Raw genomic sequence first — 113265 nt, forward strand, 5'->3', positions numbered from 1 at the left:
ATGGAGAGTAGATTCTCCACAATCACATATGTGTCATCGTCGGCTTTTAAAAACCAATCTGCATTGTCCAGGTGCTCTTTGGAGATGTACTCAAAGGCACGGATGGTTTTCCAGTACAGGTGCTCTCGTCCCTCACTGACATTGAGTTTCACAGTTGGGAAGTCCGTATGAACGGAACTCATGTACAACACTACGTGGCAGCGCTTCGCCCAAGTTTCCTTGATGTGCTTGGTCCGGGACGCCATATTCTTCGGCCCTGTCATGATCCAACACAAGATACGGGTCGTTTGCGATGAATTTGTTGGAGAGGTCAAGTTCACACCTGGAGGCAAAACAAACAATGTATCATGAATGTATTGGATAGAAAAACCACATGATTATTTCATGTTAATTCGTTGTTATATTTTATATTCATGAAGACTGAGCATCATGCTCGCAAACATTTCCAACTCTGTGTCTCCATCACATTTTTAATTCACGGTAAATGCGCTTCTTATAAAGCGCAATTCTACCCAAGGCACCGAAAGCGCTTTGACGCCAACTCCTCTCCAGGAGTTGGGACTTCAGTATCTTGCTCAAGGACACTTGGACATAAGGTCTGAGGATTAAGCCCGCAACCTTCCCGAGGGGAGACGACCACCATGTCGCCCCATGGCTCTTGATGTCATTTATACAGGATACAGTATTAGGTGTGATATTTCATTTAGTTATTATTTTTAGGGGTAGGGGGGGAACCAGAAAAAACTTTGGTTCAACTGTTTCTGTTCAGTGCAGAAGTGACTCAGTTTGGCACACGCAACTCCGCCTTTTCTTTTTAAAGAAATTATTTATCATTCACAAACTGACGCAGGCTGGCCCGGTGGACCATCGGTTAGTGCGTCGACCTCACAGTGCAGAGATCGTGGGTTCGATCCCGGCTCCGGTCTTTCTGTGTGGAGTCTGCATGTTCTCCCCGTGCCTGTGTGGGTTTTCCCTCGGGTACTCCGGTTTCCTCCCCCATTCCAAAAATCAAGATCATCTTTATTGTCAAATATGCTTTATGTATAACATGTAGCACAGATGAAATTTCTTCTTCTCAATCCTCAGTGCAAACATGCTGTGCGTTAAACACACGCAGCTAAGATAGCAACTACACTGTATAAAAATACATCATATATAATATGGATATAATATGTCAAAATCATATATGAAAGGTTACAACATGATAAGGCATAATGTGCTAAATTATTTGAAGCAACCAATCAATCGAGGGGCCATTTGGCCTCTCCTGGAGAAAACTCCGCTGCCCACCACTGCTCACATGATGTTCCAATTGAAGTTGTTGTGAGACCATTGATTTCTTTTTCCTCATTATTTCCACACTAGCTGGATTAGGGCAGAAGAAGCAATGAAGAGAACTGACCAGCTGCCAGTGTGGAGCTTTGATTCCTCACCTTGAGTGAGAATTCTCAGCAGGGTAAGAATATATTTTCCCCTACTTGGGGAACATGATGTGCGAATTGTGATCTGATTCACACAAACAACAACAAAAAAAAATCAATGCTGAGTTCAGCCTATTCGATATTGTGTGCATGTTATTTGACAACTAACAAAATATTGTGTGACCGCTACAGCAGTGCAGTTGTGCTCTAGATGTTTTTTGTTTTTTTAAAATATCAATACAATCCTATTAGGGTGGCCCGGTGGACCAGTGGTTAGCACGTCGACCTCACAGTACAGAGGTACCGCGTGCAATTCCAGCTCCGGCCTCCCTGTGTGGCATTTGCATGGTCCCCGCGCCTGCGTGGGTTTTCTCCGGGTACTCTGATTTCCTCCCACATTCCAACAAACATGGATGACAGGCTGATTGAACACTCTGAAGGCAAAGTAATGTCCACTCCCTGACACCAAGAATGACAACGATGAAGCACAAGCCAAAGTGTCTCACTAAAATGTCTTGCGAAATGCAAAAATGCCACGGTCCGGTGCAACATCGTTGACAGTTGGTCATATTGTTCGTCTTCTTTTTAATTATGAAATACATATTTCAAGATTATTTATTTGGACAGTTTTAGATTTTATTTAAAATCAAGATTTCCTTTTGAGAACAGATCTGTACTACAATGACAGAAAACGAGAGCACTTTATTTTGAGAATTATTTGGATGTGCACCAGTCTTTATGTCACTACAATTGGAGTTTCAAAGATGAATTAGTCTGACACTGATGGCACAGCAGGCTAAAAAAACATTTCTCAGGGGACACATCAGTGAAAAAGTTTGAGAACCACTGGCGTAGATAAAAGCCGACTCATTGTAAGTGTGTTCCATTTACCATTGTGATCAAATTGGATTTTTCGTGAATTGGGCTCACGTGTTTTGGGGCAAAAGTACAAATTGCTGACCCCTTCGAGTTGATTCGGGATTCCCCGCTGAAACGGTCAACTGACGGCTCTAATCTGTACACTGGCCTAGAGCCATTAACACGGGCCAGAAGCCAAGCAAAGTACTGTTGTTGTTAAGATGGTCATTAAAGAAGTCAATTTTCAAACAAACACACTCAAAACCACTAAATATGCATAAAAACCCACTCCGAGCAGTGGCAAGTCATTTTGACAGAGTAGCGTCCGCACCTGCAACCCAATTTAAAAAAAACAAACATTTAAACATTTATAAAATGTCTGGCTACCTTTGTGTTCGATTTGGTCTCCTTGCCAGGCATCTTGTTCATGACTCTTGGGAAAGTCTGAGTTGAAAATATATCGCAGGGACATAAATCCGATCATCAGTCCAGTGATGAAGACTGAACGGGACCTAAATCTCATTCTGTGGTAACTGTCAAATACATACAGTTCATAGATATACGTAGACACAAATTTCTTTGTTCCGCAAGTAAGAGTCCACAAATCTTGCACCTTCCTTTTTGCCATGGAAGAGAGAAGTCCCCGTCGCTGATAAACTTTGCACCGACAGCAAGCCCCCACTTTGCTCCTCCTCCTCCTCCACCTCTTGCTCTTCTGCGTCCGCCTTCACTTCGCTCTCAGCCAGTGTTTGAACACAAATATTCATCCATTCATTTGCTCATGCGCTTATCTCCAAGAGGGGTCGCAGGCATGCTGGAGCCCTGCTGTCTTCGGGCAGTCGGCGGGGGACACCCTTCACTGGTTGCCAGCAAATCGCAGTGCACACAGAGACGAACAACCATCCACGCTCATAATCACACCTCAAGACAATTGAGAATGTTCCAACCTGACATGCATGTTTTTGGAATGTGGGAGGAAACCGGAGTACCCGGAGAAAACCCATGCCAGGCACGAGGCGAATGTGCAAACTCCACACAAGAAGGCCTCAGCCGGAATTAAACTGTGCAACTCCGCACTGTGAGGCCGACGCGCTCACCACTGGACCACGGGGTCGCCCTCTTTTAATATGTAAACAATATATTTTTCATATTTAAAATAGCAATTTTTTTTCATATATTTGGCTGAAAAACATTTGTGGTTTGGGGAAACTGTGAGCGTCCACAAAAGAGAAATAACTAAACATTCATCATCTGTTCTGTTCACTTTTTTGTTGTTCATCATCATCATCAAAACTGTGATAGATCGTCATAGGAGTTCCTTTAAGTCGGGGGTGCCCAATCTTTTTTCAATATGTCGACCGCACGTGCGCACATACAGGCACGCATGCACTCACACATGTTATGTCTCGGATAAACCGAGTTTAGGGGATCCAAAAAGCGTAGACAAAAACAAGGTCTCCGTAGGAAAAAAGACAGTTTAATGTCTCAATCGCACCGAAATAAGGCGAGAAAATAAAGCGCTGGTCCACAATAAGGACAAGGAGGCAAATCCAAACGAGTAACAAAAAGCGCTTGCACAAAAGAGCAAGGAAGAAAAAATAAAGACCGCAAAATACGAACGAAAAACAATGTATCACCAATACACGCACAAAAGCCAAATCACCAAAACAAAACAGTACTTACTCAAAAATGGGTACCGAGAACTATAACGCGAAATCACGACGAGGTCAAAAGCCAATAAGTCAAAGAACAGCGAAAACAGTAATGCCATAGACAATACTCACACAACAGGTGAATGGCGGAGGAGTCCTTAAATGCTGAGTCTAATGATTACAGATTGGCAGCAGGTGTGCCAGAAAGTCCGCTCATGCCACCTGCTGGCCAGACCGCAAAACCGAAACGTGACAGTACCCCCCCCTCAACGGACGCCTCCTGGCGGACCACCCGGCTTTGACGGGTGCGCTGCGTGGAAAGACCGGAGCAGGGACGGGTCTAAGATCCAGGAGCGGGGGATCCACTGCCGATCCTCCGGGCCGTAGCCCTCCCAGTCGACCAAATACTGGAATCCCTTACTCCTGCGCCGAGAGTCCAAAATTTCACGCACGGTGTACACCGGGTCACCGTCGACGACTCGTGGAGGAGGAGGAGACGTGGGCGGAGGAGCCAGGGGACTGGTGGCCACTGGCTTCAACAGGGAAACATGGAAGGCGGGGTGGACCTTCATGGTGGGCGGCAGTCTGAGCTTGACGGAGACGGGGCTGAGGACCGATTCCACCACGAACGGTCCAGTGAAGCGAGGCCCCAACTTGCGAGATGTACCAGCCAGTCGCAGATCCTTGGTCGCCAGCCACACCTTCTGCCCCACCTGATAGCTGGGTGCTGGGCGTCGGCGGCGGTCAGCGATCTGCCGGTTCCGCAGAGCAGTGCGTGACAGTGCTGCTCTGGTCTCCCTCCATACGCGATGGGCCCGTCGCAGATGGAGCTGTATGGATGGGAGTTCCACCTGGCCCTCCTGGGAAGGAAACAGAGGAGGTTGGTAACCATAAGCCGCCATGAAAGGAGACCGACCGGTAGCTGATGAGACGAGGGTGTTGTGGGCGTACTCCACCCAAGGCAGGTGAGCCGACCACGAGGAGGGGCGAAGGAGGCAAACGCAGCGCAGAGCTGCCTCTAAGTCCTGGTTCATACGTTCCGTCTGGCCGTTGGACTGCGGGTGGTAACCAGAGGACAGACTAGCCGTGGCCCCCATGGCCTGACAGAAACGTTTCCATACTCTTAAAACGAATTGAGGACCCCGGGCCGACACAATGTCTACCGGAATCCCATGAAGGCGGAAGACGTGTTTGACGAGAAGGTCGGCGGTCTCCTGGGCAGAGGGCAGTTTGGACAAGGCAACAAAATGAACAGATTTGGAGAAGCGGTCAACTACGGTGAGTATGACCGATTTGCCCCGGGAAGGAGGTAGGCCGGTAACAAAATCCAAGGAAATGTGGGACCATGGTCGAGACGGAGCTGGCAAAGGCTGCAGCAACTCAGCCGGTCGTTGGTGGGACGCCTTACTGCATGCGCAGGTGGAACAGGCCTTGATGTAGTCCTGTGTATCCTTACGAAGCTCCGGCCACCAAAACCGCTGCGAGACGAGCTCCAAGGTACGGGACACCCCTGGATGGCATGCCACCTTAGACGTGTGCCCCCACTGTAACACCTCCGCGCGCAGGGGTGGGGGCACAAAAAGTCTCCCGGCCGGACAACCAGCCGGGGCTTGAATTCCGTTCTGGGCCTCCTGGACCCTCCGTTCGACGGCCCACCTCAGTGCCCCCACAATACAATGGTCAGGAAGAATGCTTTGGGGTTCGTTGCTCCTCTCCGCGGGGTCATGGATACGGGAGAGTGCATCAGGTCGAATGTTCTTGGAGCCAGGGCAGTAGGTGAGTGTGAAATTGAAACGAGTGAGGAGAAGCGCCCACCTTGCTTGGCGTGAGTTTAGTCTCTTGGCAGAGCGGATGTATGCGAGGTTCTTGTGATTGGTGTACACCGTGAACGGCTCTTCAGTCCCTTTGAGCCAATGTCGCCATTGTTGTAGTGCCAAAACTACTGCTAGCAGTTCGCGGTTGAGGGAGGGGTACTGTCATGATTCGGTTTAGAGACCAACAGGTGGCACTGTAGGGCTCCCCCGGCAGCTGCACACCTGTTGGCCATTTGGTAATTAGTCGTATAAAAGGACTCCTGCCGGAACACTCGGTGTCGGGTCATTGTTGCTTTTGCTACTGTCATGTGTGTTGCTGTTTGCTCTTAGTTTCTGTCATGTTTAGTTCATTGTTATGTTTTAGCTTTAGTCATGGTTTTTTGTTTGATACTTTGGACTTTGTGTGTTTGGGATTTAGTTTTCTTTGTTTTAATACAATTCTTCAAATACACCCTGCTCCTCCCTCCTGCCTGCTTTTTGGGGTCCACCACCTCGCAAACGTGACAACACATATGCATCCACGCACGCCATAATGGCCCAGACCATGAACAAAACAAACAAATAAAGTCGATACAAGAGTTTCTGAAAAGGAAATCACTGCCGTCCTTGGGGACGAATCGACGTTGAGGCATGGGACGCACTTTTGCAGCGTGCCAAGTGTAAGACCATCACTACCCAAGTTCACGTGTTATGTTTTAAACTACTCCAGATTCACATTCTTTGCCAGTGGCATCGGTGAATTGGAGATGAAACAAACTTTGAATGAGAAGAATTTTATCAAGGATATGTCGTAACAGCTCTGACTGCAAGCTGCAATTGCAGACTGTTGACCGCTAATAACTTCTGATGATGCCGGTCATGCGCCACACTAAATTAAAATTGACTTGCTATTTTAATTTAAAAAAGTTTTTTGTGAAAGTGAAACTGAAAGAATGCTGAGGGTGCAGTGTACATTAACACAAAAATATATTTTAATAACACGCACACAGACAGGCAATTTTTTTCCCCCCATTTTGACCCACACCCATCGCGATCGATTTGGGGCCAGTCCACAGGCTACCAGTTGATTGCGATTGACAGGCTGGGCACCATTGCTTTAAACTACTGAGAGTTATTCAAAAACATGAAAAAGGGAAGTGAATAAAATGTATCTACCTCCTGGAGCGCGTTGAGCGGACGCCTCTCATCATCATCATCCATCTGACTGAGGCAGAGAAGAGGGTTGAGGAGCCACATCTGTGACTGTCATGCTGGTCATCTATAAAGACAGTCAACAATGATAGAGATTCAGAATGTTTTTGATCAATAGGCCATCAGATCAGATGTGCAATTTGCAAGGGGGGCAGAAAATTCAGTCACCCTTTAACACGTTACAAATCATTTTTTCTGATTCTGAGAGAAAATAAATCATTGATCAAGTTGCACTTAACTTTCCACAGTATTTTAGAAATTGAATTACCACTTGCTACGGGTTTAGGTTTCAGAAAATAATGATTTGAAATGTGTACCAACCTATTCCAAACACCTGCCAGAGCTGATAAATTTGCGTCCATTCGTTTTCTAATCAGTTTATCCTCACATGGGTTGGGGGCATGCCGGAGCCTATCCCAGCTGTCTCTGGACAGTAGGCAGGGTACACCCCGAACTGGTTGCCAGCCAATCGCAGGGCACAAATAGACGACACCCATTCGCGCTCACACTCACACCTCGGGACAATTTAGAGCAGGGGTGTCCAAAGTCGGTCCTCAAGGGCCGCTGTCCTGCCTGTTTTCCAGCTCTCCCAGAAGCAATACACCTGATTTAAATAATCAAATTGCTCGAATGCTGCCTCAGAGCTGGCTGATGAGCTGATCATCTGAATCAGGTGTGTTGCAGGTGGGAGAGATGGAAAACAGGCAGGACAGTGGCCCTCCAGGCCCAGAGCTGGACATGCCTGATTTCAAGTCGTCCATTACCCTGCCACGCATGTGTTGAGGAATGTGGGTGGAAACGGGAAAATTTGATTCATATTATTTCCAGTCAGATTCTACTGTTCTGATTCGAACTGATTTCATCAAAGCCACTTCCATTCTTATTACACAGAACCATTCTGTATAATCTGCAATGTATAACATACTTGTGTTCTCCATGGGCAGTCTTTGCCACCATAATCATACGTAATTTCTTCTCCCTCTTGGATGTCATTCAAAGCAAACAAACATAAGTGTGGCTTTCCATCCACATCAACCCTTTTCATCCGGCAGTTTGGCCTCCTGTCTTCATCATTCACGAGACGCCCAAATGACTCATCTTCTCGTGAAGCATCAATGCTTAACAAATAGGTGAAAAAGAACAATATGAGATCATGATCACAATATTCTGATATGGTCTATATCAGACATGTCCAGCTGCGGGCCTGGAGGGCCACTGTCCTGCCTGTTTTCCATCTCTCCCGGCTGCAACACACCTGATTCAGATGATCAGCTCATCAGCCAGCTCTGAAGCAGCATTAGAACGATCCTGATGATTTGAATCAGGTGTGTTGCTCCTGGGAGAGCTGGAAAACAGGCAGGACAGCGGCCCTCGAGAGCCGACTTTGGACACCCTTGGTCTATACAGTAAAATTCCCTCTACAACGAAACCTACATGTGCGAAAATACCCCCTCGTGTGGAAAAAAAAAATCTTGATGCATGAAAGCCATTCCCTCTTTTCTGCTTCCCCCTACAACAAAAAGTCCCCCTGTTGCGTAATACGAAATCCTTTTCTCCACCATTGCCTCGCAATGACGTTCACTAAAACGAAAACAAGCCTTCCGCAAAAGTCTAATCCAACCTCAGCCTGCCACAGCCACCGCTACCGCTTCGCTCGGAAACGGCAATAGCAACCACCACACTGGCTTACACGTGCGCAGTAGTACAGTATTTGTTATTGTTCGTTTCAGACGCAGCACGACCGTTGCATTGCTAAAATGGCTACAAAACGGACCGTTGCAGACCAAGGAGTTAAGAAAAGAAAAGCTTTAACGCTTGAAGACAGGACAAAAGTCATAAAAATTAAAGATGGAGGAAACAAAGTAAAAGACATTATGCAAGAAATTAATGTAAGTGAAAGTGAATGCTGATCATAAATTTTGCAATTTCTTTCCTTCTTTTTCTTTTTTACGCCGGCCATAAGTGTCAAATAAGTGTATGCTCATACTTATGCACTATTGGAATAAAAATAAAGAGTAAACATGTACGTTTTGTGTGTGTGTGTGTGTGTGTGTGTGTGTGTGTGTGTGTGTGTGTGTGTGTTTACGTCTGAGATCAAATTTGCTATCGTGAAAATTCCCCTGTTGTGGAAAAATGTCTGGCCGCAAACATGATTTCGTTGTAGAGGAGTTTCACTGTAGTGGTGCAGAACAGGTGGATAATAAGTCTTACCACCATTTTTTCCCTCTCCACTTGAATGCAAACATAAACGCAGCACATGATGGGTGGTAAACTCTTCTTCTGCGCTGGTATTCTGCATCATCTATCAGATCTCCCCGATACTCAGCAACAAATTGTCCGCTGCCGATTGTACTTTTTGCAAATATTCCACGTCCTGTAGCAGACAGCAACAATAGTTTTTAGAAAAAAAACAGGCTTGGCAATCTATTCTTCCATTATTGAGCGGTCCATGTTAATTTAGAAAACATCCTGTAGAATAGAATTGTTTTTATTTGTTCGGTTTCACATGGTGTTCTTCTACTCAAGTAAGACAAGACGTGGAATTAATTATTTATATAATGGCTTGTTTACAAACTGAGTCGGAACCTGCAAAACTAAGCTCAGGGTTTAAAATTAATGCTCATCTGATAATAACTGTACAGTGTATGTTTTATCCACAGTATATGCCATATCATGCAATAATTACTTAGCATATAACATCAGACAACACCTTACCTTTGACTCCATTGATGTACCTCACACACAATTTGCCTGTTTTGTCGGTCTCGAATGAAATGTGACAAATGGCGTCCTGAAGGGGGCTGACTGTTTGTGGCGTTTCGAACTTGAGAGAGAGAAAAAGAGTTTGCATTGTATTCAGTCAGAATTGATTGAAATATTGAACATATCAACACAACATTAAATACATTTAAAAAACTAAACAAAGGAAAAAAATTCAATAGATGTGTTGGTTCAGTACAGTTTACATGCGCAAAGGAAATAGTTAGAAGTACAAAAATTTGTCTTGTTGTACCCCTTGATCTTTATAAATTTAGGGAGTTAGTTTCAACTTGTTTGATTTGAAATTGTTGAACTGTACATATCAATTTCATACAATACATAGTTATCTATATAGTGATTTCACAAATGCTGTGGCTGTCATCTAAATAGCTTTTCAACCATTTATTGTTTGTTTGTTTGTTTGTTTGTTTATTGAACATAAAACATATATACAGTAATAATTTGACAGAAAATAAGGTAGATAAAAAAAGTAAAAAGAAAGAAATCAATCTTCATTCAACACAGTTATTATGTTCAAGGGAGTAGGAAGAAGTAAAAAACTTATCTAGTCCTACCCCGTTATGTGATTGTATCTAATAAATCATTTTTATATCAATCAGAAAAGAAAAAAGTAAGAAGAAAGAAGTCTCCATTAAGGCTCATACTTTACCCTTAACCGTGATATTTTTACAACTTTTGGTTTGTATCGGGATTATATACTTCCACACCCTGACACTCTTGTGTCAATTTTCTCTTGTATTCATAATGGATATTTATATACCTTTCTCTATTTATCAACTTAGTTCTGATTTATCATTATATTTAATGTTTTGAATTTATCATTTTAACTCTGATTGATGTAGGTTGTTTGTACTATTTTTTTGAATTTGTTTTTGAACTCAGCAAGCGATTTACTCATTTTCAGGTCCGTTTCGAGATTATTCCACAGATTAACACCTTTGATAGATACACTTCTTTGCTTGATGTTTGTTCTTGTTTTGAGTTTTTTGAATAAGTTGGTACCTCTTAAATCATAGCTGCTTTCTCGAATTTCGAAAAACTTCTGAATGTTTTGGCAGAGCAGGTTATTGTGTGCTTTGTACATTAATTGGGCGATTTTAAAGTCAACCAGGTCATAAAATTTCATCGTATTTAATTTGATAAATAGTGGATTTGTGGGTTCCGTATATTTTGATCTATTAATAATTCGAATTGCTTTTTTTTGTAGGTTGAGAATAGGGAGTGTGTTTGTTTTGCAGGCATTTCCCCATATTTCCACACAGTAGGTCATATATGGTCATAATAATGAAGTGTATAAATTGTACAAAGATCTCTTATTTAGCACTTCCTTGGTTTTGTAGAGGATCCCTACGGTTTTGGCTATTTTTCTTTTTACGTTATCGATATGTGGCTTCCAACCTAGTTTTGAGTCTATTACTAATCCGAGAAACTTGGTTTCATACGCTCTTTCTATCTCAATTGAGTTTACCATAATTTTAGCTTGGTGTTTGATTAGTCTTGTGCCAAAAACAATTAACTTCGATTTTTTCAGGTTAAGTGACAATTTATTTCTGTCGAACCAGTTTTTTAATTTGTTTAATTCGTTTTCTACGGTTGTCAGGAGCTGTTTCAGATTTATTCCAGAACAGTAGAAAGTTGTATCATCAGCAAATAGGACACATTTAAATTGTTTTGAGACCTTGCAGATATCATTTATATATAAGATGAATAGTTTTGGACCAAGCACTGACCCCTGAGGAACTCCGTGAGTGATTTTCAGTTGATTCGTTTTTTTATTGTTGAGTTGCACGTACTGATATCTGTTTTCTAAATAACTTTTTATCCATTTATAAGCTACACCTCTAATGCCATATCTTTCTAGTTTTTTCAATAATATACTGTGATCTATTGTGTCAAAAGCTTTTTTTAGATCTAGGAAAACCCCAACAGTAAATTCTTTGTTGTCTATATTAGTGGCTATTGCTTCCACAAACTCCATAACTGCCATTGAGGTGGTCCGTTTTTCCCTGAAGCCATATTGATTCTCACTTAACAGCGCATGCTTTTGTATAAAGCTATCAAGTCTGCGAGAAAATAGTTTTTCTAATATTTTTGAAAATTGTGGTAGTAGTGATATTGCTCTATAATTTGTAAACCGATGTCTTTCTCCACTTTTATAGATTGGAATAACTTTAGCAATTTTCATTTTTGATGGAAAGATACCAGCTTTGAATGACAGGTTGCATATGTGCGTGAAAGGTCGCACTACATATTCTATAATCTGCTTTATTATTGTCATGTCAATATTAAAGCAATCAGTTGACTTTTTATTTTTAAAGGTTTTTATAATATTTGATACTTCTTCTTGTTTTACAGCAGTAAGGAACATCGTGGAGGAGTTTTTTTCTACATATCTATCTATTTCAAACAGGTTTGTTGGATCAGGAATTTGTTTTGCTAGGTTACTGCCGATGTTGACAAAATACTCATTAAATTCAGTTGCTATTTCTGCAGTTTTTTCCAAAATAGTATTTTTGCCTTTGATAAAATACTCTGGATAATCCATTTTTTTAGGACTATTTCTGATTACTTGGTTAAGTATCTTCCATATTTCTTGTGTGTTACTTTTATTCTGCTCTAATAGTGCATGATAATGATCTCTTTTACTGGTTCTTATAATATTTACTAGTTTATTTTTATAGGTCTTATATATTTTTTCTGCTTCTTCAGTTCTCAATTTTAAAAACAATTTATATAAATTGTTTTTCTTTTTACATGCGTTTTCTATGCCTTTCGTTATCCATGGCTTACTTGGGTCTTTATACTTTTTGGAGACTTTAGTTAATGGAAAATGTTTATCATATAAGGAGATTATGGTAGACTGAAATACTTCAAACGCTGTATTTGGGTCTTCGTTTGAGTAGACCTCGGTCCAGTTTTGTTTTTCTAGGTCTTGCTTAAAGGCGTCGGTGGAGCGTTGGGTTCTTTATGGTTATTCATGTGACAAACATCTGATACCAGGGGTGCCCAACCTTTTTTGACCAAAGATCGACTTTTGAAGCGACCAAACTCCCGCTATCGACCCGATCGCAAGCATACGCACATGCACACGCGTGTATATGCACGCACACATGCCACAATGAAAAACATAAATCTTTTTCCCTCCATTCCCCCCTCCACCCACTCGCGATCGACTTGGGACCAGTCTGTGGGCTACTGTTCGATTGATTCTTCCACAATTTCCATTATCGCCATAGATGTTGCCCTTTTCTCTCTAAAACTGCATTGATATTTGCTTAAAAGATTATGTTTTGCAATACATTTGTAAAGTTTGTGTACAAATAGTTGTTCTAGGATTATTATCGGAAAAATATTGGTCTGTAATTTGTAAATAAGTGTTTCTCTCCACTCTTGTAAATCGGAATAACTTTAGCTGTTTTCAGTTTTGATGGGAAAACACTAGTTTTGAAAGACGGCTTAAATAAATATATGAGAGGTTGCACAACATTTTTGAAGACTTTTTATTAATGCCATATCAATATTAAAACAGTATATTTTTTAGCGTTGAGGCAATATCCAACGATCCATCCATTTTCTAAACCGCTTGTCCACACAAGGGTTGCAGGCATGCGGGAGCCTACCTTTAACAATATTAAATATTTCCAAATTATTTGCAGAACTAAGGAACACAGTGCAGGAATTGTTCTTGATATATTTATTTATTTCATATTCATTGAATCTGGAATTTCACAGTTAGAAATATTACTGTTTCACAAAGAGTGTGTGTGCCCTCCATATATTGCTCATCTATCTCACTTTACCAAACCGATACATGAGCTGAAATACTTTAAGTTTTCGTAAACTCCATCATGATTACGAATGGGTAGAAAGAGCAGAGAAACTTGGCAGTGGCGTTTGGGTGTTGAGCATTTAGCTTTAGCCTAGCCGTAGCCGATCTCGGCAGCCCACGTTTTGTTTAGCTTGTCTCCATCACCTACGCTACTTGCCATACTCGAGTAAAATCCACGCAGGTTTCGCCAGTCGCGCTCACGCGTAATGGATTTTGAAACTGCGGTTAAAAAAAAAAAAAGTGAAAAGGGAATAGTCACGGCTCGTTCGTCATCACACTCAGTTGTCCAGGCGCTCCGGCGGCAGCCTGTAGCCGTTAGCCCCGAGACTCGGCCACGACCGTCGGGTCGGGTGACCGCCGAGGCAGCCGAGCCTCCGGCTCTCATTCAAGTCTGAGATGTGCGCGCCCGAAAAAAAAAATACCCCGAGCTTCAATGCTTATAATAGATTTGTCTTTTAAAATGGAGCAGACTTCGCCGAGTTGTACACGTACAAACTATAATTACTGTATTTTCAGTCGCCAATTTGGATAATAAAGCACTGGGGGGAAGCCCTGGCCTACAATAGGATAGGAGGTGTTAATACAGACTCGCCCGCGATTATTGTTAGTTCAGAGAAAATAGTGACAATATTCTTATTTTATGATGTACATTTTTAACATGACACAAATAAATAACTTGTTAATTCATTGAAAATAGCTTACCTTGCGTTTTACTTTTGTTTCTTGTGCTGCCATCTTCTAGCTTTGCAGGCTGCTTCTGATGATCACGAACTGAATGATCACCTGTCCCACTTGTTGGAAAAATCCTTCCATTAGGGCGGTGTTTTTCAACCTTTTTTGAGCCAGGGCACGTTTTTTTACATTGGAAAAATTTTGCGGCACACCACTAACTAAAAATGTTATAAAATGACACTCTGAACACTGTATTTAATTAAAATATAATTTCTTCGTTTATTTATACTCAATCAGTGTGAAACCTGGGGCTGTTCAGATGAACACAAAACCGATATCCTGGCAGGAATAGAAGAAAGACACAAACGAAGCTCTTCTTCAACAGCTCTCAGTCTCTCTCTTTTTTTTAGTTTTTATCGAAGTTAGGCTTGAAAAGCTCAGCTCACACAGATATGTTGTGGAAAATGGGAGTCATGTCAGAACAGCTTTGTTGGCCAGAAAGGTGAACTCCTTGGCAGCACTCAACCAAAATCTGTCCAAAGGAAGATCATCAAATCTTAGTTTTAAACGCCGATCCTGTTTCAGTTCAGTTCGTTCCTCCTGCTCTTGTGAAGTCATGTCCTTTCCCACAACCGATGCTGAGCTGTTTGGGTCCCTAACCCAGTCAAAGAATTTAGTGGAGGCTGAAGAGAAATAAAATGACAACTTCTCCTCAAGACTTTTCAAATGTTTACATATGACCTCACACAGTGCAGCAGTGGGACTTTGCCGTTTCTCTGTGAGTGGGAACATCTCCAGGTTGGCACGTTGCACATGTTGTTGCCAGAGGTGGACCTTTAAACGGAATCCATTTCCTTTATCTGTGCTTGGAAGCAGGTTTTCATTTCGGCCCTGCATCCTTGTGTTAAGTTCATTCAGATGATGAAATATATCAGCCAGCTTTGCGCACCACTCATCACTTGAAAACAGATTTGAGTAATCAGACCTCTCATTTGTCAGCAACATTTCAAGTTCCTCTCGCAGCTCATACACACGGGCCAGCACCTTACCGCGCCACAACCATCGGATCTCCGTATGGAGCAATAAGGCCTTTTGCTCCGCTCCCATTTCCTCACACAGAGATGCGAATGTACGGCTTTTCAGAGGTCGTGTCTTTACAAAGTTCACTATGCGCACCACATCGTCCAACACAGGAACCGGTTCTGCTGGTAAAGTCTTAGCAAGGAGGGCCTCACGGTGTAAAAAACAGTGCGTAACAAACAGGTCTGGGTTTCTTTCCTTCACTCTGCTCACAAAGCCTTTGGTGCGCCCGACCGTGGCTGCAGCTCCATCAGTGCAAACACTTGTGCAGTTTTGCCACGTAAGTCCTCCCTGGTCCAGATATTGCGATGTGACCCGAAAAATTTCTTCTCCAGTTGTTTTTTCTGGCAGCGCCTTGCAAAATGGCAAGTTTTCTCTAATGGCATCTCCATCCACAAAACGGACATTAGCCAAGAGATGAGAAGTCCACTAATATCCGTAGACTCGTCAACTTGCAATGCAAATTTCCGACTGATGCGTATCTTCTCCAAAACATGGCTTTGGATGTCTGCAGACATGTCATCAATACGTCTGGCAATTGTGTGATCAGAGAGCGGGACTTTATCTGTCTTTTTAACTGCGTCGGGGCCGAGCATCTCGTTGACAATGGCTATACAGGCAGGAAGTATTAATGTCTCTGCCACAGTGTGCGTCTTTTTTTGATTTCGCAACGAGTTTGGCTACTAAGTAACTAGCTTTTAGCCCGTTCTCATTTACCTTTGTGTTTTTTCTCATAAAGGTTGCCTGTTTCTCTGTATTTACACGCAGGTGATCAAAATAGTCCCTCGGCTTGTTTTGAAGCGACGGGTGTTTCGTTTGGAGATGGCGTTTAAGCTTGCTCGGCACCATGGCGCTGTTGGATAGCTTCTCGCCACACACCAGGCATAATGGAGTAGGTGTCGTCTCATCCCCGGTGAAAGTAAATCCATACGAAAGACAGCTTTCAATATATTGCCTTGAGCTCACCGTCTTTGCTTTCTTTTTCCCACCACTCACACGAGGGCCTTCATCCGGGTCAGAATCTTGTACAGAGCCCAATTCGGAGTTTGCAGTTGTCCTTTTGAAAAACGTATCCATGACCGTCACCACGACCTCTCACGTGCATCATTAAATCTCTCGGAGGAACGAGGCAATCAGCTCCGTGTTGCCACACGGACGAATATTAAATTACCCGCCCAGTCTTTACAGCACGGACACCGGACAATGACATGATATTTGCAGAAAATGATTACCGTAAATTCCGGATGACAAGCCGCTACTTTTTTTCCACACTTTCAACACTGCGACGTGTAATATGAAGTGGCGTATTTATTTATTTATTTTTCCATCGCGGGAAAAACATGGACCAATAAAATGAATGAGTAGTTCACTGAGGTCCAATGAGATTGTATGACTCATCACAACTTCCGCTCTTTTCGCCGTAGCGGGGAAAAATGTGTTACCCGGCAACAGTCGACCAATAAAATGAATGAGTAGTACACAGGGGTCCAATGAAATTGTATGATGACCAGGAATCACAATTTCCTTATTTCAGTCTTTCTTCTAACCCTGATCAACATGGAGAATACCAGACGAAAAGCATATGACGCAGCTTTTAACGCTCAAAGAGCAGGCGGCCGCGGTGTTTCCACTGTACAAATCAGACTGAAGGCTAAAGCTATCGCTACCGAGATGAACATTGAAGGTTTTAAAGGTGGGCCGTCGTGGTGTTATTGATTCATGAAAGGGAAAAGCCTGTCGATTAGGGCACGCACGACGTTGTGTCAGCAGCTCCCTCCCAATTACGAGGACAAACTTGCTTCGTTCCGCACATTCACACAAACAAAGATAGCGGAGAATTCCATCAGCCCAGATGAAATAATAAATATGGACGAAGTCCCTCTGACATTTGATTTGCCTCTCACTCGGACTGTCAAAAAAGGTACCTCCTCCATCATACTGAAAACAAGCGGCCATGAGAGAACACATTTTACCTGCGTTTTGAGCTGTGCAGCATCGGGCCTAAAGCTGCCGCCGATTATCATTTTTAAGCGGCTGACTATAGAAATAATTTCATATATATTTTCCCATTTATATGATTTGCATTATTCTATTTGAAGCCGAGTGGGCTGCAGTGTTTCTCCCCGTAATTACGCAAATGCACATCAAGTTCGCTCTTTGTCTGGCCTCTTATTATGTGTTTCAGCGTAATTTCGTTGTGCAAGTGCATTTATCATGATCATAAAAATATTGAGATTATTTTAACCTTGTGAAATCTTGCGGGGTTTTTTTTCCTGCGGTGGTTCAGCAGGGGACCGTGTCCGCGGCCTCACCCGGAGGCGCTCCAGGCGGCAGGGACGCAGAAGCAAACCCCCGCCTACTCATTGGCCAGCGGTTTATAATATGGTGCGGCGCATATAATTAAAACATCGAAAATTTATTTCAAAAAATTAAAATATATAAAAAAATTAATAAAAAAATATAAAGTTGATTTTTCTTCATGAATCTGAGCATGCGGCTCTTAATCAGGTGCGGTCTGTAGCCCGGAATTTACGGTCATCAATGTTTTATAAAATTTAATTTTTTAAAAAAGGCGACATTGGATAATTTCTCACGGTACACCTGACGATCTCTCACGGCACACTAGTGTGCCGCGGCACAGTGGTTGAAGATCACTGTCTTAGGGGAGCAAATGGGTGGGGCATGTGCAAAGTATGTGTGTGGAGCAGTGAGTGCAATAGCACCAAAAAACCATGTGGAGAGCTGCTGAGCACCATTCACACACAAACAATCAGCAAAATTGGTGACTTATGGGCCTTTGCTAAAAACTACACAGGCACATTGAGAGCAGCGTCTCGGATGCTTTTTATATGTTTTTTTTCATGGGGACCTGCTTTTTTGTCCCCATACCGCAACTGGTCCCCAGGACGTGACTGTGTTGACTCAACTCAACTGTATTTATAGAGCACTTTCAAACAGCCATCGCTGACTGGCACACCATTCTCCACTTACTCCAGGGATCTAGGGTGTACCCGGCAGCAAATGTCCCCGAGGGGCAAGCAGGCTCCCCACTGCCTGCTCTTCTCGTCGAGAAGATTTTGTCGATTGCATCGAGAGACCAGCCGACCAATTCCATGGTTTGTTTTTAGGATGAAAGTACGGCAGGAGGCTAGGAAAGCCAGACAAAGACAGCACATAGACTGAGTGGCGAGCAAGGGGAGGGTGAGGGGAGGACAGGAGCAGAGCAAAAAAGCATCCGCCTTCGTCGAGAGCCAATCAGAACCCCCACCCCCCCACAAAAAAAAAACGATGTGGACACATTGAACAGACACAAATGTCAGATCCTTTTTAAAGTGGTGGGAAAAACCTCCAGGTGAACGAGAGAGAGAGAGAGAGAGAGAGAGAGAGAGAGAGAGAGAGAGAGAGAAAAGCACATTTTCCCCACCACTTTAAAAACGATCTGACATTTGTGTCTGTTCAATGTGTCCACATAGTTACATCCATCAACGTCACAAACCACCTGAAACTTGACAAACTTCTTTTCACCTGCATTCATAGTTGTTGGGAGCAAAGTGGCCTTCTTTCCCCGAGTGTTCATTGAATTTTGGACGAGGAGGATGTCGGTTATCCAAATACAGGCTGGAGTCGATGAACAGTACCTTCGAAGGGTTTATTTGCAGAATATTCCGGGCACCCGCGGTTTACAGACAATGGCTGCGGTGGTCACGAGTGCAAAGAAGGAAGGGATTCGCAACATACAGTATTTATATCATCAAAAGGGCGGTACCGAAATTCAAGGTGTGACATCAGAACTTTAGTTTCCCCGAAACCGTTTTTTAGCTTGTATCAACTGCTGCATCCCGATGTCTGTGCGTCTCTTCAAGTGTTCCAATTTTAAGTGATGAATACTTCAAGGACGCCGAGTTATGCTGCGGGCATGGGAAAGTTATACAGCATGACTAAATGTGGGCAGAATACACACTTCATTTTCCAGTACAGGTGCTCTCGTACCTCACTGACATTCAGTTTCACAGTTGGGAAGTCCGTATGAACGGAACTCATGTACAACACTATGTGGCAGCGCTTCGCCCAAGTTTTCTTTATGTGCTTGGTCCGGGACGCCATATTTGTCGGCCCTGTCATGATCCAACACAAGATACGGGTCGTTTGCGATGAATTTGTTGGAGAGGTCAAGTTCACACCTGGAGGCAAAACAAACAATGTATCATGAATGTATAGGATAGAACAGGGGTGTCAAACTCATTTTGTCGGGGGCCACATTGTAGTTACGGTTTCCCATTGCAGGGCCATTATGACTGTGAATTTTGTGAAACCATATAAATGTTTAACCCCCTCCACATGTCACAAAAACAGCGAACAACAAACAGATGGAGAACTAGTTTTGACATCAGAAGTCAAGAATATTAGATTGTTCAACCATTGTAATTTTTACATTACTTGTGACAATTTGAAATTTTGGTTCAGTATTTAGCAAGCATCTTGGGAGCTGGCAAGCTTGAATTGCCTTCACGGGCCACAAAAAATGATTTGGCGGGCCAGATCTGGGCCCCTGGCCTTGACTTTGACACCTGTGGTACAGAAGAACCACATGATTATTTTATGTTAATTCGTTGTTATATTTTATATTCATGAAGACTGAACGTCATGCTCGCAAACATTTCCCACTCTGTGTGTCAATCACATTTATAATTAACGGTAAATGCCCTTTTTCTTATAAAGCGCGATTCTACCCAAGGCACTCGAAGCGCTTTGACGCCGACTCCTCGGATGACGCGGCATCAGAAGCAATTGAGGGGAGGGGCTTCAGTATCTTGCTCAAGGGCACTTGGTCACAATGCTGAGGATCAAACCCGCAAGCTTCCCGAGGGGAGACGACCACTCTCCCGTCTGAGCCATGTCTCCCCATGGCTTTTGATGTCATATATTCAGTACACAGTATTAGGTGTGGTATTTCTTTTATTTATTATTTTTGGGGGGAAAACCATAAAAAAAAACTTTGGGTCAACTGTTTCTTTTCAGTGCAGAAGTGACTCGGTTCGGCACATGCAATTATTTATCGTTCACAAACTGAAGCAGGGCAGCCCGGTGGACCATTGGTGAGCAGAGATCGTGGGTTCGATCCTGACTCCGGCCTTCCACATTCAAAAAACATGCATGGCAGGCTGATTGAACACTCTGAATTGTTCCCAGGTGTGAGTGTGAGCGCAGATGGTCATTCGTCTCTGTGTGCCCTGCAACCGGTTCAGTCAGGGTATCCCCCGCCGACTGCCCAAAGACAGCTGGGATAGGCTCCAGCACCCTCCGCGACCCGAGTGAGGATAAAGCCATTCGGAAGATGAATGAATGAATGAACGGTTCGATCCTCAGATTGAATTTGAACGTAATTAACCTGTTAATTCTTTTTCAATCAACTTTATTTAAATATAAAGAAGAAAACAGGTAAATATTAAAATATAGAAATCGTATACAAAATCACAAAATGCACCAGGGATGTTAGTTCCAACAAGTATAAACATAAAATGAAATACAGAAGATGTAGTGTTAACACTCAATTTTAAAGTTTGTAAATTATATGTTTTCGTCGCCTTTTGTTTCGCACAGACAATGTCGATGTTTATAAAACAATAGGAGTTGGTTTCTCATGCATACATTTGGATAAATTCATGTAGAATTTTGCAACAAAAAAAAGCGACGTTTTTGAAAGTAAAGTTCCGGAATTAAACGGACATCGTCCAGGAACCTTGAGTATGTTTCCATGTATATTCCAGTGCTTGCCGCAGTAGCAAGCCTGTCTGATTCTATAGTAAGGTTTAAGCTATCCACCCGCGTGGCGTACCTTGTAATTTAAAAGTTAGTTGATAATATTTCCGCGCCGTAAATTAGTTTGGTGGGTGTTCGTCAACGCCATTACATATATCAGCTACGATGTCTGATATCTTCCATCTTCCAAGACCTCGAATTAATTCATCGATGCTGTCGCGATATCTGAACAAACCCGTCTGTTTCGTCGGGCGTGTTGAGAAGGTAACTGTCGTGCCTAACTACGGTGATTCACAACATCCCATACGTGATATTCCTGACGTAAAGGTTCACGTTTTGTGCCTCGTTTGTTTTGCTAAGGTACACTCAACTGGAACAGCTTTCACTGTCACTGATGGAGCGGGACAATGGGTTCATGTTGAATTAAATTTCGCTGTGAGTTTATTTTTGTTCTCGTCCAATGTCCAAATTGCAGCACATCATCATTTTACGTATGTTTGTTGAAATGTCAAAGATGAATTGATTTACAGCGGTTACGACAGTGGACAGCTTATCATGTTAGCAGGTTACAGGGTGCATGAAAGGGTTAAACCAATCCAGTACCTGGCTGATGTGCAAACCTTTTGTATCCACCGTACATCATCACAGTTGGGTTTCCTGTAAAGTTATTGGTCCCTTTCCGCGAGCGAAAAATGAATGGCCACATTAAAATAACTTGACAATGGAATGTGATAAAGTGTATATACAGCCAAATACAGAACAGTATTGACATTTTTAAAAATCTATTGTCAAAACTTCAACACTTAACGGTGGTTCTATGTGTGTTGTTCAGATTTGCAACTTATTAAGTTAAGGTGTTTTCTTTTTTTAAATCTTTGACAACAGACTTTTTTGTTTGTTTTTTTATTCAACCAGGCAACACACGCCTGTCATTGGAAGTTAAATGAAAATGTCAACAGTCCACCATGAAAGCAGACTGAAAATCTTGAATCAAAATTAAAACATATTTTTCAAAACTGCTGAAGGTCTAAGAGGTCTGTACCTCGGCTGAACAAAGGTTGGAAAACACTGATCAAATCATTACTCTTTAAAATTATTACTCTCCAAAATACTCAACACTTAAGCAGAAAAATCCACCTGTGTTTAGCCGTCTCGGAGGGGGGGGGGGCTGTTTTCCGACTTGGGTCATGAGACATGAATGGTCATTACCTGAGTCCTGTGGAACTATGATGTCATTTTCAGTCGACAGCAAGTGGCAAAATGAACGCCCCCTGCGATGGGTTAAAAAAAAAGTGGATTGAATGCTGCTTAATTCCTATTCCACAAACACGATATTAATCAGACTACCATGTTAAAACTAATATCGGCAACATATAATTGTGAGGACAATTTTGGACCTTAATTCGCCTTTAATGGGCATCAGTATTGTTTTGGAACACTGAATGTGTACATTACAATATCCATCCATCCATCCATTTTCCGAACCGCTTGATCCTCACTAGGGTCGCGGTGGGTGCTGGATCCTATCCCAGCCGTCTTCGGGCAGTAGGCGGGGACACCCTGAATCAGTTGCCAGCCAATCGCAGGGCACACAGAGACGAACAACCATTCACGCCCACACTCACACCTAGGGACAATTTAGAGCGTCCAATCAGCCTGCCATGCATGTTTTTGGAATGTGGGAGGAAACCGGAGCACCCGGAGAAAACCCACGCAGGCCCGGGGAGAACATGCAAACTCCACACAGGGAGGCCGGAGCTGGAATTGAACCCGGTACCTCTGCACTGTGAAGCCGACTTGCTAACCACTGGACTACCGGGCCGCCCCGCATTACAATATCTTCATTTGTAATATGACAGAAGTCACATAGCCACTAACATGGCCGTCATTGCCCAGGTTTCAAGTTTAGTGCCAAGCAGATTAGTGCATGTGTGGATGAACACGCAAAGGACTCTGCGAGAATAAATTCTTTTTTTCTAATTTAACTAGATTATTATCACATGAAACATGTACTTTGGCCCCGAACTGCGACCCGTTGAAACCCTTTCATGCACCCTGTAACCTGATAACGTGATAAGCTGTCCACTGTCGTAACCACTGTCCCTGAAAGGGTTTACATTTGTGTTCATAAGTTGTTAAAAGCTTTTTTTTTTTGTTTGTTTGTCTTACGCAATTTGTATGTTACCATTGACTTTACATTGAGCCCTTTTTTTTCACCTTCATCTTTCAGCTTGATGAGGAGCTTTCTGGAGTTGTAGAAGTCATTGGAATGGTGTCGAACAAAAGAACTATCATGGCCACGACATTCCAATGGCTCACAGAAGACAATAACTTTAGTAGGTTATTTTGTACGAACATGTCAGATGAGCTTTGATTTGATCGTACTTGTAATGATATTCTGCACATGTTCCCCACAGACCTGGAACTCTACAATGAAGCTGTGAAGTTCATCCATGAGTTCCCTGAGCACTATCCTTTTGACATGGCTGCAGGAGGATCAGATTTCATATAAAAAAAAAAACTTTTGCTAGTTTTGTTCTGAAAGTAAAAAAATAATCATTCATTTTGTTTCTCACTGAAACTATTTCACAATAAACCATCTGATATGCAATTTTACAAGTGCAAGTTTGTCCTTCATATGTAAACGAAATCACCAAACCTGCATTTACTGTGCCAACTTTCCAATTGAAGCTTCAGGGTAGAGTTAGCGCTGTTAAAAAAAAAAACACTTTTTGTGAACAGCAGAACTTACGATGTCAGCCTATCATTAATCCCATTACTTGATTGACATACAGGGCAACCAGTCAGATGACAACTGAATCACCGCTCACGCGCAAACAACGGCACTAAGATAGGCAGCGAATTACCTCTGATTTTAAGGCAGGGGTGCCCAATACGTCAATCGCGATCGTCCGGGAGCCAGCGGACTCGTCCCAAATCGACCGCGAGGGTTGGGAGAAGGAAATGGTGTGTCTGTTTGTGTGTCTGTGTGTTTTGATTTCGCTCCGTGCGGTACGTTCCGGCTGTCGCTCATCTCGGCGTGCGTGCATCGGCGCACGTGTGCGTGCGTGCCTGTGTGTATATACTTGCACGTGCGCGATCGGGTCGATGGCGGGAGGTTCGTCGCTTCGAAAGTCGATCTTTGGTCAAATATGTAGCAAGCTGACCCAAGTCGTAACCGCTGCAGCTAGCATGCAGACAGTGCCTGTTTCGAGTGGCAACAACGGAATACAAGTCAGATTTGGAAAGGATTCTTCAAGAGAAGGAATGTCAGAAGTCCCTGCATGAAGGTGCGAAACAACATGCATAGTGTGGTGTATTAACCACGACTGTATCGTTATTTGTCTGTTGTTTGGATGCACAGACTTTCCGTCCCTTACATAGCCATCGACTGCGCATGCGTGAGAATGTTTCCGGAATGTTTTAGACATCTTCCCCATGTTACTGATGTTGAAACTCACGGTCAATAATATACAAGAAAAAAACGCGTGTCTGCCTCGTCGTTGAAGACACCACATCTGGAGACGAGTAAAAGTCGATCTTAAGGTAATAGGCAGTACTTTAACCATGGAGAACCCAAGACCCTTTTTTTTCTGTGAAAAATGATGAATTATACATTAAATGACTGCTATATGTTCACTGAACACCAAAATATATGTTTTTTTCCAATATTTAATGCTGTAATCCTAATTCAGGATTGGGGCCAAATCCGAACCTTTGGGATTTAAGGGCAGCATTTGAGTAGCAGAATTTATAGGGGCCAAATTTGACCCCGTGGGTTCTCCAGGGTTAAAGTGTAGTGAGGTAAGATGGCATACTTTTCTCAAAGACCGGATGAGTTCAAACCCGAGAATGAATCGTGGTCTGCCTCTGTGGAGCGCATGGAGCTGTTTTTTGAGGCGCAGGATGTCCACGACGACAAGAAAGTTGCCGTTTTGCTGATCAGCGTATGGACTTCTCCGTAATTTAGTGCAACCTGCCACTCGTCCAGAGACAAGGCTTTTGAGGAAATGGTGTCGAGAAGTTGGTCATATTCAAAAGGCATGTCGGGCTCAGGCACCTGCATCTGACAATAACAACAAGAAAAGGGGAAAGATAAGCAATGAGAGAAAATTTCGGAAAATGACTAGCTATGTGCAAACTGATGAAAAGAAAGATGACGATGATGTTCCCATGTTCCACGTCCACGTGTCGAGTGCTAATGGGGGCCGGAGACCGTACAAGGCCGTTTTTGATGTAAATGGGAGAAAGGTTCCAATGGGAATTGACATGGGGGCAGGAGGCAGCATTATCTCTGAAAATGTGGATGAAGGGTCATTCTCTCTTGTGTTCCACTAGAGGGAAGTAGTGTAGGACTAAAGTGCTACTTGGGCGAGCCAATTCCTGTAAAGCAGTTCATGGCTCAAGTGAGGTATGAAAATCCGACTGCTGACTTCCCACTGATTGTAGTGGGAGTTGAGGGCCCGTCACTCTGCGGACGAGAGTGGCTTGATAAAATCAAATTAAACTGGGGATTGATCAAAACGGTCACGGAAAACAAAATGCAAGCATCTCCAAGGGCCGAGTGAATCCAAGAAGTACTCGCAAAACATGACGATGTTTTCAAAGATGAGTTCGGGACATTAAACACACACAATACTTCCGACTGGCTGAGCGATATGGCAAATTGCGAACACCCACGAAACAACATGAATTTTTGACCAAAGCTGATTGTAAAATGAGAAGTTGTCGTCGCAGATGCATAACTCCCCTTCCCGCAAACACACCGATGCCTTATGATCGGTCCGCACTGAAATCGGCGAGCTCGTGACAAGGTGGATTCTGGAGTTTGTGTGAATTCACAAATACCGCGAGAATCAACTTGCAGGCATGGTTTGCCAAATCAGAGGCTGTGAATCAGGAGTCAACCTCGGCTTGACCAAATGTTCCCTCTAAATTGTGCGCGTGAGCAATTTCGTGTTGCCGGCGCACACAACGCGCAGGCAAATCTGAAACCATGGTCCTCAGTCGGAAAAGGGTGGAGTGCCCACTCCGGATCGGGGAGGAGATCTTGCCCCAAGTGGAGGAGTTTAAGTATCTTGGGGTCTCGTTCACGAGTGAGGGCAGGAGGGAGCGAGAGATCGACAGGCGGATCGGTGCAGCGTCTGCCGTTATGCGGACCTTGTATCGGTCTGTTGTGGTAAAGAAGGAGCTGAGCCAAAGGGCGAAGCTCTCAATTTAACGTCAATCTACGTTCCAACCCTCATCTATGATCACGAACTATGGGTCGAAAGAACGATATCCCGGATACAAGCGGTCGAAATGAGTTTTCTCCGCAGGGTGTCTGGGCTCTCCCTTAGAGATAAGGTGAGAAGCTCGGTCATCCAAGAGGGGCTCGGAGTAGAGCCGCTTCTCCTCCACATCGAGAGGAGCCAGATGAGGTGGTTCAGGCATCTGATTAGGATGCCACCTGGTCCCACTGGTAGGAGACCTCGGGATCGACCCAGGACACGCTGGAGAGACTATGTCACCCAGCTGGCCTGGAAATGCCGCAGGATCCGCCAGGAAGAGCTAGAAGAAGTGGCTGGGGAGGGGGAAGTCTGGGTTTCCCTTCCCCGGATAAGCGGCGGTAAATGGATGGATTTACACCCCAGTTGAAGCTACAATCAGGACACAACATCATTCCCACTTGACCTGACAGTTTCAGTCGTGTTGCCACAGTGCACACTCAGTCGTTCTGCTTGAATTGTAATCATATGCTGTATTGACACACATGCACTCACACCCACCACTGACAAGACGGATGCTGCAGGCGACACTGAGACCGCTTTGTTCAGGAAGACCAAATATGGCCAAAGTTTACGAGCCCCTTAAATGAGCCTCTTTTGCACTTTTCAGATGTAAGAGGATTAGAAATGTTTGTGTTTCACAAAATGACATGTTTTTCATTTTTAATGAGCGGGCAGTGTGGGACCGTATTGATACAGGTTGTATTGAGACTTGACTATTTTCTTGAAATGACCTTTTCATTCATTCTTTCATCTTCCGAACCGCTTTATCCTCACGAGGGTCGCGGGGGGTGCTGGAGCCTATCCCGGCCGTCTTCGGGCAGTAGGCGGGGGACACCCCGAATTGGTTGCCAGCCAATCGCAGGGAACACACCGACGAACAACCATGCACGCCCACACTCACACCTCGGGACAATTTTGGGTGTTCAATCAGCCTGCCATGCATGTTGTTGAAATGTGGGAGGAAACCGAAGGACCCGGAGAAAACCCACGCAGGCCCGGGGAAAACATGCAAACTCCACACAGGGAGGCCGGAGCAGGAATTGAACCCGGTACATCCGCACTGTGAAGTCGACGTGCTAACCACTGGACTACCGGGCCGCCTTGAAATGACCTGTGTGCTCAAATAAAAGTAAGAATGAGGGCTGTTATTTATGTAACAAATCTCGATTCAGTGGTTAGAATTTTTTTTCAGTACAGGTGGTTTGTATTTTTTTGTTTTGTTTTATTTTGTAACCTATATACTTCACCTTCTCAGGTTTTGGTCAGGTGTGACACTGGTTTGGCTGTCGCATGCATGTCTGATTTTGCTCACCGTGGTCCAAGCAATGTTCAGATAGTTTGTGTGAATGCTATGACAAATGGGAAATGAGAGGGAATATTGTTCACGACCCTGCTGCATGCCCACACGATTGACTTCAACTTAAATACTGTGTAATAATAATAATAATAATAATAATAATACCTTTTATTTGAAAGCGCTTTTCATCACACTCAAAGACACTTTACAAGAGCTTAAAACACAGGATAAAAATGTGCACTTAAAACAAGCATACATAATTTACAAAAGCACATTTGGATGAACAAAAACTAAAATGGGTAAAAGAGATTAAAAGGTGTAAAAAGCATTGCGGAACAGATGAGTTTTAAGGGATGATTTGAAGGATTGGAGGTCAGTACAGTTGCGGATGTGTTGTGGTAGAGCGTTCCAGAGGCTGGGGGCGGCGACAGAGAAGGCTCGGTTTCAAGTATGCCCATTCTAAATGAAATTGTAAAATGCCAGCTGGAAGGTGTTTTCGTCGACATTTCTGTATTTAAAACATTTTTGTGACTGTTTTCATTTTGATCACTTTTACATGAGCTCATATTTGAGCTTTTGATCGCGAGCCCCAAGGCTCGAGAATATATATGACCAGCGTTCTCCACAGCACCCATCTCAACAAGCTGACATTCTACTTCTCAGAAAACACGACTGGAAGAGCGCCTTCGCCCAAAAAATTGGCCAAAGATTTCAAGTAAAGTGTAGACTTTGTAAATCCGTTCCAGGTGAGAGGTTAACATTTTGAGGTTCTTTACAGTGCAGAGGTTTGAGCCTCTGCACTGTTCAAGCCTCTGTCGGGGTTCAATCCGAGCTCCGGCCTTCCTATGTTCTCCCCGTGCCTGCGTGGGTTTTCTCCGGGTACTCCGGTTTCCACCCACATTGCAAAAACATGCACGGCAGGCTGATTGAACACCCGAAATTGTCCCGAGGTGTGAGTGTAAACGTGGCTGGCAAAACAGACAGTTCCGGGTTGAGTGAACGCTGGCGCGTTTTGGCTGCCGCTGCTCTCCCGCAAACTTTTGTGTTTTACGGTGTTTTTACAGTGTTTTTACGCTCGATATTTTTACTGTTTCGCACGGAATCACTATCATCATCTCATAGTCATTCCACTCCAGCCCCCATCCACGCCTGCTTCGCACTCTCAACCATCTTCGACTGTTTTCGTCCCGGCGTCTCAGCGTCCTACCTGCTCGGCTCTCGGACCAGGCCCCGTGCCATCTCTGCTCTGTTGTGCCCCGTGATGGGGGTCGGCAGGGCCTGCGTCTGGGTTCGACTGTTGTGGATCAACCTGTCGCTCCTCCATCGACCTGTCGAGGGTCTGCTCCAGTACTCGGTGGCTGAGCTCCTTAGGCTCCGCTTCCAATGGCTGGGCCCTCCTCCTGCTCTACACCTGCTCCCGGAAATCGTTCGCTTTCCTTCCCGGAAATACATTCACCGTGGGTCTCGTCGGGGCTTCTGCCTCAACCGATCAGTGGCGGTTCTGGGGGGGGGGCCAACAGGGGCCAGTGCCCCTGTAGCACCGATTCTGGCCCCCCTGTGGCCCCCCCTCCGAGCGCAGATTACGCAGTCGTGCCGAGTCGCCGATGCGAAAGGTGGAACCAAAGTGCGTGATTTAACAGTCTAGACGGACCCTTTAGTGCGCTGCGCCATTTAAAAATGAGCTGTAAAATGAGAAGCAGTCCGCAGAGAAGGAAATTACCACGACACGAGTGCTATTTGCGTGTGTGTGTGTGCGCGCGCGCGTGTGTGTGAGTGTGAGTGTGTGCGCGCGTGTGTGTGTGTGTGTGTGTGTAACTTTTTTAGTCTCCCTTTTTATTTTAATTTTATTTAACAGGATCAATATATAAGACATTGCCTTTTAAAATTTGGATAATTATATGCATGAAAAACATCTAGCTTCAGTGTATTTGCAATTTGAATATTCTCAACTTGAATATTCTCAACAGACGTATTGTTACGCTTGCAGACATTTTAGCCCTCCTAATACTGTTCTTTTCTCATCACTGTAATGTTATGACTACAATTTCAAAGTCTGAAGAAATAAAAAGTCAAATAAGATTTCGAATCTGTCTTTTTAGCCCTGGGTTGAATGTGCCCCCCCATCAAAACCCCTGGCCCTAGCCCGGCCCCCTCAGTGAAATTGATCCAGAACCGCCCCTGCAACCGATCCAACAGCATCTCTGCTTAAATGAAACCTGGCAAACTCCCGGGGACTTCTCACAGCTGAACGATTCCACTCCCCCGGGATTTGTTTACATTTCCAAGCCCCGCGATTGTGGTCGCGGAGGAGGTCTCGCGATACTATACCGCGAGAAGTGGAAAGTACTTCCGGTTTCTCTCCCTCCACTTTCCTGCTTTGAATGCCTTGCCTGTCAAATATCCGGATCCATTCCCACGATTATTGCCACAGTGTACCGCTCCCCCAAACCCCACCGTGACTTCTTAAATGAACTGTCTGCTGTCCTCACCCTTCTCTCCTCTCTGTCACCAAATATAATCATCCTGGGAGATTTTAATATACATATGGACAACACTGCTCTTCCTCTCACCATTGACTTCACTTCTTAACTTAGCAGTTTTGGTTTTGATCAATTTGTAGATTTTCCCACACACATCAAAGGTCACACCCTGGATCTGATCTGCTGCTCTGGTCTTTCCCCCTCCAACTGTACTGCTGACGAACTTCCAATAACGGACCACTTCCTTATCTCATTCAACATTACGCTCCAGCTCTCAACTGCCAAATCTCCCCGGACCATCGTTTACCGTAATATTAAAGACATTAACATTGACTCTCTAACTGCACGGCTGCCCACCCTGACTCCGGACATTGATTCCACTCCTGATGATTTGGTTTTCCGATATAACTCTGGTCTCATCAGCATCCTCAATACGCTCGCCCCTGACAAGTCCCGCTCTGTCCTTTTGACTCGGTCTGCCCCTTGGTTCACCCCTCATCTCCGTTCCTTGAAATCCCAAACCCGGCAGCTTGAGAGACTTGATAGGAAAACCGGTCTCACTGCTCACAAGGACATCTATGCAGCTCAACTATCCCTCTACAAGGATTCCATCTCTCAAGCAAAATCACATTACTACTCTGGACTCATCTGCTCCAATGCTGGAAATACAAAGACTCTCTTTTCCCTTTGGAACAGAATCACTCAACCCCCTGACTCCCTACCACCTCACTTTTATTCTCGTGACACCTGCAACGCACTTCTCCTCTTTTTCACCGAAAAAATCAACAAAATCCACCAGCATCTGGGCTCCTCTGTACCTTTCCCCTCCTCTGACCTTCTCACCCCTTGCAAACTGTTCTCTTCTTTTGAACTCCCCCATCTCTCTTTAATTTCAGACCTCATCATTAAATCCAAGACTTCCTTCTGTCAGCTCGATCCCCTCCCCACAGTTCTGGTCAAATCCTGCCTACCCTCTCTGCTTGCCTTCATCTCAGCCATTATCCATTCCTCTCTGTCGACTGGAATTGTTCCTATGCTCTTCAAAACTGCAGCTGTCACCCCAATCCTGAAAAAAAACGGTTCAGATCCCAATGATTTCAATAACCTACGCCCCATTTCCCATCTTCCCTTCATTTCTAAAATTCTTGAGAAAACTGTCGCCTCTCAGCTCCACTCCCACCTCACCGACAATAGTCTTTATGAACAATTCCAGTCCGGCTTCCGTCCCCGTCACAGTTCTGAAACAGCCCTCATAAAACTCACAAACGATCTTCTCATGGCAGCAGACTCCGGCCTAATCTCCATCCTCATCCTCCTTGACCTGAGTGCAGCCTTCGACACAATCTCTCACCCCATCCTCCTCAACAGACTTTCTACCATAGGCATCACCAACACCCCTCTACGTTGGTCCCACTCATATCTCACTGGCCGCTCTCAGTTCATTCAACTTAATTCTTTTATCTCACAATCCCTCCCCGTCTCTTCTGGTGTTCCCCAGGGTTCTGTCCTAGGTCCGCTCCTTTTCATTATCTACCTCCTTCCGCTCGGAAACATTTTCCGCAAATTTGGCTTACACTTTCACTGCTTTGCGGATGACACCCAGCTCTACCTCTCCAGCAAACCCGACGCTTCTCTCCCACCCTCATCCCTCTCTCACTGTCTCTCAGAAATCAAATCTTGGTTCACCCATAATTTCCTCAAGCTAAACAGCAATAAAACAGAACTCCTACACGTCGGTACCAAATCTACTCTAAACAAAGCCGACAGTTTTTCCCTCAAAATTGATAATGCCACTATATCTCCTTCCCCCCAGGTGAAGAGTCTGGGTGTCATCCTTGACAGTTCACTATCCTTTCACTCCCACATCAATAAGATTACCCGGTCCGCTCATTTCCACCTTCGCAATATAAACCGCCTCCGTCCCTCACTCACTCCTCACACCACTGCTATCCTTGTTCACAGTCTCGTCACTTCCCGTATCGACTACTGTAACTCACTCCTCTTCGGTGTCCATCAAAAATTCCTCCATAAACTTCAACTTGTTCAGAATTCAGCAGCCCGGATCATCACGAGAACCCCCTCCTTCCATCATATCACCCCCATCCTCCGACAGCTCCACTGGCTTCCTGTCAAATTTAGAATCAACTTCAAATTACTTCTCTATACGTTCAAAGCCATCCATCACCTTGCGCCCCCCTATCTGTCAGATCTTCTTCAAATCTCCATTCCCTCTCGCTCACTCAGGTCCTCATCCTCCCTCCACCTTTTTCTACCCTCTGCCCGTCTAAGTACAATGGGGTGCAGAGCCTTCAGTCGCTCTGCCCCCAAACTCTGGAACTCACTTCCTCCCAACATTCGTAATATTGACTCTCTTTCCATATTCAAAACCCAGCTCAAAACCCACCTATTCAGACTTGCCTATCCACCTTAAATCTTTCTTTCTTTGTTTATTATTTTATCTGTGTTTTATTATTGCTCTTGGTTGTACAGTGTCCTTGAGTGTTATGAAAGGCGCTTGCAAATGTGATGTATTATTTATTATTAGTGTGAGTGTCAGCGCGGATGGTTGTTCGGCTGTGTGTGCCCTGCAATTGGCAGGCAACCGGTCCCAATCCCAGCTGTCTTCGGGCAGTAGGCAGGGGACACCCTGAACCGGTTGCCAGCGAATCGCAAGGCACACCCAGACGAACAACCACCATATAGCCTCTTTAACATGATATAACTAACAACTAGCTCATGAGGAACTAATTTGCGTTCCTCTATTTCCTTTCTTAGCTCCCACAGGGCCGGGCTTACTTTTCTGCATGTAAGCTTGAGTGACTCAATTACAAGTTGTCAGAACCATTCGCCTTCCATGCCCTCCTGCGTCTGGTGGGCTGCTTGATCCTTCGGGAAAGCTCATGGAAACTGGGAGTCAATTCTCTCAAAAATTGCCCAACCTTGTCTGCTCTTCCATTCAGCTCCCTGAAATTGGCTTTGCGTTCCGAGTTGCACTGCAGGTCAATGAGCTCCATTGAAAGCAGCGAGGGGGGGGGGGGCATCTTGCACATCAAAACACAAGGGGTCCGCAAAAATTGGAAATGTGGCTCTGTGCATCTTGAAGTCTGCAAATCTGTGATCAAATTCCTCATGTAGCTTCAAAATGACATCAGCAGACTTCTCGCCGCTGAATGGCGTGCTTGCATCCACGAGTGCCTTGCATGCTGGGAAATGGCAGAGGTTTGTCTGAGGTAGCTGAACTTTTTGTGGAGAATTCTCTCACATTATCATAGGGAGCACTGACAAGTTGCCCCTGACCTTGTAACCAGTTGTGCAGTCCACTCAGGTCATGCGTGACACCAAAAATAAAAGTCCATGTGCCAGATTGGATCACTTAACACAGGAACATCCACCCCATTCTTCTCCACGGAGGCTTTCACTTCTGCTCTCAACTCAAAAAAAATCTCCTCAACATTGCTGAGCCAACTTACCTCAGGAGAGTACAGCACGGCCCCATATTTTGAATCCATCTCTTCTAAAAAAAAAAGCACACAACCTTTTGTGTTTTAAGCCCATGGATCTGATGTGGTTGATGCATTCAGGCATTTGCTACAAAGGGCCTGTTGATGGATCAAGCAGTGCAATTTTTCCTCCCTCTCATTGATGGCGCTCCATCAGTTGTGATACCAACAAACCTCTTCCGTGAAAAATTCTCAATCGCATTGCACAGCTGATGAAATACAGTATCTCCTGAGCGATATATTTTGCGAGCTGCATAGTGTCAGTGATGTCTGCGGCCTCACCAAGTGTCACGTTGGGCCCGAAGTGACAGAATAATCCCTTCGTGCGCAACTACTAGAGATAAGTGGATCCCCGAAATAGCAGACACAGAAAAGTATTTTGTCACAAAAAATGAGATTTAATATAACACAAAATCACCGTCTAAACGGACAACAGAAAACGCTGGTCAAAAAGAGGACCAGGAAATAATAACGAGGAAACAGAAAACGCTTGCGAAACAAAAACGGCAAGGAGAAAGTTCTTAGGCAAAATATTAAATCAAACACGAGAGGAATATCAAAGCACGCAATAATAGTCAATAGTCATCAAATCTGTGTTTTAACCGAGAAGGAATAGGGGATAGCAAATGGCACGCCGTGGAATACTCCGGCAGTGAGTTGACTGTCGGAGTGCCTAGATATAGCAGGTGCTATCGTCAACAAATGGGTGGCAGGTGTGCAGGCGGCAAGCAAGAACGCCTGCCCCCTGCTGTCAAATACGGAACGTGACAGTACCCCCCCCTCAACGGACGCCTCCCGGCGGCCTACCCGGTTTGGACGGGTGAGATGCGTGGAAGTCACGAAGAAGGGACGGATCAAGGATCCAGGAGCGGGGGACCCATTGCCGATCCTCCGGCCCGTAGCCCTCCCAGTCGACCAGATACTGGAAACCTTTTCCCCTGCGCCGAGAGTCCAGGATGGCCCGTACCGTGTACCATCGACGACCCGCAGAGGAGGGGGCGGAGTGGGAGAAGGAGCCAAGGGACTGGTCGCCACCGGTTTGAGCAGGGAGACGTGGAACACGGGGTGAACCTTCAAGGTGGCCGGCAGCCGGAGCTTGAACGCGACGGGGCTGACGACGGACTCTACCACGAACGGCCCGGTGAATCGGGGCCCCAATTTCGCGGACGTGCCGGCCAGGCGCAGGTCCCTCGTCGCCAGCCACACCTCCTGCCCCACTTCGTAGGTTGGTGCCGGGCGCCGACGACGGTCCGCGATCTGCCGGTTCCGGGTCGCCGTGCGGGACAGTGCGGCTCTGGCCTCCCTCCACACGTGATGGGCCCGCTTGAGGTGGCACTGCACAGAAGGGACCTCTATTTGTCCCTCCTGGGATGGGAACAGATACCCGTAGGCCGTCATGAAGGGGGACCTTCCAGTGGCTGAAGAGACGAGGGTGTTGTGCGCATACTCCACCCAAGGTAAGTGGTCGGCCCAGGAAGAGGGACGGTGGAGACACACACAGCGGAGGGCTGCCCCCAGATCCTGGTTGGCGCGCTCCACTTGTCCATTGGACTGTGGGTGATATCCCGAGGTCAGACTGGCCGTGGCCCCGAGGGACCGGCAGAACCGCTTCCACACTCGGGACACGAACTGGGGCCCCCGGTCCGACACTATGTCCAAAGGGATGCCATGGAGACGGAAAACGTGCTTGATGAGGAGGTCGGCGGTCTCCAACGCCGACGGCAACTTGGACAGGGGAATAAAGTGGGCAGCTTTTGAGAATCGGTCCACGATAGTGAGAACGACGGAATGCCCACGGGATGGAGGAAGGCCCGTGACAAAGTCCAGGGCGATGTGGGACCAAGGTCGAGGAGGAATGGGTAATGGCTGGAGCAACCCCGCCGGAGGCCGATGCGAGGCCTTGACGCAGGCGCAGGAGGAGCAGGCATTGATGTATTCCACCACATCCTTCCGAAGCTCCGGCCACCAGAATCGCTGGGCGATGAGATGCACAGTCCGGTTCACCCCAGGATGGCAAGCCACCTTGGACCTGTGCCCCCACTGCAATACCTCTGAACGCAGCGGTGGGGGCACAAACAGCTTCCCCGCGGGACAGTCAGCCGGGACCTGGACCCCATGTTGAGCTTCCTGTATTTTCCGCTCAATCTCCCACCTCAACGCCCCCAGGATGCAATGAGCCGGGAGAATGGCCTCCGGCGTTCGGTCCCTTTCCGCGGAGTCGTGGAGACGGGAGAGGGCGTCAGGTTTGGTGTTCTTGGATCCCGGACAGTATGTGAGGGTGAAATTAAACCGGGTTAATAGTAGGGCCCATCGGGCCTGACGGGAGTTCAGTCTCTTGGCGGAGCGGATATATTCCAAATTCTTGTGGTCCGTGTATACAGTGAATGGCTCCTTAGCCCCCTCGAGCCAGTGTCGCCATTCTTGTAAGGCTGCAACCACAGCCAGCAGTTCTCGATTGCCCACGTCGTAGTTTGACTCGGCGACACTGAGACGACGAGAGAAAAAGGCGCAGGGGTGCAACTTCTGGTCGACCGGGGAACGCTGGGACAAGACCGCCCCCACTCCCGAATCCGATGCGTCCACTTCTACAATGAAAGGGTGGTCAGGGTTAGGATGTTGCAGCACGGGGGGATTAGTGAATGCTGTTTTCAAATTTGCGAAAGCCGAGTCCGCATCCGAGTCCCATTGGAACGGGACTTTAATGGACGTTAGTCGGGTTAACGGGAGTGCCTTTTGGCTGTAATTGCGAATGAACCGTCGATAAAAATTAGCAAACCCCAAAAAACGCTGTAGCTCCTTGCGGCTAGCCGGTGTCGGCCAGTCCACCACCGCCTTCGTTTTTTTGATGGGGTCGGCTCTCAGCTTGCCCCGCTCAATAATAAACCCCAGAAAAGAGATGGCTGGTACATGAAACTCACATTTCTCTGCCTTGACAAAGAGCCTATTTTCCAATAACCGCTATAGAACAAGTCTGACGTGTTGTTTATGCTCCTGCAACGACCGGGAGAAAATTAAGATATCATCAAGATAGACGAAACAGAAAATATTCAGCACGTCCCTTAACACGTCGTTGATCAGGCTTTGGAAAACCGCGGGAGCATTAGTCAGCCCGAAAGGCATGACTAAATATTCGAAATGACCCAGTGGGGTCTTAAAAGCTGTCTTCCACTCATCTCCTTCCCGGATGCGGACCAAATGGTAAGCACTACGTAAATCTAATTTTGTAAAAATGGTGGCCGATTGCAAAGGAGCGAAGGAGGAGTCTAACAAAGGCAGCGGATACTTATTTTTGATGGTGATGTCATTGAGCCCACGATAGTCCACACACGGTCGTAACGACTTGTCCTTCTTTTCTACAAAGAAGAATCCCGCACTTAACGGTGATCGCGATGGTCTGATTAGACCTGCAGTGAGCGAGCTGTTTATATACTCAGTTAATGCCTCTTGTTCCGGTTGAGACACCTGATATAGCCGTGAACTCGGCAGCGGAGCGCCCACTTGCAGGTCTATGGCGCAGTCGTATGGACGGTGCGGGGGCAAAGAGCGAGCGCGATCCTTACTGAATACATGTCGTAAATCATAATAGCAGTTTGGCACTCCGTCAAGGCAGATGATTTCAGGGGAGTCGTCACCGGCACGTTCGCATCCCCCTACGGCTGATCGTAAACAACGCTCATAACAGTACGGGCTCCAAATCTCTATTGCCGGGCGCTCCCAGGAAATAACGGGGTTGTGAGTCTTGAGCCAGGGCAAGCCGAGAATAACCGCAACGGCTCGAGACCGCATTAAATAAAACCGTCTGCGTTCGACATGGTTTCCGGATACTTGGCGCTTTAGTGGTTCGGTTCTTTGTGTTACAACCGCCAGGAGGCGCCCATCGAGATCATGAACGCGCTTCTTCTCGGCCAACTCTTAGATAAAACAGCCTAACTCTGAGGCGAGGTCGGTGTCGATAAAACAATCATCAGCCCCTGAGTCTATCAGAGCCCTGATCCGCCGCGCCCGGGACGCCCCATAGATCTCCCCTTCGAGTTCCAGTCTCTTGGGGTGCCCCGGCCGGGAGTCGGCTCGCCGAGGCTCGGGAGGCTCTGCGCGGGGTCGTGACTCACAGTACTCGGTGAAGGTAGATGGCTGAGGTTCCGGAGGACCGGGAGCGGCGTGAGGTCCTTGTGGGCCGCTGTCAGACCAAGCCCGATCGTTGAACCGGCGCCGTCTCTCCTCCGATCTGGAACTTCCGCCACCCAGCTGCATCGGCTCCTCCCTGGTGACAGCATTCCAGGATCGGGGTGGTCTCCGGACCCAGCTGCCCGAGGCGTCTCGCGGGATCCCCCACGGTACGTCGCATGCCGGAACGGGAACCAACCACCTCCACGCTCCAGGCTTCTCTCTCTCATGCGGTTGTCCAACAGTAGGGAGAGATCTATTAACTCCTCTAAGTCGGAACTGTTGTCGCGGGTCGCTAGTTCATCCTTGAGCTGGGTGTTCAATCCGCGACGAAACAATCCACACAGCGCCCTGTCCTCGTAGCCACTTTGGGCGGCCAAAATCCGGAACTCAATCGAGTAGTCCGCTACGGATCGCCTCCCCTGGTGGAGTTCGAGTAGCCGACCCTCAGCCTCTCTGCCCCGGATGGGATGGTGGAACACCCGGCGAAACGCTGCCACGAAGCCGGGGAAAGAAGATCGGAGGTTCGGCTTTGCGTCGCTCATCGCCATAGCCCATGACGCCGCCTGACCTGTCAATAAGCTCATTACATATGCAACCTTCGCGTCATCAGTAGCATAGACGGAAGGTTGCTGGTCGAAGATGAGCGAGCACTGGTGGAGAAAGTGCCCACACCGACCGTGCTCACCCCCGTAACGTGGGGGGTGTGGAAGCGACGGTACCCTACTTATTGTGGGGAAGGAGACGGGTGCCTCAGTGGTGGTATGATGAACCACCGGGGGAGGTGCTCTCCGTTCCTGTAATCGTACAATACGGGGTTCGAAATGATCGAACCTATGAGCCAGCGTGGAAACCGCGCCGCGGAGTTCCGTAATGGCTTGGCCCTGCTGACTCATCTGTTGCTCTTGACGGGACAGAGCAGACAAAATCTTTTCCATGTCTGCGGGATCCATGGTGGCCGGAGTATTCTGTCACGTTGGGCCCGAAGCGACAGAATAATCGCTTCGTGCGCAACTACTAGAGATAAGTGGATCCCCGAAATAGCAGACACAGAAAAGTATTTTGTCACAAAAAATGAGATTTAATATAACACAAAATCACCGTCTAAACGGACAACAGAAAACGCTGGTCAAAAAGAGGACCAGGAAATAATAACGAGGAAACAGAAAACGCTTGCGAAACAAAAACGGCAAGGAGAAAGTTCTTAGGCAAAATATTAAGTCAAACACGAGAGGAATATCAAAGCACGCAATAATAGTCAATAGTCATCAAATCTGTGTTTTAACCGAGAAGGAATAGGCGATAGCAAATGGCACGCCGTGGAATACTCCGGCAGTGAGTTGACTGTCGGAGTGCCTAGATATAGCAGGTGCTATCGTCAACAAATGGGTGGCAGGTGTGCAGGCGGCAAGCAAGAACGCCTGCCCCCTGCTGTCAAATACGGAACGTGACACCAAGAACGACTGAATTTCCACATTTTGCTTTCTCACATTGTCTGCACTCCACTGGATGTGTCTCGAGTTGATCTTAAATGTCACTTGACATGTCACAAATGCACTCTGCCACAGTGTTGGCACAAAGGCTGATGTTGTTTCACTGACATTTCTTTTCTGGACGGACAATACTTGCGGCCTGCAACGGGCACTTTTTGACAAATTCACCTTCTGTGAATGGCTTTCCTGCTTTCGCAATCACCTCACTCACCGCAAAGCTCGCTTTGACTGCTGCGTTATTCTCTTTGGTTCCTTTCTTTAAAAAAGTTTTGTTGCTTCAGTAGCCATGTTTTAAGACTGGCAACTGGATTGGCTCTCTCATCTCCCTGGTATTTTGCATGTCTAGTTGTGTCACCACGTTTCAAATGGTCATTCTTATGCACCGCAACTTTCTCTGTGCAAATAAGTGTCGTCAGGGTGCCCTTGTGCTCCACAAAGAAAGATTGAATTTCCCACTTTTCCTGAAATTGTCTGTGCTCATCACCGACCTTTCTCTTCACTGCAAAAAGACATGTTTGGGCTGTGTCATGTAACAGTATATCTTTCCACTCGGTGTCACGGTCATGTTGAAGTTTTAGTTTTCAAGTTTAGTTGACTACAAAGAACATAATTTCCGCTGGTACCAGATCGGCTCAGCTTTCTTAATTAATTGAAGCAGAATCTAAACAATTTTTGAATTGTATTCTGGTTTCCGAAAACGAGAACGCAGCTCAAACTCTTGCTCTTTATTTGGAATTTTCGTTTAAAATCCCCTGGTTCTTCTTTTTGTTTGTCTCTCTTTTTACTGTGTACCGGTATGTATTAATAACTTGTTCGTTTAGTTCTCTGTGATTTGTGATTTGACTTGTTCAATAATGATTGTTGTTTCATTAAAAAAAAAGCGATCGGCTCAGGATCCTGCGCCTGCATATGACGTCAAGCACAGAATAGTTAGTGATTGGTTGAAGGTCGTTTAATATAAAATTAAATTCATGGAAAATGGAATTAATTTTAAAAATTAATTTGTAATGTTGGGCGGCCCGGTAGTCCAGTGGTTAGCACGTCGGCTTCACAGTGCAGACACACAGTGTTTATATCAGAAAAACACTCCCTTCTTCATTTACATGTCACACCTCTCAGCCCAGCCCACCGATACGTCCGTCAGAGGCCAAAACATCTCTTGGTACAAACAATGGATACCTTGTTACTTCAATGGGTAGATTTCGCATGAACTGAGACACTGTAACAAACTCAAGGACGTCTTTTCGTGCTGCCCACCCAAAGTTGAACCTTCCAACCTTTGGGCAAAAAAAGTGTGGGTGTTTGTGTGCGTGGCTCTTTGCGGTAACTCAGTAAAAAAAATATTGGTCTTAGTCTCTGACTGCTTGGCCACCCTTGATAAAAACAGTTTAAAGATGGATTTTTCAAATAACAGTTTCACCAGTCGATGTCGCTCTTGACCGATGAACCTCTCGAAAAATGTCGCCATCGTTGCTTGTGTAATTTGAGGGTTTCGTTGTTTCTGATTGGATGGCTCTACTTTACGAACGGCAAAAGGAGAGATTGAATCCTTTGAATGCAGTTTTATTGAAAGGGAAAAAAAGACGTCGAGAACACGACCTTTTCTTCCGGCGACTAAAACATTTCCTGTTTCCTTCAGCCAATCAGATGCTCGCAACATAAACATTTTTTAAGAAATTATTAAAGAGAATATAATTCAGGTAGCAGAGGTACCGGGTTCGAGTCCAGCTCCGGCCTCCCTGTGTGGAGTTTGCATGTTCTCCCCGGGCCTGCGTGGGTTTTCTCCGGGTGCTCCGGTTTCCTCCCACATTCCAAAAAAAAAAAACATGCATGGCAGGCTGATTGAACGCTCTAAATTGTCCCTGGGTGTGAATGTGAGCGTGGATGGTTGTTCGTCTCTGTGTGCCCTGCGATTGGCTGGCAACCGATTCAGGGTGTCCCCCGCCTACTGCCCGAAGACAGCTGGGATAGGCTCCAGCACCCCCCCGCGAGCCTAGTGAGGATCAAGCGGTTCGGAAAATGGATGGATGGATGGAATTTGTAATGTTTAATTTTTAAATTAATTTTTAAACCATCAAATTTGCGTCATGTGGCCTGCGAGTGTAAGTCCCCTGTATTAAATGAAGAACCATTTCTCATCTTTTTGGAAAGGCGGGTTGGAAATATCACTTGTTATTTCAGTATGATTGAATGACTACATGTCACGTAGCAAGGTGGTGGTGGACCCCAAAAAGCAGGCAGGAGGGAGGAGCAGGCTGTATTTGAAGAATTGTATTTAAAACAAAGAAAACTAAATCCAAAACAAACAAAGTCCAAAGTATCAAACACAACCCATGACTAAAGCTAAAACATAACCATGAACTAAACATGACAGAAACTAAGAGCAAACAGCAACACACATGACAGTAGCAATAAGCAAACAATGACCCGACACCGAGAGTTCGGGCAGGAGTCCTTTTATACAACTAATTACCAAATGACCAACAGGTGTGCAGCTGCCGGGGGAGCCCTACAGTGCCACCTGTTGGTCCCTAAACCGAATCATGACACTACATTGATATAACAACTTTAGCCCCTCTGACAGTTTAAGGGTATACAGTATTCGTTTCAATGGCAGCAATGTTAAATGGTGGATGCAGAAAGGGAGCCAGTCCACTTCTCGGAGCGAAGTTGTAGTCTTGGAAGTAGGAAAAATGGACAAACATAAGTATGGAACAGCTTTGACAAGATCTGTAATAACTGAAGCAGAGCATTGCATAAACAGTACGGGTGTTTTAATTTGTTGAAATTTATTTCATAGATAAATTGAAAACGTAAGTGTTTTGAAGTTTTTATACTTTTAGATGGTTTTCGAATTTGTGTAAATTTCTGATTATGTTTGATAAGAAACGTTAAAGTGAGAAGACCATGAAAGGGTTAATCAAGTTTTAAGTTGACTTTTCACTCTACGGTTGCTGCTGTGCCCCCCCCCCCCCCCCCCAATTAGGAAAAGAATTTGAAATCAAAGCCGGAGGAGCGCGGTCAAGTGTTCGCGTGATAGATTTTGGCGCGCGCATTGTACTTCCCCTTCTGCACACGGACAACCGACACCAGTTGGCTTTTTGGTATGGAGAGACGACCAACAAGATTCGCCCTTGACCGGGAGCACCACCAACAATGTGCTGAACCTTCTGACAATGCTCAGGTAAGTCATCGTTTGTCGTCGGAACAATCTGCGAACTGAGCACCGACGGACTTGTAACTCGAGGCAGGCTAGGTGTCCGTTAGCGATGGGCCGGAAACCGATTTTAATTTAAATCTGCTTTATGTCGACACATGAAATCGGATGACCTGGACCGTGTGGATGTGGTTAATGAAGGCAGTGATGGAAGTTTTTCATCAACAAAGGTTTTTTTTCTACACGAAGAAACGATGGCGAACAAAAAAGAGAACGCAGCCATTTAGCAACATTGCGCGTTTGGCCTGCGCTCAGGCGGTTACGGCAAGGCCGCATCGCATCGTATTTATGTGGTTTATATTTCGGCAAAAATAAGACAGAAATTGTAAGTTTACCGACCGCATTAAAATGAGTAGACAAATGAACCAGTGCTATTGCTCAATCTATTATACTAAACTAGGCTGGTTTAGTCTAGCCAGAAACCATTTTTCTCCAGAAAAATGTTTTATTTTCTTTTATTAGATAACGAATGAATGAATGAATCAATATTTTAGTCTCGTTTCAGTCAGGACAATCATTTTACCTTTAACATTTTTTGTCCGTTAATAATATTGAACATTTCCATATTCATAGGCATATTTCATGAAAGAAAAGTGAATTTAAAGTTGTTTTGAATTGTGCGTATCATATCATTTTAGTTAGAGAGGCAACGTGGGACAGAGTCGCAAACACTGGACTCTGTTATCACTGGTATGTATATTAATATGTTTTTAAAGTCATCCCCTTCCATTTATTCCTTTCTCTCTCTGTCTTTCTGTCTGCTACAGTGTGCATGTCTTTACGTATCAGCATATTTTCTTTTACTTTCATTTCAGTGTAAAAATATGTTTTCTATATCTGGCCTATATATGATAGATAGCGTTAATGCTTGGAATTGATTTGGAAACCTTGAATCAAATGAATCATACTCAAATGTCAGACCTAATGTTGACCAAATGACCCACTTCTAAGTTGCAACAATTATCAGTTACACACCAATTGGTCCCAGTTTTGCCGTCCAGCCTCTGGCACCTTTAACCAGAACCCTTTTTTCGATGGTAACGGCACACAAAAGCGCACACATACGCGGTGTATGTCAAGTTATTTGGGGGGATGTTGCAGCAGCTTGACAAGACGGCTGCCTGTCACCATCCTCACATGTGTTCCGCTCTGATACACATCTGTCTTGTGGATGAAAAGTACCGAACAATAATCAAAGACAGATGTCTTCATCAGAAAGGGAGTTAGTGATATAATGCGATTGATACCGTTTTAATACCGTTAAACCACAACTGATTACAGCTGCTTCTTCGGGGGCAGGGTTCGATTCCGGGTCCAGTCTTCCAATCTGGCGTTTGCCTATTTTTACTCACCCCATTCTTGCGTGGGTTTTCTCCGGGTATTCTGGTTTCCTCCCACATTCCGAAAACATGCATGGCAGGCTAATTCAACACTCTAAATTGTCCCGAAATGGGTGTGAGTGTGAGCGCAAACGGTTGTTCGTCTATATGAGTGCCCTGCAGTTGGCTGGCAACCGGTTGGGGGTGTCCCCCGCCTACTGCCCAAAGACGGCTTGGATTGGGACCGGTTGCCTGCCAATCGCAGGGCACACACAGCCGAACAACCATCCGCGCTTACACTCACACACTCGGGCAGCTAATGTTCACCACACCTTGTCCCCCCCCCGAAACAGTCAAAGTGGAGAAGGAGCCGTTCGAAAAGGTGTACCAGGTGGGCTCCGTGCTGGGGAGCGGAGGATTCGGCACCGTGTACGCCGGCAGCAGGCTCTCTGATGGGGCACCGGTGAGTCGCGGGGGCAGTGGAGGAATTGGGAATTTCCCTTTTGTGCGACTTATTTCAAAATGTTTTCTTTGTGGGTTTTTGGGTGGCTGTAAAACACGTCGCGAAGGAAAGGGTGACCAAGTGGGGCTCAATTGTAAGTGTTGGTTTTGATGCAATGGAGGGTTGGGCTGCGTGTCATCCCCGCACTCATCATGGATTCCTTCTCTTTCGGGTCTCAGAATGGAAGTGTGGTCCCGCTCGAGATCCTCCTGCTGAAGAAGGTCAGCTCGTCCTTTGGCGGAGTTATCAAATTGCTGGACTATTACGAGCGCGCCGACGGCTGGCTCCTGGTTATGGAGAGACCGGAGCTCGTCAAGGACCTGTTCGATTTCATAACCGAGAAGGGCGCCCTGGACGAGGACGCGGCGCGGGGCTTCTTCCGCCAAGTCCTGGAGGCGGTGCGGCACTGCTGCAGTTGCGGGGTGCTACACCGGGACACAAGGACGAGAACCTGCTCGTGGATCTCCGCACCGGGGAGCTCAAGCTTATCGACTTCGGTTCTGGGGCGATTCTCAAGGACACTGTATACACCGACTTCGACGGTAAGATGCTGCGTTGTTTTGGTGATTTCTGGCCCGGGCTTGCTTAGCGTTCATTGCCCTTGTTGCACTCGTCGGTGCTATTTTCAGTCGCGGAGGCGTTCACCAGCCAGTGACGCAGTGGTGTTTTTTTTCTTTTGGGGTGTTGGAGGGTTCCTCTTTTCATTAAATGCTGTAAATTTAATATACCGTATTTTCCGCACTACATGGCGCACCAAAAAGTCTTCATTTTTCTTCAAAGCTCGCCGAGCGCCTTAAAATCCGGTGCGTCTTTTGTATGGTCATTACGGTAATACGTCGACTCCAAGATGGCTCCTTCCTGGAGACAATGTTATAACTTGCTGTTGGTTCAGTGAACTGTGTCGCTGCTTTATTAAATAAGTTTGTGTTGCAGCTCCGAAAAAAGGAGAGCTGTGGTGTTAGTTTTTGAAAACAGTCTCAACAAATACAGGTACGTCTTCGTCTGTCTCCGTGCCTTCTTCCGTGAGACTCAAGAGATGTTCAAGACCGCCTCTGAAAAAACGTAAACCAACGATTACTTCAATGAAACTACAAAAATGGAAAATAATACATCAAAACTGAAAAGCAAGCGAGGATATTACAAAATAAATTCTATTGCCCCCCCTACATAATTTATATTGTGATTTCATCATCTGTGAATACACAACAAAGGAATAAATAACTACGACTGACATCTTGTTGTGTTATTTTGACTTCAAGATGGCGCCGCGAGAGTGGATGCCTTTCCAGCAGCTCCTATTTTGTTCTTCTACTTCTTCCTCATAACCTTGCTGCTGTGAAGTGGGAATTTCTCCATTGTGAGACTATTAAAGGTTTTCTTATCTTATCTGATCGTAATGTTGGAGCGACGATAAAGGAAATGCCAATGCGTTATTCGGAGGCGGTCATGAACGCCTCTCGAGTTGACCGGAAGAAAAGAAGGGAAGGAGACGGACATAGACAAAAATGAGAGCTGTGGTTGTGGTTTTATTTTTTTAAACGCAGACTTTATTAATGGTTTTCACAGTCTGAGCAAGTACAGGTACTGTACGTCTTTGTCCGTCGACGTGCTTTCTTCCCTTCCACTCGAGAGGCGTTCAGGGCCGCCTTCGAAAAACGTAAATTAATTCTTACTTCAATGAAACCACGAAGAAAATCAAGCGAGGAAATCACAAAATAAATTCTGCAGGGGGATATAGAATTTATTTTGTGATTTCCTCACTTGATTTTCTGTTTTGATGCATTATTTTCAATTTTCATAGTTTCATATAATTACAGCAAGAGTTAATTGACATTTTTCAGACGCGGTCTTGAACGCCTCTCGAGTTGAATGGAAGGAGCGTAGCACCGTCTAGTGGAGGCATTGTAGATTGCGCCTTTTAACACGAAGCGTCTAATGTATGAAAAAAGAATTACAAAATAGCCATTCATTGAAGGTGCGCCTCATAGTCCAGTGCGTCTTTTCGTGCCGAAATTACAGTTTGTATTTGGTCTTGATTGACGCGTGAATCACATGAGAATCGAACGGCATTCTTTTTTTTTTTTTTTTGCTGGGGGGGACACTTTCCTCGTCATTGTTTCCATTTCAAATTGAGTCGTTGGCGCTTGTGACCAATCCATGCCGCGTGATTCACGTGGATCCATACTGCACCGGAATCGAACAGTGTGAGTCACAGTCGGGTAGTCCAGTGCCACGTAACGCGTTTGTTGTGAAACCCGAGCCGTGGCGTCACATGATGGGATCACGTTTCCTGCTTTGTTGTCGTGATGGCGATATGAAGCCCCGTGAATGTATTGAGTCTTTTGGGCCAATTGCTTCGCCAAACGGCTGATCAGTCGAGGCCTCATTTAATAGCTCATTTAGTAGTGCTGACATCTGCTGGTCATTTGATGTAACGCAGATGTGATGTGGTTAACAGGCAACAAACCAGTAAATCTGTGCACAAAATAATGGAAGTTTGTCCATTAAATATTGTCCGTATATTTGTCAGTTGTATGTTCAGTTACTTGACGTGCTTGTGTAACTGGGACACACATTGGATAGAGGGAATGGTGTATTTTATTGATTTTTGTTCAGGAATAAAATCATTTTGACTGTGTTGGGGCTCAGTCGATTCCTTTTTTTGGATATGATTTCCCCTGCCTTTGAGAAAACCCTCTCGCAGTGTTGGGAGATATCTGTTCGAAATGCTCCCAAACTAGTGAAGTCCTTCGCTTTTTGGGTGGCTCCGCCTCCATTCTCAAGCAGTCGAAGTAGCGCAGCAATGATCCAAGACTCACGTCAGACGGTCACTCTTCCTGGGTTTTCCGCGCCTATTTATGGAGCGCGAATCACGATGTGAGTCAGTCACGTGATCGCTGAAAACGGGGCCTCGTTTGCCTTCGGTCACGTGATATGAGGAAAAAACGAGACGGGCCTCGATACGGGCTCCATTTAACCACGCCCCCTTTGTGCGGATCATGACTCGCGACTCCAGTTCCATTTGTAACATCACTACTCTGTTGTGGTGGGGGAGGAGGAGGGGGGTGGGGTCGCCAGTTTGTTGTGGTTGTACAGGGAGCTTATTTATTTGTTGTGCATGACCCACAAACACCAAACATGTTTTGTTTTGTTTTGTTTTTTGTGTGTGTACCCTCCATACTCACTGCTCCCCCACCCTTTTGGTGTTTTTAGGCACTCGTGTGTACAGTCCGCCAGAGTGCATCCGCTTCCACAGATATCACGGACGCTCGGCCACGGTGTGGTCGCTCGGCGTGCTGCTTTACGACATGGTGTGCGGAGATATCCCCTTCAAGTGGGACGAGCAGATCCTTCGGGGAGAGTGTACTTCAGGAGGAGGCTGTCGGCTGGTGAGTGGGTGACGGGCTGAAAGGGCGCACGCAAAGATTGACTTTGTCGCCGCCGAGCTGCACTAATGGGATCTGGAATGAACCGGTGTGAAAGGACTGAAACGAAGTGAAACTGTGGCCCATCCCTTTGCAGTTGTCACCCTAATGCCATCTCTTGATTCAACAGAGTGCCAGCAGCTGATTAAATGGTGCCTGGCCTTGCAGCCCTCCGACCGGCCCACACTGGAGCAGATCTGCGACCACCCCTGGATGAGGGTGTAGGCCGAGGTGCCTGAGTCCAATCCCGAGGAGCCGGCCGCCGGTGACATCCGCCTCTGCGGACCATCGCCACGGATTCGTCGTCGAGCACAACCTCCAGCAAGGAGAGCCTCTGAGGAGCGGTCTGAAAGACTCGCTGGGGGCAATGAGGAGGGGGCAAGGCCAGGCCGCAAGGAGTTAATGGACTCTCGTATGGTCGCCTGTGGCCGAGCTTGGCTGATCAATGGCCAACAACTGCTCCTTTTTTTTTCATTCAGTTAGCATAATACAAGCTGTTTCCGAAAGGGGAACATGTTGCTGTTTGGGTGCAACTGTTTGTTGTTGCTTCTCTTAAAGACCAAGTGTGAAGTAAATTTGGCCAACCATGTTCTGGAGTAATATCAATGGCTGTAAAATTATAAGCATATTTCTGTTTTTTTTTTTTAACGCAACCCTTCCAGATTCTTTGTTTAACCCTTAGCAACGCCCTTGACAACGAAAATGCTTTTCTTGGGCAATCTTCGGAAATGTATTGTGATATATTGTTCGCAATCGACAGAAAAGTTGTACCAGTGGCCGAAGGATAGCAGGGCACTTAAATGGACATCTTTTATTCGCACGAAGCGAATGAATTTCACGCCATCATCGACGAGTGTTCTCTGCCATCGCCACTTCAAAGATGACTGCTTTCTCAACCGGTCTGCTTATGATTGTCACGTTACGCACAAAGCGGGAAAGGAACCGCTTCGTATGTAACAGAAAAACGAGAATAAGTGGATCCCCGAAATAGCAGACACTGACAAGGACTTTGTCACAAAATAATATTTATTATAAACAAAAACTGTCTCGCTGAAAACAGAAAACGCTGGTAAATAACGAGAACCAGGAAATGATATAAACGCGACAACGAAAAGCGCTTGCAAAAAACGGCAAGGAAAATGATGAGGCAAATACTGGAATACGCAGGCACTTTGAATATTAACAAGGAGACGTCAAAAAATGTAACAATCAGCAATAGTATACGAGTAGCGCTTTCAAATACATGGGCAACAGCAGTGGCACGGCATGGAATACTCCGGAAAGGAGTCGACCGCCGGAGCGCCGAGATATAGCAGGTGTAATCACAGACAAATAGGCAGCAGGTGTGCAGACAGCAGAAATGAACGCCTGCCACCTGCTGCCAAATAGGGAACATGACAATGATCAAGGATTTGCAAAAACGTAAGCGTGATTTTTGGACAGAATAATGATGATTTTGTCAAAGCATAGCTGCCAACAGACCAGACCGGACAAGTCAACCGTTATTGCCGAGCACCAGACTAGATTCCTCAGGAAATAAACAAATTACATTCCCTTCAGTTGTCCTCATTTGTTTATTTTATTTTTATGACAGTATTTTGTTATGATAGACACCAAGTCCACATTAACCACTCTAAAACCAGTCCACATCACAGTTCTGGAACATTTCTCTGTGAAAGACGAAGCCCTTTGAATACAGCTGACTCTGGTGGTGGAAAATGTGCCCTGATACAAGACGTATCCGCCAACACGGTTGTCCTGACCAAGAAATTTCCAGCACCAGCGCATCCTGTGGCCCATCAAATGCCTTGCCTTTGTACGCACAGCATTGAGTCCAGGATGGTCGGTGATGCAGTCAAGCACCTGATTGAAGTGTTCCTCTCCTTGTCGACGTACAGTCACTCCTTCTTGAATTTCATGGCAGCAAACACATTCAACTGCTGTAGGCATTTGCTGGCATTTACCACAAGTACACCTGAAATTAATAAAAGTATAATACTGAGCGATGACACCATGAGCGTAAATTTTATTGAACAAGCGTATTGCTCACAGTTGTCACTGGGTGGTACCACCGCACTACGGTTCACTTACATTACGGAATGTCCTGCCATACTTATTTGTCCATATTTATTTGTCATGTCCTTGTTTATGATGATACTCATGCAGCGGGTTATACCGGAGACAAATTCCTTGTGTCTTCGACATACTTGGCCAACAAAGAGGATTCTGATTCTATAGCCATCAATCAATAATTCTGTTGTTTATGAAAACATTTGATTCAAAATATACAATATATGGATGGAATACAGTACAAAAGTAAAAAACAGTCATGACAAAAATCTCTCAAGTACAAGTCAAAAAATGATTTGCTAAAAAGAAGACTCAAGTACCGAGTAGGCTAACTGCTTGAACATGAAGTCTGATTATTTTTTGAAACAATGTCATCAGATATAAAAACATAAAATTATGTGCACATGCCTGCATCTTCAAGTCATAAAAATAATACCAGCCTATATTTTACCAATCTTGTAATCTCGATGGGTCTTGTCTCCATTCCATGTCAGGTCGTCTGGGCACATTGTTTGCATCCTGATTAGCGTCTGGCTCGTACATGTAAGGTCCAACATGTAAAATTCCAACCTCCTCTTCTTCCTCCAACTCTTCAAAAACGTGGATATCCTCACTTGCGCTCGATCGATCGCTTGCATCGCTGTTTGAATCACTGTTTGAAATGATTTGCATTTCGGCCGTATGGAGACCTGCCATCGCCGTTCTCCATGTGACGTATCACTTCCGGGTTCCGCCCCTTTCAGGCCGGAACTTCGGAAAATCGAATATTTTGTGAAATATACAACAGATTAATTATATTTTCATGCTTTATTTGGTGGACAATGTTTAAGTACTTTCATTGTGACCCTATTTGGCATTTCATGAAATTACTTCACACTTGGCCTTTAAAGCACTAATTACATAACGACCAAAAGGTGTGCAGCTAAAGGGATAGCCCTACAGTGCCAGCTGTTGGTCCCAAACCGAATCATAACATTGAGAGAGACAAAGAGACTTGTGTTCCTAGCACTTTACGCCGCTCTGACAGTGTAGCCGCCGTTAGCCTCCAGCTAGCTGCTGGCCAGCTATCCCCGCGCAGCCGATGTCGTAGCAAACGCAACAATGTGATGAGACACTGATCAGACAGTCCACATTTGACTAGACACTGATCAGAGTCTTCAGCGTGACTAGGCAATGATCAGAGAGGCAACCACTTGATGAGACACTGATCAGAGACGAAACCGGGAAGGTGCTGGGCGGGGCTGCGAAGATGCAGAGCCAATCATAAATAAATCCACTCGTGCTGTCATTGGTCGATGTCATGCCAGGAACGAATCGTGCATATAGCCAAGTACAAAACGTCGGAGTCATTCTGCATTTTTTTCTGAATACAGTACTTTGGAAAAAAAACACGATAAATGAAGCGCAATATAGCGAAGGATTGCTGTATACACACACCTTTTGTCAAAGCTTCTGAGAAGGGACCGGATCCAGGGCTCTGCATACTGCAGCTCAACCATCTGCTGCAGGAGCAGCAGCCACCTCTTCAAGACCAGGAGCTTTGGGAGGAGGATGCCCATGTCGGCGTTGTCCTCCCCCCGCAGGCTGTTCAGGATGTCCGCCACAGGATTCATGACAACCCTGTACTCTGTCAGGACCTGAGAATTTCAAAAGCAAACTAGACGCGCGAGCGACTAATCCTCACAGCGGCCAAAATTGGCTGTTTTGACGGGAACTTGTTCGCTTTGTGACCTTTGCCCATCGTCCATTCATTCAATCGATACTATTTTTTTTCATAACGTGATGTGTTGATTCACAAACGCCGCTCCTGCCTCGCCCATGGGCTGGTGAATAATGATGTTGTTGATTGCCCCCACGTGCTCAGGCACAGACATCACCTCCAGCAGCGCATTCACACTGTTGAAGTAGGAGCTCCAACTACAGAGATAACGCACATAAAAAAAAAATAAAAAAAATACAGAAATTCAAATTCAAAACCTTAAGAGAATTAATATAATTCATAGCTTGGGTAATACCTGTACTAACGACAGCAGGAGTCAGCAGCTTCCGCTTGATGGCCACCTTGATCTGATTGGCAGCAATCGGGCTCCGGTTCTGGAGGGTCCAGAGGTACTGGGCCTTGGCGAGTGCCTTGCGCCAGGGAGTGTCCCCGCTGCTCCAGCCCATGACTTCGCTGAGGTCGGCCGTCGCCATGAGATTCATGGTCTGCACGCTAGACTAAAATAAACATTATAACATCAATTTGTTAGTTCGGACAATGTTTGCCATCTTCATTTGAGTGTTCTTGATGAAGTAGCAACTCGCTTTAAAATGTAAATCCTCAAATTCTACTATTTCTTACCAGCAGCGGTGGCAAGGTGGCAGAGTGATACGGAGATTGGCGTCAATGTCCTCGGCGCCAAGCTGCCCTTGGACATCGCAAAGCTCCTGAGCCACCACCCCCTCCTGCTCGCCCAATGCGTCGAAAGCCGCGACATGATTTGCGCCATTGTCTGTGGTGGTAGCGACCACTTTACTGGCAATGCCAAACTCCTGGTGGATAGCGTGGATGACTTCTCCCATGGGGCTTTTTTGCCTGGCTGACCCGGGAAAAACACGAGGGGCTAAGTGATATCATTCAAATCAATATAACAATATTTGTTTTAATTTCTCTCCCTTCAGCTCCCTGCATGCCAGGGTTGCCGCACACCGACCAGCTGTCAGCAGTGGTTCCCACCCACGCCTGCTTCTGCAGCAGGTTGTCGAGTTGCAGCTTGGCCTGTTCCATCAGCTCACCAAGTTGCCTCCCGAGGGTCCTCCTGGACATGAGGTGGAACTGAGGACAGAGGTCGACAAACATCTCCCTTGTGTCACAAAGTCTGAGGGGGGAAAGTGTCTCCACAAACCACCTGGGAATTGGAATTTGAAAACAATTTCATAAATCTGCTATTAAACAAAGACGAATTAAATTAGCAGCATTAGAAATACGTTTTTGTTCATTTTAAATGGAAACATATGAAACTGAAACCTGAGAGAAAATGAAAGGGACACCATTATTGTTCGATTTCATTTTTCCTCACCTTGTGACAATCTTCTCGGCCATGTCCTGGCTGAAGTTGTGCATGACAGATTCCTCCACTGAACGCTGGCGCCTCTTGGAGGGCTCCTCCACGGAGTGGCCACGGCCACGCTTGCTGTTTCCAGCCAGCGCAGCTGCGAGCTCGAGCTTCTGTCCAGGGTGTGCCTAATAGACCAAAAAAATAAATGGTAAAAATAATGTTTCTTCAATGCTCAGATGCTCAGTATTGACAAGCATTGTGGCATCTGGTTTGACTTCACCCTTTGCACATGGAGGCTGGCCGAACCACAGTACACCTTTCGGACAAACTGTGTCGCAACACCGAATCGCTATTTATTTTTAGACTCTTTTTTGGCCAGCAAACATTTCACCATACCTTCCAAAAAGCGTGGCCAGTGGAAGAGTCCCATTCGATGGCTCTGAATCTGATGTCATCAACAGCAGCCTCTCTTCTGGTGTAGTTCCCCAACAGTTTAAACATGCTGCGGTCCAACCCTTGATCAAGAAACCTGGTCTTGATCCAGATGTGCTGTCAAGTTTCAGGCCCATTTCCAAACTGCCTTTCATTTCCAAAATTCTGGAAAAAGTGGTGCACATGCAGTTGAAATTTTTCTTGGATGAACATAACATCTTGGAGGTCTTCCAGTCAGGTTTCAAGACGATGCATAGCACGGAGTCAGCCCTGTTACGCGTTTCTAATGACATCCTCCTGGCAAATGACTCTGGAGACCACGCGTGTCTGGTTTTATTGGACTTAACTGCAGCATTTGATACAGTGGATCACAGTATTCTGCTGACTCGTTTGCAGCACTTGGTGGGCATTGGCGGCAGTGCTCTTGAGTGGTTTAGGTCCTATTTAGCTGACAGAACCTTCTGTGTCAGCCTTGGCTGCTCTGAGTCACGCACTGCTCCCCTGTCATGTGGTGTTCCACAGGGCTCAATTCTGGGGCCTCTGCTGTTCTCGCTGTATCTGCTCCCATTGGGTTCCATCTTAAGGAAACATGGTATTCCCTTCCACTGCTATGCAGATGACTGCCAGATCTATGTCCCACTGAGCAAGAAAGACGCCTTCTCATTAAGGCCACTCCTATCCTGTCTGGAAGAAATCAAAACCTGGATGGCACAAAATTTCTTGAGATTCAATGAAAAGAAGACAGAGGTGATATTGTTTGGTCCCAGTGGCCCTTGTACATTCCATCCTGTAGACTTGGGCCCCCTGTCTCCTTATCGTAAGTCAACAGTCTCAAACTTGGGCCTTAAATTTCCCCAGTGTGGGACTAATAAAGGATATCTTATCTTAAACTGGACAGTGATTTCAAACTCGATCGGCAAATTGGTGCCGTTGTTAAATCCATCTTCTTTCACCTTAGACAGCTGGCCAAAATAAAACCTCTCCTCTCACATGAACACTTTGAGACAGTAATTCATGCCTTTGTCACATCCCGGCTCGATTACTGCAATGCCCTTTACTTTGGAGTCAGCCAGTCCTCCATTAAGCGCCTTCAGCTGGTCCAGAATGCCGCTGCTCGCCTCTTAACTGGTACTCGTAAGAGGGAGCACATAACTCCTACTCTGGCATCCCTTCACTGGCTCCCCATTCATTTTAGAGTTATTTTCAAGATCCTCTTATTTGTTTTCAAATCTCTGAATAATCTCGCGCCACCATACCTCTCTGAGCTCATCCGCCCCTACACACCTGCCCGGCGCCTCAGGTCTGTGGACCAGACTTTATTAGAAGTACCAAGAACTAAACTGAGGCTCAGAGGGGATCGAGCCTTTTCTGTTGCTGGTCCCTCTCTCTGGAATGACCTCCCACTGAACATTCGGCAAGCCTCCTCGCTGCCCATCTTCAAAACCCTCCTCAAAACTCACTTGTATTCTTTGGCATTCGACTCAGCATGACTTAGATTTGTTCTTGGTTTTACTGTTTGGTGCTTTCTACCGCCTTTATTACCGATTTGTCTTACTGTTTATTGTGCATGTTAAATTGCTCCATGTACAGCACTTTGTATGCAGCGATGGCTGTTTGAAAGTGCTCTATAAATACTGTTGACTTGACTTGACTTGACTTACTGACGCCTAATATAGTCATCTGCACTGTCCTCATCCTTGACGTACTTTACTTTACACAGTTTGAAAAGGTGTACAATATTCAAGTCGCTTTTGTTTTTATTTATACAGTATTGCCCATTTTGAATATATTTTCACTTGCAGTTGCGACCTGGCAGTGTATGGCAGAGTAAAACGACACAAGATGAAGCCAAAGAGAAGTATAGGTACATATAGTTACATCAGACATTTCATTACAAAATGCATAATGTCCATTTTATTCACGATCACAGATGCAGTTTTCTATCGAACTTGGTTTCAACCCAATTTATTTTAATCAGTGCTTTTCTCATTTGAAAAACATTGCACAAAGCAGATGTATTGCCGCAATGAATTAGCACAAGTGCTAATTCTCAACACTTGTTCTAAGGAGGCCGTGAAAGTGAATCATGAATCAGTTTACCTGGGGAAAGCATCTTAAATTGGGAAAACACACATCTACATTGATTTATTGCACTTTTATGGCGAAATTCTCGATCGAGTCGAGTCGAATCGGCTTCTCAGCACAGATGTGGCATTTTCTATCTCAGCTCATTAGTTTAAACACAGCTATTGTTGTATATACAGTTTTATTTTAATCTGTCTGCTTGAGCAGTCTGATGTGCGCATCATAGTGCTGAAAGCAAAAGCTACTTTGCAGCACTCCCTGCTGTGGGGCCCCTTGATATGGAGCTGCACCATTTGCCCTCTGCACCGAGTCTCGCTTTTCTCTCTCACTTACTCATGCACACTCACCAGAAACAGATCCTCACTGAGACTCAGAAACACATCATTACTGTATTTACAGTCATACATTTCAAACTACTGTATTACTTGAACTATGATGATTAAAGGCAGCCATGACAAAAAAAGCCAGTCCAGTCAAACCTCGGTTTTCGTCCATAATCCGTTCCAGAAGGCTGTTCGAAAACCGAAATTGTTCGGAAACCGAAACCACGCTCTTTTTAAAATAAAAATATTTATTGAACACGTCTGCTTTTTTTTTTTCTTCCAAGAATCTTTATTGAACAAGTCAGGATACAATTCTCAGTAAACAGAAAACAAAACAAACACGTTATTAATACATACGCATATTACAAACATTTAAACAAAAAAGAAGCCAGGGGATTTTTAAAAAAAAACATTCAAATAAGGAGCATATAGCCAGAGTCTTTGAACAAGTCTGCTCACAATGGAAAGCAACACAAGGAAGCGTCACTTGCTCGTCTACCCGAGGAAGCGTCACTTCCTTGTTTAAGGAAGCCGAGAGGAGTCAAATGGTGAATTCAAGTGCGCTTAGTTTGTTCGAGAACCGAAATTTGTTCGTCATCCGAGGCATAAAAACCTTGAAATTTTTGGTCGAAAACCGAATTGGTCGAGAACCGAGGCGTTCGAAAACCGAGGTCTGACCGTATATTGTAGATACATGAAAAACTGCGATAAAGCAACATGAAAGCGTTTATATGAAAATCTCATCACAATCTATTGATCCACAACATGAGCCTTTTTCAACACGATGTAATCCAATAATACTAAAGGAAAAAAAAAACTACTGTACAACTTCTTTGATTAAAAATGTATAAATACTAACAAACACTAACTGAAGTAAGACAAAATCTCAAAACCAAAACTCAGAACAAAAACAAAACTTTTATGAACAAGATGACAACTCAACAATATATTCACACAAAAGTTACAAACATTTCACTCCGACAAAGAAAAACTGAATTTGAGCAATCTCGCAAGTGGTGCATAGAATTCAGTCATCTTTGGAGCATGAACTGATGAAGCCTGCTCAGATGAGAGGCCAAAGTTTCATTGATCACTGCTCATCTCAATAACACACTTGTGACTCTTAGCCTGATACTTCCATGAGAAGCTCAGGCTACAAATTGAGCAGGAAAACGTTTTTTCACCAATGTGTCTTGTTTTGTGACGCTTTAAAGATATCTTGTGAGAGAACCTTTGGCCACAAACTACACAGACAAAAGGTTTCTCACCCGTGTGTGTTCTTTTGTGAACATTAAAGATTCCTTTCAGAGAGTCTTTGTCACAAACTGCAGGAAAAAAGTTTCTCACCAGTGTGGGTTCTTATGTGTTTTTTTAAGTATGCCTTTTTAGAGAATCTTTGACCAAAAGGTGTGCAGGAAAAGGCGTCTCATCAGGGTGTGTTCGTGTGTGTTGAGTCAAATGTCACAAACTAAGTATCTTTTGTCACAAACTGGGCAGGCAAAGGCTTCTCACCAGTGTGGGTTCTGATGTGTGCTGTCAAATGTCCCTTTAAGGAGAATTTTTAACCACAGACTGAGCAAGAAAAATGTTTCTCACCAGTGTGTGTACGTTGATATATGTATATGACGTTTTACGTGTTGCTTCTGGGAGAATCTTTGGCCACAAACTGCGCAGGTAAAGGGTTTCTCACCAGTGTGGGTTCTCTTGTGTAATTTTAAGCTTCCCTTCTGAGAGAATCTTTGGTCATAAACTGAGCAGGCAAAGGGTTTTTCACCAGTGTGTATTCTTGTGTGTATTTTTTAAATGTCCTTTCTAAAAGAATCATTGGTTACATACATTGTAGGAAAAACGTTTCTCCCCAGTGTGGGTTATTGTGTGTATTTTTAAGTGTCATTTATCGAAGAATATTTGGTGACAAACTGAGCAGCCAAAAGGTTTCTCACCAGCGTGCATTTTCATGTGCATTTTTTAAGGTTCGCTTCTCAGAGAATCTTTGGCCACAAACCAAGCAGGCAAACGGTTTCTCACTATTCTGATGTGTCTTTTTATATATCCCTTCTCTGAGAAACGTTGGCCTCAAATTGAACAGGCAAAAGGTTTCTCACCGGTGTGGGTTCTTGTGTGACGACTTAAGCTTTCCTTCATATGTCTCTTCAAACTGCCTGCATTAGAATAAGTTTTCCCGCACTGAGAACATTTCCAGCGTTTGTCGGTTTCACATGTCATATCACCTTCAGACGGTTTATCATAAGTCTCAGTAGAGTGTGGAGCCATGTCATCACCACCCCGATGGTGGAGCTACGAGGCCATCTGGGATTTTGTGTGTCTGTGTGTTTCTATTTCGTTCATGTTTGGTGATGTTCCGGCTGTCGCTCATCTCGGCGTGCGTGCATATGTGTACGTGTGCGTGGTTGGGCAACCTTGTGCGTTTGTATATGCTTGCACGTGCGCGATCAGGTCGATCGCGGGAGGTTAATCTCTTCAAAAGTCGGCTTGGAGGTCTCGCCCCTCTGCCCGCTTCACTTTGGCCCTCATCTTCACTTTTGAAAGGGACACCAGTCAATGACAACTTGCAGATATACTCTTCCTCCTCCTCCTCCTCTTTGATGTAAGGACGACTTCCTTCATTTCCCTTGGTGTGTAGGTGCTCTTCCTCCTCCTCTTTGATATGAGTGTGCCCTTCGTCCTCCTTTTTGATGACATGGGGGTCTGGTTCCTCTTTTTCTTGAATGCAGGGGTGCTCTACTGAACATCCTCCACTTCCTCCTTCATGTGGGGGGACTCTGGATCCTGCTGCCCAGGACCGACATCTTCACTGGCGTCTTCAAGACACACAAAGATAAACACAAAACGCTTGATCATGACAGAAAAAAATAGATCAAATCATGCCCCCCCCCCCACCCCCACCCCACGAGTCGGTGCTATCAGTGCTGTCAGTGCTTGATTTTCCCTGGTGGACAGTCCAAACAGGTAAATATAGCCTGTTTTTTTTCTTTTTTCATCTACGCATGTCATCTTTATTAAAATAAAGGTTTCCTTTGTGACAAAGTAATGTTGATGATTTTTAGCATAGCAGCTACAGCAGGGAAAATTTGCCGCTTTTTTTTTTTTTTTTTTAGAAAGGGAGGAAAGTCGAGAATCCAAGTAAACAAAGCAGAGAAATTACGCACGAGACAAAGTCATCGTGTTCATGATTGAAAAATCTTTTTTGTCTCTTCCCATATCGTCTCAAAACCACACGAGCCAGTTGGAAACAAATAATAGAATCTTAAAAAGAACACTAAAATGGATAGAGAGCCAGTGAATGGATGCCAGTGTAGGAGTTATGTGCTCCCTCTCCCTCTTAGGAGTACCAGTCAGGAGGCAAGCAGCAGCATTCTGGACCAACTGGAGATGCTTAATGGAGGATTGGCTGACCGCAAAGTAAAGTTCATGAAAGTCATCCAGCCGGGATGTGATGAAGGCATGAATGACTGTTTCAAACTGCTTTTGAGAAAGGAAAGGCTTTCATTGTCACACATTTTTTGCTCTTATAAGGATACATTCAATCGTATTACGTTCCATCAAACTGTCAAAAATAGTTGCCAAACCACCATAATGTAATCCGACATTACATTTTTGCTAAAACTCCTGAACAATCTTTACAGTTGCCAAACAAACATGGAAAAAGAAAAAAAATAATCCCTCTCGAAAACGTGGGAATAAAAGCGGTGTTTTGCCGAGATTCCAGTCAATCCGGTTTTGCTGGTTGTCCAGCAAAAGTCTTCAAATTTTCAAAAATAGGATTAGGTAATTCTGCAGATCGTACTTCTACTTTCTTGTTAAATCAAAGAAAGTCACAAGGAACTTGAATGAAAAATTATTTTCATATTTGCCGGATTGGAAGAGCTAGCAGCACAGTGTCTAACCAGCGCCATCTTGGTTACATTTTAGGCATGAAGTGACATCATTAAAACATCCTTAAAACGTAATCTGCGCAAATGTGTAATTTCTGAATTGTGTATAAAAGTGGTAGCTACCAAAAAGTAGCTCTCACATTCAAAAAAGGTTGGTGACCCCTGCAATCAAGCGAAAGAACGAGAAGTGGCCAAACCCGCTCTGGTCGAGCCAACTCGGGACCTCTCGAAAACAGAGTCGTTGTCCTCATTTGTTCCAAAGAAATCATCCTCGAAATCTGCTTTTGTCCTGCACACATTTTCACACGATCCATTACAACAGACACACTCTTACCATGTTAACTGCTGGGTGACGAAACACGTCTCTTTGTTAGCGGCTAGCAAGCTAGGCTAAGTAGGCTGAACTTGCCGCAATTCTATTTCCGTGTTCTATTGCATCTCTCCAGCAAGGAGCTATTTTGGGGTCGACATATTACCGTAATGTATGTGTAAGATGTATCATCTTTTCTCCTCACATGTTCAAGCCATCGTTGATCCTCCTACACATTCCCTATTTTTTAAGATAAGATATCCTTTATTTGTCCCACACTGGGGAAATTTACAGTCTACAGCAGCAAGATTGTGGGGAGAAAGAAGAAAGAAGAAAAACAAAGTGTTTGCATTCACAAAATAAATGTTACAGTTTCAATGTATACCGTTCAATTAAGTGCAATATAAATATAGATATAGATAAGGTTTTGTTGTCTCACATTTTCTCCATCTTTCAAGCCACTGTGCATTTTCTCCAACTTTTGTCCTCACTTTCTCTCCATCGTCATGCTAATGTTTTCCCTCACACATTCTCTGACTTTCATCCTCTTGTTCATCCTTTCCCTATTTTGTCCTCTCACACCTCTACATAATTTTATCCTCCCACATTTCTATTCCGTAAATTCTTCTCACCCTTTCTCTGCATCCTTAGTCCTCTCGCATGTTCTCTCACTCTTTCACCCCCTCGCTCCTTCTCATCCTCTTTTGCCCTCAATGGTTCTCTCCATCTTTGCCTTGGTTTGCAGAGCTTCCCACGGTGTCTCTCCTCCAGAAGATGCCCTCCTCTCCCGTCACCTGCCACGCGACGGGTTTCTACCCCAGTGCGTCGGCCCTTTTTTGGAGGAAGGACAGCGAGGTGATCCACGAGGACGTGGAGATGGGGGAGACCCTCCCCAACCATGACGGAACCTTCCAGACCACAGCCCACCTGAAAGTGGAAGTGACGGCCGGCGTGGAGGGCAAGTATGAATGTGTGTTCCAGCTTGCCGGCGTCGAGGAAGACATCGTCACCAAGCTGGACAGAAGAATCATCCTGAGCAACGCGCGTATCCAAGGTGATGACACGCATTGACTTGATTTGTGACAAGCCATTGACGTGTTTCTCTTCATCACACGCTCTTTGTTGCCATGTGAAGAAGAAGAAGTCAGGAAGATGATGGCCATTGCTTTCACGTTGGTGATCCTCGCTCTGGTGGTGGTGGTGGTGGTTGCCGGGTTCCATCACCAGATAAGGTGAGCGACACAAATGCTTCGTCGGTCAGGAGGAGCCAAAGGGAAGATTTGCCTCGCGCCTTTTTGACAAAAAGTGAATGTAACATTGTTTGTCTTTCCTTTCAGCCATACACCCTCGATCGTATTAGTAAAGCATTTTCTGTTTCCTTTGAGCCACATTCAACAAGGCAGTTCTACGAAGGTCTGAATTAGAGCTCTGTTCCCAAAGTGTGAATGGGGATAATCCAAAACGACAACAAATTGTTGCCATGTATCATTTAAAGGAGAAAAACAGCACTCAACAGTACTGTAATTTGAAAAACACACAGTAATGATTTTAATTCAACAGGTTTTATTTTCCTCACTGCATCACTGGTCTTGGCCACCGGAGGGCAGTATAATACAGTCATTGAGACATCCGAATTGCTTTCTCTCTCGCTCGCGCTCGTATTTTTTAGTCTGCGCTCACAGGTAAAGCAAAAAACAAAAAAAATAAGAAAAAAGTCGGTTCAACAATGACTTATATCTTGAAAAATTCTCAAGTCAGGTCACCCGTATGAGGTGGTACCTTACTGTGTAATACAGTGACTACCTGGAATTAATTGAAAAAGGCAAAAGAGCGTGAGGATTTCTTTTACATCTTTGCAAGATCCATTCAGCTGAGAGTACTTTGCTTGAGCAAATGTACTTCCTTCATGCGTGTGACTGCCCCCCCCCCCAACAATCTCACATTGTGTTTTGCTCCCTCAGCCATTGCCTGATTCAGAGGTTGTTTCCAAGTTTTGACTGAGCCCGTTTCGGAGCGTCATAGGATGAGTTGGCTCACATGGACGCCACGAGATCTTGGGTTTCTGGAGAGGGTTTCGGTGACATGGTTTTGTGCATTTGCTGTGCTCTGCTTTCTCCAGGTGTCAGAACGTAGGAGAACTTGGATTTTAAAACAAATGTTATTTATTCTTCACATGGGTGATTGACAATCATATTTTTTCAACGCTCAAAATTTGTTTCTATTTTTGGTGTACTGTGCAAGGTTAGATTTGAGGAGTGCTTTGGATTGCTTTCTTCTGTCAGTGTCGGTCTTAGTGTCATGTTGGATTGTACAAAACCCACCAGGGTTGCTGCATGAAAATGTCTTATTTTTTCTCATCAAGCTGTTGAATCATTGAATGTATTTGAATGAAATATTAAATGAAAATGTGTTGGACTGTGAAATGCAGTTGAACTGTTCTTAGAAGATGCAATTTGTTTTTGAAAGCAGGCTGTATGCAAAGCGACAGGTTTCTGTTTGATTTCATACACACACACACACACACACACACGCACACGCACGCACGCACACACGCACGCACACACACAAATGTTATATGTATCCTCCAACATTGACTCACTCGTATCTCAAGGCATCACTGCAGTGATTTGGAAAGGCACAATTCAGCCTAATCACGTCATAACGCTTCACTCGGTGCTCCACTTTCCCACATTCAATATGTCGGCGACGTGTAGCAACCGGAATGACGTCAAGGAAATCGAATGCCAATGGGACTGCACAGCAGGGTCACGTGATTTCAGAGAAACGCAAAGGAGCGCTTCCTTGTTGCAATTACATTACCCCTCACTACCAGGAGAGTGTCGCTGTTTCAGCACGAATCCCACAAACACTGTTTTCCATCTCATTTGAAATCCTCGAACACACACAACACAGTTGCGGTCATTTCAGCAACGTACGCAAAACGACGTAAGCGATTTAATTTCAAATCGGGCTGAAAATGTATTCTGGCAATGGAAAAAAAAGGGCCGGGTGACGTCACAGGCAGCCCGAATTCTAATTGGTTCAGGAGGTGAACTGGTCCAAGCGCGTCCCCCCCTCGTCTGTTATCTCGCTTGCGCCCGTGTGACAGACAGCCGCAACTTCTAACTACTTGTCCTTCTGCGACACAACTTTGGATGCCGAGAATGTATCTACTCGTCCTCTTTGTTGCGGCTCTGCAAACACCCAACGTGACGCCTGGTAAGTGCACTTTGTTGACAACTTATTTATTGCACGAAAGATTGTGAACCGACGCGTTAACGTTTATTCTCTTCGCGTGTCCGCTGCCTCAACATTGACCAGCACAAATATGTTATCGATTAAATATGGAAAGGCGAACCCACGGTCATGAAATGTTATACTGCGTCAGTCGTTGAGCAGAAAAAGATTAGCTTCAACGTTGCACGTTAATCTGCCCGTCGTTTTTTTTCTTGTTCTATTCAACAAGGTGGGGCGGGGGTTAAACTTCCTCATTCGGTGTCTACATTTCAACAATTTATGTCGTTATTTATTTAGTATTGATTGTGTTCCGGTTGCAATGGTTTGAAGCAGCAGTTCTCAAACGTTTTGTCAAGTACAAACTTTGGAGAAAAAAAAGTCAGAAGCTCACACCGCACCGCCACAATGCCTGACATGAAAATGGAGTCATGTGGTCGGCCTAAATGTTCACGAAACCCGGGGCAGCGGTTTTATTTCGAAAAACGACACTCCTATTATTGTCAGCCATTGAAAGGGTATGCGCCGCTTGATTCACAGGGCGCTTAAACGTAGGGACATAAATAAATGGACGTACTCAATTAACGCTTTCATACAAATGTGTTGGACATGAAAGTTAAACTCAATAGTTGAAAACGTACCGTGCGTTTGACTCGAAGGGAAGTTTTACATCTGTAATTACATGTATCTATTAAATAGATACATGACCCTTCGAGTCAAACGCTGCCAGGATATCAGATATGTGGTCATCCAAATCTTTTATCACACCGAGTGAGAATAAATATGAAAGACTATCAAATATTGGATTGATGTAGATTTGATTCCAAATCAAGGTGATAATTATAACGTTATTCTTCAATGTAAAAAAAACCGCTTATCATAACAACACAACACTAATTGTTAAAATAAGCGGGGTTTTTTTTCACATTTTCAGCTAGTGGTGTGCCGCGGGATTTTTTCAGCGAAAGAAATGTGCCTTGGCTGGAAAAAGACACTGCTGTAGATCATGGCATGTCAACGAAGAGGACCGGTCATGACCGCGGAAGAGAAAGTGAAACGCACCCGATAAAGCCAAGCGGGTTACATCATACGAAACATTCAGGAGACGCTTGGAGTCGCAAAGACTCAAATCGACAAGAAATTGGCAGCAATTTCCCTGCTCAGAGTGAATTGCGAGCGGCTCGACGGAGAGTCGAGTCAATGAACGTTTCCTCAAATGCTTTACCTGTTTTGGTGCGAAAACCCTTCCGCTAACTGCACCGCTAATTAGGGAGAATGCGAGCTCCATGGCGCCAACTATGGGCATGGAGGACTTCGAAGCGTCCCGTGGCTGGCTTTAAAAGTTGGTTGCACGACATCAGCTGAGCAACGCTGTCGTGGGTGGCGATCGAGGGGAGGTCAAGTTTGAGACCGCGAGTGAGTGGAAAGAAAAGCCACCGGGTCTCTTACTCGATTCATTTTGCGGCAAATAGTCCGAACTTTGTTCTATTTGGTTCACATATCTGTACTGTTTGCTGCAGTTTTCGTGTTAGAAACAGTTTTTGGGCAACATGTGGTTGCAATTTGTTGCTTGTGTTGGTAACATACTTGCATGTTCATAAAGGACATGTACCATAGTCGTATCCCACATATGGAAATTCCGTTATAAGGAAAGATTGGACAAATATGAAATATGATTCGTTGCTTGAAAATATTTAGTGTATCGCTCGACTTCGACTGGTCGGACCAGAACCCGTCTGCAGCAATGCACTGGCTGAAATCGGTGATCAACAACACTGTTCTCATGAAAAAAAAAAGTAGATTCCGACTTGAAGTGCTCTATAAATACTGTTGACTTGAATGCCTTTGTTCTGTTCATGTTTGATATGGACCGTCAACAAATGCCTTTTTTTGAATGTACCGTATCTTGTGCTGACCCGGCCCGCATGTCAAATTTGAAAAGTCAATGTGGCCAAAAAGTTTGCCCACCCCTGATCTATTTCATTTCGAACGTCGTGTTTCTTTTGCGAGTGGTCATCACGTCACACTTTGAGAATCACCGTCGAAAAGTACGTCAACTCTTTTCTTCTCGATCCGATATGATTGCCTTTATTAAAAATGATCATCATCGGAAAAACACGTGTATAGCCTACGTTGAATTTCATGCGTGGATAGTTGATAACTTTCTAGTTTTTTTTTTTGTTGTTGTTGGGGTTTATCATGCATGACCTTTATCCAATGATTTGAATTATTTTTCAAATGAATGACAATCGTAAAATGGAAGGTCACTCGATTTCTTTTGAAAGTGTGTTTCAACCAACGGTGAGGAGCATTCAACATCTTTGAAGAAATCAAAGAGAGAAAACGATGAGTGTGGGGTTGTCAAATCACAGAGAAGCTTTGTGAGTCAGAATGTGCTCCGATCAAACGTGGCGTCAATCATGTCCAGAGTGTCGAGGCCCCGAGAGCGGATGGAGTCACGTCAACCACGCATTGCGCGAGGCTGCCGAATGGAAAGCAAAAGAATAAAATGTTCTTGTCTTTTCTTTCAGCGCTACATACGCTGCGTTATTTCACCACAGCGTCCTCTCAAATCGCAAATCTGCCAGAGTACTGGGAGGTCGCGTATGTGGACGGCGTTCAGATTTTACAGTTTGACAGCAACAGCCGGAAAACGAAAGCCAAGCTGGACTGGGTGAACAAAATCGCAGCAGAGGATCCAGACTTCTGGGAGCAAGAGCTGCACGGCAGTCTTGTCCAAGAGCAGCGGTTCAAAGTCAACATTGAAATCGCTAAAGAGCGCTTCAACCAAACTGGAGGTTGGTTTTCCGCTCGTACAACGTAGCGGATGTGCCCCGACTCATAAACACGCACGTCACTGCTGGCTTCTCTCTGTTCATCGTGTGCGTGACACTTTCAGGCGTTCACATGATGCAGTGGATGAACGGCTGTGAATGGGATGACGAGACTGGTGAGGTGGATGGTTGGGATCAGCACAGGTATGACGGAGAAGACTTCATCTCATTTGAGTGGAAAAGGATGAGATGGATCGCAGCCAATCCACAAGCGTTCATCACAAAGAACAAGTGGGAACGATCGGACGGCCTCAAAGAATACGGGAAGAGATACGTCACTGAGATTTGTCCTGCTGACTTGAAGACGTACGTGAGCAATGGGCGGGACTTCCTGATGAGAACAGGTGCGGTGGCCGCTCACACTCTCTCGTCCTCTCAGCCGTTCTCTTCATCTGTCCATCGTCCTCGCACGCTCTCGCTTTCTTTCACCCTCTCGACATGCTCGCCGCCGGTTGTCTTCTCGCACCTTCTCGGCGCGCTTCCAAGTTGTCCTCGCTTGCCGTTTCCTTCGCCGTCTCACGCGTTCCCTCCATCTTCCACTCACAGGTACCATCTTTTGCTCTCACACCTTTGAGCCCTCGTTGACCCTCTCACACGTTGCCCCTTTTGCCTCCTCACCCTTTCTCCGTCCTTCAAGCCGTCGCGCATTTTGCTCGACTTTTATCCGCTCCCGCTTTTCCTCCGTCTTGATCCTGACGCGTTCCGGCCGTCTTTTGCCCTCACACATTCCCTGAGCGTCATCCTCTTGCGCATGCTCTCCCTACTCTCCTCCCACATTTCTCTTTGCAAAGTTCTTCTCGCACTTTCTCCTCATCTTTGCTCCTCCCACGTATTCTCTCGTCGTCTTTGGCCCCCCTAAGTCGTTCTCTCCCTCCTCGCCGCAGAGCTTCCCAAGGTGTTTCTCCTCCAGAAGACGCCTTCCTCTCCGGTCACCTGCTTCGCGACGGGTTTCTACCCCCGCACGTCGGATCTTTTCTGGAGGAAGGACGGCGAGCAGCTGCACGAGGACGTGGAGATGGGCCAGACGCTCCCCAACCACGACGGAACCTTCCAGACCGCGGTCCACCTGAAAGTGGAGGCGGCGCCCGACGCGGAGGCCAAGTACGAATGTGTGTTCCGGCTGGCCGGCGTCGAGGAAGCCATCGTCGTTAAGTTGGACGGCAAAAGCATCCTGAGCAACGCGCGCGACGCAGGTGAGCCACTTGAATCGTTGCGTCGCCTCGGATTGACTCTCGCCGAACGGTGTCGTGACGAGCCCTTCGCGTGCTTCTCTTCATGGCCCACATCTTTGTTGCCACGTGAAAAGAAGAAGAACGAGTCCAGATGGGGGTGGCCATCGCTGTCACGTTGGGGGTCCTGGCTCTGCTGGCGGCGGGGGTGGCGGCGGTCCTTGCCAAGCGTCGCCGGAACAGACAAGGTGAGGGACGCCAAGATCTGGTCCGTCGGGAAGATCCAAAGAGAACTGTGGCAAAAAGTCCGTCATCCTAACTTTCTTTCTCTTTCCTTCCAGCCAAATACTCTGCAGCGTGTAAGTAAAACATTTTCTGTTTCCTTTGAGCCACAATAAACGGGGCAGTTCCACGAAGGTCCGATTTAGGCCTTTGCCGCCCAAGCGTGAATCGGGAGTCGCTTGAAACGGCAGGAATGTTGATGTGAGAAGCGCCGTGAGAAGCTCTCGCTGTGCACCAAAAAAACCAAACAAAAAAAAAACATCGGTGCCTTTCATACGAGTTGAATTTGTTGAGTGGCCGCGCTCGTAACCGAAACCACTCGCGTCACAAATCCTCTTTGTCCAATGAAATAAACGGAAATGACAATCAGCCTTTCCAGCCGTCCCCAAAAAGACAACAACAATGGTTGTCAGGTGTCATTTCAAATAGCCCTCCCTAAAATCGTATTTTAAAAAAAATCATACATACATGCACACAGTCATGAGATCATGAAATCGATTTTTGAAGGTCGAGCATGTTTATTTTTGTTTGGTCTCACTGCCGATTGACGGCCACTGAGCTTCGGCCATCTTGGACAGTTTAAGTCAGACGCAAATCAAGGCGTCTCAAATCCTTTGCGGTTATCGGTACGTCACTGATATTAGTTGTTTCGACACAGAGGATAAAGAATACGCAAAATGACACCGTGTACTGTACGGTGCAGACGCGGCAACAGTTGTAGAATAAAAAGACGCAAGTCGAAGATCGGACAGCGCCGCAAAAGTCATTCGGCAGTGAACGTCTCAGCGGAGCAAATCCTTTGGCGCGAGCGTGACTCGTTTCGCTTCACATCTCACTCTGCGGTTGCACTTCCTCAGCCGTTTCCACCGATTCCGAGCCCCTTGCCGAGTGAGACGCGGCGGCCGTCGCACGGTGAGTTAGCTCCCGCGCCATCTTTGGAATGTGGAAATGCTCTCGGCCATCTTGATGTGGATTCTCGTTCACGCTTTGCTTCGGCTCTTCTCCCTCCAGACGCCAAGAACACAAGTGGGCCTGCTGAGCACGTTCTCATCTGCTGAGCACGTATCCCCTCTGAAAACGCCGACATTTTTTTTTTTCTTCTTCTTCAAGCGGACCATGAGTGCAATTTCGCTTCTGTTAAGTAGCAGTGTCAAAGTGTCATGCTCTGTCTGGTTTTGATTGTGTTTGAGCGAAGGGCGTCGCCCTCCGGCAGGCGCGCCCGCTCCGCCGTTTCCCCCTCGAGCCTCGCCAAGCTTTGTCGCGCGGCCAAGTCTCTGTCGGATGATTGACTTTGCTCGCTGTCGTATGCTCGACCTTTCGCTCTGGTTTTGCCGTTGAACTTTGGAAGTATTTTCATGATTGCTTTTTTTATTGATCCTGATCTTTGGTTTGGCTTAATTGGGCTTCTTCTCGCTGTTCCCTTGTACTTTGCCTTTTGTTTGATGAAGTGTTTTTTGCTTGTTTGTTTGCTTTTCCTGGCTCCTTGTGGCAAGCGATTTCAGCCTGGACTTTTTTGCAATAAATATTTTTGTTTTCGCACTTTGTCTGAGCCTGCGTTTCTGGAATCCAAAACATGATTCGGTTCAGTTCTGAAGAACCTGACAGAAAGCCTTGGTCAACCTGTTCTTCGTGACACGTTTGTGACTTGCGCAAATGGTAATCAACTTTCTTCCACTCCGTCCGTCGAAATGTTTCTCTTTCGATTTGTGACTTATTCCTCCACGCTTGCACGTGGTCACAGCAGGCCGAGAATGCCATGAGTCTCATCTGAATTTTGGCCTGTTTTATGACAGCTTCTCCCTCCTGCCCCCTCCCTCTCTCGCCTGGAAGTCAATTTTAAGGCCCAGACCAACAAAGGATGCACCTGCTGTGTCGTGCGGGCCAACACGGAGTGGTCACTCGCAACTTGCAGGCCACACGCAGACAAACGGCGGAGCGGTCGCCAGTCAATCGCAGTACGCGTACGAACGATCGCCTGCTTGATAGCCGATCACAAAGTCGTTCTGAAAAGGTTCCATTGAGCATTGCTCTTTTTTTTGTTCTTTACTTCTATGCGTGACGACTTCCAGTCTCGGACTTTAGTCGGTCCTTCTGCTTAGGCAGGGCTGCCCAACCTTTTTGGGCCCCAAGATCTACTTTTCCATCAAGTGACTTCCCACGGTCGACCCGTGACCGCGCAGGCACTTGCGCACGCCTGCCAGGATGAGCAACGGCCATAACGCCCCAAAGATGAACGACACGGAGAAATAACGTCGACACAAGAGTTTGGGGGGGTTGTGAAAAGCAAATCGCTTCCTACCATCGCGGGTGACCTGATGCGGAGGCACAAGACGCACTTTGGCAGCGTGTTCACGATCGTAGCTCACGTGTCGCGTTTTCAGATGCACTCCAGATTGACATTCTTTCTTTCATCGGTAAATTGTGCATGAAACAGACTTGGAACGAGAATAATAACGACAAAAGATCGCAAGCTGCAAGTGCAGACTGCAGACCGCAAACAACTTCCGGTGTTTCAAGGTGAACTGCTTTTTATTTGATTTTCACTTTTAAATACTTTTTGTGAAAGTGAGCCTGAGTGGGCACAGTGTGCACTTGTGATGTGTCCGTCGCGACTTTGAAGTGAACGACGAGAGCCGGCTCTGTCATTTTCTCTCTCTCTCTCTTTCCAGGTGTCTGAAGCGAAGTTTGGCAGTGGCTCAGCTGCCGCGCTCAGAGAGAGAGACGGGAAGAGAAAGGGGAGGCGATCAGCCCGTCCAAGTTGAAGTATTTAGTTTTGTTGAATGCAAATTTAAAATAAAGCAAGGAGTAGCTTATGTGTGTTTTGTTCGCTGTTGCTGTTGCAGTTACTATTCACTATTTTTGTGATGATGCAGCATGTTTGATTGTTGTCGGTTGAAGTTTAATATTGTTGCTTGTTTATTGTTTGGAGCTTTTTTAATGTTCAATAAAAAAAGTGAAAAACAATTTCTTTGCTTGATAATTGTTGCTATTTAGTTCACCAAGTCATTTTCCAAAATGTATGCTAAATTTGTCATAAATATTGAAAAGAAAAACTAAAGTTAAAAGTGCCGTTTGAGAGCCATCAAGAGTCGACTGATCCAAATAAACCGGATCACCGAAAAGAGCCGAAAATCCCATCACGAGTGTGCACGAACACAAAAATATAGAATCCCGTGTGCCGATTTTCAAAGATGAAGCGATTTGGACAAGAGGAGTTCCTCCCCTAATCGGGAGCTACGCGGAAGTGAAGCTGTTGTGCCTCGTATGTGTCCAAAAGAAGATAACACAAGAAACCCGTTGAACCACTTGAACAAGTAGCACCCAAGTCATCAAGTGGAAAGCATGAAAAATGCGAACAGAGTTGGCACACCTTGCTGACGGAAACGTTCGCGGCTTCGTCGCTAAAAACGACCCGGCAGTCAGTGGCAATGAAGCGAACGCCCTTTTCATGGTCATAATTTCCAAAATATTATGTTGACATGATGAGGTGTATTTTTCATTCCCGATTGGTCCATTTTTTAGAAACGTTATTTTATGCGACTCTGCGTTTGTTGTACAGTAGAATGACACCGTTTGAAATCAATGAAAAAAATCGATGGTCATACTTGTGCTCTTTCATCATCTTTGTAGTCAATAGCGGTGCCTGAAAAGTGGCAATTTAAAAGCCATGAAAAAAACGGTTGTCGCTCCGCGAACAACGCGTACTTGTCCCAACTGGTCCGTGACACAAACAATGGTTCGGGGACCACCGCTTTCAAAATCATCTCCGAATCAGAACAGAAAATGTTGACTTGGCGAGATTTGAGATCTTTTCTTCTCCGCTTTCATCGTGGAGGCGTCCATGCGCCACAAGTGAAATGAAACCGAAAGCAGCTCAGAGTTGCTTGGAGTGGTTCGACACCCGGACCCATACCTGTCAACTCATACGGTTTAGCCATAGTTCATACGGATTTTGTGGTGAATCTTACGTATATGGCCGTATCGCACAAATCATACGGATTCTGAAAATTTCCGTTTTTTGTCCCCCCCCCCCTAACGGGTAGTTCCGTTTGCTTTTGCCCAGAATGGTGCTCGTCGACTCGAATGCTTTCATTTTCGGAATACAACTCTGAACACAGTAATGCCACGAAGTAGAATGATGATTAGACATTAACCAGACATTGTATTATGGAGATCTACAATAAATATCATTGAACATTTCGTGGGTTTTTTTCTGTGCCGTTATTTTGACATATAAAATGCTTTGGTATGTTATATGGATTTTTTGCTCTTTATAATATTTTTTTGGTAGTTTATACAGGTTGGCGCTTCCGAAAAGTTGACAGGTATGCGGACCGCACGTGCCCGAAAATGGCGAGAAAGAGTTCGGCACTTCGCCAAGCTTTTGCTGCGTCTTGGGCGCTTGTCGCGGGCGCCGACTCCGACGCCGGGGGCGGGGAGCTTCTTTTGGCTGCCGATGTGGCTGTTCGGGCTGCTCCGGTGTTGTGTGGAGTTGGTCAACCTCGGCGAGCTCCCCGCGGCGCCGGCTCGTTTCCTCGCCTTGCACAACGCGCTCCCCGCCGCCCCGGAGAGCCTCGCCGCCGCCTTGGGGCTCGGCGACCCCCCGTGCGCCGGAGCCTCGCTTGCCGCTGCCTCGCTGTGGGAAGTCGGCGTGCCAGACTCTCCGAGTGGCCGGAGACAGAAGCGACAAAAGCCGCGAGTTTTGTTCATGAGGGTGCTGCGCATGTACAGGCCGGACTTGGCTCTGCTGCTCGGAGGGTTTTGCTTTCTCACCATGGCTGCCGTCTGTAAATTGCACAATTTCGCGATGAGGATGAGGATAAAAGAAGAGGTCGAAATTAATGCGGGGAGGGGCGGGGGGAAAGTGTATCAAGGGGAATACAGTGGTCCTCTTGATTTACAACGTTATATGGGGACGTCTACTCCAATTCAACAGAATTAAAGGAAATGTCGAGATTGAGGGGATTTATTCTTGTGTGCGTGTCCCAGGTGGGATCCTGATCCGGTATTACACGGGCAAGGTAATTGACAACCTGCGTGAGGATTTCGTGCCAGATGACAGCACTGCTTCTCATGGGCGTGTTCTCAGTGGGAAGGTGAGAAGAAGTATCCTGACGCCCAAAACGTCAGAGCCCTGCATAATCCAGGCGCCGATGAAACATAATGACCACGTGTACGCCTAAATGCCTTTCGGAATCAAAAAGCTGCCCATTTTCAAGAAAAAAAAGTCATTCCTATTTTCTTTCGTGAGAAGTTGGTGGTTTATTGTGGGGTTTTTCCTATGCCCATTGTGTAGGTAAACCACTTTGCAAATAAAAAATAAAACGTTCATCACAAACCATTTGCGGACCCTTCTGACAACCCAAGTTCAAGAACATCTGGCCAAGTGACCGCCCATCTTGTTTTTGTTTGCGCAGCGCGGTGGGCGCCGGCAGCAGAGGGGGTCTCCTAATGTGGGCCATAAGAGTGAAGGCAAAGCTCTTTCATGCTCAGAGCAACCAGGAGACGGCGGTTTTCGACACCGCAAAGATAGGTAATGCAGAGAGCGTGGTTCAAAAATAGTGCACAGCAAACAAGCGGTCATGTCTGACTCCCACCGGTGTGATGTATAGTGTCCCCCCCGTCGCAGGTGAACTCACCTCGCTTTCCAAAGACATCCCCCCGATCGCTGAAACGGTTTGTCTGAACATCAACATTCTGCTGAGGACGCTCATCCAGACGGCGTACACACATGGTGAACCTCTCATGGACGCTAACATGTTTAGTGCTCTTGGAGGTCCCCGTCACGGGCCTCATCCAGACCATCTCCAACAAACAGCACCAGGTAAAGCTGACGGACCAATCATGTCCATTGATTGTCGCGACTGTAGGTCCGCTCACTGTTCAGTCCAGTCAAACGGATGGATTTCGGTCATTCTCATGAGTTGGCTGGTCGCGTCATCTTCAAATAAAGCCACCCCAAATTGATGACTCGTCCAACCCTATGAATGATGCAACCTTGCGTTTGCAGCGGTTGACGCAGACCACGCACGACTCCATGACCGCGGCAAACGAGACGGCTAACGAGATCATCTTGGCCGTTCGGACGGTGCGGAGCTTCAACGCTGAGAAACACGAGACCCATCACTATGACGACCGGCTGATGGACACGCACAGGGTCAAGACCCGGCGGGACACTGTCAGGATCATGTCCCTTCTGAGTAAGATGCTGGTCAAACTATTTTGGCAACATTGGATTTGGGGCCCTCAATTTCTGCCAATAATAAGAATAATAACAAGAAGAAGAAGAAAAAGAATAGTTTTGTGTGTGTGTTTTAGAGGTGAGATCGGGCCTAAAAAATCCAGTCCGACCCGGCCCGAGCCCGACCAATTCACTTGATTTGCAGGCCCGAGCCCGAAGCAAACCGGAAATGTCATGTTTTATTTGTAAGGACTCGGGAGGAGGAGGGCTGAAAAATGATAGCAAATTAAAGTCTGTCTTTTGTAACGAAATCTAACTTAAACAAGACTGTATAAATATTTACATCTTTTATATTTCTGTTTCTGCAGAGGGGACACGAACCGACAATTTTCCATCATTGACGGATTTGACAGAGTTGACGGAAAAATTTAAGGCCGTCCTTCATTTTGTCACGTTGCGAGGTGGTGGTGGACCCCAAAAAGCAGGCAGGAGGGAGGAGCAGGGTGTATTTGAAGAATTGTATTAAAACAAAGAAAACTAAATCCCAAACACACAAAGTCCAAAGTATCCAACAAAAAACCATGACTAAAGCTAAAACACAACAATGAACTAAACATGACAGAAACTAAGAGCAAACAGCAACACACGTGACAGGAGCAAAAGCAACAATGACCCGACACCGAGTGTTCGGGCTGGGAGTCCTTTTAAAGCCCTAATTAGTTATGACCAACAGGTGTGCAGCTGCCGGGGGAGCCCTACAGTGCCACCTGTTGGTCCCTAAACCGAATCATGACACATTTTGACGGGTTGAAAATTGGGCCATTAACAACAGCAGCGGTACGTCCTTAAGAATCTAGCGCGTAACTTTAAGAGAGGGAAGCAGAGAGACAAAGAAGAACAATGACGGGTGGATAATAGACGGAGATAGAAAGGAGTTCTTTGAATTGTCATTGTAAGAGTTTAGCACGGTACGTGTTGTGATGAAGCGACGTCTGTTTTTTTGCGAATCACGGTCTCTCTTGGCCAAAACTATTCACGGCCTCGAAACGCCTCAGCGCACTGTGATGTTTGGGTCGCAACATCACAGCGAGTTGTGACAAGATACTGATTTCATCACGGTGTTTCTTGCACATCATGGCCCACGCCACTAGCTCTGACACTGACAGGGCATTGCGCACTCATGCAGACATCTACGGACAAGTTTCAACACTTTTCCTTATGAAAATGTCATGGCCTGCAATTTTTTGTTCAATTTATCCCATGATATTTTTAACAGAAAAATCCGCAAGATTTCTGAAGAGGCCAGAATAGGCCAGACAAAGAGACATCTTGATGCGCATTTGCTTAATTACGCGGAGAAATACTACAGCCCACGAGGCTTTAAATAGAATAATGCAAATCCAATAAATGGGCAGAGATAAATGAAATTGTTATTTCTCTAGTTGTGTTAAAACGAAATTTAACATCCAAGTTTCAATTTCCGTTATCTGTAATTTGGTCTGAAAATGGAAAATCTAATGAAATGATCGAAGAACACAGAAATCCAATAAATCTGCAAAATAAACTGGATAAATAAATAACGAAGAACATTCTTTATTTTAATGATTTGCATCGGAACACACACAAAAAACAACCTGCTTTAAGAAGCATTGAAACAAAATAAATAGGAACATTTTCAGGAACACGCTTTTGGAATAAAAATATCACACTCTCGGCCCCTGGCGTAAGAACAGGCCTCCTGTCTTCAGTTTATCCTTCACTTCTTGCTCCTCCATATTGGGGATACCAGGTCAAAAAAGATGCGGACTTGCGGAGGGGAAGATTATTAAGAGGGCGGCGTTCCCGTGCGCTGGTTGTGCGGCTCATGTTTAGTCGTTAAATAGCAATTACAAAAAAGTATTCCTTCGTGTCGTATCCATACATCGTTTTAGTATACATTTTTATAAACATTTATTTATTTAAAAAAAAGTCAGCGAGAGAGAAGCCCGACCCGACCCGAAGCAATGATTGACATTTTAGGCCCGACCCGACCTCGGGCAATTTTTATCTCAGATGTAAACACGCGCGTACACACACAACGTATATGTGTACTCTTTATTTTTATTCCAATACTGTACGTAGTGCATAAATGTGAGCATACAGTAATCGCTCGTTTATCGCGTTTAATGGGGACCGAAACCACCCTCGATAAACGAAAATCCACGAAGTAGCGACCCGCCCCCCATAGGTATGTTGTACATGTGGATGAGTATAAAAAATATTTATAAGGCCACATTTAATGGTATACATGCGTGTAGAAGTACATTTTGTCGTAATTAACATTACTTAATGCTGTATACGAATAGATTTAAACATGTATGTATGTGTGTATGTAGTTAGGTTAGGTTAGTGTATGAATAATAAAATACAGTAAACATATACATGTAGTACTGTATATGTTGCTCTTCTATGTGTTTTTTTGCTGATTTTGGCTGCTTCTCAGGAGGATGCTCGCTAAACTAAAAGCTATGATGGACAGTCCCTCCCACCCCTTCCAGCCCACCCTGACAGCACTGGGTAGCTCCTTCTGTTACACCCGCGCTGCAAGAAGGAGAGATACCGCCTCTCATTCCTATCGACTGCTGTCAGGCTGCTGAATAAACATACGTGAAAACCTGTAGCCATTGTTAATAGCACAGCCACCTTATGCTGTTTTCTATGCTTTGCTAATTTATTATATTTATTTTGCAACTATATTGCTAATGCTATATTTTATATTGCACTTATATTGAACTGTGTACAGTTCATTCTGAAATATTTATTTTGTGCAATGACACACTGTTTTTTTTTCTCTCCTCCCCAATTTTGCTGCTGTAGACTGCAAATTTCCCCGGTGTGGGACAAATAAAGGTTATCTTATCTTATTTTCTCACGGACCGTTTGCGGACTTTTTGCGGACTTATAATTTATGATTTTTTTTTTGAATATGTTTGAAAAAATCCGTGATGCACCGAGGCCGCGACAAATGAACCGCGAAATAGCAAGGGGTCACTGTACACTTATTTGATATTGTTTAACATTAACAGACAATTGTTTTATATTAATGTGCTTTGACACAGATTGTGGTGGTCAGCCAAGAGCCGGTCGTATTCCGCGGTTCGGTCGGACACAATATCGCCTACGGCTTGGAGGACCGCTCCCTGGACGCCATCCAGGAAGCGGCGCGGCAGGCCAACGCTCACGACTTCATCTCACGGCTGGAGAAGGGCTACGACACGGGTGAGCGCAAGCGGACTTCCGCCTTGTGTGCCGTTGCCAATTTGAAGACTTGAGACTTGCTCGGCCAAAACTCAGCTCGGCTCGACGTGAACTCCGTTGTTGCCAGTCCGTGTGGGAACAGGGAGTGCTTGATTTGGCATGTTCATTAAAACCGGGTAGGCCAGAACTTGAGACTTACTCTTGACCTGCGAAGTCACCAGCTCCCTGGATGAGCCCAGAGAACGCAAGGTGCCAGTCCGATGGGGCTCGAATCGCGAGAGTTCTTGATCTGGGAACCTCGAAGCCCTCAGCGCCAGCTCAAACTCATCTTACGACGCTTAACGCAACCTCAACGTAAAAATGTGACTCGAGACGTTCGCTGTTTCTCCCACCCGGGGGCAGGTCCTGCAGGGTCTGTGGAGGCGTTCTGAGCGAAGCGTGCTGCTGATCACTCACAGACTGAAGACGCCCGAGACGATCGACCAGATTGCGGTAATCGGCAGCGGTGGCGTTGGGGAGCGAGGAACCCACCGCCAGCTGATGGATCAGAAGGGAATCTACTGTAAAATGCCAGGGGGGCGGGACGCGAGCGTGGACGCCGGTCTCGGTTGGCCGCCGCACGATCAGAAGCGCTGACCTGCCCATTCGATCCATGAAACGGCATTCGCCGATTCCCAACGCTCGAGTCTCTTCATTTCGTCGTCTCTCTCGTCTTTCAGGATGAGATGATTTGGGCCCATCACATTCTAGCCTCCACCTGCTGCCACGTCAATCCAATCTTCCTTCCCAAGCAACCGGATGTCATGTCCAAATTCCTCCTCGGAGGGCCAGCGTGCCGGCCCTCGATTCTTCTGTGCTCTCTTCGGTCACTGCAAAACCCGCTCTCGCCACTTGGACTTGCAAAATACCTCTGTAGCCAAACTTGTCATCGCTACGCCGAGTTGAATGTATAGTATTTCATTGCCATTTGATGATTTGTGTCATTAGACAAATACTGAGTCTGAACCGCTCCCATTGATTTAGAACTCGTGTGGCGTTTTTACAATACAATACAATACATGCTGATTTATATAGCGCTTTCACAACAGCGGCAGCTGTAACAAAGCACTTAACAAAACAGTTAACGTAAAGTAAAATAATAAACACGACACATAACATAAAACACGGACAGTCGTGCAGTCCTAACCACCTTTCCGTCACACGCTTTGTTGTTTGAAGCAGTTTGAGATGAAAGAGGAGAGAATCAAAGTGTCCTTTAACCAGTGCTCACTTCTTGCTTGGCTCTCGACGAAGGCGGACGCTTTTGCGTTCTGCTCCTGTCCCCCCACCCCCACCCTTCCCTGCTCGCCACTCAGTCCATGTGCTGTCTTTGTCTGACTTTTGCTAGCCTCCTGTCGTATTTTCATCCTAAAAACAAACATGGAATTGGTTGGCTGGTCTCTCGATGCCATCGACAACATTTTCTCGATGAGAAGAGCAGGCAGTGGGGAGCCTACTTGCCCCTCGGGGACTTTTGCTGCTGGGTACACCCTAGATCCTTGGAGGAAGCGGAGAATGGTGTGCCTGTCAACACTGTCCGTTGAGGATGTGGATGACATCTTCATTATCGGCCTTCCGATAACAGGTATGCTGCTGTTTGGTGTTAGCAGTTTCCTGATCTATCGCAAAATTCAACCGACGGGAGCAGCTTTATTGGAAGTGAAGGAGGATGGCATAGTGCGGATGTCCAACACTCAGACTCAGACTGTGCTCAACCACAAACTGTTGCGGTTTTGGAGCGTCTCTGCAAGATGGCCAAGAACTTGGAGAAACTGGAATCCGTGCTCAAATATTGACTGAAATCACGGATTTGGCTGATCGACGCCACTAAAGAGACAGAAGCCACGGACTCAAGGCTGTCTTAAATTCTTGGGCAGCCTGCTACCAAAACAACATCTGCTATCTCGACCTTCCCCTGATGAAAGTATGCACGGAAGCGAGTCCTCCACCATCACCCCCTCCTTCATACGTTCCCTTGTTTCACCGTCTTCATTGTCTTGTGACCTGTTGTAACTGTCATATGCAGATGGAGTTTTTTGCCTAACTCAAATTAGTACTCCCTCCAGTGACATTTTGGGTCCGAGATTTATCCACCCATCCGTTATTTGAACCGCTTCATCCTCACGACGACATGATAAAATACTAAGAATTCACACACACGATTTAACGGTCATTTTGTGGAGATGATCAACTCAAAATATGAAGACCGTGAAAAGCAGACAAGTACAATTATCTTGAGTGACTTCAGCAAGTTATTGGCTCATGAGTCGTCATGAAAAAGATCCTCGAACAAGATAAGAAAAACGAGAATATTTTATCTACTGTCAATAATTGCAACATGATCCGGCGTAATAATCTGAACCATTTCATTTTTCATCGAGGGTACATTTGTCCACCCCCTGTCTGGATTGTAAAAGAGTTTTTGCACAGAAGAAAAATGCCCATCGATGGATGTTTTTGCTTTCGCGCACGTTTGCAATAAACGACGTTTGCACGACGACAACAGCAGCTTGATGAATGAGTTCAACTCATCATCCACAGTTGCAAACGCGACACAACGCAAGCGTCCCGTCGTCGACGCATTTCACGTTTGCTTGCCTCGCATCGGTTTAGCTTCCTTTGTTTTTGTTCTTGGTTTTTGGTTCTGCTTGAGGAGCAACCATGCAGCTTTGAGGCCATCCATCCATCCATTTTCGGATCCGCTTCTCCTCACAAGGCGTGCTGGAGCCCATCCCGGCTTTCTTCGGGGTTTGAGGTCATGAGTTTCAAAATCGGGCCTCGCCCACTCAGGTGTGAGTGGCATCCTTGAACAATTGTCATTGAGCAATATTCCACAGCACCAGACACTGAATTGCACACCTAAAGTTGGACTACGATTCCTGCTACAGGTCTCCAAAAAAAAAAAAAATTAAAATGGTGCAAGGATGATCTGCACCAACTGCACAACCGTCACACGATTGTATCGTACCACTGATCACCTGATCTCTGCTCATTGTCACACAATGGCACTCGCACAAGTCTTTCGATACTTGCATATTATGTCCTTGTTCATCGCAGTCGCTTGTTATGGCAATACTTGTGTAGCCGAGACTACCGGAGACAAATTCCCTGTGTGTTCTCCATACTTGGCCAGATTATTCCGATACACGAACACACACACACGCACGCACACACACACACACACACGCACGCACACTCACACACACGCGCGCGCGCACGCACGCACACACACAGGCGCAGGCGAGGAAGCCGGGAAAAGCATGGATCGAGATCGCCATCAAGTGATGCTTGATCCAAACATTTCTGTTCTCGGGACACATTTGAGTTGGACATCGCAGATGAAGTTGAAACAAGACAAGGAAAGAGAAGCCAAGGGACTACAAAGGATCACACGTGAGGTTTCTTTAACGGTAAAATCTTCATTCATTCTGATATAAACTGCGTTTTTCATGATAACAAACAAAACTACGGAATAAATAAATGTTCAATCATTTAAAGTACATGTATATTTGGTTATCCAATTTGTATGATACCAGTGTTTTTCAACCCGTGTGCTTGAGACATTGTCAGGTGTGCCGCGGGAAAAATATCCAATTTGTTTGCCTGTGCGGTCTTTCACCCAGAAAGTAATCATGTAGTACTCTCTCATACCGCCAGGGAGCAGCAACAGCGAGCCAATTGCCTTGTGCTTCGACGAGAGACAAGCAAATTTGTGACGCATGAATGCAGGACGACGGCGAAACAATAAATATGAACGATGATAAAATACTGTTTTCTTTGTGTTCATTTGATTCCAATCCAAGCTGTTATAACGTCATTCTTCGATGTTAAAACAAGGTCATAGTAACAATATAACACGTTAATTGTTAAAATAAGCGTTTGCATGAGCACAGCAATCCAATAACTGGGAATCATCAATAATGTGATTTGACACATTTAAGACGATCATCAGAACAAAAAATGTTTTCCGTGGTTCATTCAATTGTTTCGATTTCTTTCCACGGACATGACGTAAAACTTTCGGTCTCAGGACGAGGCCTTCCTCCAGTCCGACCAGAAACCTGCTGTACCTCTGGAAAAGCCAGTGGCAATTGCGTTGGACAAGCTCGCCCCCCCCCCCCCATAAAAACACTCCCCAAAACGCCACGGTGCACATTCATTACGCTATGAAAATTAAATGGAATGTTACGAGACAAAGTGTTTGAACATTGCAGTATTGTCTTTGATGTTAAAGTTACCTAAATTATTCATTCATTCATTTTCCAAACCGCTTTTATCCTCACTAGGGTTGCGGGGGGTGCTGGAGCCTATCCCAGCCGTCTTTGGGCAGTAGGCGGGGGACACCCTGAACCAGTTGCCAGCCAATTGCAGGGCACACAGAAACGAACAACCATTCGCGCTCACACCCACACCTAGGGACAATTTAGCGTGTTCAATCAGCCTGCCATGCATGTTTTTGGAACGTGGGAGGAAACCGGAGGACCCGGAGAAAACCCACGCAAGCACGGGGAGAACATGCAAACTCCACACAGGGAGGCCGGAGCTGGACTCGAACCTCTGCTACCTAAATTATATTCTCTTTAATAATTTCTTAAAAAATGTTTATGTTGCGAGCATCTGATTGGCTGAAGGAAACAGGAAATGTTTTAGTCGCCGGAAGAAAAGGTCGTGTTCTCGACGTCTTTTTTTCCCTTTCAATAAAACTGCATTCAAAGGATTCAATCTCTCCTTTTGCCGTTCGTAAAGTAGAGCCATCCAATCAGAAACAACGAAACCCTCAAATTACACAAGCAACGATGGCGACATTTTTCGAGAGGTTCATCGGTCAAGAGCGACATCGACTGGTGAAACTGTTATTTGAAAAATCCATCTTTAAACTGTGTTGATCAAGGGTGGCCACTGGCCAAGCAGTCAGAGACTAAGAGCCAATATTTTTTTACTGAGTTACCGCAAAGAGCCACGCACACAAACACCCACACTTTTTTTGCCCAAAGGTTGGAAGGTTCAACTTTGGGTGGGCAGCACGAAAAGACGTCCTTGAGTTTGTTACAGTGTCTCAGTTCATGCGAAATCTACCCATTGAAGTAACAAGGTATCCATTGTTTGTACCGAGAGATGTTTTGGCCTCTGACGGACGTATCGGTGGGCTGGGCTGAGAGGTGTGACATGTAAATGAAGAAGGGAGTGTTTTTCTGATAGATCACTTGTAAATTGCATACACGATCAATAAAAAGCCGGCAGAGGCTGCAGAGGTCAGGTGTCAGTTTAGAAGCGCACACGGAGTGGCCTTGTAGAAAACTGCGCCTCCTGCTGGCAGAAAAGGCAATCTCTTCTTGAGTCTGTTTGTTCAACTGTCCGAGCAAACATCTCTGACAGTCATGCATGGCAAGTTGATGAGAACGGGATGGAAAGTTTGTGGAACCTTCTCAAAAAATATCTCCAGATGGGGATCGTTACCTTTCCCGGCATAATGTTTGAACAGAGACGAACAATGACCTTTAGTGGTGGATCGCCTGTTGCGGGTAAACATTCTGAACAGCCGGAAATCAGACTTCAGAACCACACCTTAGGACAATGGCCCCCGTTAAAGTAAGGCGGAATCTGGTGTGTATTTTGCATGGCTGTCATCTTGCTTCTTATCATGTCCAAATATTTGTTTTGGTGAGAAAGTCATATCTCTTTCTTAGTCAAGTAAGGCCTGTTCGGACCGAGAAGGAGAAAAATTCATGCTGCCTCCATCGATGGAGAGAAAACAGGAAGAATGTCATTCAGGTAGGTCTCAACATCGGGTCAGGCAAAATGATCTGACACATTTGTCGGTTAAATAAAAGGCAAATAAAGTAAAGAAACAAAAACGTGTTTTTATTTTCAAAAAGTACATAAAATGCCTTTTTGCTTTGTTTCTTTATGATGCCATTGTTGTTCGTTTCTTTTTCAGTTGCTGCCATGAATTGGACTGGTGAGCATCGCGCTTTCATTGTGGAAACGTTTATCAAAACGAACGAATCTGGAACTGCAACACAACGAGTGTGTTCCGTTTGCACTTCAATCTTGGCAGACATGATCCCGTACCAGCTCGAAACACAATCTTGTTATGAGTTACCAACTTCAGAACGACTGGATCTGCATTGAAACAAAAATTCAGTTCATGCATCTTGACAAGTGACATCTTCGGCATCTTATCGAATGAACGAGGATAGCATTTTCCGTATCCTAGCAACAGACCGCAGTTCCTCTTGAGACAACAGCCACCATTGAGCTGCGCATGTTCAGTCCCAGTCCTACCACAGTGGTTGCGAAATGCTCTTGTCGACCTGGGCCCAAATTGAGCATTCATTGCCGTTTTGGATGTCTCCCACTTCCAACACGCCTGATTCAAATGATCAGGTTTCCGATAAGCTTGCTGATGATCTGATCATTTGAATCAGGAGAAGGGAGATATCGAAAACAGGCCGGATAGGAGCGCTCGAGGACCCGACTTACCTGAAGGGAATGACAAAATGGATTAGGTATCTTAAATTAAAAAAAAGGTCCCATACTTCACAGTTGTTTTGTCGTTCCATTAAAATATTTATGTTCACTGGAAAGAAATCTGTATTTATATCCATGTGGCCGCAGATGGTATGCCAGGTATTCCAGGGCATAGAGTTGAACAGCGTAAATGTAGTGAAAGGACACAGCAAAGTCTGAACAGCATCCTGGACCCTGGAGAAAGAGAACAAGAAAGGCATGACTGTTATTTCTCACGATCAGAAAGAAATGCTCAATGAGGGCTGTCAAACTCAGTCGCACAGAAGCCCAAAAATGAAAGCCAACTTCAGTTTTTGGGGCAAACAGGCGAAACATTTTTGAACTCAAACAAAATATTCTCCAGTCTCCAGGCATGAAAACTCAAACCAAGAAGAACCAAATTTGGACATTTGTGCGATGGTTGCGTTGAGTGTAAATGGATGAATCAGGCCGAGGGTGAAACGCTCAGCTGTTACGTTCTTAGCAACAGTGCTAACCCAATGTCAATGTCGCACTCGGAGCCTTCAAAATTTGTGCCGGCAATATTCTACAATGGCCGAGGATGGGGTTGGTTTTTGCAAACCTGCCAATGAAACATCTTTTGGTGCCAGAACTCACCCGATTTCACCACACAAAAAACATGCACACACGCGCGCACACACACACACACACACACTTGAGAACAGGGATGCCGTGATAGGCGCAGATGCACTCACAGTCACCCACATTAAGCCTTACATGACGGGAATGCCATCTATCGAGTTCACAGAGTCACACACGGCATTGTTTTCATGCGTGGAGTTTGCATGGTTTTCAAAGTGCTTCTGTGGATTTTGTTTGTGGACGACTTCTTTCTACATTCTGGTCACATTTATTTTTGATCAATGGCACAATGTGAGTGGAAAAAGTTGTTTTTCAATGTGTGCCCTGCGATTGTCTGGCGACAAGCTAACTATGCACCCTGCATCTTGCTCAAAGTCAGATCACTCTAATTCTGTCACGTTGCGAGGTGGTGGTGGACCCCAAAAAGCAGGCAGGAGGGAGGAGCTTGAAGAAGTGTATTGATAAAACACAGAAAACTCAATCCAAAAGTAGCAAACAAAAACCATGACTTAAGCAAAAAACTATCAGTAATAGAAACATGACCAAAAACATGACAAACATACACGAAGGCAACAAAGAAACAAACAATGACCCGACACTGAGTGGTCGTGCCAGGAGTCCTTTTCAAGCAATAATTAGATAACAACCAACAGGTGTACAGCTGCAGGGAGAGCCCTACAGTGCCACCTGTTGGTCACAAACAGAATCATGACAAATACCGACTATGAGAGACCTTTAATGAGGACACCTGCTCACTAAACACATCATCTGCCTCCTTTAAACACTTTAGCCACCATACGATATCATGCTTAGGACAAACAGCCCCACGGTTGCACAACTGGCATCACAATGAATGTCTCGTGTCCTTACTTGAATTGGAGGGTAGTATTCATAATCCAGATACCATGGGTTCTTTTGGAACCGTCTGGCCAAATGAAGCTCCGGAGGGAAAGGATGAAATGTTTGTCTCGCTTTCACATCTCTGGTGTCGACCGGCTCCACCTCCATTGTCTCCATACACTTCCCCAGAGCCATGTCCTCGATGGAAGAGAAGTGGGTGCACGCTCCTGTGGCCAAACCTTTCATAAATCTCCGGAGTGCTTCCTTACTGAGGACATAGCCTGCTCCGCCGCTCATATAGCCTTGACGGACAAAAGGTTTAAACCTTCTTCCCAGGTACAAAGGCTTCTCAGGATCAAGGTTTGACAACATGGAGAGTAGATTCTCCACAATCACATATGTGTCATCGTCGGCTTTTAAAAACCAATCTGCATTGTCCAGGTGCTCTTTGGAGATGTACTCAAAGGCACGGATGGTTTTCCAGTACAGGTGCTCTCGTCCCTCACTGACATTGAGTTTCACAGTTGGGAAGTCCGTATGAACGGAACTCATGTACAACACTACGTGGCAGCGCTTCGCCCAAGTTTCCTTGATGTGCTTGGTCCGGGACGCCATATTCTTCGGCCCTGTCATGATCCAACACAAGATACGGGTCGTTTGCGATGAATTTGTTGGAGAGGTCAAGTTCACACCTGGAGGCAAAACAAACAATGTATCATGAATGTATTGGATAGAAAAACCACATGATTATTTCATGTTAATTCGTTGTTATATTTTATATTCATGAAGACTGAGCATCATGCTCGCAAACATTTCCAACTCTGTGTCTCCATCACATTTTTAATTCACGGTAAATGCGCTTCTTATAAAGCGCAATTCTACCCAAGGCACCGAAAGCGCTTTGACGCCAACTCCTCTCCAGGAGTTGGGACTTCAGTATCTTGCTCAAGGACACTTGGACATAAGGTCTGAGGATTAAGCCCGCAACCTTCCCGAGGGGAGACGACCACCATGTCGCCCCATGGCTCTTGATGTCATTTATACAGGATACAGTATTAGGTGTGATATTTCATTTAGTTATTATTTTTAGGGGTAGGGGGGGAACCAGAAAAAACTTTGGTTCAACTGTTTCTGTTCAGTGCAGAAGTGACTCAGTTTGGCACACGCAACTCCGCCTTTTCTTTTTAAAGAAATTATTTATCATTCACAAACTGACGCAGGCTGGCCCGGTGGACCATCGGTTAGTGCGTCGACCTCACAGTGCAGAGATCGTGGGTTCGATCCCGGCTCCGGTCTTTCTGTGTGGAGTCTGCATGTTCTCCCCGTGCCTGTGTGGGTTTTCCCTCGGGTACTCCGGTTTCCTCCCCCATTCCAAAAATCAAGATCATCTTTATTGTCAAATATGCTTTATGTATAACATGTAGCACAGATGAAATTTCTTCTTCTCAATCCTCAGTGCAAACATGCTGTGCGTTAAACACACGCAGCTAAGATAGCAACTACACTGTATAAAAATACATCATATATAATATGGATATAATATGTCAAAATCATATATGAAAGGTTACAACATGATAAGGCATAATGTGCTAAATTATTTGAAGCAACCAATCAATCGAGGGGCCATTTGGCCTCTCCTGGAGAAAACTCCGCTGCCCACCACTGCTCACATGATGTTCCAATTGAAGTTGTTGTGAGACCATTGATTTCTTTTTCCTCATTATTTCCACACTAGCTGGATTAGGGCAGAAGAAGCAATGAAGAGAACTGACCAGCTGCCAGTGTGGAGCTTTGATTCCTCACCTTGAGTGAGAATTCTCAGCAGGGTAAGAATATATTTTCCCCTACTTGGGGAACATGATGTGCGAATTGTGATCTGATTCACACAAACAACAACAAAAAAAAATCAATGCTGAGTTCAGCCTATTCGATATTGTGTGCATGTTATTTGACAACTAACAAAATATTGTGTGACCGCTACAGCAGTGCAGTTGTGCTCTAGATGTTTTTTGTTTTTTTAAAATATCAATACAATCCTATTAGGGTGGCCCGGTGGACCAGTGGTTAGCACGTCGACCTCACAGTACAGAGGTACCGCGTGCAATTCCAGCTCCGGCCTCCCTGTGTGGCATTTGCATGGTCCCCGCGCCTGCGTGGGTTTTCTCCGGGTACTCTGATTTCCTCCCACATTCCAACAAACATGGATGACAGGCTGATTGAACACTCTGAAGGCAAAGTAATGTCCACTCCCTGACACCAAGAATGACAACGATGAAGCACAAGCCAAAGTGTCTCACTAAAATGTCTTGCGAAATGCAAAAATGCCACGGTCCGGTGCAACATCGTTGACAGTTGGTCATATTGTTCGTCTTCTTTTTAATTATGAAATACATATTTCAAGATTATTTATTTGGACAGTTTTAGATTTTATTTAAAATCAAGATTTCCTTTTGAGAACAGATCTGTACTACAATGACAGAAAACGAGAGCACTTTATTTTGAGAATTATTTGGATGTGCACCAGTCTTTATGTCACTACAATTGGAGTTTCAAAGATGAATTAGTCTGACACTGATGGCACAGCAGGCTAAAAAAACATTTCTCAGGGGACACATCAGTGAAAAAGTTTGAGAACCACTGGCGTAGATAAAAGCCGACTCATTGTAAGTGTGTTCCATTTACCATTGTGATCAAATTGGATTTTTCGTGAATTGGGCTCACGTGTTTTGGGGCAAAAGTACAAATTGCTGACCCCTTCGAGTTGATTCGGGATTCCCCGCTGAAACGGTCAACTGACGGCTCTAATCTGTACACTGGCCTAGAGCCATTAACACGGGCCAGAAGCCAAGCAAAGTACTGTTGTTGTTAAGATGGTCATTAAAGAAGTCAATTTTCAAACAAACACACTCAAAACCACTAAATATGCATAAAAACCCACTCCGAGCAGTGGCAAGTCATTTTGACAGAGTAGCGTCCGCACCTGCAACCCAATTTAAAAAAAACAAACATTTAAACATTTATAAAATGTCTGGCTACCTTTGTGTTCGATTTGGTCTCCTTGCCAGGCATCTTGTTCATGACTCTTGGGAAAGTCTGAGTTGAAAATATATCGCAGGGACATAAATCCGATCATCAGTCCAGTGATGAAGACTGAACGGGACCTAAATCTCATTCTGTGGTAACTGTCAAATACATACAGTTCATAGATATACGTAGACACAAATTTCTTTGTTCCGCAAGTAAGAGTCCACAAATCTTGCACCTTCCTTTTTGCCATGGAAGAGAGAAGTCCCCGTCGCTGATAAACTTTGCACCGACAGCAAGCCCCCACTTTGCTCCTCCTCCTCCTCCACCTCTTGCTCTTCTGCGTCCGCCTTCACTTCGCTCTCAGCCAGTGTTTGAACACAAATATTCATCCATTCATTTGCTCATGCGCTTATCTCCAAGAGGGGTCGCAGGCATGCTGGAGCCCTGCTGTCTTCGGGCAGTCGGCGGGGGACACCCTTCACTGGTTGCCAGCAAATCGCAGTGCACACAGAGACGAACAACCATCCACGCTCATAATCACACCTCAAGACAATTGAGAATGTTCCAACCTGACATGCATGTTTTTGGAATGTGGGAGGAAACCGGAGTACCCGGAGAAAACCCATGCCAGGCACGAGGCGAATGTGCAAACTCCACACAAGAAGGCCTCAGCCGGAATTAAACTGTGCAACTCCGCACTGTGAGGCCGACGCGCTCACCACTGGACCACGGGGTCGCCCTCTTTTAATATGTAAACAATATATTTTTCATATTTAAAATAGCAATTTTTTTTCATATATTTGGCTGAAAAACATTTGTGGTTTGGGGAAACTGTGAGCGTCCACAAAAGAGAAATAACTAAACATTCATCATCTGTTCTGTTCACTTTTTTGTTGTTCATCATCATCATCAAAACTGTGATAGATCGTCATAGGAGTTCCTTTAAGTCGGGGGTGCCCAATCTTTTTTCAATATGTCGACCGCACGTGCGCACATACAGGCACGCATGCACTCACACATGTTATGTCTCGGATAAACCGAGTTTAGGGGATCCAAAAAGCGTAGACAAAAACAAGGTCTCCGTAGGAAAAAAGACAGTTTAATGTCTCAATCGCACCGAAATAAGGCGAGAAAATAAAGCGCTGGTCCACAATAAGGACAAGGAGGCAAATCCAAACGAGTAACAAAAAGCGCTTGCACAAAAGAGCAAGGAAGAAAAAATAAAGACCGCAAAATACGAACGAAAAACAATGTATCACCAATACACGCACAAAAGCCAAATCACCAAAACAAAACAGTACTTACTCAAAAATGGGTACCGAGAACTATAACGCGAAATCACGACGAGGTCAAAAGCCAATAAGTCAAAGAACAGCGAAAACAGTAATGCCATAGACAATACTCACACAACAGGTGAATGGCGGAGGAGTCCTTAAATGCTGAGTCTAATGATTACAGATTGGCAGCAGGTGTGCCAGAAAGTCCGCTCATGCCACCTGCTGGCCAGACCGCAAAACCGAAACGTGACAGTACCCCCCCCTCAACGGACGCCTCCTGGCGGACCACCCGGCTTTGACGGGTGCGCTGCGTGGAAAGACCGGAGCAGGGACGGGTCTAAGATCCAGGAGCGGGGGATCCACTGCCGATCCTCCGGGCCGTAGCCCTCCCAGTCGACCAAATACTGGAATCCCTTACTCCTGCGCCGAGAGTCCAAAATTTCACGCACGGTGTACACCGGGTCACCGTCGACGACTCGTGGAGGAGGAGGAGACGTGGGCGGAGGAGCCAGGGGACTGGTGGCCACTGGCTTCAACAGGGAAACATGGAAGGCGGGGTGGACCTTCATGGTGGGCGGCAGTCTGAGCTTGACGGAGACGGGGCTGAGGACCGATTCCACCACGAACGGTCCAGTGAAGCGAGGCCCCAACTTGCGAGATGTACCAGCCAGTCGCAGATCCTTGGTCGCCAGCCACACCTTCTGCCCCACCTGATAGCTGGGTGCTGGGCGTCGGCGGCGGTCAGCGATCTGCCGGTTCCGCAGAGCAGTGCGTGACAGTGCTGCTCTGGTCTCCCTCCATACGCGATGGGCCCGTCGCAGATGGAGCTGTATGGATGGGAGTTCCACCTGGCCCTCCTGGGAAGGAAACAGAGGAGGTTGGTAACCATAAGCCGCCATGAAAGGAGACCGACCGGTAGCTGATGAGACGAGGGTGTTGTGGGCGTACTCCACCCAAGGCAGGTGAGCCGACCACGAGGAGGGGCGAAGGAGGCAAACGCAGCGCAGAGCTGCCTCTAAGTCCTGGTTCATACGTTCCGTCTGGCCGTTGGACTGCGGGTGGTAACCAGAGGACAGACTAGCCGTGGCCCCCATGGCCTGACAGAAACGTTTCCATACTCTTAAAACGAATTGAGGACCCCGGGCCGACACAATGTCTACCGGAATCCCATGAAGGCGGAAGACGTGTTTGACGAGAAGGTCGGCGGTCTCCTGGGCAGAGGGCAGTTTGGACAAGGCAACAAAATGAACAGATTTGGAGAAGCGGTCAACTACGGTGAGTATGACCGATTTGCCCCGGGAAGGAGGTAGGCCGGTAACAAAATCCAAGGAAATGTGGGACCATGGTCGAGACGGAGCTGGCAAAGGCTGCAGCAACTCAGCCGGTCGTTGGTGGGACGCCTTACTGCATGCGCAGGTGGAACAGGCCTTGATGTAGTCCTGTGTATCCTTACGAAGCTCCGGCCACCAAAACCGCTGCGAGACGAGCTCCAAGGTACGGGACACCCCTGGATGGCATGCCACCTTAGACGTGTGCCCCCACTGTAACACCTCCGCGCGCAGGGGTGGGGGCACAAAAAGTCTCCCGGCCGGACAACCAGCCGGGGCTTGAATTCCGTTCTGGGCCTCCTGGACCCTCCGTTCGACGGCCCACCTCAGTGCCCCCACAATACAATGGTCAGGAAGAATGCTTTGGGGTTCGTTGCTCCTCTCCGCGGGGTCATGGATACGGGAGAGTGCATCAGGTCGAATGTTCTTGGAGCCAGGGCAGTAGGTGAGTGTGAAATTGAAACGAGTGAGGAGAAGCGCCCACCTTGCTTGGCGTGAGTTTAGTCTCTTGGCAGAGCGGATGTATGCGAGGTTCTTGTGATTGGTGTACACCGTGAACGGCTCTTCAGTCCCTTTGAGCCAATGTCGCCATTGTTGTAGTGCCAAAACTACTGCTAGCAGTTCGCGGTTGAGGGAGGGGTACTGTCATGATTCGGTTTAGAGACCAACAGGTGGCACTGTAGGGCTCCCCCGGCAGCTGCACACCTGTTGGCCATTTGGTAATTAGTCGTATAAAAGGACTCCTGCCGGAACACTCGGTGTCGGGTCATTGTTGCTTTTGCTACTGTCATGTGTGTTGCTGTTTGCTCTTAGTTTCTGTCATGTTTAGTTCATTGTTATGTTTTAGCTTTAGTCATGGTTTTTTGTTTGATACTTTGGACTTTGTGTGTTTGGGATTTAGTTTTCTTTGTTTTAATACAATTCTTCAAATACACCCTGCTCCTCCCTCCTGCCTGCTTTTTGGGGTCCACCACCTCGCAAACGTGACAACACATATGCATCCACGCACGCCATAATGGCCCAGACCATGAACAAAACAAACAAATAAAGTCGATACAAGAGTTTCTGAAAAGGAAATCACTGCCGTCCTTGGGGACGAATCGACGTTGAGGCATGGGACGCACTTTTGCAGCGTGCCAAGTGTAAGACCATCACTACCCAAGTTCACGTGTTATGTTTTAAACTACTCCAGATTCACATTCTTTGCCAGTGGCATCGGTGAATTGGAGATGAAACAAACTTTGAATGAGAAGAATTTTATCAAGGATATGTCGTAACAGCTCTGACTGCAAGCTGCAATTGCAGACTGTTGACCGCTAATAACTTCTGATGATGCCGGTCATGCGCCACACTAAATTAAAATTGACTTGCTATTTTAATTTAAAAAAGTTTTTTGTGAAAGTGAAACTGAAAGAATGCTGAGGGTGCAGTGTACATTAACACAAAAATATATTTTAATAACACGCACACAGACAGGCAATTTTTTTCCCCCCATTTTGACCCACACCCATCGCGATCGATTTGGGGCCAGTCCACAGGCTACCAGTTGATTGCGATTGACAGGCTGGGCACCGTTGCTTTAAACTACTGAGAGTTATTCAAAAACATGAAAAAGGGAAGTGAATAAAATGTATCTACCTCCTGGAGCGCGTTGAGCGGACGCCTCTCATCATCATCATCCATCTGACTGAGGCAGAGAAGAGGGTTGAGGAGCCACATCTGTGACTGTCATGCTGGTCATCTATAAAGACAGTCAACAATGATAGAGATTCAGAATGTTTTTGATCAATAGGCCATCAGATCAGATGTGCAATTTGCAAGGGGGGCAGAAAATTCAGTCACCCTTTAACACGTTACAAATCATTTTTTCTGATTCTGAGAGAAAATAAATCATTGATCAAGTTGCACTTAACTTTCCACAGTATTTTAGAAATTGAATTACCACTTGCTACGGGTTTAGGTTTCAGAAAATAATGATTTGAAATGTGTACCAACCTATTCCAAACACCTGCCAGAGCTGATAAATTTGCGTCCATTCGTTTTCTAATCAGTTTATCCTCACATGGGTTGGGGGCATGCCGGAGCCTATCCCAGCTGTCTCTGGACAGTAGGCAGGGTACACCCCGAACTGGTTGCCAGCCAATCGCAGGGCACAAATAGACGACACCCATTCGCGCTCACACTCACACCTCGGGACAATTTAGAGCAGGGGTGTCCAAAGTCGGTCCTCAAGGGCCGCTGTCCTGCCTGTTTTCCAGCTCTCCCAGAAGCAATACACCTGATTTAAATAATCAAATTGCTCGAATGCTGCCTCAGAGCTGGCTGATGAGCTGATCATCTGAATCAGGTGTGTTGCAGGTGGGAGAGATGGAAAACAGGCAGGACAGTGGCCCTCCAGGCCCAGAGCTGGACATGCCTGATTTCAAGTCGTCCATTACCCTGCCACGCATGTGTTGAGGAATGTGGGTGGAAACGGGAAAATTTGATTCATATTATTTCCAGTCAGATTCTACTGTTCTGATTCGAACTGATTTCATCAAAGCCACTTCCATTCTTATTACACAGAACCATTCTGTATAATCTGCAATGTATAACATACTTGTGTTCTCCATGGGCAGTCTTTGCCACCATAATCATACGTAATTTCTTCTCCCTCTTGGATGTCATTCAAAGCAAACAAACATAAGTGTGGCTTTCCATCCACATCAACCCTTTTCATCCGGCAGTTTGGCCTCCTGTCTTCATCATTCACGAGACGCCCAAATGACTCATCTTCTCGTGAAGCATCAATGCTTAACAAATAGGTGAAAAAGAACAATATGAGATCATGATCACAATATTCTGATATGGTCTATATCAGACATGTCCAGCTGCGGGCCTGGAGGGCCACTGTCCTGCCTGTTTTCCATCTCTCCCGGCTGCAACACACCTGATTCAGATGATCAGCTCATCAGCCAGCTCTGAAGCAGCATTAGAACGATCCTGATGATTTGAATCAGGTGTGTTGCTCCTGGGAGAGCTGGAAAACAGGCAGGACAGCGGCCCTCGAGAGCCGACTTTGGACACCCTTGGTCTATACAGTAAAATTCCCTCTACAACGAAACCTACATGTGCGAAAATACCCCCTCGTGTGGAAAAAAAAAATCTTGATGCATGAAAGCCATTCCCTCTTTTCTGCTTCCCCCTACAACAAAAAGTCCCCCTGTTGCGTAATACGAAATCCTTTTCTCCACCATTGCCTCGCAATGACGTTCACTAAAACGAAAACAAGCCTTCCGCAAAAGTCTAATCCAACCTCAGCCTGCCACAGCCACCGCTACCGCTTCGCTCGGAAACGGCAATAGCAACCACCACACTGGCTTACACGTGCGCAGTAGTACAGTATTTGTTATTGTTCGTTTCAGACGCAGCACGACCGTTGCATTGCTAAAATGGCTACAAAACGGACCGTTGCAGACCAAGGAGTTAAGAAAAGAAAAGCTTTAACGCTTGAAGACAGGACAAAAGTCATAAAAATTAAAGATGGAGGAAACAAAGTAAAAGACATTATGCAAGAAATTAATGTAAGTGAAAGTGAATGCTGATCATAAATTTTGCAATTTCTTTCCTTCTTTTTCTTTTTTACGCCGGCCATAAGTGTCAAATAAGTGTATGCTCATACTTATGCACTATTGGAATAAAAATAAAGAGTAAACATGTACGTTTTGTGTGTGTGTGTGTGTGTGTGTGTGTGTGTGTGTGTGTGTGTGTGTGTGTGTGTGTGTGTGTGTGTTTACGTCTGAGATCAAATTTGCTATCGTGAAAATTCCCCTGTTGTGGAAAAATGTCTGGCCGCAAACATGATTTCGTTGTAGAGGAGTTTCACTGTAGTGGTGCAGAACAGGTGGATAATAAGTCTTACCACCATTTTTTCCCTCTCCACTTGAATGCAAACATAAACGCAGCACATGATGGGTGGTAAACTCTTCTTCTGCGCTGGTATTCTGCATCATCTATCAGATCTCCCCGATACTCAGCAACAAATTGTCCGCTGCCGATTGTACTTTTTGCAAATATTCCACGTCCTGTAGCAGACAGCAACAATAGTTTTTAGAAAAAAAACAGGCTTGGCAATCTATTCTTCCATTATTGAGCGGTCCATGTTAATTTAGAAAACATCCTGTAGAATAGAATTGTTTTTATTTGTTCGGTTTCACATGGTGTTCTTCTACTCAAGTAAGACAAGACGTGGAATTAATTATTTATATAATGGCTTGTTTACAAACTGAGTCGGAACCTGCAAAACTAAGCTCAGGGTTTAAAATTAATGCTCATCTGATAATAACTGTACAGTGTATGTTTTATCCACAGTATATGCCATATCATGCAATAATTACTTAGCATATAACATCAGACAACACCTTACCTTTGACTCCATTGATGTACCTCACACACAATTTGCCTGTTTTGTCGGTCTCGAATGAAATGTGACAAATGGCGTCCTGAAGGGGGCTGACTGTTTGTGGCGTTTCGAACTTGAGAGAGAGAAAAAGAGTTTGCATTGTATTCAGTCAGAATTGATTGAAATATTGAACATATCAACACAACATTAAATACATTTAAAAAACTAAACAAAGGAAAAAAATTCAATAGATGTGTTGGTTCAGTACAGTTTACATGCGCAAAGGAAATAGTTAGAAGTACAAAAATTTGTCTTGTTGTACCCCTTGATCTTTATAAATTTAGGGAGTTAGTTTCAACTTGTTTGATTTGAAATTGTTGAACTGTACATATCAATTTCATACAATACATAGTTATCTATATAGTGATTTCACAAATGCTGTGGCTGTCATCTAAATAGCTTTTCAACCATTTATTGTTTGTTTGTTTGTTTGTTTGTTTATTGAACATAAAACATATATACAGTAATAATTTGACAGAAAATAAGGTAGATAAAAAAAGTAAAAAGAAAGAAATCAATCTTCATTCAACACAGTTATTATGTTCAAGGGAGTAGGAAGAAGTAAAAAACTTATCTAGTCCTACCCCGTTATGTGATTGTATCTAATAAATCATTTTTATATCAATCAGAAAAGAAAAAAGTAAGAAGAAAGAAGTCTCCATTAAGGCTCATACTTTACCCTTAACCGTGATATTTTTACAACTTTTGGTTTGTATCGGGATTATATACTTCCACACCCTGACACTCTTGTGTCAATTTTCTCTTGTATTCATAATGGATATTTATATACCTTTCTCTATTTATCAACTTAGTTCTGATTTATCATTATATTTAATGTTTTGAATTTATCATTTTAACTCTGATTGATGTAGGTTGTTTGTACTATTTTTTTGAATTTGTTTTTGAACTCAGCAAGCGATTTACTCATTTTCAGGTCCGTTTCGAGATTATTCCACAGATTAACACCTTTGATAGATACACTTCTTTGCTTGATGTTTGTTCTTGTTTTGAGTTTTTTGAATAAGTTGGTACCTCTTAAATCATAGCTGCTTTCTCGAATTTCGAAAAACTTCTGAATGTTTTGGCAGAGCAGGTTATTGTGTGCTTTGTACATTAATTGGGCGATTTTAAAGTCAACCAGGTCATAAAATTTCATCGTATTTAATTTGATAAATAGTGGATTTGTGGGTTCCGTATATTTTGATCTATTAATAATTCGAATTGCTTTTTTTTGTAGGTTGAGAATAGGGAGTGTGTTTGTTTTGCAGGCATTTCCCCATATTTCCACACAGTAGGTCATATATGGTCATAATAATGAAGTGTATAAATTGTACAAAGATCTCTTATTTAGCACTTCCTTGGTTTTGTAGAGGATCCCTACGGTTTTGGCTATTTTTCTTTTTACGTTATCGATATGTGGCTTCCAACCTAGTTTTGAGTCTATTACTAATCCGAGAAACTTGGTTTCATACGCTCTTTCTATCTCAATTGAGTTTACCATAATTTTAGCTTGGTGTTTGATTAGTCTTGTGCCAAAAACAATTAACTTCGATTTTTTCAGGTTAAGTGACAATTTATTTCTGTCGAACCAGTTTTTTAATTTGTTTAATTCGTTTTCTACGGTTGTCAGGAGCTGTTTCAGATTTATTCCAGAACAGTAGAAAGTTGTATCATCAGCAAATAGGACACATTTAAATTGTTTTGAGACCTTGCAGATATCATTTATATATAAGATGAATAGTTTTGGACCAAGCACTGACCCCTGAGGAACTCCGTGAGTGATTTTCAGTTGATTCGTTTTTTTATTGTTGAGTTGCACGTACTGATATCTGTTTTCTAAATAACTTTTTATCCATTTATAAGCTACACCTCTAATGCCATATCTTTCTAGTTTTTTCAATAATATACTGTGATCTATTGTGTCAAAAGCTTTTTTTAGATCTAGGAAAACCCCAACAGTAAATTCTTTGTTGTCTATATTAGTGGCTATTGCTTCCACAAACTCCATAACTGCCATTGAGGTGGTCCGTTTTTCCCTGAAGCCATATTGATTCTCACTTAACAGCGCATGCTTTTGTATAAAGCTATCAAGTCTGCGAGAAAATAGTTTTTCTAATATTTTTGAAAATTGTGGTAGTAGTGATATTGCTCTATAATTTGTAAACCGATGTCTTTCTCCACTTTTATAGATTGGAATAACTTTAGCAATTTTCATTTTTGATGGAAAGATACCAGCTTTGAATGACAGGTTGCATATGTGCGTGAAAGGTCGCACTACATATTCTATAATCTGCTTTATTATTGTCATGTCAATATTAAAGCAATCAGTTGACTTTTTATTTTTAAAGGTTTTTATAATATTTGATACTTCTTCTTGTTTTACAGCAGTAAGGAACATCGTGGAGGAGTTTTTTTCTACATATCTATCTATTTCAAACAGGTTTGTTGGATCAGGAATTTGTTTTGCTAGGTTACTGCCGATGTTGACAAAATACTCATTAAATTCAGTTGCTATTTCTGCAGTTTTTTCCAAAATAGTATTTTTGCCTTTGATAAAATACTCTGGATAATCCATTTTTTTAGGACTATTTCTGATTACTTGGTTAAGTATCTTCCATATTTCTTGTGTGTTACTTTTATTCTGCTCTAATAGTGCATGATAATGATCTCTTTTACTGGTTCTTATAATATTTACTAGTTTATTTTTATAGGTCTTATATATTTTTTCTGCTTCTTCAGTTCTCAATTTTAAAAACAATTTATATAAATTGTTTTTCTTTTTACATGCGTTTTCTATGCCTTTCGTTATCCATGGCTTACTTGGGTCTTTATACTTTTTGGAGACTTTAGTTAATGGAAAATGTTTATCATATAAGGAGATTATGGTAGACTGAAATACTTCAAACGCTGTATTTGGGTCTTCGTTTGAGTAGACCTCGGTCCAGTTTTGTTTTTCTAGGTCTTGCTTAAAGGCGTCGGTGGAGCGTTGGGTTCTTTATGGTTATTCATGTGACAAACATCTGATACCAGGGGTGCCCAACCTTTTTTGACCAAAGATCGACTTTTGAAGCGACCAAACTCCCGCTATCGACCCGATCGCAAGCATGCAAGCATACGCACATGCACACGCGTGTATATGCACGCACACATGCCACAATGAAAAACATAAATCTTTTTCCCTCCATTCCCCCCTCCACCCACTCGCGATCGACTTGGGACCAGTCTGTGGGCTACTGTTCGATTGATTCTTCCACAATTTCCATTATCGCCATAGATGTTGCCCTTTTCTCTCTAAAACTGCATTGATATTTGCTTAAAAGATTATGTTTTGCAATACATTTGTAAAGTTTGTGTACAAATAGTTGTTCTAGGATTATTATCGGAAAAATATTGGTCTGTAATTTGTAAATAAGTGTTTCTCTCCACTCTTGTAAATCGGAATAACTTTAGCTGTTTTCAGTTTTGATGGGAAAACACTAGTTTTGAAAGACGGCTTAAATAAATATATGAGAGGTTGCACAACATTTTTGAAGACTTTTTATTAATGCCATATCAATATTAAAACAGTATATTTTTTAGCGTTGAGGCAATATCCAACGATCCATCCATTTTCTAAACCGCTTGTCCACACAAGGGTTGCAGGCATGCGGGAGCCTACCTTTAACAATATTAAATATTTCCAAATTATTTGCAGAACTAAGGAACACAGTGCAGGAATTGTTCTTGATATATTTATTTATTTCATATTCATTGAATCTGGAATTTCACAGTTAGAAATATTACTGTTTCACAAAGAGTGTGTGTGCCCTCCATATATTGCTCATCTATCTCACTTTACCAAACCGATACATGAGCTGAAATACTTTAAGTTTTCGTAAACTCCATCATGATTACGAATGGGTAGAAAGAGCAGAGAAACTTGGCAGTGGCGTTTGGGTGTTGAGCATTTAGCTTTAGCCTAGCCGTAGCCGATCTCGGCAGCCCACGTTTTGTTTAGCTTGTCTCCATCACCTACGCTACTTGCCATACTCGAGTAAAATCCACGCAGGTTTCGCCAGTCGCGCTCACGCGTAATGGATTTTGAAACTGCGGTTAAAAAAAAAAAAAGTGAAAAGGGAATAGTCACGGCTCGTTCGTCATCACACTCAGTTGTCCAGGCGCTCCGGCGGCAGCCTGTAGCCGTTAGCCCCGAGACTCGGCCACGACCGTCGGGTCGGGTGACCGCCGAGGCAGCCGAGCCTCCGGCTCTCATTCAAGTCTGAGATGTGCGCGCCCGAAAAAAAAAATACCCCGAGCTTCAATGCTTATAATAGATTTGTCTTTTAAAATGGAGCAGACTTCGCCGAGTTGTACACGTACAAACTATAATTACTGTATTTTCAGTCGCCAATTTGGATAATAAAGCACTGGGGGGAAGCCCTGGCCTACAATAGGATAGGAGGTGTTAATACAGACTCGCCCGCGATTATTGTTAGTTCAGAGAAAATAGTGACAATATTCTTATTTTATGATGTACATTTTTAACATGACACAAATAAATAACTTGTTAATTCATTGAAAATAGCTTACCTTGCGTTTTACTTTTGTTTCTTGTGCTGCCATCTTCTAGCTTTGCAGGCTGCTTCTGATGATCACGAACTGAATGATCACCTGTCCCACTTGTTGGAAAAATCCTTCCATTAGGGCGGTGTTTTTCAACCTTTTTTGAGCCAGGGCACGTTTTTTTACATTGGAAAAATTTTGCGGCACACCACTAACTAAAAATGTTATAAAATGACACTCTGAACACTGTATTTAATTAAAATATAATTTCTTCGTTTATTTATACTCAATCAGTGTGAAACCTGGGGCTGTTCAGATGAACACAAAACCGATATCCTGGCAGGAATAGAAGAAAGACACAAACGAAGCTCTTCTTCAACAGCTCTCAGTCTCTCTCTTTTTTTTAGTTTTTATCGAAGTTAGGCTTGAAAAGCTCAGCTCACACAGATATGTTGTGGAAAATGGGAGTCATGTCAGAACAGCTTTGTTGGCCAGAAAGGTGAACTCCTTGGCAGCACTCAACCAAAATCTGTCCAAAGGAAGATCATCAAATCTTAGTTTTAAACGCCGATCCTGTTTCAGTTCAGTTCGTTCCTCCTGCTCTTGTGAAGTCATGTCCTTTCCCACAACTGATGCTGAGCTGTTTGGGTCCCTAACCCAGTCAAAGAATTTAGTGGAGGCTGAAGAGAAATAAAATGACAACTTCTCCTCAAGACTTTTCAAATGTTTACATATGACCTCACACAGTGCAGCAGTGGGACTTTGCCGTTTCTCTGTGAGTGGGAACATCTCCAGGTTGGCACGTTGCACATGTTGTTGCCAGAGGTGGACCTTTAAACGGAATCCATTTCCTTTATCTGTGCTTGGAAGCAGGTTTTCATTTCGGCCCTGCATCCTTGTGTTAAGTTCATTCAGATGATGAAATATATCAGCCAGCTTTGCGCACCACTCATCACTTGAAAACAGATTTGAGTAATCAGACCTCTCATTTGTCAGCAACATTTCAAGTTCCTCTCGCAGCTCATACACACGGGCCAGCACCTTACCGCGCCACAACCATCGGATCTCCGTATGGAGCAATAAGGCCTTTTGCTCCGCTCCCATTTCCTCACACAGAGATGCGAATGTACGGCTTTTCGGAGGTCGTGTCTTTACAAAGTTCACTATGCGCACCACATCGTCCAACACAGGAACCGGTTCTGCTGGTAAAGTCTTAGCAACGAGGGCCTCACGGTGTAAAAAACAGTGCGTAACAATCAGGTCTGGGTTTCTTTCCTTCACTCTGCTCACAAAGCCTTTGGTGCGCCCGACCGTGGCTGCAGCTCCATCAGTGCAAACACTTGTGCAGTTTTGCCACGTAAGTCCTCCCTGGTCCAGATATTGCGATGTGACCCGAAAAATTTCTTCTCCAGTTGTTTTTTCTGGCAGCGCCTTGCAAAATGGCAAGTTTTCTCTAATGGCATCTCCATCCACAAAACGGACATTAGCCAAGAGATGAGAAGTCCACTAATATCCGTAGACTCGTCAACTTGCAATGCAAATTTCCGACTGATGCGTATCTTCTCCAAAACATGGCTTTGGATGTCTGCAGACATGTCATCAATACGTCTGGCAATTGTGTGATCAGAGAGCGGGACTTTATCTGTCTTTTTAACTGCGTCGGGGCCGAGCATCTCGTTGACAATGGCTATACAGGCAGGAAGTATTAATGTCTCTGCCACAGTGTGCGTCTTTTTTTGATTTCGCAACGAGTTTGGCTACTAAGTAACTAGCTTTTAGCCCGTTCTCATTTACCTTTGTGTTTTTTCTCATAAAGGTTGCCTGTTTCTCTGTATTTACACGCAGGTGAACAAAATAGTCCCTCGGCTTGTTTTGAAGCGACGGGTGTTTCGTTTGGAGATGGCGTTTAAGCTTGCTCGGCACCATGGCGCTGTTGGATAGCTTCTCGCCACACACCAGGCATAATGGAGTAGGTGTCGTCTCATCCCCGGTGAAAGTAAATCCATACGAAAGACAGCTTTCAATATATTGCCTTGAGCTCACCGTCTTTGCTTTCTTTTTCCCACCACTCACACGAGGGCCTTCATCCGGGTCAGAATCTTGTACAGAGCCCAATTCGGAGTTTGCAGTTGTCCTTTTGAAAAACGTATCCATGACCGTCACCACGACCTCTCACGTGCATCATTAAATCTCTCGGAGGAACGAGGCAATCAGCTACGTGTTGCCACACGGACGAATATTAAATTACCCGCCCAGTCTTTACAGCACGGACACCGGACAATGACATGATATTTGCAGAAAATGATTACCGTAAATTCCGGATGACAAGCCGCTACTTTTTTTCCACACTTTCAACACTGCGACGTGTAATATGAAGTGGCGTATTTATTTATTTATTTTTCCATCGCGGGAAAAACATGGACCAATAAAATGAATGAGTTGTTCACTGAGGTCCAATGAGATTGTATGACTCATCACAACTTCCGCTCTTTTCGCCGTAGCGGGGAAAAATGTGTTACCCGGCAACAGTCGACCAATAAAATGAATGAGTAGTACACAGGGGTCCAATGAAATTGTATGATGACCAGGAATCACAATTTCCTTATTTCAGTCTTTCTTCTAACCCTGATCAACATGGAGAATACCAGACGAAAAGCATATGACGCAGCTTTTAACGCTCAAAGAGCAGGCGGCCGCGGTGTTTCCACTGTACAAATCAGACTGAAGGCTAAAGCTATCGCTACCGAGATGAACATTGAAGGTTTTAAAGGTGGGCCGTCGTGGTGTTATTGATTCATGAAAGGGAAAAGCCTGTCGATTAGGGCACGCACGACGTTGTGTCAGCAGCTCCCTCCCAATTACGAGGACAAACTTGCTTCGTTCCGCACATTCACACAAACAAAGATAGCGGAGAATTCCATCAGCCCAGATGAAATAATAAATATGGACGAAGTCCCTCTGACATTTGATTTGCCTCTCACTCGGACTGTCAAAAAAGGTACCTCCTCCATCATACTGAAAACAAGCGGCCATGAGAGAACACATTTTACCTGCGTTTTGAGCTGTGCAGCATCGGGCCTAAAGCTGCCGCCGATTATCATTTTTAAGCGGCTGACTATAGAAATAATTTCATATATATTTTCCCATTTATATGATTTGCATTATTCTATTTGAAGCCGAGTGGGCTGCAGTGTTTCTCCCCGTAATTACGCAAATGCACATCAAGTTCTCTCTTTGTCTGGCCTCTTATTATGTGTTTCAGCGTAATTTCGTTGTGCAAGTGCATTTATCATGATCATAAAAATATTGAGATTATTTTAACCTTGTGAAATCTTGCGGGGTTTTTTTTCCTGCGGTGGTTCAGCAGGGGACCGTGTCCGCGGCCTCACCCGGAGGCGCTCCAGGCGGCAGGGACGCAGAAGCAAACCCCCGCCTACTCATTGGCCAGCAGTTTATAATATGGTGCGGCGCATATAATTAAAACATTGAAAATTTATTTCAAAAAATTTAAATATATAAAAAAATTAATAAAAAAATATAAAAAATTAATAAAAAGATATAAAGTTGATTTTTCTTCATGAATCTGAGCATGCGGCTCTTAATCAGGTGCGGTCTGTAGCCCGGAATTTACGGTCATCAATGTTTTATAAAATTTAAATTTTTAAAAAAGGCGACATTGGATAATTTCTCACGATACACCTGACGATCTCTCACGGCACACTAGTGTGCCGTGGCACAGTGGTTGAAGATCACTGTCTTAGGGGAGCAAATGGGTGGGGCATGTGCAAAGTATGTGTGTGGAGCAGTGAGTGCAATAGCACCAAAAAACCATGTGGGGAGCTGCTGAGCACCATTCACACACAAACAATCAGCAAAATTGGTGACTTATGGGCCTTTGCTAAAAACTACACAGGCACATTGAGAGCAGCGTCTCGGATGCTTTTTATATGTTTTTTTTCATGGGGACCTGCTCTTTTGTCCCCATACCGCAACTGGTCCCCAGGACGTGACTGTGTTGACTCAACTCAACTGTATTTATAGAGCACTTTCAAACAGCCATCGCTGACTGGCACACCATTCTCCACTTACTCCAGGGATCTAGGGTGTACCCGGCAGCAAATGTCCCCGAGGGGCAAGCAGGCTCCCCACTGCCTGCTCTTCTCGTCGAGAAAATTTTGTCGATTGCATCGAGAGACCAGCCGACCAATTCCATGGTTTGTTTTTAGGATGAAAGTACGGCAGGAGGCTAGGAAAGCCAGACAAAGACAGCACATAGACTGAGTGGCGAGCAAGGGGAGGGTGAGGGGAGGACAGGAGCAGAGCAAAAAAGCATCCGCCTTCGTCGAGAGCCAATCAGAACCCCCACCCCCCCACAAAAAAAACCGATGTGGACACATTGAACAGACACAAATGTCAGATCGTTTTTAAAGTGGTGGGAAAAACCTCCAGGTGAACGAGAGAGAGAGAGAGAGAGAGAGAGAGAGAGAGAGAGAGAGAGAGAGAGAGAGAGAGAGAGAGAGAGAGAGAGAGAGAGAGAGAGAAGCACATTTTCCCCACCACTTTAAAAACGATCTGACATTTGTGTCTGTTCAATGTGTCCACATAGTTACATCCATCAACGTCACAAACCACCTGAAACTTGACAAACTTCTTTTCACCTGCATTCATAGTTGTTGGGGGCAAAGTGGCCTTCTTTCCCCCCGAGTGTTCATTGAATTTTGGACGAGGAGGATGTCGGTTATCCAAATACAGGCTGGAGTCGATGAACAGTACCTTCGAAGGGTTTATTTGCAGAATATTCCGGGCACCCGCGGTTTACAGACAATGGCTGCGGTGGTCACGAGTGCAAAGAAGGAAAGGATTCGCAACATACAGTATTTATATCATCAAAAGGGCGGTACCGAAATTCAAGGTGTGACATCAGAACTTTAGTTTCCCCGAAACCGTTTTTTAGCTTGTATCAACTGCTGCATCCCGATGTCTGTGCGTCTCTTCAAGTGTTCCAATTTTAAGTGATGATTACTTCAAGGACGCCGAGTTATGCTGCGGGCATGGGAAAGTTATACAGCATGACTAAATGTGGGCAGAATACACACTTCATTTTCCAGTACAGGTGCTCTCGTACCTCACTGACATTCAGTTTCACAGTTGGGAAGTCCGTATGAACGGAACTCATGTACAACACTATGTGGCAGCGCTTCGCCCAAGTTTTCTTTATGTGCTTGGTCCGGGACGCCATATTTGTCGGCCCTGTCATGATCCAACACAAGATACGGGTCATTTACGATGAATTTGTTGGAGAGGTCAAGTTCACACCTGGAGGCAAAACAAACAATGTATCATGAATGTATAGGATAGAACAGGGGTGTCAAACTCATTTTGTCGTGGGCCACATTGTAGTTACGGTTTCCCATTGCAGGGCCATTATGACTGTGAATTTTGTGAAACCATATAAATGTTTAACCCCCTCCACATGTCACAAAAACAGCGAACAACAAACAGATGGAGAACTAGTTTTGACATCAGAAGTCAAGAATATTAGATTGTTCAACCATTGTAATTTTTACATTACTTGTGACAATTTGAAATTTTGGTTCAGTATTTAGCAAGCATCTTGGGAGCTGGCAAGCTTGAATTGCCTTCACGGGCCACAAAAAATGATTTGGCGGGCCAGATCTGGGCCCCTGGCCTTGACTTTGACACCTGTGGTACAGAAGAACCACATGATTATTTTATGTTAATTCGTTGTTATATTTTATATTCATGAAGACTGAACGTCATGCTCGCAAACATTTCCCACTCTGTGTGTCAATCACATTTATAATTAACGGTAAATGCCCTTTTTCTTATAAAGCGCGATTCTACCCAAGGCACTCGAAGCGCTTTGACGCCGACTCCTCGGATGATGCGGCATCAGAAGCAATTGAGGGGAGGGGCTTCAGTATCTTGCTCAAGGGCACTTGGTCACAATGCTGAGGATCAAACCCGCAAACTTCCCGAGGGGAGACGACCACTCTCCCGTCTGAGCCATGTCTCCCCATGGCTTTTGATGTCATATATTCAGTACACAGTATTAGGTGTGGTATTTCTTTTATTTATTATTTTTGGGGGGAAAACCATAAAAAAAAAAACTTTGGGTCAACTGTTTCTTTTCAGTGCAGAAGTGACTCGGTTCGGCACACGCAATTATTTATCGTTCACAAACTGAAGCAGGACCATTGGTGAGCAGAGATCGTGGGTTCGATCCTGACTCCGGCCTTCCACATTCAAAAAACATGCATGGCAGGCTGATTGAACACTCTGAATTGTTCCCAGGTGTGAGTGTGAGCGCAGATGGTCATTCGTCTCTGTGTGCCCTGCAACCGGTTCAGTCAGGGTATCCCCCGCCGACTGCCCAAAGACAGCTGGGATAGGCTCCAGCACCCTCCGCGACCCGAGTGAGGATAAAGCCATTCGGAAGATGAATGAATGAATGAAAGGTTCGATCCTCAGATTTAATTTGAACGTAATTAACCTGTTAATTCTTTTTCAATCAACTTTATTTAAATATAAAGAATAAAACAGGTAAATATTAAAATATAGAAATCGTATACAAAATCACAAAATGCACCAGGAATGTTAGTTCCAACAAGTATAAACATAAAATGGAATACAGAAGATGTAGTGTTAACACTCAATTTTAAAGTTTGTAAATTATATGTTTTCGTCGCCTTTTGTTTCGCACAGACAATGTCGATGTTTATAAAACAATAGGAGTTGGTTTCTCATGCATAAATTTGGATAAATTCATGTAGAATTTTGCAACAAAAAAAAGTGACGTTTTTGAAAGTAAAGTTCCGGAATTAAACGGACATCGTCCAGGAACCTTGAGTATGTTTCCATGTATATTCCAGTGCTTGCCGCAGTAGCAAGCCTGTCTGATTCTATAGTAAGGTTTAAGCTATCCACCCGCGTGGCGTACGTTGTAATTTAAAAGTTAGTTGATAATATTTCCGCGCCGTAAATTAGTTTGGTGGGTGTTCGTCAACGCCATTACATATATCAGCTACGATGTCTGATATCTTCCATCTTCCAAGACCTCGAATTAATTCATCGATGCTGTCGCGATATCTGAACAAACCCGTCTGTTTCGTCGGGCGTGTTGAGAAGGTAACTGTCGTGCCTAACTACGGTGATTCACAACATCCCATACGTGATATTCCTGACGTAAAGGTTCACGTTTTGTGCCTCGTTTGTTTTGCTAAGGTACACTCAACTGGAACAGCTTTCACTGTCACTGATGGAGCGGGACAATGGGTTCATGTTGAATTAAATTTCGCTGTGAGTTTATTTTTGTTCTCGTCCAATGTCCAAATTGCAGCACATCATCATTTTACGTATGTTTGTTGAAATGTCAAAGATGAATTGATTTACAGCGGTTACGACAGTGGACAGCTTATCATGTTAGCAGGTTACAGGGTGCATGAAAGGGTTAAACCAATCCAGTACCTGGCTGATGTGCAAACCTTTTGTATCCACCGTACATCATCACAGTTGGGTTTCCTGTAAAGTTATTGGTCCCTTTCCGCGAGCGAAAAAATGAATGGCCACATTAAAATAACTTGACAATGGAATGTGATAAAGTGTATATACAGCCAAATACAGAACAGTATTGACATTTTTAAAAATCTATTGTCAAAACTTCAACACTTAACGGTGGTTCTATGTGTGTTGTTCAGATTTGCAACTTATTAAGTTAAGGTGTTTTCTTTTTTTAAATCTTTGACAACAGACTTTTTTGTTTGTTTTTTTATTCAACCAGGCAACACACGCCTGTCATTGGAAGTTAAATGAAAATGTCAACAGTCCACCATGAAAGCAGACTGAAAATCTTGAATCAAAATTAAAACATATTTTTCAAAACTGCTGAAGGTCTAAGAGGTCTGTACCTCGGCTGAACAAAGGTTGGAAAACACTGATCAAATCATTACTCTCTAAAATTATTACTCTCCAAAATACTCAACACTTAAGCAGAAAAATCCACCTGTGTTTAGCCGTCTCGGAGGGGGGGGGGCTGTTTTCCGACTTGGGTCATGAGACATGAATGGTCATTACCTGAGTCCTGTGGAACTATGATGTCATTTTCAGTCGACAGCAAGTGGCAAAATGAACGCCCCCTGCGATGGGTTAAAAAAAAAGTGGATTGAATGCTGCTTAATTCCTATTCCACAAACACGATATTAATCAGACTACCATGTTAAAACTAATATCGGCAACATATAATTGTGAGGACAATTTTGGACCTTAATTCGCCTTTAATGGGCATCAGTATTGTTTTGGAACACTTACAATATCCATCCATCCATCCATTTTCCGAACCGCTTGATCCTCACTAGGGTCGCGGGGGGTGCTGGAGCCTATCCCAGTCGTCTTCGGGCAGTAGGCGGGGACACCCTGAATCAGTTGCCAGCCAATCGCAGGGCACACAGAGACGAACAACCATTCACGCCCACACTCACACCTAGGGACAATTTAGAGCGTCCAATCAGCCTGCCATGCATGTTTTTGGAAAGTGGGAGGAAACCGGAGCACCCGGAGAAAACCCACGCAGGCCCGGGGAGAACATGCAAACTCCACACAGGGAGGCCGGAGCTGGAATTGAACCCGGTACCTCTGCACTGTGAAGCCGACGTGCTAACCACTGGACTACCGGGCCGCCCCACATTACAATATCTTCATTTGTAATATGACAGAAGTCACATAGCCACTAACATGGCCGTCATTGCCCAGGTTTCAAGTTTAGTGCCAAGCAGATGAGTGCATGTGTGGATGAACACGCAAAGGACTCTGCGAGAATAAATTCTTTTTTTCTAATTTAACTAGATTATTATCACATGAAACATGTACTTTGGCCCCGAATTGCGACCCGTTGAAACCCTTTCATGCACCCTGTAACCTGATAACGTGATAAGCTGTCCACTGTCGTAACCACTGTCCCTGAAAGGGTTTACATTTGTGTTCATAAGTTGTTAAAAGCTTTTTTTTTTTGTTTGTTTGTCTTACGCAATTTGTATGTTACCATTGACTTTACATTGAGCCCTTTTTTTTCACCTTCATCTTTCAGCTTGATGAGGAGCTTTCTGGAGTTGTAGAAGTCATTGGAATGGTGTCGAACAAAAGAACTATCATGGCCACGACATTCCAATGGCTCACAGAAGACAATAACTTTAGTAGGTTATTTTGTACGAACATGTCAGATGAGCTTTGATTTGATTGTACTTGTAATGATATTCTGCACATGTTCCCCACAGACCTGGAACTCTACAATGAAGCTGTGAAGTTCATCCATGAGTTCCCCGAGCACTATCCTTTTGACATGGCTGCAGGAGGATCAGATTTCATATAAAAAAAAAACTTTTGCTAGTTTTGTTCTGAAAGTAAAAAAATAATCATTCATTTTGTTTCTCACTGAAACTATTTCACAATAAACCATCTGATATGCAATTTTACAAGTGCAAGTTTGTCCTTCATATGTAAACGAAATCACCAAACCTGCATTTACTGTGCCAACTTTCCAATTGAAGCTTCAGGGTAGAGTTAGCGCTGTTAAAAAAAAAAAACACTTTTTGTGAACAGCAGAACTTACGATGTCAGCCTATCATTAATCCCATTACTTGATTGACATACAGGGCAACCAGTCAGATGACAACTGAATCACCGCTCACGCGCAAACAACGGCACTAAGATAGGCAGCGAATTACCTCTGATTTTAAGGCAGGGGTGCCCAATACGTCAATCGCGATCGTCCGGGAGCCAGCGGACTCGTCCCAAATCGACCGCGAGGGTTGGGAGAAGGAAATGGTGTGTCTGTTTGTGTGTCTGTGTGTTTTGATTTCGCTCCGTGCGGTACGTTCCGGCTGTCGCTCATCTCGGCGTGCGTGCATCGGCGCACGTGTGCGTGCGTGCCTGTGTGTATATACTTGCACGTGCGCGATCGGGTCGATGGCGGGAGGTTCGTCGCTTCCAAAGTCGATCTTTGGTCAAATATGTAGCAAGCTGACCCAAGTCGTAACCGCTGCAGCTAGCATGCAGACAGTGCCTGTTTCGAGTGGCAACAACGGAATACAAGTCAGATTTGGAAAGGATTCTTCAAGAGAAGGAATGTCAGAAGTCCCTGCATGAAGGTGCGAAACAACATGCATAGTGTGGTGTATTAACCACGACTGTATCGTTATTTGTCTGTTGTTTGGATGCACAGACTTTCCGTCCCTTACATAGCCATCGACTGCGCATGCGTGAGAATGTTTCCGGAATGTTTTAGACATCTTCCCCATGTTACTGATGTTGAAACTCACGGTCAATAATATACAAGAAAAAAACGCGTGTCTGCCTCGTCGTTGAAGACACCACATCTGGAGACGAGTAAAAGTCGATCTTAAGGTAATAGGCAGTACTTTAACCATGGAGAACCCAAGACCCTTTTTTTTCTGTGAAAAATGATGAATTATACATTAAATGACTGCTATATGTTCACTGAACACCAAAATATATGTTTTTTTCCAATATTTAATGCTGTAATCCTAATTCAGGATTGGGGCCAAATCCGAACCTTTGGGATTTAAGGGCAGCATTTGAGTAGCAGAATTTATAGGGGCCAAATTTGACCCCGTGGGTTCTCCAGGGTTAAAGTGTAGTGAGGTAAGATGGCGTACTTTTCTCAAAGACCGGATGAGTTCAAACCCGAGAATGAATCGTGGTCTGCCTCTGTGGAGCGCATGGAGCTGTTTTTTGAGGCGCAGGATGTCCACGACGACAAGAAAGTTGCCGTTTTGCTGATCAGCGTATGGACTTCTCCGTAATTTAGTGCAACCTGCCACTCGTCCAGAGACAAGGCTTTTGAGGAAATGGTGTCGAGAAGTTGGTCATATTCAAAAGGCATGTCGGGCTCAGGCACCTGCATCTGACAATAACAACAAGAAAAGGGGAAAGATAAGCAATGAGAGAAAATTTCGGAAAATGACTAGCTATGTGCAAACTGATGAAAAGAAAGATGACGATGATGTTCCCATGTTCCACGTCCACGTGTCGAGTGCTAATGGGGGCCGGAGACCGTACAAGGCCGTTTTTGATGTAAATGGGAGAAAGGTTCCAATGGGAATTGACATGGGGGCAGGAGGCAGCATTATCTCTGAAAATGTGGATGAAGGGTCATTCTCTCTTGTGTTCCACGAGAGGGAAGTAGTGTAGGACTAAAGTGCTACTTGGGCGAGCCAATTCCTGTAAAGCAGTTCATGGCTCAAGTGAGGTATGAAAATCCGACTGCTGACTTCCCACTGATTGTAGTGGGAGTTGAGGGCCCGTCACTCTGCGGACGAGAGTGGCTTGATAAAAAAAAATTGAACTGGGGATTGATCAAAACGGTCACGGAAAACAAAATGCAAGCATCTCCAAGAGCCGAGTGAATCCAAGAAGTACTCGCAAAACATGACGATGTTTTCAAAGATGAGTTAGAGACATTAAACACACAACACTTCCGACTGGTTGAGCGATATGGCAATTGCGAACATCCACGAAACAACATGAATTTTTGACCAAAGCTGATTGTAAAATGAGAAGTTGTCGTCGCAGATGCATAACTCCCCCGCCCGCGAACACACCGTTGCCTTATGTTTGGTCCGCACTGAAATCGGCGAGCTCGTGACAAGGTGGATTCTGGAGTTTGTGTGAATTCACAAATACCGCGAGAATCAGCTTGCAGGCATGGTTTGCCAAATCACAGGCTGTGAATCAGGAGTCAACCTCGGCTTGACCAAATGTTCCCTCTAAATGAACTGTCTGCTGTCCTCTCCCTTCTCTCCTCTCTGTCACCAAATATAATCATCCTGGGAGATTTTAATATACATATGGACAACACTGCTCTGCTCAGATCCCAATGATTTCAATAACCTACGCCCCATTTCCCATCTTCCCTTCATTTCTAAAATTCTTGAGAAAACTGTCGCCTCTCAGCTCCACTCCCACCTCACCGACAATAGTCTTTATGAACAATTCCAGTCCGGCTTCCGTCCCCGTCACAGTTCTGAAACAGCCCTCATAAAACTCACAAACGATCTTCTCATGGCAGCAGACTCCGGCCTAATCTCCATCCTCATCCTCCTTGACCTGAGTGCAGCCTTCGACACAATCTCTCACCCCATCCTCCTCAACAGACTTTCTACCATAGGCATCACCAACACCCCTCTACGTTGGTCCCACTCATATCTCACTGGCCGCTCTCAGTTCATTCAACTTAATTCTTTTATTTCACAATCCCTCCCCGTCTCTTCTGGTGTTCCCCAGGGTTCTGTCCTAGGTCCGCTCCTTTTCATTATCTACCTCCTTCCGCTCGGAAACATTTTCCGCAAATTTGGCTTACACTTTCACTGCTTTGCGGATGACACCCAGCTCTACCTCTCCAGCAAACCCGACGCTTCTCTCCCACCCTCATCCCTCTCTCACTGTCTCTCAGAAATCAAATCTTGATTCACCCATAATTTCCTCAAGCTAAACAGCAATAAAACAGAACTCCTACTCGTCTGTACCAAATCTACTCTAAACAAAGCCGACAGTTTCTCCCTCCTAATTTATAATGCCACTATATCTCCTTCCCCCCAGGTGAAGAGTCTGGGTGTCATCCTTGACAGTTTACTATCCTTTCACTCCCACATCAATAAGATTACCCGGTCCGCTCATTTCCACCTTCGCAATATAAACCGCCTCCGTCCCTCACTCACTCCTCACACCACTGCTATCCTTGTTCACAGTCTCGTCACTTCCCGTATCGACTACTGTAACTCACTCCTCTTCGGTGTCCATCAAAAATTCCTCCATAAACTTCAACTTGTTCAGAATTCAGCAGCCCGGATCATCACGAGAACCCCCTCCTTCCATCATATCACCCCCATCCTCCGACAGCTCCACTGGCTTCCTGTCAAATTTAGAATCAACTTCAAATTACTTCTCTATACATTCAAAGCCATCCATCACCTTGCGCCCCCCTATCTGTCAGATCTTCTTCAAATCTCCATTCCCTCTCGCTCACTCAGGTCCTCATCCTCCCTCCACCTTTTTCTACCCTCTGCCCGTCTAAGTACAATGGGGTGCAGAGCCTTCAGTCGCTCTGCCCCCAAACTCTGGAACTCACTTCCTCCCAACATTCGTAATATTGACTCTCTTTCCATATTCAAAACCCAGCTCAAAACCCACCTATTCAGACTTGCCTATCCACCTTAAATCTTTCTTTCTTTGTTTATTATTTTATCTGTGTTTTATTATTGCTCTTGGTTGTACAGTGTCCTTGAGTGTTATGAAAGGTGCTTGCAAATGTGATGTATTATTTATTATTAGTGTGAGTGTCAGCGCGGATGGTTGTTTGGCTGTGTGTGCCCTGCGATTGGCAGGCAACCGGTCCCAATCCCAGCTGTCTTCGGGCAGTAGGCAGGGGACACCCTGAACCGGTTGCCAGCGAATCGCAAGGCACACACAGACGAACAACCACCATATAGCCTCTTTAACATGATATAACTAACAACTAGCTCATGAGGAACTAATTTGCGTTCCTCTATTTCCTTTCTTAGTTCCCACAGTGCCGGGCTTACTTTTCTGCATGTAAAATTGAGTGACTCAATTACAAGTTGTCAGAACCATTCGCTTTCCATGCCCTCCTGCGTCTGGTGGGCTGCTTGAACCTTCGGGAAAGCTCATGGAAACTGGGAGTCAATTCTCAAAAAAATTGCCCAACCTTGTCTGCTCTTCCATTCAGCTCCCTGAAATTGGCTTTGCGTTCCGAGTTGCACTGCAGGTCAATGAGCTCCATTGAAAGCA

At 44.9% G+C, this 113265-nt stretch overlaps 6 protein-coding genes, 1 long non-coding RNA gene and 2 pseudogenes across 11 annotated transcripts in view; 6 read left to right on the plus strand and 3 right to left on the minus strand.

The window, feature by feature from the left end:
- Positions 1-2892, minus strand: part of LOC147191254 (glycoprotein-N-acetylgalactosamine 3-beta-galactosyltransferase 1-like) — a 5343-nt gene extending 2451 nt beyond the window's left edge. The window contains exons 1-2 of the mRNA XM_086136744.1: positions 2667-2892; positions 1-322 (exon numbers count right to left, since the gene is read on the minus strand). The exon at positions 1-322 is cut by the window's left edge and continues 340 nt beyond it. Of these exons, the coding sequence (XP_085992870.1) occupies positions 1-322; positions 2667-2802 (458 nt within the window). The 5' untranslated portion in view covers positions 2803-2892. The remainder of the gene's footprint in view (positions 323-2666) is intronic.
- An 18331-nt stretch (positions 2893-21223) lies between these two features.
- On the plus strand, positions 21224-23570 carry LOC147191255 (replication protein A 14 kDa subunit-like). Its single transcript, XM_086137487.1, has 4 exons — positions 21224-21322; positions 21419-21493; positions 23289-23394; positions 23476-23570. The coding sequence occupies exons 1-4, from the start codon at positions 21224-21226 to the stop codon at positions 23568-23570; spliced, it is 375 nt and encodes a 124-aa protein (XP_085993613.1).
- Positions 23571-28886: 5316 nt separating this feature from the next.
- Positions 28887-48314, plus strand: LOC147191256 (serine/threonine-protein kinase pim-3-like; annotated as a pseudogene).
- Positions 48315-50587: 2273 nt separating this feature from the next.
- LOC147191257 (uncharacterized) lies at positions 50588-51266 on the minus strand. The gene is made up of 2 exons (XR_015103726.1): positions 51233-51266; positions 50588-51036 (listed from the first exon to the last, which is right to left on the minus strand). It is a non-coding gene; the product is annotated as an uncharacterized LOC147191257 (long non-coding RNA).
- Positions 51267-60603: 9337 nt separating this feature from the next.
- LOC147191258 (HLA class I histocompatibility antigen, alpha chain G-like) lies at positions 60604-62312 on the plus strand. The gene is made up of 3 exons (XM_086136749.1): positions 60604-60933; positions 61015-61111; positions 61841-62312. Exons 1-3 carry the CDS (start codon positions 60654-60656, stop codon positions 61878-61880), a joined length of 417 nt encoding a protein of 138 aa, XP_085992875.1. The 5' UTR covers positions 60604-60653; the 3' UTR covers positions 61881-62312.
- A 620-nt stretch (positions 62313-62932) lies between these two features.
- Positions 62933-70362, plus strand: LOC147191259 (H-2 class I histocompatibility antigen, D-D alpha chain-like). 4 transcript variants are annotated; one of them, XM_086136732.1, is made up of 8 exons: positions 62933-63098; positions 65645-65911; positions 66013-66291; positions 66832-67140; positions 67254-67364; positions 67458-67475; positions 68256-68310; positions 68410-68937. In XM_086136732.1, exons 1-7 carry the CDS (start codon positions 63035-63037, stop codon positions 68288-68290), a joined length of 1083 nt encoding a protein of 360 aa, XP_085992858.1. In that variant the 5' UTR covers positions 62933-63034; the 3' UTR covers positions 68291-68310; positions 68410-68937. The 4 variants fall into 4 exon arrangements, with proteins under 4 accessions (XP_085992858.1, XP_085992859.1, XP_085992860.1 ...); XM_086136733.1 differs by having other exon boundaries at positions 67257-67364; XM_086136734.1 differs by lacking the exons at positions 68256-68310; positions 68410-68937 and adding an exon at positions 70068-70362.
- Positions 70363-71752: 1390 nt separating this feature from the next.
- Positions 71753-77874, plus strand: LOC147191260 (antigen peptide transporter 2-like; annotated as a pseudogene). The gene is made up of 6 exons (XR_015103720.1): positions 71753-72494; positions 72816-72931; positions 73028-73222; positions 73409-73598; positions 76678-76837; positions 77219-77874. The product of XR_015103720.1 is annotated as an antigen peptide transporter 2-like (transcript).
- A 5340-nt stretch (positions 77875-83214) lies between these two features.
- LOC147191261 (glycoprotein-N-acetylgalactosamine 3-beta-galactosyltransferase 1-like) lies at positions 83215-88070 on the minus strand. The gene is made up of 3 exons (XM_086136745.1): positions 87845-88070; positions 84839-85500; positions 83215-83560 (listed from the first exon to the last, which is right to left on the minus strand). The coding sequence occupies exons 1-3, from the start codon at positions 87978-87980 to the stop codon at positions 83396-83398; spliced, it is 963 nt and encodes a 320-aa protein (XP_085992871.1). The 5' UTR covers positions 87981-88070; the 3' UTR covers positions 83215-83395.
- An 18403-nt stretch (positions 88071-106473) lies between these two features.
- Positions 106474-108808, plus strand: LOC147191262 (replication protein A 14 kDa subunit-like). Its single transcript, XM_086137488.1, has 4 exons — positions 106474-106572; positions 106669-106743; positions 108527-108632; positions 108714-108808. Exons 1-4 carry the CDS (start codon positions 106474-106476, stop codon positions 108806-108808), a joined length of 375 nt encoding a protein of 124 aa, XP_085993614.1.
- Positions 108809-113265: the final 4457 nt, after the last annotated feature.

This window comes from Hippocampus guttulatus, chromosome 18, assembly GCF_054856545.1.
Source record: "Hippocampus guttulatus isolate MCC_2025c chromosome 18, RoL_Hgut_1.0, whole genome shotgun sequence".
NCBI classification, from domain to species: Eukaryota; Metazoa; Chordata; class Actinopteri; order Syngnathiformes; family Syngnathidae; genus Hippocampus; species Hippocampus guttulatus.

Excerpts from the sequence above, each read along its gene's own strand:
- LOC147191259 (XM_086136732.1), top strand. The coding sequence starts at position 63,035 with ATGCCGAGAATGTATCTACTCGTCCTCTTTGTTGCGGCTCTGCAAACA. Across the intron at positions 65,912-66,012 it reads GCGCTTCAACCAAACTGGAG|GCGTTCACATGATGCAGTGG; the intron begins GTTGGTTTTCCG and ends TGACACTTTCAG. Across the intron at positions 67,141-67,253 it reads GAGCAACGCGCGCGACGCAG|AAGAAGAACGAGTCCAGATG; the intron begins GTGAGCCACTTG and ends CCACGTGAAAAG.
- LOC147191262 (XM_086137488.1), top strand. The coding sequence starts at position 106,474 with ATGTCTGATATCTTCCATCTTCCAAGACCTCGAATTAATTCATCGATG. Across the intron at positions 106,744-108,526 it reads ATGTTGAATTAAATTTCGCT|CTTGATGAGGAGCTTTCTGG; the intron begins GTGAGTTTATTT and ends TTCATCTTTCAG. Across the intron at positions 108,633-108,713 it reads CACAGAAGACAATAACTTTA|ACCTGGAACTCTACAATGAA; the intron begins GTAGGTTATTTT and ends TGTTCCCCACAG.
- LOC147191261 (XM_086136745.1), bottom strand. The coding sequence starts at position 87,980 with ATGAGATTTAGGTCCCGTTCAGTCTTCATCACTGGACTGATGATCGGA. Across the intron at positions 85,501-87,844 it reads AGACCAAATCGAACACAAAG|GTGTGAACTTGACCTCTCCA; the intron begins GTAGCCAGACAT and ends TTTTGCCTCCAG. Across the intron at positions 83,561-84,838 it reads AATACTACCCTCCAATTCAA|GGTCCAGGATGCTGTTCAGA; the intron begins GTAAGGACACGA and ends CTCTTTCTCCAG.
- LOC147191258 (XM_086136749.1), top strand. The coding sequence starts at position 60,654 with ATGCCCTCCTCTCCCGTCACCTGCCACGCGACGGGTTTCTACCCCAGT. Across the intron at positions 60,934-61,014 it reads GAGCAACGCGCGTATCCAAG|AAGAAGAAGTCAGGAAGATG; the intron begins GTGATGACACGC and ends TGCCATGTGAAG. Across the intron at positions 61,112-61,840 it reads GGGTTCCATCACCAGATAAG|CCATTGCCTGATTCAGAGGT; the intron begins GTGAGCGACACA and ends TTGCTCCCTCAG.
- LOC147191255 (XM_086137487.1), top strand. The coding sequence starts at position 21,224 with ATGTCTGATATCTTCCATCTTCCAAGACCTCGAATTAATTCATCGATG. Across the intron at positions 21,494-23,288 it reads ATGTTGAATTAAATTTCGCT|CTTGATGAGGAGCTTTCTGG; the intron begins GTGAGTTTATTT and ends TTCATCTTTCAG. Across the intron at positions 23,395-23,475 it reads CACAGAAGACAATAACTTTA|ACCTGGAACTCTACAATGAA; the intron begins GTAGGTTATTTT and ends TGTTCCCCACAG.